The sequence below is a fragment of the Columba livia genome, chromosome 5, assembly GCF_036013475.1.
Source record: "Columba livia isolate bColLiv1 breed racing homer chromosome 5, bColLiv1.pat.W.v2, whole genome shotgun sequence".
Taxonomy (NCBI): domain Eukaryota; kingdom Metazoa; phylum Chordata; class Aves; order Columbiformes; family Columbidae; genus Columba; species Columba livia.
In genome coordinates, this window is record NC_088606.1 from 9,422,686 (window position 1) to 9,545,842 (window position 123,157).

A 123,157-nucleotide genomic window follows, 5' to 3' on the forward strand; every position below is an offset into this window, starting at 1 on the left:
AAAATAAGAACAACAAAATTTGCCTGTGATTTGTCTCTGCCCGAAGTTAAGTCAAGACCATCTCAGCTGGAGTCAATGGTTTTGCAAGGATGTGAAAACAGGTGAAATATAATGATCGGTTACAAGTCTAATTAGGGTTAAGGTATCCCTGGCTGTGCTTACACCTCGCTGTGTATATAATACCTGACACACTACATCACAGTCTCGGCTGGAGTCATTAGATGGTCGTAATTAATTAACATGGCTGTGTTTACTGTTTTCCATATATAACATTAAACTCTCCTAATAGCAGAATATTTTTGATTTCATAGTCTTAAAACACTCTCAGAACAATACTCTGATTTCTACTTTAAAAATCTGTGCTTTTCACTGATCTTGTGGAAAGAAAACAGCCCTCTCCCTTGTCTCTCAATCTAGAGAATGAAGGGAAAAAAACACATTTATATGTCTTTGCATTCCTGCCAAAGTGATTATCAGAGTCCTTAACATTTACAGCATTTTGAAGTGAATCACCAGCGTGCATCTCATCTGAGCATCTATTTTTTTCCCATAATCTGCTTTTAGAGGGGCTTTTAACTGCATCAGACTTTTCTTTCCCATTAAAATGCTGTCTGGATGATTGGAAAATAGAATAGCCAGTCCTCACTGCTTGGTTTCCATAGAGAATGTCTGGAGCAAAGGTCTGTGGGATTATTCAATTACTGCAATAATGGCCTTTGACCCGGTAAAAACAATCCAAAAGATAGAATTCATCTATTGGATTATTGTTAACATTAATCATATTCTATTTAGAAATCACAGTAGAACAGTTATGTTTCAAGACAGACTGCAAACTATTTGTATGTACTTTATTGAAGTGGCTTAAATTTTTATGTACGTAGTTACATAAATTATGTCTTTAGGGATTCCCTTCCCCTGCCCCCTTTGCTAAATGTGCTTTAGACTGCAAAGCCTCCTCTCTCAGCAGCACATTACCAGCACTAAATACAATGACCAGTGTGATCTGAGCCCTCTGTGTAGATATTAAATTGCAGATAAACAAATGTTCTTGATCTTGAAACTGCAGAGGTGAGGGAAAGCAACAACACCTTTTGCTTGAGGCTGAATGGTTTGTTTCCATGGATTAAATGAAGAGCGAACAGACTCAGTTCTTCCCCCCTTAACTTTGTCCCCTGTCCACATGTCATAACCTTCCCCATGACTTCACTTCTTGCAGGACATGACTTTGGAAAAAAGTGAAACCCTGCTCAGGAAGGACTTGTCCTTGGACAAACTCCAGGGAAAGATTCCTGGGTTCACCAACACACGCGTCATCTAGATGTGCTCCCCTAATATCCCCCAAGCCGCTGACCACAGCCAGGGACAGTCAGTGCCACAACCGAGCCGTCCCACCACCCCAACGCATGGAGCTTGCTGACCTACAGCTCAGGTCCTCCTGGAGAAGGAGGAAAGATACAGGGCGAGCAAAGGAGGTTGTGAATCACATGAGGCTGTAAATCATGGTAAGGGTTCAAGCTCAAGTACCAGTTGAAAAACACTCACTGCTCTTGCAAACTAATATAGGATCAGACACCCTCACTGAAATTTCTGGAGCTTTTTGTTGGCGCTACGCTACACTTATAACAAGGACACATTCAAGACACTGGCAAAACAAGTAAACATTGGAAAAAGGAGTTCACACAGCAGTAATGCTGGCAATGCACATCTTCCCACCGAGCCATTTCAGCAACTACAAACCACATTTGCTTGGAAAACATGGTGGCTGTGAGGAAGGTACACCCCTGAGCAGGAGCACAGTGGCCAGCTTCAAATGCCTTCACCCCGCCACGGGAAGAAGCAGGTTTATAGTTTGGCATGGGAGGCAGTGGTACCACAGGCACCAGGTTCTTCTTGGGTGCCCCTGTGGAGGATCAACCACCCAGCTGATCACAGCAGGTTTGCTGGATGCCTGATGGACTTGCTCAGTACATCTTCCTGGTGGTATAACCACATGGCTTGTTGAATACTGAAAAAAGAGTGGTACTGCTGGGCTGATTGAGACAAAGAGATGGGAGTGCCCTTCCCTCTGGTGGGACATCCCTCGTGCCACTTCTGCTCATCCAGCCACCTCCGTTGGCCAAATGTTGGCTGCATCTGCTGCTCCCACATCCCTGTGACCTCCATAACCCTGCATTTGCTTTAAGTGGATGTTTCTTTTGTGTTGTCTCATGCCAACATGCTGATTTCCAGGGAAAACCTCCCCATCAGGAGGATATTTAAGGGAGATGTTTACTTTCAGAAACAATAAAACAAAATTTTCAGTGCTACAAAGGGACAGAGGTCTGCCCTGGATCTCCTGAAGTACTAGGATTCTACAAATCCTGCAAATTGCCTGCTACAGAGCAATTGTCACACTGGAGCAAAGTAAAGACCAAAGGGGTTTTAGATGCTCTGTCTCTCCTGGCTCTGCCCCAAGGCTGTCTTTCAGAAGTCGATTTCAGCCTTTATTTTCAATTATTCTCTGATAAAATTTGAAAGAATGAGGAAAAAGTTTAACTTTTTTTCCCCTGAATGAAAATGAGTAATTTCTTCACAGGGGCATACCCAATAAATCATCGGTGCTCACTCTGACATCAGGATATATGGCACCCTGTGATGGGTCAGTTATAAATGGCCCATCAGAAGAATCTATTTTACATGGGGTGAAATCAGAAATAATTCAGAGTGGGTGACATGGCTTTGCTGAGAGGAAAATGAGATGTTAGAAATGTGCTAGCTGACAGAGAGCTGTTATCTGGAGGAAGGGGCTGAATCCAAAACAGTTCCTAAAAGCCCAGTTCTTCCCTGAGAGCCCTCCAGGTGCCTCCCAGCTCGCTGACAGCTTCACTGCTGCCCTTCACTGCTGCCCTGCTTGTCAGGAACATGTGTGTGTGTATGTTTCTGTGTGTGTGGCAAAGATGCATGTAACACAGCATCTGATGGCATCGCCCCCTTTACCAGCCTCACCACTGCTAAGCCTTGGTGCTGAGAGCAGGGAGGGGATGCTGGTGCTGCTCAGTGCCATTCCTCCAGCCAGTAGCGTCCTGGGGAGGACATCCCTGCACTGAAGTTTTGGACCATCAGTGATTACAGCAGGCAGGGAGTGTATAGAGAACCAGCACACAGATGGGCATCACTCTAGGGGTACCACGGGCATCGCTGCTTCCTCAAGAGCTCACAGTGTGCAGGAGGTGGGGGAGCAAGGTGCAGCCCAGTGTGTGGCAGTCTCAAGGAGGCGGCAGGGGAAGATTTGCACAATCTGAGAGAATACATGCACAGAGCATGGCTTTGCAAAAAGGTGTTCATGCTTTACCCCCCCTCAAAACATAACAGGATGGAAAAAGCAAAGCAAACAAACGAAGCACACCACAGAGCGCTGCAGGCACAAACTCCAGGGCAGAAAGGGAGAAAACAAGCCTGCAGTACCATGTCCCTGCCTGAGGAAACTCCCCCCGGCATATGTGGTGTAGGGAGTGAGAAAAGCAGGCGATGCACAACACCAGTGATGGCTGACACAAATCGGGAGCTGTCAGAGCTGAGGTCGAGCAACCCCGGGATGAGTCCCTTGCTCAGTTGGGGATGGTCTTCAAAACCCTGCCCCTGCACAAGGGTTGTGTTGGTTGCTGCAAACTGGAGCTCTGCCCCAACCCACAGGGTGCAGGCAACACCCACAAATGGGGTCTGCCAGCCCCCCAAAAAACTTAGGGCCCCAGAGCAGCAGCCACATGACCTCCCTCTACCCATAGGCTGTTTTCAGCAGCAGCCACATGACCTCCCTCTACCCATAGGCTGTTTTCTACACCCAGTGCTGCAAATGACACTTCTGTCCCCAGAATTACACAGGTAAAACTCTTTATCTTGGGACTGGGAGTTTCCAGTGCAGTGTCTTGGAGCAATGACTTTGCAGCACTTCTGCCCAGTTACCCAGCACCACAACCAGCACTTCTGGCCATCCAGCTCCTCAAAGCGATATGCAGGTAGCTGGAAAGAAATCAACAATTTCAAGACAGGAGATGTACAAACAGATTATAAGAAAGCCACGCAAGCACACACTGGCACTGGCTTCTGTAAAAGTGGTGAGACCTTATACATCTTGTTGTGTGAGCACTGCTTTTGATAGGGTTCTAATTAGGAATTTTTATTCAGTGTTGACTCTCTTCTATCAAGTCCTTGTCTGCATGAGGTTCTTCTAGGCACAGTAAAATGAGATTCATACTACCACAGTTTTGCTCCTCCAGGCATTTTCACTTCGCTTCTCCCCTCTGCAGATGAAAAGCAACACAGTAATGAGCAGCATTTTTGTAGAATATACTGCCCCCAGACACAAACTGCATTCACAATTACTTCTCCCTATGGGGAAAATAAGACAACTGAGGACATAATGATAACAGCACCTTAACTTTGCAAGGCTGCTGCGATCTGGGAGGATCTCACACAGTTCCAGAAAATCTGATCCTGAAGCAATAAATCATTGGACTCAGCATTTCCAGGAATTTTATTTTATCTTTTTTTTTAATACAAACAATGGTCATACATGGACAAAGCCCAAGAGGTTCTGGCTGTCATCCGTCTCTCAATACAGCTGTGCATAAAAAGGGTGAGAGAGTATGAAAAATGCCCGTGGATTACCATATATCCAAACAGTCTGGATTTTCCTTAAAAACTGGGTCCCTTTCTTGCATTTCCTAAATCATGGCAATCTGCTGTTGACTAGCAAGAGGTGTGCAGGTAGAGAGTGTGGCCATTACGTGGGTGAAGTTGTGATTCAAGCAGAGTAAGTGGGGCTGATCATAGCCCATAGAACTGGAATAAAACTGTTTTGTTTCCTCTGTGGCTGCGAGAAACTGGAGTTATACCCGTCTAGCTGTGGGGAGACCTGGGTGCCCGTCTCTGCTCCTGGAAAACCCTTATCCCAAGTATCCTATAGCTTGCAGTCAAGGAATTACCCTGCTGCAGAGATGTTTGCCTTGTACCATGTGGTGAAGGGCTTTGTCTATGTGCCTTCTGTATTGAGAACTACAAGCTCTTTGAGAGCAGCTGGTGCCCATCCTTCTAACTTCTTGTTTTCAGGGCATAGACAGACCTGCACAAACCCAGAAAGAAACAGATGTGATGGTGGGGAATGGGGTAAGCAAGAGCTGAATGTCAGTGGCATTGCACTTTTGAACGTGCCTCAATTTCCGTTATGAACCTAGCTTAAAGACAAGTGATAACAAACAGGTGCTTTGCAGTCAGATGAGACAAGCTCAGTGCCCAGGCTATGCCCATGGTAGTAGTTTTAGCTGTAGTCATGCAGGAAACATCTTAGCCTGAACTACATACAGCCCTTAGCAGGACACTGACTGTGTCTTGCATTTTTAAGAGTGAGCTGTAAAGAGTGGTAGAGTGATTAAAAATATATATATATATATAAAAAAAAATAGGAAGTCTGGCTCTCCTTATGTAATAAATATATCGAGCCTGTGTGTCAACAATATACTTCACACCAATAGGAGCTTCTGACCAGCGATTGACTCATGACAGGACACGCTGGCAGAGATGCAGAGATGCTGTATACAAATTCTGCCATCAGCAAAGCTCTGGGGGCTTTCTTTGCTCTCACACCATGTTGGTGGAAAATTTTCCTGGCTCAGGGATGGAAATCGAAGTGAGAAGGAAAAAATCAATCAATCAAACAAACAAACAGTAAGGCAGAGCAATTTTGCTCATAAGCAGCAAGAAGGTGGTTTCAGAGGCCTGACTGTAAAAGTCTTCCCAAAATCTTCTTTCATGAGCTCTCCGATCTCCCCTCCGCTGTCTGGCTCACAGACACTTTGCTGGCTCGGTAATGAGCTGTTATAAGTGAGACTCCTGTAAATCAGATGACTCTGTAGTCATTCGATGCTTATATTTGGCGTGCTGAGTCATAAGGACGGGGGTTACATCATGTCAAGTTAACCATGAAAACTGAATTACAGATGGAACAGCCAACGCTGGGGTGTGGAGGAGCTGGGCAGCCGTGGTCCTGCCCTTGCCCAGCCGTGCTCACCATTCCTGGGGTTCTGTCCCCAATCCTTGTTCCTGGCATGAGTCTTCTTCCTCTGGCAGGAATATCTCCAGCAAACACTACGTAGGACAGACCGCTACAAGACCCCAGATTACTGCTGGTCACACACCCAGGTTCAGAGCAGGGTCGGACAGGGTGTCCCAGCATGGTCTTACACAGAGGACACTGTATTTTATTTTAAAACAAAAAAAAAGCCAAATTATGTTGTTTTCCAGTGCAACATTCCCTCTTAACATCCTGTCCCTGACCCCGCCTGTTGGCTGTACACTTGCTTTCTTGAGCTACAGCTTAATCTCTGTGATCCCTCCTTTTCTGCACCTTCGTGCTCCCTGAGTTGTCCCCAGCCCTTTGTCCAGGGTCTTCTTGTCTTCATGCCCATGTGTTGCCTCTTATTTGGTGATAAATGCAAGGCAACTTTTAGACTTCCTAAAGATAGCACTAGAGAAGCCACAGTACCCTCTCTCAGCAACCCCTTTGGATAATTATAGTCACTGTTAATTACTGCCCTGTGCTGCAGCTGGATGTACCCCCTTCTCACATGGAGCTGTGGGATGTCTTTGTACCTTTGGCTGCTCAGAGTTCACAACAAACCCACATACGCAAGCAGAGTGTAAACCAGCCATATTATCACCTTCATTTTCCAGAGCGGTGGGGCAGCTTAGAAAAAAGAGCATTTCACTCTATTGTCTTAGAGTAGTCTTGCACCATACAATAACTCAAAACTCTGCAACCTGAAACCAGAACAAAAATCCCATAACCTCACAAAAAGCAGTGTTATGATAAAGTTATTGTGACATTCCCAGTGAAATATTTTCCAAGTTGTCTCTGACAGAACACTCTCAACTTTCAGTTTTTCCTTCCAATTGCAGAAGGCAAAGAAATCTCAGTGCATCTGCAGCAGGGGAAAAATGATGACTTTGGTGGTTTAGGAGTCAAGCTGCTCACCTAGAGAAGGGGCACTCTGCTCCAGAAAACCATTTCCTTATTTTATGTGTTAAATGTTTAATGCAAAATGCACAACAAGGTTTGGCAGCCACCTCCATACCCTGATCACTAAATCACAGCTGTATTTGCAGCAGCACTCTCTCTATCTGATCAGCGTCTAAGTTCCTTGCTGCACAGCAGGCGCGTTTTGAGCAAGAGTGATGGGAAGACCCACCAGCCCCCCCTGGACTGACTGGTTAACAAGCATGGATTTTAATCCCTTCACTCACCAAACCTGCCTCCCACACTTCTTGGACCAAAGCTCCAGTCTCCACATAATCACTGAAAAGGAGGATTCATTTGGAAAGAACAGAAGCAATGCTGGTGAGGTCTGTGAAAGGTGTTTGTTATGTCTACATCTGCCTTCAGGAAAGGGTCCTGGTTGGTGGATCCCAGCTGGGTGTAGGTGTCTCCTTGCAATCCCGAAAAGGATGCTGATCCCATAGGGGGACAAGTTTTCAGCTGTACTGGATGGTAATATCCCTGCGGCAATGTCAGCCACTGACAAGCAGTGTGAGGAAACCACTGCAGGTGGAAACCAGGAGATGGGCAGAGGCCAGGTGGACAGCAGACCCAGTCTGGCTGTTGGAAGGGTCTATATTCATAGGAGGGTGTTATTCTTTAGAGAGTCCCATTACCTCTGAGGGTACAGGAGTTGCCTTCCCTCTCGCCAGCAGCTTATTCCTCCTCCAGCCATACACATATTTCAGTTATGTGACCATTTTAGTGTTTGTAATCACATTTTGCTTACAAGCACAGTGTTTTCCTCTGAACATCAGTACAGGAGCATCATGCATTTGATTTTTGTTCCTATTCTCTGGAAAACAACACGGCCCACCATGCAGTGTCTGCCCAGCCAAGGAGGAGAAAAGCCACCTCTGCAAGCCCTCCTGTCTGGCTTGTGGCTTGTGCACCACGGCTCCTGTTACCAGCAGTGTGGGAACTGGTCCCAAACTTTCAGGGCAGGCGATGAGCAGCAGCTGCAGCTGACCGTGTGTCCATGTGTGCTGGCAGTGTGGCTGTCCCTCCCCGTGTCTCTGGCTGGAGCCGTAAATCTCTGCAGCAGCAGCTGAGTCAGTCTCACACTTTGCTTTCACAGAGGTACTGCATGTATGAAATAAACAGCAGCAGCCCTGCTGAAAGGCTTCTGCCTTACTGGGGACCAGGTTGAAAGCCCAGCAGGCAGCAAGATCTCTTTTCCTGTGCCTCTCCCTCCTCTGGGCTTGCTGTCCCTGCTCTCCTCTGTGAGTGAATAGGGGCGAAATTCCCACAGCCATGGCCAGTGCCCACCCCGCTCGGAGAGGGGATGCCTGAGCTGGGAGGAGCACAGCTCTCGCTGCCAGGGTAAGGGCTGTGTCTAACCTCCTTCAGGGCTGCAGGCTTTGGCATCTGTGCTTTTAAGCACAAAGAATAATCCTCTCCCCTCATCCCTGGGAAAGCCCCTGGGGAGAGAAGTGTTTTGCAAGCACATGAGATGCGGCAGCTCCACCCAGAGAGATCAGTGGACACGGCCCCAGAGCCAACCTGAGACTGGTCTACAGCACGAGTGAGCAGAAAGGTGAAATCTCTTGCACACGGGGAGCAGCTGCTGTGCTCACTGCAGACCAGACCTTGGTTCCTGGGAAGCTGAGAGGATCTTGTGCCCTGAATATCCCATCCTGTGTGAGTCACAGCTCTCCCCGCTGCCCTGCAAGCTCAACAGCAACAGCTCAGTCAGATGCTACAGGGGTTGCAACACCAAAACATTCCTGCAGCACCTCTCTGCTATCTGGGTCTAATAATAGCCTTGGGCACTGTCCCTCCTCTCTTCGCAAGCAAAGCTACCGTGCAGTATGAAAGTGCTCAGGTTTTTGGAGAAGAATACCATGCGCAACTCGATCTCCCGAGGATAAGTAATTATAATGTTGTCTGCTGGTGCCTGTGGGGACCAGCAATGCATTTCTTGGCAGCACTCACGTGCTGTTCGAGGCAGATTTCCTGCACAGATCCATGTGCTGGCTGTCAGCCACAAGTAGGATGGAGATGAATGTGCCCACTCAGGAAATGATAAAGGAACAGAGTGATTGTTTTTGTTTATGAAGCAGCATAATTTGGACAACTCTGAGACCCCTCCTCCAGAGGCAAAGGCAAAGCATGGAAATCCTGAGCAGCTCGTAACGCCATGCCACGTGTTGGGTCTCACCGAATGAGCAGCGTGCCTGATCTGGCTGCTGCCACAGTGGTAGCGGCATTCCAGAGCTGGCTGTGGGACAGAGCAGCCCCCTGCCCCTCTGCCACTCTCATCCCTGCCCAGGGTCCCATCTAGACCTGGCCACCAGTGAGGATTTGGTATCAGCACTATTAGCCACCCTTATGGAATCATGGAAGGACACCATCGTGGTGATGTTGTGTGTTCGGTGATCCCCAGTGGGAAGGACAGACCCCAGGTCTGTATTGGTTGAAGTTCCAATGCTGAGGACTCTCGTCACCTCAGAAGAGGAGTCCTGAGCACAAACGAGTTTTTGACCTGATACCTTAATCACCAGACAGTTTTATCTCACAGTAGCACTTGCTCTGGAAGCTATAACGAAGATTTACCTGAGGTGTTACAGATATTTCTATAATCCTCGATCACAGAGGATGTCTTCTAATTAACTCGGATGTTAACTTTCACCAGTTTTTTGTTCACTAGTCTATTAGTATTCTGACTTACTGGGTGCTTCTTGCCAGCTGATAGTCACAGGCTGAGAGTAAAGTGCACACACAGCATAACAAACCCATCATCCTTCCCTGCCTGGTCACTGAGGAATCACTGTGGCTGCACAAACTGTGCACTCAGGGAGCCAGCAGAAGAAGATGTCAGTCAGCTAACACTCAAAGAGCCTTAATTTGTTGTCATCTCCAGAGTGGTCTCTTTGGGAATCTGACTGACAGGGAAGGGAGATGCCCACAGGGATGGTGATCCACTTGTTATGAACTCATCTCTGTAGGAGTGAAAGTTTTTCCTTTACAAAGCCAGCCTTGGGGAACCAGGGGAATGATCTTGACATGGATAAAGCTGAGAGAAAGAGAGAGCAGATGCAACAAAGGCTCATGGTGTGATGAGCATTACACAAGTGTCATGTAAGCCTGCACTGGATAGAGAAGACCCATTAGCAAAGATGGACTGGATGGATCTCAGCACTGGGGAAAAACTGGGGCTAAAAGGCCTTTCTCATGTGGGAGATTCCTTTGCAGAAACGAGTAATGGATGAGCTTTACAAATCAGACATCTTCCAAGCCTGCAAGCTCTGGAGCGGGTCATCTGGCAACACAATATGAAGAAGAGATGCCCACTTGCCGAATCAAGTGGCTGAGACAGAAGGAGAGAAATGAGTTATCCTTATAATTGGACAAGCCAGAGTACTCAGTATTTCTTACAATAATGAAATTATTATATAGTTGACATTGATATATTTCACTCGGAAATATTCAGATACATTTTCATGAACCTTTTGAATTTTTTTTTAATAGACGACTAAGAGTGTTTCTGGGTAAAACATTGAGATATTACACCTGATTGTCTCAAACAAGAGGCCTGAAATTGATTATATTTTACTAGGAATATCTGTACTGCACTTTTGCATTAGTATAGTTTGATGACAGTGAAGGAGACTAAACCTGACTTAAGCCGTTTCCATGGTTTAGAGCAGTGAAATCTCTTCTATCCAAGCCTTGATCTCTGCCTAAAGGCTTATCAGGAGGACAATAAAACAGAAAGCAGAGCGGGGAGTATTATAAAGGGCACAAAGAGTAGTAGTAGAAAATTCTCCGAATGAGTAGAAATTCTCCAAAAAATAAAATAAAAAAAAGCTGAAGCACAGATGGCCCAGTTACCTCAGCAAAGCTGATATCCTTACAAATAATAACCATGAAAAGGATCAGTCTCTACAGGTCTTGCCCAGTCCTCTGTTAGCCTGAGTCAGATGCTGAACTGCATTGAAAAGTCCGGTATCCAAATTTCTCTGAACAGCTAGAGAAAAATCAGCAGTGTAAACATCTGGGCCAAATTTTCTTAGACCAGCTCCATTTTCATGCATCTGGACTGTGCCAGCTAAAGGCCAGTCCGCCTGGGCTCCTCCTGTTGCAGAAGGGCTGCAGCAGAAACCATGTGCTGTCTCGTGTGTTCACTTTGGATACTGCACGTACACAGCTCCAGCAGCTGAACAAATCATGGACATATATAAAAAGGAGGAATGGAGCAGGAAGGGGGAAACTGAGAAGGTCTTTTATTTTATTTCAGGCAAAATATTTTCATGGTTTGTATCTATTTTTTTCTGTACACATTTATTAGCTTTGTCTGCCTGTAGGAATAGTTTCAGGCAACCTCTAAGCTTTATTATTGGCTCTCTGTTCTTGTAGTATTGCTTAAAGCAGAAAGACTATAGGATGGCAGAAATTAATGAGACCCATTTGGCTCTAGTGAACTTTGTTGCCTTGCTTTCCATATTGCATTCATGCCAGAAAAGGTTTGTGCACCTGAGACAACTGCAGCTCCCTAAGCAGATTTTTACCTTGGGGATGTGTCTGGTTGGATGTTACTGGCAGAGGAGATTGTACAACTCAGCAGATCCCAAATAACAAAAGTCAGGTGGGAGAAGTCACTGAAACTTGTCCATGCCACATAGACTAAAACATCTGATTGTCTAGAAAGTTAAGTAGAACATCCTAGAAAAAAAAGCGCAGAGACAGATACAACTAGTAAGACAATAGGTAATTCAGTTGCAGGATGCTGCACGTTCTCAAACAGCTGAACTGGCCAGAGCATAAATCTAAGCAGAAGACATGTGGCAAATAAGAATGGGCACCCTTCAGGAGGCCATTGAAGTGGAGGGGGGAGGCTGGGGATGGTCTAGGTGGACCCTCTGTTGGACACGGCAGTGTGAACATGTTTCTCAGGACAATTCAGCTCCCCTCTGGCCCCAATAGACCTCAGTGGAAAAAACATTTTCCCTGTTTACCCATAGAGTGGCAGCACCATCTGACCAGTAAACAGTGACTGAAGATCAGTGCTAAAGAACAGAGGAACCCCAAAAAGGAAGGACGAAGGGAAGGAGTAGAGGAGGATCAGAGCCTTCACAAGAGCAAGGATATTAATTTGGCAGCCAGAGTGCAAATGCAGAGAGGAATGTAGGATTCAATGTTGGGAGATAGTTGTGCAACCTGGGCAGTTACAACATAGTGACAGTGGCATCCTGTCCCGTGAAAATGAAGGAGTTTCTCCCACTTCAGAAATGTACTGTTGCAGAGCAGCTGGAGGGCTGGAGAAGACAGTGCAAGTTTCACACAGCCGGGGCAACTGAGAACAGATGCTGGTGGCTGATCAGCCTTCCTACAGCTCCACGTTTCAAAGGTAATAGCTATGTTCCCCATGTTTTGCCCATGTATTTGAGGATCAGGGAGGCATTTGGCCCCATTAACCTTTCAGTGGTATGAAAGCTGCCAAGCAACAGGACAGCTGGAATTCTTCCTCTTGTACATACTGTTACTGACCTATGGCAAAGTCATCTGAACATGCTGCTGTGTGGAGAGGTGGTGAGGGCTGACCCAGCCAACACTTGGAGAAATTGCTCAGGATACCTCCAGGACGTAGATTTCTAGACCGAACTCTCCGGTAGTATTTATATTTTTTTCTGACGAGACTATGGTGTTACTGTGCAGCTGCAAATTGACCATCTGGGTGAGGAGATCAGGTGCACCACAGCTAACACCAGCCAGCAGCCAGTCTATGCCCTGCTCGTGCCCTGCCATTGTGCTCCTGCCCTACTCCTACAATGCCGAGGGAATGAGGTGTGCTGGGCCAGAGCAATAAATCTCGCTGGAAGAGCCTTACCCAAGAAACAAATTATATCACATGTTCAGAGAAGGAAATTTTTAACAAGAAGCCCGGTAACCAAATATAGAAAGAAGAGACACACAAGTGTCACAGAGACACCCTAAAGTCAGTTTTAGGTGGACAAGTTCCAAAACAGACTTTATTCTGGCCATAAAAGTGCAGCCAATAAACCAACTAAAAACAGGGTTTATACAATTAGTTAGCACTCTGACAACATAAAATACAGGTTTGAATACCAGTTGAGGAGATTATTGGGGTACAGCAAAATAAGAATAATGAGGATCCACATCATGAACACGTACACTCACAAGAAACAAAACAGAGTCCTCTGACTCCAGGGTACCCACAAGAAATAATCACTTGCCTGGGTTAGGTAAGGACTCATTCAAGGATATAGCCAGTAAATAACCACTCACCCAGACGAGGAGGTGAGGTGCTCTCAATCCTAGGAAGTCTCCTTAGATGGTGTCCCAGTCTAAGGAGAGGGGTCGAGTTCACAGACCCGCTGCTCTGAGAAGGCCACTCCAAATGGGGCCTTTGGTGGGAACCCTGTTTTATAGTCTGGTCAGATTTGGCTGTGGGCATTACAACATGGTCCAGAAGCTTTGCAGCTTCTCTGGGCACCTCCTCTGCTAACAACCCTGTCAATTGACTCAGGGTCCTGTTAAGGACACGCTCAATTGACTGAGGGTCCCACCCCTCCTGTCCCACCAGCTGGTGGAGGTGAAGTCACCCTGCCTCATAGTAGGGGAGGATGTGACGATCAACACCTTGGTACCACCCTAGGTGTGTACGTGGGGACAGGCACAGTGGGGCACAAAAAGTGCTAAAAGAGCCATCAGCTCTTGAAGGCTCCAGATCTCAGGGGGATCTGCAACTGCCACAACAAGCTCCTTTGAGGAGCTGACTTCACAGATACTTCAGTGTTTTGAAAAGTCAAAGTGAAATGGAAAGGGGAAATCAAAAGAAGTCGGAATGGATGTAGAAAAAATAAACATACAGCTCAGAAAAATTCCAATCTACCCGTTATTCAAATTGTCAAGATCTAGAACAGGTGTATTGACCCAACTTTAACAATGTAAAAGTGAAACCTCCCTGGTGAGGTTCAGTTGTCCAAATGTAGGCAAGTGATGCTGTCTGAGATTACCAGGGTATCCTGCCTTGCCTCATTTGGCCTCTCTGGAAGGGGACAGGTTTATCCTGGGTCCTTTGTTGGATCTGCCAGCCCCATGCAGATGTCTAGGGGCCCTAAGGTGGCTGGGTGGGCACCATGCACCCTTGCATATGCACGGAAACAAAGAAGATGGGCTGAACCCATCCTCGGGGCTCCTTGTGCAGGCATGGAGAGCTGTGTCTGTTCAACACCTGGCACTGGAGATAGGGGAGGAATCTCCCCTCAGAGGTGCATTTCTCTTTCCAGGCACTGTAAAAAGATCCTTGAAAATTAACTGACACTCTACATGCCACTCTTAGAAAACTAAAGACACTTAAGTTATTCCCTTCCTTAGTCACGCAAACATACTCCCCTCCAATAACTCACTTTTGGGTCTTTGTGGAGTCAGTGGGAAACAAAGGGTCCAGAAATAGCACACCACCACCCTCCTTCTGATAGGTAGTGACTTCGCCTCACTCTGGGACATTGCTCAGTTGGTGGCCAGCTCAGTCTGGTCTAGGGTACTAAAATCATGAAAAGCAGCAAAAGGATGCAGAGCAGCATGGCTGCACAGCAGATGGAAGCAGACTCCCCAGACAGGCATTTTCCCAATCCAACCCACTTGGCAGAGGGGCTGCTCTTCCCCCACCACAAGCCTTCTAGGGCATAAAATGACAGGAGAAAGGTCTGGCATTGTCTTTTTCATCTTATTCTTACTTGCAGCCTGCAAGGGAGAGTTAGCACATTGCAATTGCTTTTCCCTGTTCTTCTATTATCTGTCAATGTTTCCATGTCAGGTTTGCCCTGAGGCCATCAGTCCTAGCTGCCAGTCCTGAGGGCACCTCCAGCTGGCTAAACAGAATGAGCAATGGAGAGAGGATATTTTCAGAGAATGAGACATTTGGATTATGCAAAAGAAGGGCATGCTCAGAATACTTCAGCATTAGTTTTGTTCACAGGCTGAAAATGCTTGCAAAGAGCTGCAGAAAGGCTGGGAAGAGCCCAGGGAGGACAAGCCAAGCTCTGGCTCTGTGCAGATTCACTGATAGGTCTCTCTGTGTAGTTGTGCAGCTACAACAAACCAGCAGCAAAGCTCCAGGTAGCTGGCACGTGCAAACTAAACACGCTAGAGTCCACTAATTGCAGGTGTCTATGTGCTGTGCCATTTCCAAGTCTTGGTCCCTTCCACCAGCGCCTCAGACAACCCCATGTATCAGCAGCAACAGCCACTGTGGTGACATCTGGTCCAAAGGCAAAGAGCTGCTGATTTCTCGCCACTTCCTTCATGAAAGGGCTGTCACTTTTTCTTCATCTGCATTCAGGATGACTCTGCCTGATGGGGTGTATTCACAGAGCTTTCATAATGTCCTCAAGAAAAAATGCTTTCCAGCCCCTATGCTGCTCTTTATTCATATCTCCGGTTCTTCTGAGATAAGGAAGACATTGAACCAAACCCTCACCCTCTCAAAACAGACTTAGAACAGAACCCAGACCATCAGCATGCCAGGAGAGTGCTCCATGGACTGAGTGGCTGTGGTAAAAGCGGGTACCACCTTAAACCACTGCAGGTGGAAAAACCCAAACCTGCTAGTGTGGATGAAGCATGCTCCAAGGACACCTAAGAAAACATCTCTGGAGATCCAGTGGCTCAGCAGGCTCAGGAGTCTGGGTGGACTTAACTTCTGCCACAGGACAGCACAGGGCACATGAAGAACAGGTCCAATCTCTTGGGCAACAGAAATGAGGTACCTGCAGAGTGCATTTGTGTTCAGCATTAGACAGCAGCCTAAACAGGGAGCTGCAGTTCAGCACATTGCTGAACTAATTTCTGCACAAATCATGCTTCAGTCTCTGAAACCTCATTTGAATCTAGTGCTCAGTTATGGGTCACTTCTTGGTCTTGCCTTGCTTCTTCCTGTGCCACATGGTGACATATTGGTGCTTTCCTTATCCTGCAAACTTTCTATGCTCTGCAGGAATTCACTACCGATATCAGAAAGCTAACTAAGAAAAGATCTGCTGCAAGAAGAATTTGTCTTTGTAGGTACAAACACATGGCCGAAATGAGTAAATAAGGGGTATCTTCCAGCTGAGCTGTTCTTCTGTGAGTGTGTGTTTGTATGCATGTATGCTTGCATCTGCATTTTTACTCAAACTGTTATAATCTTTGCTAGATATTTTACTGTGTTCAACAGCATAATTTTAAAGGTCTGTCAACAGTGGAAAACAACGCATGTTTTTTATTCCTCTGCTGCACTAAGAATAATTCATTTGTCAGATGCCACACCTCTCTCCTGATCAGCTGGTTCTGCAAATAGAGAGAAACTACATCCTATGCAAACAGAGAATCCCTGAGTCACCTCTCAGTCTTCTGATTCATCTTCTCCATATTCAAGCAGTGACAAGCTGGGGGGCTTTGGACTGGCTCTGCTATTCAAGGATTTATGCCATCACACATAAGCAGCAGAATAAAAAGCTCAGGAATATAGTACTCTAGCAAAGTGTTTATCAACTGCCACTACTGCTCCTACCCAAGTGGTGCCCAAATAGGCTGTGCTGAGATGATGAATATCCCCTTTTCAAGTCCTGTTGAGGTCCAGATGGGTGTAAGTGACTCACACAAGCAGAGCAGTTGTGACCTTACACTGCCATCCTATAAAGAAGGCTGTGTCTGCCACAAACACTGGTCCAGCACACTGGCAGTTGTTTAATAGGGGATGGTGTATCTAACACAAACTTTGGCCTCATCTCCTGATCCTCTGCAGTAGCTCAACTCATCACGTACATCTACAGTCCCGCAGACACCTATGGTGGCCTTCCTCTCACCTAACTGTAGGTAACTGAAGTGTAGGTGTCCACATTTAAGCTTGTTATCTGGGCTCCCAGGGCAGTTCAAGGAGCCAAGGATCTACAGTCATGGAACCAAGACTGTAGGTTGCATGGTCCATACAGACAGTGAAGTGCACAGTCCCTTAACAGCCACATATGGTTGGATGACTATAGCCCTTTGACTACAATGGGATACAGAGTTTGAGCTTTTATTCTGTAGACATCTGAAACAATGAAAGTTGAGCCCTAGCCTCAGAAGTCCACAGGCCCTGCTTCTGGTAGGAGTTAAATCTCCCATGATCTTTGAGGCACCAAATCCCCGCAATCCTGGCTGGGCCCTGCTAACTGGTGTCACAGGGGTTATGCTTAGTAAAATGAGGTAAGGGATAGGTGTGACCTAAGCTGGAGGCCAGAAGCAGTACAGCCACATGTGTTGCCCTCCATGCCATAAATTCCAAGGAAGGCAACCCTTGCATGAAGCCTCAAAGTTCTTTCCTTTCCTGTGTTCCTTACCAATACCACTCCAATACTCAAAATCAGAAGACAGGGGTGATGGTATGGGCTAATTCCCTGCCTTTATAGCAGCACTTGCCTCCTGGCTCACACTGGTTTATCTCGTTTTCTGCTCAGCTCCCACTAGTGTCAGGGAAACCTGTCCCATTGATCTCCATGGGCAGTGGATTGGACCTAATGCACATTCTTGCACAGCAACTGTTTTTGGCCCCAAGGCTGGCTGCATGTGGAACGGGCAGCATGATTTCCACATTCTGCAAAAATTACTAATGCAAGGCATAGAGGAGCTTTTGGATTTCTTTGTCTGATATGCATTGCATAAATGTCTGGGCATTATCGTAAGTACAACACAGAAAAGCTACATATAATTTACATCTTGCTCTTTTTCATCCTTGATGGTGGTAAGTAGCTGCCCACAAACTGAAGTTCAGTTCCAGGATGTGTCCCAAGCCCCTTCCTTTGCTGGGTGTCCGGGATTTAAGACTGTGATTTTAAGCATTGACAGAACAGTGGGACCCCTTTTGCTGGCTTCAGGGGAGTTTGGATCTGGCCCTTCCTTGCAGGGAAGCAAAAATCCCAGGGTCTGTTCCCCCTTCTTGCACGCCTCTCTGCATTCTCCCAGGGAAGCATGCAGAAACCTGCCTTGCCATTTTTCAGTCCTGTTCTCCCCAGGGCTCTCCTGGCTCTCTCCATCACTGGGAGGATGCTCTGCTCTCTGTGTCAGCTTGCCCTCTTGACTGGAGCTTGGGGAGTGCAGCAGCCAATCGGGCAGCCAGGCAGCCCGGGCATCCTTCATCAGTCTCCTTAAGTATATTTGGGCTCTGCTAGGAGCATCCACATCACTCTCTTTCTCTGCAATGACCTGAAGCTCCAGCTCTGCAAGCAGTGATCAGCCAGGCATAATGCAATGCAGGGCAGCCCAGAATAATCTGGTTGGCATCCAAGGATGTATATTCACCGAGAGGCTAAGGGAGTGTGTCAGCATTTAGTTTCAGTCTAGCTGCACTTTTCCTGCAGCACAGAATCACAAAGTCTCCATCTTCTCCTCTGGACTGGGACTGGTTCTGCACTGGGATCCTCTGAAAAGACAAAGTTTTCCTCTCTTGTTATTGCTGTACCACCATAAACTACCAAGATGTGTGACTGCTTTCATCTAGTTCTTCCTAACTGGCCAGGATCTCCAGCCAGTGGTGGGCTTACATTTTCTATACTTTTCTGTATTCTGCTTCTGCTTTTCTGTGCTCTGCTCGCTGCGATCCAACCTCCGAGGCAAACCCTGCAGCTTCTAGGGTGTGGCTTTCTCTGATGCTGCATGAATCAGATAAGGAAAAATAGAGTTAAGAAAAGCTTGTCGTTACCTCCTCTAAACTTTCCTAGGTGCCTGCATTGTGTTGAAGCTAAGCTTAAGGAAGCCTTTGACTTTGTATACAAATTAAATTCAATTGTGTCTCAATTAACTGTTTCAGGTTGCATGCCTTAATTCACACGCTTGCCCTTCATTTCTCACAGTGATTGGGAAGTGACTAGCAGGATGCAGTGCATGAAACAATCTACCCGGCATTTACAATAGCTAAAATCTGTGCTGTGTAGTGAACGTTCACCGTGTCCTGTGCTCTGTATTTGATCTGTTGACTGAACAATACAGCACTCTGGAAGAAGGTTTTTTTTCCCCGTGTTTCCCTACTGCAGAGCAGAAGGAAATCAGCAATTTAACCTCTTTTTTTAAAAAAGGGGAAAATATACATATTTTAATATAAAATAGTGCTGAAGCAGAACAGTGATGATTGGAGGAATGAGTCAAAAGAGTAATGAAAACCAGCTCTTAGTTGGCAGAAGCATATCAATAAATTACAAATCTGCTATTTAGTTTATGCACAGATTAGTCGGTTTTAAAATAAGCAACTAGTAGTCATAAGGTTGTGTCTATAAAAATGCCAAGATTCTGAAATTTCTACAGTATTTTTTTTCCCTAAAATACACAAATTCTATGTTTATCTACATTCTACAATAAATTTACTCACTATTTATTCTGGTAGAAGAAATTATAATCTACAAAACACAGTCTGTAAACATTTTGATATCCTAAAACTTGAGAGATTTTTAAAAAATATGCCTGATTATTTCTGCTTTTCTTTTGTAAATAGTTACGGATTATATTTTCCACAACAATGGGAAGTCAGACACTACTTTTCAGACTCCCAGTCATACAAAGTAGCATCTTATTGCTTAAGTTGCCTTGCTGAAATCAGAGACAACTCCAGGAATAAGTCACTTCTCTCTATCCAATGAAAAGTTACAGTCCAACCCTCTGCTCATTACCTGGTGTTTAGATTAAGTAATTGAATTGATATAAGGTTATGGTAAATATTTTAGGACTACACCCAGATAGTAATTTAAAATGATTTACTCAAAATATATTCAATATAAGTTTGGGGGGACAGAATGTATTTAATAAATATGAGTTTTCAGTAGTATGATTCTCCTAACATTTGCCTGCCTGCACGGGTTTACTTGTTTAGCAAACAAACTAATTTTATGTCTCTGAGATTTTCAACATCGGTGACATAGTTGGGACTTCTAGGTGCTACCTAACAGAAACAAATAAAAACACAGCACTAACAGAACACTTCACACAGCCACCCTCCACACTTTCCCAGCTCTTTAGCATCTTTGATTTTCTTTTTTTCCCTAAGGAAACAAAATTCTACCATGCCAGGAGCACGGGTGGTTATCTCTCTGGTACCTGTTTTATGGTGGTGTGAGAGGATGCTGCGCTGGATCATGGGTGGGGGCAGCATCTCCTGCACCAGGTCATGTCACAGCACCAACCAGACCTGGTTCTTGACCCGGGAGGTGCAGAGCAGGAGCGGGGCTGTGACAACGACAAGAAGATCGGTGCTGGGAAAGTACATGGCAGGGAAAGCCAGTTGCATGTCAAACTTGACTGGCATCTGTTTTCCAAACAGTTATTGCTGATGTTTCTTGACAACGCGTTATCATCCGCAGAGGTCAGGGCGCGGCAGGGAAAAGCAGGTCTGTTTTTCTCAGACAGGTAGGCTGGCTGGCTGCCCGGGGTGTGTGATGTGTGTTTGAGACAGCCTGCCAAGCACAGGAGCAAGAGAGGAGGAATATCAGCACGGTGATGAGGCAGGCTCATCCGAAAAAGGGTGGGGAAACCACACGATGAATCCCACATCAAGAAGTGCAAATTAAATACCCTGTTTCCTCCACAGCATGGAAGGAAAACTTGTTAAAAATAGGTTTGTTTCGTAAGATGCTGTCTCTGCTGCTTATATTTATCTGCCCTTGCTTTAGCTGACTGTCATGATGACACAGCTGAGAAACAGATAAACAAAGATTTGCCAGTTTTCTTCGTTAGACAGGCAAGCACAAGCATGCACTCTGATCTGGCATCTGGAGGATGCTGGGAGCATTTTGCAGTTGTTGATGAACACCAATACAATGTTTTTTATGGATTATTTTTGAGTCAGAACAACAAATAAGTAGAAGGGAATGTCTGCATCAGCAAACTGCGGCAATTGGCCAAATCCTAAAATAAAAAAGGTCTTTCTAGCATAGAATTTTTATAAACCTGTTCTTTACCTTGTTTGGGGTGTGATCTGAATCCACAGAAATTGATGGCAGTCTTTAAAAGACCCTCTTCAGTAAGACGCTTGAGCAAGTTTGTATGGCCTCCTGATTGCCACAGAATTGGAGTACAGGGTCAAAGCAAAATGTCTATTTTAGGACTTTGCAGAATGGGCACTTGAACTTCAAGGTTGTTGCTTCTCAGGTGCTGTGTTCATCTTTGCACTGTGTGAGTATAGAATCATAGAGCCATAGAATGTCCTGAGCTGGAGGGGACCCACAAGGATAGTGAAATAACACACAAGTGGGTTCCTGAGATCAGCCAGAGCTGTGAAAATCTGTAGGCAGGACTCCATTGCAAGTTGTGATGACCAAAAGCCACTAAAAACACAGTGACATCCCTTCTCCTCCATTCTTATCTGTGATGCCAAAGGCACGGCGAAGGTTGGGTGTCCATTCTGTCTTGCGAGCTGCTGAGCATGGCCCACAAATTTTGTGGATCTAAAACAAAATGCCAGCTGAGCTACATTTTTTCTTTGAAATATTTTCTTGATCTGTTTGTCTACGAGCTGCAACAGCATCTATTCCAGCCCCATTATGAGACAGAGATAAACAAAAGCCAGACTCCAAGCTCGGGTGAGGAACACCCTCCTCGACTCCCAGGAGAGGCTCTGACCTGACATGCCAGCATATTTCATTTTCCCTCCTTTTACTTCTCTCAGGGAATATGATGCTAAAATGACACAAGCCAGTTTGGTTTTGGCAGACACGTCAGAGTGTCACACTCACTGTCCAGTAATGTTTCCCAAATAGATGCTACTTCTACCCATGGTAACACCAAAATAACTGTGGTGCCAGCACACACTGAAAGGGAATCTGATTCATCTGGCTCTGGCAGAGAGCTCCCTGCCAGCACCCTGAGTCAGGCTCAGTAAATTGCATCCCTCTGGCTTCTCTCCCTTCTCCTTCCGGAGTTTTTATTTTTGGTTGATACTTTCACACTTCTATTTCCAATGGGTACGCACTGGCCCTTTGGTGACATACGAGTGCCAAGCAGAAAAGAAACATCAGTATGACAGAGTCCCACAGGCCACAAGGGTTTCTTTGTCCATCCACTGTGCAATAAAGTGTATTGCTGTTCTCCATCTAACTTCAAGAACTGAGGATGATATGTACCCATTAGAGGCATAGCACATTATGTTTGCCACAGTTTCTTATTCATAAGAGGAATGGACATGCCCTAGGAGCAAACCAAAACCAGCTGAGAAATGTGATTTTTTTCTTTACTGCTGCATTTCAAAACTTCAAGGAGGAGGAAGAATTAACAGAGATCTCAAGTCAGCTTTGGTAGAGCGTTCCTCCCTGAGCAATTTGGACTCATGATGCGTTTGCTCAGTGATTCACGTGCTGTCTGTTTCTGTCCAAGCCACTCTGACTGCAACAGCCTCTCTTTTCAGGGCCATTGTGGCTGTGCGAGAGGTGGAGGAATGCAAAGCAAAGGCCGGGGAGAACCCCCGCCAGTGAGGACCCTGGGGCTGCTGTTGTTGCTGCTCGCTCTGGTGAGGTCTGCTGCTGCTGGAGATTAATGACACCCTCGGTTCGATGAGGAGACTCACTGCCAAGACAAACAATCAACCAAACACCCAGGCTGGGCTTGGCTGTATAGAGGAGTGGCTGCAAAATAAAACAGGATCTGTGCTTGCAGCACATGTGGTCACCCAGCACTGGTGTCCTGTGCAGATGGACCTCACAGGTCCTGGGGGCACAGCACTGTGCACCCTCATCCAGGTCACAACCCAGTCCCCAGAGCGTCCTTCCTATAGCATCTGCCAGCACAGCCACCATGGGTAACCCAAACCTGTGGGATGCTCAGGGCTGCATTATTTAGCAGTGGGATATCCGCATGGGTTTTTGGTTGGCAGCGAGGTTGCAGGAGGGTTGTTTTCACCCTGATCTGACTTAGGGTGCACCTTTGGGGATGATGTGGCAGTGAGGAGGTGCAGGAGAGGGGATAATGAAGAGCTAAGGCCCGTGATGCTGTCAAAAAAAAGGCGCACAGAGCTGGTCTTCTCTATCAGGGAGCTTCCTCCACTCTGGCTGGCCCATGCTAGAACCCGTTCATCTGGGGAAATTTAGGCCACCAATCTATCAGACACCAAGGATAGCCATCTCTCAAAGACACATCCCTGCCTTTATGTCAACACAGACATATAGATAATTGTATTAGGTTATGAGACACAGATGAGTTTTAAAATGCCTACAAGATCTTTAACCCTATGTATTTATTAGTAGTAGATACTACTGCTAAATAATAGTACCTATGTACCAAAACCTACCAGCCTAACACCATCGTTTTGTGTTGAAGTATCTTTGGGGCCATAAGGGTTGCACAAGCATAACTTTTCATTCTGGTTTCTCCATTTGTTTGTTCCGCTACTAACTCTGCCAGCCTATGTGCCTGCACAGAGCTCTGCCATGCAGATACCAGCCATGTCTGAGGTTGGAGTAATTAGTCCTGGCTGGGTTTGTGAGGTTTTCTTTAGCACAATTGCACCATTAGATTTCTATCAGTGTGAGTTCCTCTGTCAGAATAGGCTGGAAAAAAAGATGTTCAGTTAATAAAACCACTGTGGGAGAAATATCAGTAATCTTATGCTGGTAAATTAATTGTAAATTATAGCATGGACTCTTATCTGCATTTAATGCTGTGTTCATAAAATACACAAGAGAGAAGAAACAGAACTGCTTCATCTGTCTTTCACCACTACATGGCTTTCTATCTCATCTCAACACAAACTTTTTTTAACAAAACACACAGCTGGGATGAACTGGCAGATTAGCCCAGTGTGACAGATGACGAACACCTATGCACCAAGAAAATAAGGGGAAACAGCCCTATGACCTTCACCCTTTTCTTAGGGGACAGAAGGCAGATGCACTGCATAATCTGGGAAGTTTTCCAAATTCGCTCTCTATTTTGTTTTAAAGTTCATGACACACAGCATGAGGCAGAATACTTTGAGCAACTGTGGCATCACACATTCAGGAGAGGTGCTGTGAATGTGGATGAATACTGAACAGATCATGCTCCCTACAGTTTTGTTTTCCAAGTTTGACAGTACTAAAGCAGTTCTCAGTTTGGACTGATGATCAAGACCAGTAAATCCCTCTGGGGCTCAGCAGTAACGTGAAAGGACTAAATGAACCTCAGCTTCCCAAGGGATCAGGAAGCTGCTGCCATGGGTTGGAAGCGGAATTGTGGTAGCCCCCAGTGAAGCCAATGCTGCATGGAATGGTTTGTCCCAGACATTCACATTCGAGTTTCCTCTGCCCCTATTTAACAAAACAACATGAAATAATTCTTTCACTAACCCCAAATTCAATACAACTGTTCTGCGGAAAAGACCCAGAGATTCTGTGCCACCTATTTTCCCTGTGGGATCAATGTTCTAGCAGGACTGGGACAAGAGATGGCGACTCTTGTCTTGACTCCTGTCACTGACTGTGAGCTAATAAAATAAACTGTGGATTTTACCACAAAGCCAGGTTGGACCCTTGATAAGTGCCTTTGAGACCATCGCTCCCTGAAAAATTAACACCCTCACCTCACCCTGAAAATTAACACCCCTCTCTTTATTTGGCTCCTATATTTAATTAATAGCTGTAAAGCATCTGGAGAAGGTTGAAGCAGGCAAATTATGCAACTTAACTCTAAGTCTGATGATTAGTATCACCATTCCCAGACAACAGTCTCTCTTTGATATTGGGAGCAACAGAGAGAAAGATGCTGATGACAGTGACATTGGTTTTGGCTCTAGTTGTTGTAACATACAGTCATCTCATATCTTATAATCCAAATGACACCAGTAGATTTGTTCTAGATTCACACTAGTGTAACTGGAAAAGGTAGTTGCTAGTTTTAGTAAATGGGAGTTAGAGCAATGACTAGGAAAACAAAAAGCATTGAAACAGGAGGTATGGAAAAAGGTGAGTCTCAGCAGCAAGGTGTGAAGAAGCTGGATCTCAGACTGTTGTGAAGGACAGAGCAAATGGTTCTCTGGCTCAACAGTCAGATTTTCTGATCCTTTACCAGTTACTCTCTGTATTACAGAGAAGGGCCAACGACCTGATGAGAAGAGATAAGCAGGGCTGGACTCCAGTCCCAACACAGATGAGGAGGAGCAGGCGAAAAATACGAGACTTGGAGAGCCACGCAAACCCCGCATCACCAGAAAGGCAGCAGTAGCGTTAAAGGGGAGAAAGAAGAAAACAGCCTAGAAAAGCTTTGCCATGAATGATCATGAAATGATGTGTCAAGCAACCTATAAACAATGTCAGAGAGAAGCTAAATAACAAAACTTTTCTTGTCTCCCTCCCTTTCTGTCCTGTCTTAATCCAGAGTGACCTTAGCAAAACGGCACAAGAATAGTTAGGCTCCACCTAATTCGGTCTAAAGATAACTTACCTCCTTCCTACCCTGTTTCCATTTCTTTGCTTGACTCTTGCCATGTTTGTCTGTTACACTCCAATCTCTGTCCTGTGTCACAGGAGGACTGAGTAGGGGAAGGAGAAATGTTAACCTTTTCCTTGATAAGCAGAAAACAACTGATATGAGGGGAAGCAGGGTGCCTTTGCTTGGCCACTGAATTAGGCAAGCAGAGGAAAAGCTGCCATTTGCATGCCACTATCCTAATTTCACAAGGGAAGAAATTCATTACAGAGAATATGCTCCTTGCCACCATCAATCCTGCAATTTAGCTGAACTTTAGCAAAATATTTGCTGGGTTATGTAATAGAGATGGATTACAACAGCCTGCCACGTGGCTGAAAACTGCAGTTTTAACTCCTGGACAGACTGCCTTGTGATAGGTAAAGATCAGCAACACCATGGGGATGTGAAAATAGTCCACCTTGGAAAAACCTCTAAAACACAATTTGAGGGTTCATCTGGTAGGACTACTGCAAACACATTAGGCCACTTTTCTTCCTGATCTTCTTCAGTGTATGAAATCCTTCTGTCTATCTCCTCACCTCTCCTCCCAAGCAGTCTTAGAGCAGTTCCTCCCATTCCCCAGGTGCCTCTTGCTCAGGCTTCCCACCCTTCCTGGCTGCTGAGGACCCCTTGGAGATGTTCCCTGACAGCCAATGGATGCTCAGTGTCATCCTGTCTTTATGTTACAGCCATCCTTCTGCAACTGCGGGTGTTAATTACCTCACTATTTCCTTAATTCAGTGATCTGTGCCAGGCCTAGGAGCAGAGATGTGGTAGTGCGGGGCACTGCAGAAACCAAGGCATGAACCCTACCATGGTCATTAATCCCAAGCCACCACATCTTCTCTGATGTTGTTATATGCATCAGATGGATGAATCTGCCACATGCAGAGCAGCACCTTCATTTTTCAGCATAGCTACAGCTTAGGCATTAAAATTTCTCTACATCTGATCAGCTATTACTTGGGTGGCACTTAAAAACTGGAGAAGCTGAGTATTGTAGCTAATTAACTGGGCCAGAAAGACACAAAGAACTTTTGAAACGGAAGAGAAAACAAACAAAGCCTTGGCGAGCATTCAAAGGCAAGGCAGACTGGCTGCAATTCACTGCTCAACATGCGGAGAAGTTCTCGAAGGCTTACAGAAACATGGGTGAAGGGAGTTGGCTTTGGGAAGACCTAGACTCACATGATGCAAGGCGGGGTTTGGAGCCAAAGCCGCCCCATCTGCCCCGCCCTGGGACCTGAGCCCATGAATGACCCGAAACGCCTCATTCATCACAGTGGGGACCGCTGTCAGCTGCGAGACCAAGACCAAGACCTGCCCACAGCTTCCAGGTAGGAGTTTGCTTCTCACACCTCGGCTGCTCTGTCTTGTCTCATGCTGCCTTGCAATTGCTCCTGCAGCTGTACAGGAGGAGAGGTGCCTGGTGCCCTCAAGAAGATACAGTTTCTAGCTTCTCTGAGCACATATCATATCAAGAGCTTCCACCTGTGTGTTAGGTCTCTTCTCTCTCTTTTGCCCAGCTGCTGGGGTTTGAAGATCTTGCTGGATGTGTGCTAAGGTGATAAACTGGTTTTATTTCCCTTCTCCTGATGTTGCTGTCGTGACAAAGGAAAGTAGGATCCCCCCATCCTGACAGAGCAACCTACATGTTGCCGTGCCATGTACATTTGCTTTCTTTACAAATGCCTGCAAAATAGAGAGTGGCAAGGAACTTCTTGAAATGGTTATGAATCATTGAACTTAACTGGCACCCACCCAGACCCCCAGATGGGAGAAGAGGAGCTTTTCTAAGCCCTTCCCACATTCTTGTGCAAATAGAAGGGATGAATGATCGCCATCCCCAATGCCAGACACTTTTCTGGGCCAAATTCACAAGTTTAAGAAAGCCAAGGGGAACTGAAATTGGTGCAGCTCTCCTTTCCTTCCGCTTCTTGCAATGACTATATTTCATATGTTCACATCCTTCTGGGATTGCCTAGACTGACTTTGTGTAATTATTTTCATCCTTGGATTAAAAAGGCCAAATATGTAAGCTGGATTTCAGCTTGCCGAGATCTTATTTTACACCATATTTTGTACCTCTGGCATGTACATTACACAGCAGCAGATTGGATTTAGGTAGTTTTTTTCAGAATAAAAGTCCGTCTTTGCTTGAAGATGTCAACTTTCTAGTAATTCTTGCTGCTCTTGCAACTCTTTAGTAATTCTTGTATGGATGCATCAAAGGATCGTGGAAAAGTCTTAGACCAGGCATCTACTCACTCTAGCTTTCTAGTAAACACTGTCTGATGCCCCTTCAGACTTGGAGCACACACACATTGCTCTGCCTAGGGATCAGGGGGAAGGTGTAACTTGGTGCAAAAGCCTAACTAACTATTCTTGTCCTTCATTGCTTCTGATCACTGATGAGATGTGCAGATTCATGGATGTGCCTGAACCTGGAGGATATCCTTATTCTCAAATTAAATGAGGAACAACACTGATTGAGATTAAATACAAAATGATACAAAGGCTGTGGAACCCCCAAGAAGGAGCAGTGGCTTTGAAATCAGATTTTAGTAGCCTTGTTAGATGTTAGCAGATACAGAAGAAAGGCTGGACTTTCAGTGTATCATACTATGGGAAGTCCTGAGTCCATCTTTGTGGAGTGGTGCAGTATTTATGTGTTATGAAATGTTTAACAAGTTCCATCTGTCACCAGGTCAGGGTCAACAGGTGCAGTCAAAATTAACAACAATATTTTTGATGTGCACCGCCTTTCTTTCTGCTGGCAAAGTACCACTTAAAAGCTTAAATCTTTCATGATGGAAAACTATTAGCTGAGCAGCCAGAGGTTTCCAGGCTTTCCAGGGAAATAACAATAGTTTTGAACTCTCAAACTGTGGCTCTGCCCTGCATCGGTCTTTCTTAACTTTTGCTGTGAACACTCGCAGTCTAAAATCGGAATTGTGTTGTTTAACCATCACTGGAGACATCTTGGCTAGAGAAATATTGCCACTCAGTTTCTACTATTAATACATGTTCAAAGTCTCCCTCTAGGCTCTTCCCCATGAACTTGTGTGCTAGAGGATTTCTGAAATGCAGTTGTGATGCATGAGGGGCAAATCTTAGCTACATTCCTGGAGAGCACTGTTTCTCACCAGACCCATCCCTCCAAGACTCCCTTCCTCCTTGCTCCACAAAGCAAATTCCAGCTTCTTCTGCACTGCTGGCATCTGTGTCCAAGAGCTCAGGAGGTTTCCACCATGCTCCTTGGTCAGTCCATGTGAACATGTGATCTCCTTGGCCAAACTTTGACTAGGGCCAGCCTGTACCTGAGCCTAATCCCTGCAGCAGGTATTGCAGTAATGCCCTTCATAGTTTTTGTCCCATGTCTCTTCTTTCCAGCTCTCCAATCTGCAGGATTGTTACCAGGCAGGAGCTGACCTGCTGCCAACCCCTCCTGCTCCATGAGATGGGTCTTTCCTGTAGGGACATACTCTGTCCAGAAACAGAGAAGTTTTAAGGGGAAAAACCATAGCCACTGAACTAAGGTAGCTAAGAAAATCTTGTGGTGGTTGGAAAGGAATGGCTGCTTCAGGCTTCTGTCTCTCTTATGTTGGCTTTATCAGAAGTACATACCTGATTGTCTCACCATCCTGTCTCTGGCACTGCTCTCCTGCTCTGCCTGTTGTTTGGTCAGTCTGATCTTCATAAAGTGACTCTTTCTTAAATTCATGGTCTGTCTTGCTGGTAAGGCAACATTTGGCACGATGACTTTTTCCCTTTTGCGGATCACTGGGTGATGACTGTGGGCCCTGTGCTGCTGGTTCTCAAACCTGCTCTGGTTTGTAGGCACCCCGTGGGCTCTTCTGCACTGCTGCTCTGTTATAACTTGTTCCTTTCTTAAAAGACAAAAGCTTCCACGGATTAAAAAAGTGTAAACTAAGAAAATGAAAGATAAACGCTGTACCTGAAACTAATATATTTTTCAAGCTGTCTTTTCTCACTAAAGCTTCTTTCCATGCACTTACCCAGGACTAGTTCCTTCATGCCCTTGCTCGTCTATCTCACAGCCCTTGGTCCTCCTCTCTCCAAGTTTGCTGGAAAGTTAGGTGAGCGCTACAGAGTGAAAATAAATCTTCAAATCTGTTGCTGGCATCTACATTCTCTCTCCTTCCTCCAAATCAGTGCAGGGAGTTAGATTTGCAGCTTGGTTGAGATTTAGGCATTCGAGAGGCTGTAAATAAAACATTGTTCAAACTTGGCCACAATACCCATGGTTATCTGGATTTGCTGACTTTGCACTAGGCCCATGCTGCTGTTTAAAAGTGAGTTGACTTCCCTGTCTCATCTCTTCCTGGATAGCATGGCTCACATTATAAACCTCCTCACGGATTTCTAATAACTTTATTATGGAGTGTGCGCATGCAACACCTTTTTGACCATTTCAGTGGTTGTGAGATATGGATAGATTTTTCACAGAGACCACGCATAATATGGTGATAAAACTAATTGCGCAGCTGGGATGTTTCACTCCTTCATTCCTATGCCAGTTGTAACATTTCAGGTTGTTGCTCTCCAAGGACTTCTGTTTTTCAGTGGTACATGATCAGTTTGGAAATGGAGATGGTTAACTGGTCCTTCGTTTCTCTCTGAAGGATCTTCAAAGTAGGAATAAAGATCAAAATCCAGGAGAGAAAATTCATTATTTCCCCCCAGAGAAAAAAAATTAATCCATTTCACTTTGTGTGATAATTTTATATCTGAATAGAAATTGTGTTTCATTTGCTTTTCCCTGTTGAAATTTCACTGTTTCAGCAGAGGGATGAGAGAGGCTTTTACAGCAAGAAGTGAGTAGGTACTCGGGCAAGACAACCCGCAGCCTTTCTGCTGTGATTTCTTGGCAAAATGGACTATAGAAATAGTCTAAAGCAGGGAAAGAATAGCCCTAGGCCACCACACTGTGGATGTGGATGTGTTTCCAGAATTAGTCTTGGAACTGGAAATGCTGAATGCAAGGCAAGCAGAAAGCTGTCTCCGAGGGGGTCATGCTGGAAATTCTGAGCACCTGATATGAGGCGTCCAGTCCCTCTAGCTCCCCCCTGCTCAGCAATGAGAGTGAATGAGGAACCCTCCAAACCCAGTGTAACCAGAGAGGAGGCAACACAACACAGTCAGATCAAATCTGGTTAATTGCTGTTGTTATGTTGTTGTTTTTACATGCTAGGCCAAATCTGCTCTGCCATCTTATCCCCATGCTCAAGGGAACAGAACATAATTGCACCTCCCTCTGCCATTAGAGAGGGCTGAAAGGCACCTGGGGAAACAGATCTGGTGGACCAAGCCTCGCCTAGGGTGTGGGCGCCGTTTTTACCCATGTATTTTTCAGGACTGAGAGACAGACAAATATAGTTATTAGTGAGCTAAACTATTAGCCCCTGTAGTTGTACTTAATTCTACAGAACTACAGACCTACACCCAGTGAGGCCCATTTTCCACACAGCATGAATCACTTGCTCATTTTTTGTGCTCACTAGTTTCACATTTTAGTTTTCCATTCCTCTGGCTTTCCCCATGCGGATGAATAATGGACCATTTATAATACAACAACAATATCAGAGCGTGTGATTATGGCTTCAGCCCATGTAATCCCTTCAGACAGTTCGCAGAGCACGAACGCATTTTCTTTGCGCTGCAGATAAAACCCCTGTCGTGCGAAGCCACATCCTATTTCCACAAAGAAAACAGAAGGGGATGCCAGCCTGGCAGCTTCCCTCCTCTGCCCCTCGAAATAGCTCTCAGGAGCTGAGTCATGAAGTGGAGCCCGGAATAACGGGTGATTCCTTTAACTCAGGGACAATAAGCAGCTGTATTAACAATTACAGATGGAATTGGGCTTCAGGCAGCAGTTTATGATAAGACACGCTGAGCCCTTCTATCACTGTAAATAAATGCCTGGGTGAACTTTATTTGAATGCAGCTAAATAAGGCTGTGTAATGGAGCTTTATTGTGTTGCATGGTGGGCTGAGCCTGCTGAAGGGAGCTGTGACAACTCCAGCAGGTTGTTGTGCATACACAGCCCTGAGGACCGAGCCCACCATGTTCTCACATGGAGCTGCTGGACCTGTGCTCGATATTGGCACATTCAGCATCCTTGTCTCTCATGGATGCTGCTTTAAGGGTAACTTCTTTCTCTTCGTACATCCACAGACCTTCATTAAGGACTAACAGATCAGACTTAGGCATGTGAGAGTTGCTAATTGCAGTTCTGCTCTTCTGTTTCCTTATCATGCATTTTCCTCTGTCATGTATTTATTGAATATTTGGAAAAGGAATAGTTTCCTGAAAGCAGGGTTTTGAACTTGGAAATCTGTAGGGTTAGTGCTGCTTAACTGAGTGACTCTATACAGAGGGTACAGTCAGCATAAGGTGATGAATCACATGTGTATTCGAAGTGAAATGGGAAACCTTCAGAGAGCTGCTTGTGAGCTGTCACAAACGTTTGTTGCCTGAGTCACTTCCATTACTCAGAAACAAAGGCTGGGATGCAGGACGTGGGTCTGCCCAGGCAGGACCCTGGTCCAGACAGGATCCTGCAGCTGCCAGCGGGGCTCAGAGGGAGCTCGGGACTGTGTTAGTGGGAAGGATGGCATAAGTGATGCCATAGGGAGCACTACATACGACTATTTTAGTTCCTTCAGCAAGAGCTTAGTAATAGCTAAAAAATACATTGGGACAACTCCTCAATAACTTCTGTCTGACCTATTTATCTGTAGGAATACTCATTTTAAATGAGAAACTCTTAAGGAGACTTCTTCGCATTTTTTAAAAATAAAGGCGTTTAAACCAAGCTAACATAATTAAGCTAACAAAGCATGAGGTAAAAAACAGCAAAGCTGCATCCCCTCTACCTTCTTTTTTTGCTGTTGTTTGCTGTAGGTACGTCTTGGGATACTTCAATTAATAACTTAATTTTACATAATTACTTATTAAAAAAAAAAAAAGCTAAACTACTAGTACTTCTTGATTTAGCTTTCTTAAGGAACATTGTGGGAAAAGTATTTAAAATTAAGTTTTCCTCCTATTCTCTGAATACTTCTGAAAAACTTTTGAGGAAAAGGAAAACTAGAATATTTTTCTTTACAAGCAAAGAAAGACTGAAAACACAAGCAGTCATGTGAGATAACAGATTATGGATGAATGGGAATCACTACTGACAGTGTTTGGTTTGTTGTGCTCCCAGAAAAAGTGCTCTTCCCTGGTCCTGACCCCCTGCCCATATTGGGCTCTGCAGTCTTTTTTCTCAGTTCGTGTTCATGGGGTTGGCATCAAAAACAGAGAACACTTCTACTGTCAAAACTACACAATATATACTACCTCTCCTCCTAAAACAATGTGAGTTACTTGCTCTCATTTCATTGATTCCTATCTATGGGCAAACGCAGCCAGAACCAACACAGCACTTGGGCTGTGCAAGACTGAACAGCAACTTTGTTTACCATTAGCATCATTATCAAATTAGGAGGAATTAGTTATTACACATTGGGACTGTTTGTTCAACCGAGTGGTTGGCAGCTGAACTCAAAGGCATTAGCACAGTGGTGGGAAAGAAAGGTTTTTTCAGTATGTCACTGGTACCAGAGCTCCTTCCTTCCCTCCGCTTCATACAAATGCCACCTTGCTGCTGAGTACTTCATCCGAAACTGAATAAGTCATACTGATCCGGTTTTCTCTGCTGAGAGCATCAAACACTGTCTAGATTCAATTTCTGGATGCATATCAAGGAGTCAGGCAGCTTCAGTGCTAACCATCACTAATATTTTACTCTTCTCTGACACCAGCCTGCTGGAAGGCAGCATGAAGTATTTCTCACCCCTGCCTGACATTGGTTCCTATTGTTCCCCTTCCTGTTCAGAGAGAGCAAGTTGGGAACGAAGCATTAGACGGCTCAACCTTGCTCCTATTAAAGTCAAGGGTAAAGCTCCAGCTGATTTCAGTGACAGTAAATAAGATTAAAAGGCCCAAATATACAAAGCACCAAGATGCTAAGGTGCACATTCCAAGAGGAAATGAGTGTCATTAATGCCCAAAAATTTAATTGCAATTTTGAGAATGCTGAGAACTACACAGGATTAAGTCAACATTGCACCACAAATGCATGGTGAAAGGAACAGTCTTTTTCTTATTCCATCTTGGCTGCCCTTTCCCACAGGTTTCCTTTCTGGGGCACCAGCAAGCCAGTTCAGCTGAGTAAGCTGCAGTACAGAAATCAGATAACTGTGCAGATTATCTGATTTTATTTAGCCTGTACTACTGGCTTTTCCCTTTCTAAGGGAAGACTGATGTGTAATGGGATGTAGAGCTTTGAGGTGAATTTCATGTTGCTGGGAAATCAATCTCATCTCTGTAAGGAAGCTGGAGACTTTGCAGCCGCAGATGGAATTAACCCAATATATTTCCATCTCTCATGAGTGTTGTTTACACAGCACAAGCCAGTCCAGAGCAGTGAATGGTGTATTTAAAACAAGGTCCTCTAACATTTGGATCCACCCCATCACTTGACTTAACAGATACTTGATACCGATCAAGTGACTCACTTCATGAAGAAATAAACCCAGCTGTGTTGCCGACTTCTGATGGCAAACAGTGAGCCCCATTGTCATCTGCTGAGTCCTTTCCCTGTCCCAGCCCACATGCTCTGAAGATGCTCATGGAATTGGTGGCACAGCAGCAGCACAGACCGTGTTTCTCCATGGTGGTGTGTGCCAGCCACAGGCACGCAGCAAACCCCTCTGCACCTGAAATACCCCAGTTTAATCCCCAGACTCCATGTATGCCTGCAATGAAGGGGCAAAACTGGGTGATCATTCATGATCTGGAGGTAAACAGTTTATTTTTTAGCAAGACTGGAGGTGGTGCTTGTTTGTTTCCAGTTTGAGGGAGCTACACCCATTTTTCCCATTCAACTGGGTTTCTTTCCTTGTGCCTGATGGCAGCGTCTGCCAGACGGTGCCCACAGAGCAGGAAACAATATTGGCTGTGACTAATCCAGTAACAGACAGCATTTGAGATGTGTGCAAGAGGCTAGGTTAAAACAGCCTCAGAAAGAAGGGATTGGAAGAAACGTACCCGTGTGCCCAAAGCCACCACCAGCAAATAGCCCTTTCCTCAGTGAGACTGCATGGGTACAGCCAAGTCCTCATGTGAATTTTTGCAGCCCTTCCGTATTTACAGCCCTTCCATGACTGAGAGCAGGTCTTGCTGGGACCCCTAAGACAGAGGAAAGGGGTTTTATTTCAGCACAGTTCCCAGTTACTCCTTCATCTGCTCCACTTCAGCAAATGTACTAATCAGTGCTTGTTCACTAAATGCCATGGAAACCCCAGGGCACATGGTGAGATCATCTGCCAGTACTTTTTTATTTTGAAGATTTTTGTTGAAGAACTGTTTTTGAAGTTTTGGGGAAAGAAAAGAAAAGGGGGGGGGGGGGAAGGGAGGAGTGTCTCACTGAGAATCATTTCCACAGCTGGAAATAGGCTTTGTCACAAGCCCTGATCATACAAGCCGCTACAAAAAGCAGGAGTTTATACCTCTCCATACAGTGACTGCTAAAAAAGGAAAAAAGTCCCAAAAAATCATAATGAAGCAACCGAAATGTGTTTTGTTGTAACAACTGAAAACTTACGCTTTTTCCAATGGTATGTGAACTACTACATGAAAAGTTTATGCTTGCCTTTTATCAATGTCTGCTTTTTATATGAGATCTAGAAACATCAGTGGCAACACCCTTTAACTTCAATTTGATAGAAAGAAAGTGTCTCGAACAAACCCAACGAATGTCACACAAAGATTCTTAAAAGTACTGTTCTCTTCAGAAATATCCAACTCAGTAGACAGTCACTTGAAAACAAATAGCTTGTGAATCTTATATTCACAGCTTGACAGGCTTTAGGGTTTCATTTCCTGGTTTTCCGAACTGAAGAAAAATTACCAACTTGGTGATAACTGGAAGTATCAAAACTGTGGCAACAAAAGGGCTTAGGGCAGCATAATGACATTGCAGAAAGAGAAAAAATTTGGTTCCAATCATTAATTTTTCAGATACTTGAGTGTTATCACTTAGTATAATACAATCAGGTTATTTGTGAGTAATTAATACCCATCCTTCCAGCTTGAAAAAATGCTCTTATTCTCATGGTATCAGCTATTTGTCCCTAATATTCACTTTCCAGGGAGGAGCCTTGTTCTCCTTTCTATCCAAAATCATAGGTTTTGAAATAGTAAAATAATAAATGTCCAGGGTCAGCCAGCTCTGAACTCCAGTTGAGCAGAGAATTTAAAACAGCAGAGAGAAGGGGATGAGATTGTTGTGGGCAACACAGAGTAAATATTAACTTTTAATTAAAGTCTTTCAGAGCACACAGCCTGCAGACAGGCAGAGGAGGGGGACGTTGATGGTTGGGTGACCCATGGGGCCAGGGTGTGCGAGGAGCTCTGCAGCGGGAGGAAAGCAGCAAGCCCACAAGAAACACGTTTTTCTGCAGTTCCTGTACAGCCCTTGCTAATTACAGAAGTTTCCCCCCAGGTCTGTGGCCATGGGTGCATTGGTGCTTGGTCTGGCTGGGTACTTTTTTTCTTGTTCATTCTGCCCCGGCTATTTTGGCTGCGGAAGGTCAATGCCAGCACTGTCAGGACCAGTGGAAACACATTTGGGGGACAAAGAGATGGAGCATATGCCCCAGGACAAAATAAAAGAAGCTGTCCAGTGTGAATTAGTTTCCTTTTTCTTCTCCTCCTGTTAGTGAAAGGACTGGTCTTGGAAATATCTCATTTTGTTTCATGTCTAAATAATGCTTTCTCTGTTGTTGGTGAGGTTTTTTATTTATGCTTGTTGTGGATCAGCATTTTTAGCTTCCTTATATTTTTTTCAGCAGCTAGAATATTAACCACTAAAGTGAAAAAATATGTGTTTAGGAGTCTCAGAAGAGAATATTTGATTTCCTGAAAATACGTGGCTCTTCCCTGGGTTGGTTTGGATTATCTTCCCTTGAGTTTGGCTTTTACAACTCCATCTCTAGATACTGTGGAATTGACATTTTTCTTCACAAAGGAGAAACCTTTGCAGCTTACTGTTCATGCAACATGCAGGTAGTGTTGGTAGAATCTACTGAGAGCAGGTAGACATTGGAACCTCTCAAGTAAATTCTCAGATTATAAGGTTATAAGGAACACAAGACTAATCTATTTGAAAGGTAGATTGCAGTTAGGTTGCAAGATACGTGAATGATACCCATTCACTTTTTTTGAGGGGGGAATTCATCTGAATTCACTAACTTCAGAATGAAGTCTTTGAGTCCAACACTGAGGCTTCTTAAAAGAGGCAGTGATGAAACCTCATTTCCATACCTGGCTCTCTCTCTGCTTATGAGGTTATATGCCTACCTGCAGCTGGAAGAGCTTTATGCAAAACTTCTTGAAGCAAATCAATCAAATTAATGGCTTATATATTGCGAAAGAGATTAAATTCAGAGGAAGTCTGTGTGGCTGGCTAGGGTACCTTTTTAGTTCAAACTAAAGGATTGTAAAATATCTAAATACATACTTTTCCATTTCTTAACAAAATGTGGAGTCATGGGAGACAAAGCATAGGAGATGTCTGTAGATTGGTGATTAATGTTATATTTATCTGCCTCTGGGTTTGATCTGAGAGTTGGTGGCCAGATCCCTCCACAGCTGTCTCATTGCTAGTCTAACATTCAGTTCCATCTATTCCTCTGCTGCTTCTGTTCGCACTGATCTTGGCTTTCTCTTCCTTTTTCTTTCTTCTGTGGCTCTTTCTCTTGACATCCCATTTCTCTTTAAGCTGGAGATCCTAAATTTTTTAGTTCCTTTCTGAATTGTGCTGAAAAAGTTTGCGTTCTGTAACTGTTCTTCTCTGCTACCCAGGCTTGTCTACATGTGGAACTCTGTGACCACGTATTTTTCCCCAAAATATCCAAAGATTACTAATTGTTAAAAGTTAAAAATAATAGAAATTATCACCCTTGCATCCTCCAAAATAAACTACAGGAATTTGTGTTTCATAGCATGTTTCACTATAATCTCAGTGAACATTTTGCCTCCTTCTCTTTGAACCAAAGAAAACACAAGAAAATTCCCATTGTTTTTCATCTCATTTCTCAATTACTAGTAAAGCAGCACATCCTTATGTGCAGCCTACTATCAGTCCATTCACAGGTCAGGATGTGAATAACCCTAATAAAAGAAAGCTTGTGTCATTCGATTGTGTGTTCTCAGCCTTACCTGTGAACCAAGGAACGAAAACAAAGTTGTAATATAAGGAGCTGAGAAACAGGGTTAGAGGTTGGATAGAAAATGTGAGATACAAAGGTCCTCCCTGGCAAGGTAATAGAGCACAGAGGAACTTCAAATATTGCCTCAGCATAGTTCAAAGAGTTTCTCTTCTAAAATTTAGACTTCTATCAAGAAGAGTAAACACAAGGACTATTTGGAGTACGCCCACTGAATAAGTCATCTCTATTGTGCTGGAATCATTGGGAGAAGTGGAAATTATCAGTTTGGTAGCATTATTTTAATGGCCTAATAGGTAGGTAGTTGATTCAATAACTACTTGGAAATAAACCTAGTGAGCATTATGCATTCATGTCAGTCAAATAATGTTCAAATAGTTTCGTAATCACAGAACTCCACCATACTGGCTGACAAGAGGGAAGATTTTAGACTTGAAGTTATGTGGGGATAGATCTCCAACACAGAAGTTGCATTCACTGGAGTTACAGCAGCAGGACACTGCTCAAATGTTAGGGCTTACATGTTCAGTTCTGACATGAAACTGAAAAAATGCCAGCAACAATAAACCTAGATTTCCCAATACCTTCAAAAAGAATATAGTAATTTCTTCCAGGTTTGTGGAAAAGCGATGTGGGCTTTAAAAATTCTTAAAAGATCTAAACGACGCCCATCAATATATTCGTCAAAGACAGCTGCAATAAAGCACTGGATGGGGATTGACCCACCACGGTCTGTGCTCTGCTGAAGTGCTGCTGCGTGCACTGCGGGCTCAGAGGCAGGAGCCAGATTTCTACATCCCAGCGAGCTGTCGCTGCATCATAACACCGTGTCAGGTGGGGCTTCTTGTTTTGCATGTCTGTTTCTAAAAGTATATGTTGCTTATGTTGAAAAATGGTTCAGAATGGCTGGACCTCACTATAGTCCCGAGAACTGAGCAGGCAGCAGAGCAAGCAAAAAACTAGCTAACTGTTAGAGATCTTGCTCCTCTCCCAGCCATCGCACTTTACCGACGACCTCTTCTCGAGAGGTATTTATTGCTTCTGGTCACCTCCATCCTTGAGGCAGCTGTGGCAAGTCTTGCTTGAAATGTGTCACCTTGAGGAGTCTCACATCCCCTGTGCCAGCACAGTCCCAACACATGGTCTCCATCCTTTGCTGCCACACCTCCCTGCATTGCCTACAGCCAATCTATTTTTTCTTGCTTGATGTGGATGCCAAACTCACAGGAAGATAGAGGTTGTGTCTGAACTGCATAGTGCCTCACAAAGCATTTGTATTAATTGTATATAATTATACTGTGTATATATAGCATATATACAGTATATAATCATATAATAAAAATGCACATTTAGGAGCCACTAGCCAGTTCATATGCAAACTGTATATTAATGAGATAAAATTACACATATTATTTCTAAATTATGCTCTATAGGTGATCTTATATAATTAATACATAATATACAATTAGATATAATGGTATGCATTAATTACACTAAAAATCATTACAGAATTTGCTTTAATATAAATACTGAGTTCTGTTAAGAGTGACTGTTCACAAATGCCTGTGTTAAGTGTCCACAGAAGATGGGAGCAGAGCTGTACGCTCAGTTTTCATTGTCAAATTTCCACAGACCCTTTGTAGAAATGGTGGGTGCTCATTCCAAAGCTGGGTCCAGAAAGCAAACATCTGCAGAGTTTCAGGTACTGAAACATATTTAGAGGCAGCACATTGCCAGCAGAACATTTTCTCTGACACAAAATGAGGCTGTTCCGTAAACGCAGGGGTTTTCCTTTGGCCGGTGTTTTTTTTTACCTGTTTGACTTCTGCTTTGGTGCATTGGCAAAGCAGCTGGAGTGATTGCAGGACACTCCCAGGGCTGCTTATGTGTTGTTTGCATTTTGCACCCTCTCTCACCTCGTACCTACCTGACAGCATGCAAACGAGCAGCCGAATGCCTCTGTGAAACAAGGAAGCGTGGACTGAAATCTGTTGCTGTGATTTCTTCGAAGCTTCAGTGAGGGGGGTTCAGAGGAATTCCTCAGAGAGGGAAGAATCAGCTAAATCACAGAGTTTTTTTCTTTGCAGGGGGTGGAGAAATGGAAATAGGTGAGAAGAAGGGCTGGGAATTTTAATAAATCAATTTCTGCTGGCACTAAGCAGCTTTCTTCATGTGTTAGTATCATGACACGCTGCAAGGGAGCTCAGAACACACCGGCACTCCCACGCTGCAAGTCTTGATAACTCTTCCTTTGGTGTAAGGTCTGTCAGCTCAGCATTCAGGCTTTTTGGGGAAAGAATTAAGCAGCTGACCGAAAATGACAAGGAGAAATTGACTTAAAGAGGACACTAGAACAGCCTTGAAACCCGTTTGAACCATGCTGTTGTGACAGCCTGCATCCTGTGTGTGTGCATGCTTGCACGAGAATTTACTGATACGTATAAAGCTAATTGCTCACTTGTGTCCCGAAGCAAGGCTGGGAATGAATTTCAGGAAAAGACATGTTTGTTTTGCGCGGGCGCCCACATCCCATATACTTTCAGTCCTGAGGAAATTACCCCGTATCTCCACCCTGTGTACGCTCGTGCCTGTAGCTGAAGGCAGCAAGCGGGGAGAAGACAGGGAGCACCCAGAAACACATGTACCCCCATTCCTCCATGTTCCGTGGTGTGGAAAGCCTGACCAGCAACACACCCCAGCTCTGACCGCTGCTCCTGCCTCAGCTGAAGCAGTACAGCTGTTGCCTGGGTAGAGAAAGGGATTGGATTTCACGGGCTGTGAGATCTGCGACAGCCCTCCTTGGCTTGGGGATAGCAACAAGCCTCACCCAGGCTTAGCCATCCCCTTTCTGCCCGGAGAGGAACGCCCCGGTTGACATAGAAGGAAAATTGTTTGCTGAATTTCTGCACAGCCCTCCTTCCAATTGCCAGAGAGAGAGGGGGAGTGAGAAAGAGTGAGAGTTTAAGGCAGGCTCTGCACTGGTGTTCTGGGCTATTTCAACTTCAGGGCAACTTTAGAGAACTTCAGTTAGTTTTGGTAAGTTTGTTTGTTTGTTTGTTTGTTTAAAAAAACTCCCTCTCCTTCCCCCTCTTTTTTTTTTTTTTCTTTTTAGTCTCTGATGCAGATTGTACAAGTTTGCAGTAGATGATGGGCTTTTGAAATTGCAGAGATGTGAGCATGTGTATTTCCCATCCTTTGATACAGAAACCTGACTTTCTGATTATAAAGACATCGTGTTCCCAGCTTCTGTACTTGATAAGCGAAACCTGGAGACGCTGCAGGCTAAGCGATACTGCTGGGGAAAAGTATGGCCAGGACTTCAGCCAAGGTGCATTCCACCTGGTGTAAAGCTTTGTCTCTTTCTTTTGTAAGGGAAGAGGAGAAATCAGGGATGAACAAATGTGTTCAGCCTGCTAAAAGTTTCTGATCTATATTTTCAATGCAGGGGTTTCAAGCTTGTGCTCTAAACCTCCTAAAGCTTTCAGAGGGATTTTGATTATCAGTCCTATACACACCCCTCCATTTAGTAATCTTTGTTCCAGATCATGCATGTTATTTTCCTTACTTCCTCTGTCTGTATACTTAAGTCATCATATGATCTCAATGATAGCGAAACTCTTTCATAGTACAAAGAGCCATAGTCGCAGTTGTTGCAATGAATTGCAAGGTGCAAACTGCAATTTAATTATATTTAAGTTTGAAGTTGGTTTCTGATTAATTTGGGTCTTCTTTTATGTGTTTTCCCTGTAGATATGTTTGGATTTTTATAGTATCTGTGCTTCTACAAGAGGAATTCTGTTTGTGTGGATATTATATCTCAATAAATACCACTTGCCATATATATATCATAATGTACTGACTTGGCACTAGGATCTCTGTATGTTAGTGGTATTTGAGACTAAGATTAACCTTGATGCATTTAAACAACAGATCCATAGCCCTGTCAGTAGAAGTGGGATCCTGTATGTGGTCACTGCAAGGCGGCTGAGGTCAGTTCACAAAAATGTCAGGAAATTTTTCTGTCCACCTGTCAAGGTTCTTTGCCCCATCCACATACCTGTTTCTGAACACATCAGTACAGATGTTCGGAAGGAGGGTTTGTATCTGTAGCCACCTGTAGAAAGGATGAAAACTACATGTTCTCAAAGCTTTGATAGAAAAGAGAAAAAACATTACTCACATGAGAAAACACCAAAAGTTTACCCCTCTACAGCAAAAATAACCATTCTTCTTTATAATTTATGAAAGAAGAAACAAAGAAAGTTGAACGGTGACTGTTAAGAGATACAGTACTTAGCTTATGATCACCTGTTGCATGCACAAGAGAAAACTTTTAAGTATTTCCTTGCTGTATCTCTTGCTATAACAAAGAAAAACTATAAGGAATTTTGCAGATCCAAGCAAATTAGAGGAAAAGCAGCTTACGACAGTCCAAAATGTATCCTAACATAGGTCAAAAGTCCAGCACAAAAAAGTTTCGGATGTTTGACAGCACAGGAAAACATACCACCTCTCAGAATTTATTGGGGTTTATTAGCTATGTTTAAAAACGATAAGTGTGACTGGAACTTTTAATTGCAGTAACTCTATAACAATGGAGTTAACAATAACTCCTCAGCAATAAACTCAAAACTATAAATCTGTGTGAGGCACTCTGCAGTGCTGACACGTTCCATGGTGGCTGTAGCTTTTCTGTGAAGCATGTAGATTTGTTAGTGAAAATTGCATTTTACTATCTTTGGTGTGGCACTCTCATAAAGTAAACTCTACTATTAGATTACAAGCCTTGTGTAAATTTCAGACTGAAGCCGGTTTGACTCTAGTCAGTGCTCGTAAGCAATCCATCGAGGATGGCTGCCTTCCAAACTCTGCTACAGCGAGTGTTAACATCTTTTCAGCCAAACAGGGCAGCGGTAACTTCTAGCACAGATCAGCCAGGGGTTTGGACATGGCGCGCATTTTCTGCTTTTAATTGTCTTGGACGCTGTATTCACAAATATGAGGTCAACGTGCCTCTATTCGCTTTTGGCTGTACTTGAAGCTCATCACTGAAACAAAATCCAACAGCCTGTAATACTTGGTCAGGAGAATAGCTGTAAGCTGAGTTAACCTCCTGTTGACTTTAGGGGGTTCAGCGCCCCGTGCTTGGAGACAACCTTCTCTGGGCAGCCACGCCAGGAGCTTCACGGGCACTTTAGTTCATGTTGTCAGTGTGAGTGGAGGGAGCAGGACATACAGCATTGGGATCTTACCGAGGTATCACGTCTTCTGTGAAGCCACAGGAATGTATATTCCTTTGGTTTAAACCTCTAAGCATGCACAGAGCTTTGGGTTTTTTTTCCTTGAGTTTTCTACTAGGGCAAAGAAGTCACTTCTTCCTGTGCAAGTGTAAAACACTGAGGGTTTTAAGAAATATTTTTTTCTAGGATTCCTCACAGCAGGAGACCTAAATGATCAGAATATAAGGCAGTATGTTTGAAAGGTGTAAACGTTACTGGCTTATATTCTGAGTAAATATTTGAGTAAATAGATTTAATCTGTTTTTTACATCTAGCTATTTTTGCATCCCATAACATCTCTCACATCAGGAAGCAACAAAATATGCACCGGAAAAATCAGGGTTTCCACCTCTAGAAAAACATTTCACTGTGTCTCTGGGGTCCATGTTGCAGGTTCAATCCAAACCAGTAAGACTGCAAAAGGCCTTGGCATTAGCCCTGCTCTGAGCGAGGAGAGGACCTGGCCCTTTGCACCAGCAGAGAGGGGGTGAACAAGGGTGAGCTTTTGCTTTCAGGCTGTTTATCACACCCCTGAGCCCTAGTGAGCTAAAAACCTGTTTTCCTGATGCCATCATCTAACAAGTACTGCCTTTCCCACTTCCAATCTGCCTAGCAGGCTTTTACCTCCAAAGGCAAGTGGTGGAGCAGCACTGAGCGACTTAGGGGATTCATCTCCTGATGGAGATAAGATTAAACCCTACCAAGACTAGCAGTCAGCTCTTCACATGTGACAGAAATCAAGACAACACTTTTGTGACAAGTAAGATCCTTTGGCTGTGCTTAAACCCCATGCAGGAGAATTATGGCTACACCTAGGGAAACATGTTTGCTCATCTCACTCCAGATTCTAATGTCAAGGCTGGAATTCATTATTTTATGTTGGAAAGCAAAACTTCAGGCTAGGAGAGGACCTTTCATGTACTAATGACTTTTTACCAATGTTTTTACTTCCTGAAAGGAGGCCATAGGTAGCTATGTATCTAGAAGCAACCGCTGACTTACTGCAGAGGTCTACAGGTCTGCAGTCTTCTGCCAGAGAAGGGCAAACCATGGATTCACCATCCAAACCTGACCAAACATGTAGTCCAGAATGGCTGGAGTAAGTCAAAATATGTTAAGGTTATTATGACATGTAAGTAATAAATAAGCCAAGGTAACTGATAGGGGACCTGTCTGCTCCCATGGCACAGGACGACAACTCTGCAGGGAGCGAGTCCCAGGTCATGGTAACAGCCCAAATCCCAGCAAAATTCCACAAAGCAGGAATGCAAGCTCCTGAGGAAGAGCAGGCACCAAGCCCACTTCATCTGCCCAATAAAGATAACAGTGTCTTCAGAGGGAAAAGTTATCTGTTTTTCAAAAACACAAACAAGGAGATAAAGTTTATATGATTTCCAAGCCTGCTGATAAACGCTTGAGACTCCAAAGACGTAGTAACTGTTCTTCACTCTTGGGCAAATGTTATTTGTTCTCTGTAGTTAAAAGAACAAACACCACTTGATTTTGATAGCAGTGGGCTGTGCCTGACGTTTGCAGAGTCAAGGGAGCAACTGTTATCCGTGCAACTATCTGATTTTAAATACCTTTCTACCTGCCCCCTGGCCCCCCAGCTCTCCCCCTTGAAGAGTGATATGTTTGTGGACTCAGCCAAACAGCACTGAAAAGCCAAGGTTCCAAGCTGCACATATTTCTTCACATTTCTACAAGTCCTAACTAAATGGTCTAATAAACTGCCATAGATATAAGGTCTTCCACTTTGCAGTGAGCCCTGAACACTCACACACTTTATTAGTCCAAACAGCTCTATTTTTCCTAAATATCCCATGCTCTGTACCAGCCCCAGAAAGCTAATGTCATTCAGCTTTCCACAGGTCACCTTTTCATTTACCTGTTGTGTGGTTTGCCCCAGCATCTAGCCCTTTGACTGTCAGCCAGGCACAATGCTCCACTTTTCCCTGAAAATAAGTACATGCAGAAACTTTTCCTTGTCTCATGCCATTCACATTTTAATCCAAAGAACCATCTTTAGCAGAGTTACTTGAAAGAGTGAATTCCAAAATGGGAATTTTAGAATGAGTAAGAAACTCAAAGGACATCCATGCAGGAGCAAAAATTAGCGTTTGGTAGTGAATGGGATAATAGATTTTCTACAAAGCAAGAGCTGCTTTAACTGATACTTGCATCATATTCTGAAGGGGAAAAATGTCTAAGTAGGATTACTCATTGTTATTTTGAAAAATAGTTAGAAATCAGCTTTTGGTGAACCTCAACTTGGTCAGCAGCTCTCCCTCAGATCAGAGAACTATACAAAAGGTTGGCTTGTTTTTTTGTTTGAAGTATATGCGGGTTTATTATTAGCCAAAGATCTGTGAAACTATCACGAGAAAATTAGTGGTTTTGACTGCTGATATTTCCTGCTGTGAGCTGTGCTTTCTCTATTTCTACTTCTAAAATCAGCTGAAAGCAAATAATTTACAAGAACACAAAAATGTCATTAATCATTCCCCAAATATTTTCATATATATCAGATCTGATCTGTGTTTTAGTAAAAAGTTACACTGATTTTTATATGAACTATGTCCTTACACTCCTTAACATTGACTTTTTCACATAATGGGATGGATTATGAGAAAAAAAAAATGTTTGTGCAACAAATAGCTCAGACAGCTCAGTGCCTAATTAAAGTAACCAGTTAGTCAGAGCCCATTTTGGAGGCAGAGTGGGCATTTTCACATGAGAATGACTACATGTAGCATTTGTACTCATGGTGGTGGATGGATACAAAGGCAAATGATGTATTCAGTTGTAATGCTAACTTATTAATCAGGCTTCCTATGAACAGACAGTGCTGGAGTGGTTGTGTAGGGTAATAGAGTGAGTCTCTGCTATAACTATCTTCTTTGGGGGCACGTGTTGGACGAGAAAATTATTGACTATGTAAGTGGTATAAACCAGACTTTTGAAAGGTATTTCACACACAAGTATTTATAAGGGGACATTTCTGTGATTTATAGAGATGGATGGAGGCAGGACCCCCACAGAAGTGTTATGAAAGGAATACATTTAGTAATGACACTGGGATCGTACATCTATATTTGGATTATACATCCATAGTGGTTTTAACAACTGCTTCAGTCAGTCTAACAGGAATCTGTAAACGAAATGGTTTGGATAAGATAGCAGGAGAAATCCTCGTTTTCTTTTTAAAATTATCCTTTCTCATAGATTAAAAATAAGCTTTTTGATAACTGTACTGGGTTATGCCAGGAAAGATCATCACAAAAATTAGGGGGTTAATTCTGTAATTGTAATGTATACATTGCATGCTTCACCAACCAAATATATAAACTGTATTTATTCTAAATAAACCTTAAAGCCCAGAGAATAAGCCTAACACTTGCATATAATTTCAAGAATGAATGTAATCTCTCCTAAATAATGCCAGCTTGTTTCTTAGTAAGAAAACCATGTACTCGGTGCATGTGACAACAAATCATCCCTGGGTCTCATGGTGAGGAGATCGCAGCAGCTGTCAGGAGTCTCTGAGGAGCCCAAGCAAACTGTCCACAGCACATTTTCCTAGGAGCTCTGCCCTCCTTCTCTCCCTTTCTCCCTCTTTTTGCTTTGCTACTGTGGATGAACAGTCCCAGTCCTGTAGAACTGCCCACATCCCAATCATGTGGCCAGTCGTGGTCCATGGGACTCCTCCTGAAGACCTGGACCGTTGTTCCTCTTCTGCTGCTGATGAGCACAGCAGGACCAGGAGCATGCCTGGGTGTGTGGACGTGGGGTATGTCTGTTCAGAGACCCAGCTGCTCAGAGGGCACTGGGAAATACAACATTCCGGAGTGGCAGGACCTCACTGGCTGTAGGTAGGGAGAATCTGGTAGTACACATGTTGTTTGGAGGGCAGCAGTTTTGTCACTTCAGTGCCAGCACCCATAGGTAAACATGTCATCAGAATTTACTGTACATCCAGTCAGTACCTGGCAAGATGACATCCCAGTCAACCTGTGGGCTGTGGAGCATGTACAAATGCAGAAACACCTCTCTTGATTTAAAAAATGATGCAATCCCTCTCTTTCAATGCAGGACCATGACTTGCCCAGGAGGCAACTACACATAGCAGCAACAAGGAAGGCTGTGGCAGGCAGATGGCAGAGCAGATGGTTGATGCAGGTCGATGGTTGAGCAGGTGGGGTGTTTGCATGCTGCAAATGGTGCTCAGTCTGGCAGCATGATGCTGGCAGGGGTGTTCAGGGCACCCACCACTGCAGAGGCACGAGGTGCTCTGAAACAGGGAGGCTGAAGTAGCTGAGTCAGATTATCTTGTTGGATGTGGACAATAGCTGATTGCAAGGCTTGGGTATGAAAACTTGCGGAAAAAAATCTGTTTTTTTTCTTTCAGTTTCCAGAGTTGTTTTTTTTTTTTGTTTGTTTGTTTGTTTGTTTGTTTGTTTTCCTGAATAGAAGTTTTAATTAATCCAGCAACCATGAGGGAAGCTTGTGATGAGTCCACCTTGAAGTCCTTTGCAGGCTGGTATCTCTGGGTCAGTCTGCCCCTGAAAAGCAGCATTGAGAGAAGATACCCTGGCAGAAAGACAGGTTTGGGATCGGAGGAGCCCACAGCATGTCCCTCTGCCATAGCCCATTACTAGCACCTCGGCAAGACTGCCTAAAGGTGTCTCCAAACCCTCATGATGGAGCCAAAGACAGCCCCAGAACAGAGACAGGAGCAAATGGCAGGGAAAGAAAACCAATTATTTTGTTTCTTTCTCAAGGACACTGAGAGAACAGCCAGAAGGGCCACACATACACGTCCAGCCACACAACAGCAAAACCAACCCAGTGTGGGTGAGAAAACCCCATGCAGCACAACCCTTTCTTTGCCCCGGTGGGCAACCACAGCCTTTCCAGCCCAGGGGAAACAGCTTGTAGACATACTTGCATCAGTCCCAGGCACCGTGGAGCTGTATTGGCACATAAACAGTGAGAAACACAGCAGTCCTTGCACGGGGCAGTGTGTTTGGGGTGTTTCTGCTGACTGCTGCCCATGCCATTCTCAGCTGTGTTTTATTAATTTATTTGCACTCTTTTGTGTTTGGGGCTTGTTACTGGTTCACAATCAGTCTCTGCCTAGCTTTGAAAAATGGGGGTTGGAGCCAGCAGATCTCCACCCTGCCCTGTGATAGGGACACAATGCCTTTGCAATACTCTCCCAAGTTGTGACATGTACCACAAACTGGTCCTCTGCCAGCAGTCCTCTGTGTGTGGAACTGCAGGTAAATCCAGGTGCTACATGGACACCTCTGCACTGTCACACTCTTATTTCAGGGCCTGGGCTGACTGAAGTCAGGCCCCTGGGCAGCACACACGGATACAGACCCTGAGCCTGGTCCTGGGACTTCCATTTGCATCAGAGAAAAGAGGGCAAGAAAGCCATGAAAAGAAGAATTTTCCTCTTCCTACAAATCCTCCTCTTTTAAAGGCCCAGTAAGGGACAGAGAGGGCAGGAAAACCATCATCCTCTAATCCAAAACAGGAGCTGACTGTCACACCAGTACAAACAGACTATGCAAACTCCTCCACTAACTCTGTTCTTGCGAGGAGACAGAGATGGACTGCGATAAGGTTTTGGCTCTCGTAGACACTTGGAACCACATGCAAGGCCAGCCAGAGCCTGTGTGCTGAGGGGAAGGGAGCTGGACCTTGCCAAGTTGGCACTGACAAATCGCAGCAAGGAGCAATGTCCTTAACCTGGCTGCAATAGCTCTCAGGAGATGGAGCGAGAGTTTCCTGCTTAGCAGGGACTTTGCAGAAGGCAATGTCTCTGGGACGAAGGCAGACTCCAGTCTGTCAAACTTGCTGTTGTTGCACAAAAATCGCACAACCCAGACATGTTTGTCAAGACTTATTTTTGTCATTGACTGTTGCTGCAGCGTGGTGGCAGATTAAGGTCCCCAATGTGTTAAGTGATATAACAATATACCTGGATACGCCTCAGAGGACTCACAAGCTTTGTGTCAAGCTAGTCGAGCAAAACAGAGGTGGCAGCAATGAGGAAATAGTGGAAACATAGATTTATAAAGAAAGAAGGAAAGCTTTTTTAGGCTGCATTTTGGTTTGTTTCATTGTCTAGAACATCTCAGAAATTCTCAGTCGTAAAAACATCGCTGTTGGCTGGAGCAGAGCTGTGGATGCAGTTACCCAGCATGTGGGTTTGTGCAGAGTGCTCGTGGTGGAGGCACATAGCACAACCAGGCATGAGCCCTGTGATCTTGCTATGTGAGGGATCTCCTTCTGCTGTCCTGCGGAGGGGCTGAGACCTCTGCTTGGAGACCTGAATGCAAAATCTTGCTCTGAAAACATATGTTTGTTTTCTAGTCAAGAAAAATGAGGGAGGTCTGCAAAGAAGAGTTAAGTATTTCAGGCAATCCGCAGCTGCTGAAGTTTTTGTTCCCACTGTCATGCCCCTCGGGTGTCTGGATGAGGGAAGGATACACTGTGCAATGCTGCATTTCTTTTTAACTTCTGTCCAGCTCCTCTGAAGCGCCCGTCAGGAGCCAGAGCAACACATGGCAGTGGAGATGTAGCAACAGCAGCACAGCACCTACGACTCTCAAATGGATTCTTATGATGACAGGCAGGAAAAACGGAGTGGCATTTGTCTTGAGGTTGAAAAGAAAAGGCAAGTAAGACGGTGTGCAACCACTCAGAGACCTGGACTCACCTTGGGCTGACAGCAGTAAAAATATTTTGCTGACAGGACATGACGTATTCCCATGGAAATGAGATTTACATTGCTTTTGGAAAATACATTGAAGTGACCCTCCACACAGATACCATAGATAGCTTAATGAGCAAATCTTAAATATTGGGACATTTGATTCATAAAATAAAATAATGGAAAATTAATGTTAGTTAAACTTCAGTCTTCAAACAAATCTGAACAGATTCAATGCAAGAACCACCCTGACAGAGCTTCCTGTCTTTCAACACAGTAAGAAAAAATATAGAGACTTGTTTTAAATCAATACTTACAAAAATCATGATGCAGTATTTTAATTTTTTAAATAGTGGTAGATCATTCTGTTCACTGGCTGAGTTGCAACAGTAGTATTTTTGTAATTAGTGGTTCTTTGCAAAGTCATGAAATATATATATATATATACAGTGCATATCTATATAGAAGTAATATGAGCTTAGATGAGTTTTGCACTGATAGGCTATTTGGCAAAGAAAACACTTTTAGTTGTCCATTAGGGCTGGATTCAATAGAAATTTTGGCTGATTTCACTGCAAGTCTTGGAAACCCTCAGAGTATTCAAGGCTTAGGCAGTCAGATGCCTGCTTTAATTTCTATTGACAAAGGAAAAGGAGGGATGAGTAAATGTAAAACATTTCCTTCCAGCATTGAGCTAAGAGAGGCAGCGTGGTGCAGGGAGGAGGTGGAATCCAGGACATCTGGGTTGTATTTATTACTGGCTCTGCTGCCAAACTTGCTTTGTGACTTTGAGCAGGTCTTATTTTATTTTATTTTTTTTCCTTTTCTACTTTTCTGTGCCGCAGGGAGAGCTCACCTGCACTCACATGGTGCTCTGGGCATGTGCAGGGACTGTCTCAGGGACCATGACCAAATGCCACAGCTGCCCACCTGGCGTATTCATATGCGCCAGGCAATGTTGGGGTGATCTTGTACCCCAGAGGGTACAAGAGGGGTAGTTATGCCCTTTGAGAGCACAAATAGAAAAATGCACTGTACATCATAAATACATGCCTGTAAATACTAGTAACCAATGCCTTCTGCTACTACAGATCAGAAAGTCCTTCAGAACAGGAGTTGGGTTGGCAACCTCTTTCACCTATATTTATGATCTCTTATCTCATTTACTACACCATTCACAGGGAACAACATTTGATTTTGGGATAAGTCACAGGAAGTGAGGTAGTTATTTTGCAATGGACTCCATATGGTGCTTCCAGTGCCCAAAGAAGTTTTCAGGTTCTCAATGTGGAGGAAAGAAGCCTGGCAACCTTTTTTTTTATTTTGTGTTAGATGCATTTTCTGCCAAATGTGAAGAACTGAAAAAGCACGTGAAAGCAAAGAGACAGTCATATATGGCCTTCTGCGTGTCACTAGCAATTGCACCATAGTCCACGAGAGATATTTAGGTTATAACCAGAACATTTCTGGCTATATCTTATTTGCCTTAGTTTTTCACTTTGTACAACACTGATGTCTTAATGCTAGTTGCTGTATACACTAATTTAATTCAAAGCTAATCTGCAAAACGCTTACATTTTTTTCTAGACGTATTTACTCTCACAAGGAGGCAGGCATGATTACTGTGTGCAATGCTGTGTGCTCTGCTGGGTTTTATAAGATGGAACCCAAACTGATTTCAGTACATATCACAGTCTGGATTACAAGATGAATGCAATGTATCATGTCGTAGGTCTGTTTCATTGAGGCCAATGGATGTCTTGCTTGATTAGGTACAGAATGAAATCTCAATACTTCAAGATCTGATCCTGTGGCACTAAATGACCAGCAGGTATCATCTGAATTCTACAGATTTTTGTGAGCTTCCATTTGTAACACAGACTTGGGTCAAGATATCTTCCATGAACAGCCCCTCAGAAATACCTGGAACACTAAACCTTGATCACATCTCCCTCTCCACAAAGCTGTATATAATCTCAAAACTTTCTGCTGAGTGTTGGGATAGGTGATTGAAGAACTTGCCATGAATTGGGATAATCATATGCATTTATGCACAGTACAAATCTATGAATAAAGATGCAATATGCAGCCTAGAGCCAGAGTAATTAATATCAATAGAAAACATTGATAGAAACGATCTGTATCTACATGCTATACAGCAATACTTCCCTTTGGTTTATTCACCCATAAAGAAAAGAGGATATTAAGAATAATGGGGCAACACTAGTATAAATTTGGCTTGGCATAGTAGAGCTTTGTTGTAAGCTATCTTATTTTAGGCATCACTTTAGTTGTTTTGATTTTCCTTCCTCTGCAGGGTACACAATGTGTTCTTCTTCTCACTATAACATACTGGGCAACCTGAGTCAGTCAAGTGACTGGGCTGCAAGACACCTGGGTTCAACCTCTGTTTTGGTGGGTGGTGCAGTCACATCGCCTCTGTCTCTGCATCCCACTGTCTCTCTGTCCATCCTCCTCTCCCTTTGGCTCTCCCATTAGTTTGACAGAAAGGTCTTTGGGGCCAGCATTGTTCTTCACTGTGTATTTGTACAGCATAATGAGGTGTCAGTCTTAGGGCAGGCTTCTGGAAACTACCAAAGCATAAAGTGCAATAGAAATTAATTAAGTGAATACCAGTGTCCGAGATGTCAAGGCAGAGTGTAAAAATTATCTTGAGTAAAGTGGTCTGAATGTTTTAAAGTGTGATCCAAAGCTTCTCCAGACTTCAAAAGCTTAAATCCATCCCTTAACATGCAGCCAGGGCTTCCTGCAATGTTCTCTAGTTCTGCACAGCCAACTTTGCAATGTGAAATAAAAGCTGTAGTTGAATCATCATGGGTTAAAGCCAGTTATTCCCACAGTTCCCATTTCCTAATGTTTTCTACTCATGATGTTCTTCACTTTTAATGATCATAGTAACTCATGCCAAAAACGGTGTTTCCTATCATGTTCTCCTCACATTGTGTATTGTGGTTGATTTTTTTTTTTTTCTAGTCCATATTTTCAATCCCCAGAGAGCTAAGGTTAGTCATAAACATGCTTTTGGCTATCAGATTCATGTGTGGTTTGCTATAGCAACAAACAAAAGCATTAGTCAGAAACTGGCATGAAGCTATAAACACATATTTTTTTGTGATATTACCCAGAGTTAGCTTAATTTATGTGGTACACTGTTGCCACAGAACTGCATCGTAGTCAGGCTATTGTGCTTGTTGAATAGGAACTTCATAGAAAACCCAGAGAAATAAGCAAGTCTGTTTACTGATGTTGTCATCTGAAGATCACAAGCCAAGTTCGGCTATTGCACTGGTATAAATCCAGCTGAACTCCTTCAGAATGTGCATTTAGATCAGATTACAAAATCTGAACTTATATCTATTGAATAAGAGGAAAATTATCATAAATCAAATAAACACTCACTTTGCCTTTGCTGTTTTCACCTCCATAACTTTACTGCAGCAAAATGATTAGAGGTTGGCGTTATCAGATTGCGGGAGATGGTTTAAGGTCGCTGCCAACACACTTGGAGAACATTATCTGCAGCATGGCAGGGAGACCAAGGCCTGGTTAAAGATTTTCATCCTCCAGATGTGCCGATGCAGCCCTGGGAAGGTGCAGTTCATGGAGCCGGTGTCTGTCCAGCCGATCTGGAGATGGGGAGGAGCAGCTTGTGCAGCAAGTGCTGGCTTTTCCTGGGGAGCTGGCTGGGTTTGTTCGGCATTCACTGGAATCCCACAGCGAAACAGATGCTGGTCCCTGAGCCAGCTAGTTTAAAGGTTGCCCTGCAGGCTCTACAGAAGTGGTGGTTTTTGTCTAGGCGGAGGAGGCACCTTCCTGTTAATGCTTTATTCCAACCATTTGCCTTCTCTTCATTGCACCTTTTCAGGAATATGAACCCTTGTATTTTTTGACAGCTGCATTTAATAAAAAACGCATGCATGAAAAATGTATTTACCAGTGTTCCTGAGCTGGCACCACTCAGCAAGAACTTAAACTTCCGTAGAAATTGTTCAGATACATTTTCAGACCCTTCATTTCAGACATATAGCTGTGAAGTGTTTGTGACCTTCCTTGCTGCAGAAGTGTGCAGAGTAACATATAAGTAGTATATGTTTGTGTCAAATGATAAGAGTAACAAAACCCTCAGAGCCTTCTTGTACCTACCAGTCCCGTTGTTTTCAACTGGATCAATGGTTCCAGCTGCAGAGGATAATCCCACAGCAACATGTAGTTTGCACAAGCACACAGACGCCCTCTGAGAATGGGCCTTTGAAATCCAAGAATCAAGAACAAGATCCAGCACCAAGCATTGATCAAGCTGTATTTCAAAAACAAAGACCTGTTTTCCCTAAATGAACCCATGAGCAGAAGAACATGCCCCAGGTGATCCTACATTTTAGCCTCGGCCCTGTTCTCTGTGCTTTGCTTAGCATTGTTGGTTCTGGGTCCTGTGCACTTAAGACCCTGACCCTAGTGTCTTTTCAAAAACTTTCAAGATAGTCTTACTGTAGTAGATTTAACTGGTGTAGAAGTGTAAAAGGACCTGTTTTTCAGACAGCGGTTCCTGATGGAGGACTTTCTCCAGACTATGCCTGGATTGTCTTCACGCTTTTTCCTTCTGTGCCCAGTTGCATCAAGCCCTGCACTGAAAGATGTCAAACATTTAAATTCTCTGAAAACAGGAGAGGTCTGCATGCTTGTCTTCTTCAAAATGCAGCCCAGTGTTTTTCTGTCTCTCTTACGCCCTTTTGGTCAAATGTGGACAGACATTCCCCATAAGAATGTTCAAAGCATAATTATTATATAGTGTTCAAAGTGTTTGTAATTAAGAAAAAAGAAATTCTGCTCTCAGTGTACTTGCGGAATGCTGTCAAACTCACATCAACAGCACTACTTAGAGCAAATATTTCAGCCACTGCTATTGACTTCCTAGTTCATGGAGTACTTTGGGGCTGCGGTATTTAAAAATGTCTCAAGAAGATGGTAGTGGAGCATTTTGCCTGTTGACACCTCAAAAACAGTAGACAGGATAATTTCATGGTAGCAATTGTTGTCTTTCGCTGGCTTTATTGACTGTAAGCTGTGTGTGGTGGTGGGGAAAGGAACACAAATGCACCTTCCTTAGGAGGGAGCAACAGTCTCTCTGCTGCAGATGGTGAACTGCAGCCCACAGACAAAGCAGGGTCCTCACCGCGGCTGTTGGATGAGACAGGGTGCAAGAGAGCATGAGTAGTAAAACACCATTGGTTTTAAAATAATCTTTGCAAGCATTTGCAGAAAAAATTACAGATGGATTGAGGGGCATCTCCAGGTGCCTCCTGCTCTACCCTCTTGCACTCAAACACTGCACTGCTTCATAAAGCGAGGTGGTCATTGCCATTCTGCAAGGTGGGGACAAGACATGGGATTGTCCTCATGCTGCACAGATGTAAATGACTCTGAAGAAGCCACCTGAGAGAATAATCAGATCTGCTTGCAGTAGATCTCAAAGGCTGTAACTGAAGCCCTGGGGTTTTCCTTTTCCTTGTATGAGTTTTGTATTAGTACAAGACTGTTGATTTCAGTAGAGCCTTTGATCTAGCTAAAGGGCAAAATGTAATTTAATCTCACTTATACATTGATCTGATTCTAGCACAGCTGTTCATTGAGAAAAATGTCACCATGTGCCTTCAAAAAAAATGTATCCTGTTTTAACTGAGTTTAAAAAATTGTAACCTGTGTGTGAACAGATCATTATGATAAGGAAACAGTTACTCATTTCCAGAAGATATCCTTATTTTTTTATTACAGAGAGGCTCTGAATGTTTGGAACTGTTATGAATCATCCTTAGGGTTGATAATCAAATCCAAGAAATAGTCCTCTTGGTGCTTTCAAACAACTCCACCCATCTCAATTCATTCACCAGTTCCTAGATGGATGAACTGCAGTGTAGTTACTTCCTTGCTATTTGAGGCTTTAATCAAAAAGAAATCCATAACTGCAGTAATGTGCCTTTAAAGAAATCATTTTTCCCTATCGTTTATACTAGTCTCTGTGAAACATAAAACTGAAATCTATTTCCTTAACTAAACTGTGTTTTCCTCTAATCTATTAGGCAAGCATGCTGGTTTGTTATTTTTGGGTGCCTCAGAACAGACTAGATGGTGCAGAGGGGAAAAATGAGCACTGAATCATTTAAAAAACACATGCAAAGATTCAATTAATTGTTTCACGAAAATACGATACAAAGAAAGTTAATTACTTTCAGTTTTCTATTTCTATAACTTAACGTGCACTTAAAATCCCAATGTTTTTCAGTCTCACATCTCTGATTATTTCTAATTTCAAATAAAGATGGAGTCCACAAATTTAGTTTGTAATAGAAGACAGTTAGCAAACATCAAGTTTAGAAAATGCTAAGGCAAAGTATACATGTGCTAGGGAAAGACTTTCAAAAAAGAGGTGAAAACCAATGAAATTAAGTAAGGAGACAACATTTTTGAAAATAATTTGGTAGACCACCTGTTGAATTATTTTGAAATCTGACCTTTATTTTGGCTTGAAACCACAGTTTATAGTCCATGTGTTCAGATTTCAATTGCATTGATATGAACAGAAATAAGCTACTTAATTTATTAATTTGATTCAATAGATTAATTTGTCTGTTAATGAGGTTTTATGTTTTTCTAAACCCGCAGCCTGCATGTAGGAATTGTCTCAAATTTTTAAAGGGATTCTCCCCCCACATCAAAAAAAAAAACAAGAGAGAAAGTGAGCAGTGCCAAATGCTGTTTTGCTACCATCATTGTTTATTGACAGAAAAGATTTTTATCTTAATAAAGTGAGGGAACTGCTAACTTTATCTTTGATGTAAAGTATTTTCCCATAATAATTTTCTGTCACCTTTATCCCATATCTCTTGTATTACATAGGCATTAAGGAATTTAAAAGCTTAAGAGATATTTTCTTCTGTGACAATCTACATCCAAACAAGTTGCCCAGGGAACTTTCTCTCACACTGAAAACCTGCTTCCAGTGGCAGATATTTACATAAAAGCCCCCATAAAAGGCTGTGGAAAAGCTACAAGGTTTTTGCTGCATTCCTGTTTTGAGAGGGGCTGTGCCCAGCATACCAGAGAGACGTGCAAAGTAACATCACTCCATTAATATTGGTACATCTGGGCACTTAATTCAGCATTGGATATTACTGGTGGAGTAAGAGATATGAAAAATCTTCCTAGACCATAGTGATCTTTAATGTGAAACATATATATAGAGGTTTGTGTATGCATATATATATTTGTTTATAGTTATATAAACATACAATTTTTTTATGGTGCATTGATTTTGATAAGGACGATTTTAAGCAGTGGTTTTGAAGAGCAATTTGGACTGAAAAATCTGTTTCTAATTTGAAGTGGTAAATGCCGTTTATATAGAGCCCACATTGAGCTTTTTGCATAATGTTAGTAGATCCTCTGTTCTTAAGACCTATTCTTAGGGGACAAATGTGCTCTCTACCAAAAGCACCAAGAATTAACATCCTCCTTTAATGTGTCAGCGAGAGGACAAGGAGCAGTCAGCTTATCCCGCTACCTCTCCAGGTCAATACTGGGCTACCTTAAGAGGGAGCTTGGGCTCTCCAATGCTGCCAACGAAGCCTACAGGGACAGAATGATAACTTTTAATAAATGTCTTCATTTGATTCATTTCTGAATCTGAGCAGGGGTGTGCTTTGGCAGTAGAACAAGCAATGTGCTCTGGGAGAAGCCTGGATTCTTGGGGGGGTGAATCAGCGAGGAGAAGGAATGCGGGAAAGTTAATTTTAATGAGCTTTATGGACCTTATCTGCAATAGGCACCCACCTGCCTCCGCTTCTAGGCAAGTCACGATAAGAGCTGAGTTGACAGCTCTGTAACAGGAGGGCAGCAGGAATCAACTGCCTCTGGCTCTGAGAGGAAGACAGCTTTGTGCTGATTTCCTAGTCTAGTTTTATAGGTGAATGGGTTTCTTTCAGATGGAAAAAAACCTGCAATGTGCCTAATCAATAGATCGGTAACCAGATAACCTCAGGGTAGTTCCTACTGGGGTTTCTGAAACTGGCAAACTGGTAAGCAAGTGAGAGCACTCCACTTGCAACATGCCCCTGAAGACCTTCTTAAAATCATCCAGACGGACAGTGACACCCTGGGAGACTTTAGCTGGGTATCCATGCAACTATTAACAGCACTGGTAGAGACTCAATCACAAGTAAAGGCAGTATATCCCAAAAGATAAAATTGTTGAGAGTCCCAGGAGATAAAACTGTTGAGGATCACCGTGGATCAGACCAGTCTTTATTGCTTTATTTGCCTATGAATCTCTAACTTGGTTTTGCCCTGTTCAAAAGGGTGGTAAGCAATTTTAGTTCATTTGGACAACTGCTAAAATGTGATTCTCTTCCCTTACTGACTTTGTGAGAACAGAGGCCCTGCAGTCCTTGAAAAATATCATAATTGATAATTATCAGAGAGGGTCCTATTTTTGCACCATCATCACAATAATTGTATACCAGAACACCATGGGAATTCATGCAGGAAGTAAAACACACATTGGAAACCCATTCTGTCATGTAAAACCTGACAGAGAGGAAAATTCCTGCCTAGCACAATCAAACATAGACACAGGACAGGACATTACACCCGCCCACTAGGCAATCGTTAAACCCAAACTACAGAGATGATGCAGAACTTGTACTTCTGAGACAGAACCATTGGATAGGGGATAACAGCACTGACCCTCTGGCAGTCTAGCTGGTGCCATGAGCATTTCTCCACCTGCCTTTTTCACCCTGCCACCTGCAGCTGTATTTTAGCTAGCAAAAGGAGGGATGGACCAGGAGAGGCAAATTCAGAGATCAGCCACTGCTACCTGTTTTTGCTGTCTCTTTTGGACATCACTCTAGTCATGTTCTCACAACACACTTTGGCTAAGAGCTTGTTCTCAAGCATTGTGTTACTCCTGTGAAACACTATTCCTTCACAGTAACAGGTGAAATACCAGACTTTTTTTTATTCTTGTACCAGAAGATTTGTGTGGATCTGGCCAAATTACCTTCCCTATATAACCAAGTAACCAAAAAAGCCGTGATAGCTGGATGAAACTCATTAACCCAGCATCTGGGAAATTTCAATTTGACAACTGAAAAAAAAAAGGTCCCCTGTGCTTTTCATGTTTAAATATGACTCAAGCTGAGAAAGTCTGTGCAGAGCCTCACCAGAGTGATTTATTGTCGTGCTCTGAAATGTCCTATGGATTCTATTAAGTTTATCTTTACAATCAGAGGAAAGATGGACCACTGTAAAAATAAAGAGCTCCTTTCTGATCTGTCTCATTAAAGTTTTTGCTCCTATTGTTGAGTGTGAGCAGGCATGCTTTTAATAGTTTTAAATCTGTGGACAGAGCTTATCAATAAACACACACTCACAGGAAAGCCATTCACTCTCTTTTTCATCTGGGGCTGTTAGTTTCTCTTTTTATGGTAGTGTTTATATCTGTTCTTAGTTGCCAGTGCTCTTCCCTGATATTCGTCAACCTGTGGAAAATGCTCTATAAAATCCTACAGGGCACAGTATGGTCTGTAAGAAACCTTAATTCCCTACACATTTCTCTACTTGGATGTACTTTGCAGTGCAGAGTACTATTCCTTCTTACAAAAGTAGGAGCAAATTTTATGAACAGGTCTCTGGCTGGGAGAGGAGAATGATGATTGTAATGTATGTGTATTTTCTGTTTGCAGAAGGTTTTGAGATTTGAAGGCTTTTAATGAAGTATTCACAACTGCCGACAAGGGCAGCTTAACATACCAAGGCATTGAATCAAAACATCTTGTTCATGCCTTGAATGGAAGGAAACTATTCACACGTTGGTTGTTTGGGAGTAGCTGCTCTTCTAGCTCTGCTGTGCTACGAGTCCCTGCTTTTGGCTCCGAAGTCTGAGCTACATTCATCACGGCACAAGTATGCAGCTCCGTGACAGAGTGCAGCCAGGGGGCATTACCAAACCGAACGCAAAACAAAGGCGGGAGTATAGCTTAAACACAGGCCTAGCTGGTTCTGACAGCACCCTGCAGATAATTAGGCCTGTTAAACTCCTTTAGCAGCAAAATCTTTATCTTCGTCCCACAGACCAGTCCTTTGTCTTCATCCCACAGAAATAGTCATGGAGACCAGAATTTCAGGGTTTGGTAGGGAGGGTCCTACTCCCAGCACAGGGCAGAGGGGAAATACAAAAGGGAACGTGCTATTCCTCACTTTATCACTTTTTCTGAAGCAAAACGGCTGCTTTTTCTGCTGTGGCAAGAGCTGACAAGCTGGTTTGTCTGGGTGGAGCTCCTGGGTGCCCTCGCTGTCTCGCTGGCAGGGGTTCAAGTGAAGTAACATCGCATTCCTGCAACGGAGGGCTGGGAGAGGAGGCTGCCTCCTCCGTGACATTGCTCCGGCATCTTCCTGTTGTCACGTATCCTGCCCGGATCGAGTGACAGCCGCGGCATTCCCACTGCAGTCCTGCCATGCCACACAGCCCTGCCCAGCAGTTGTTGTAACTCAGTCTGTGCAATCTTGCAGGACAATGGAATGAATCCAGGTCTGTGGAATGTGCTAGGAAATCTCCATAGAAGATGAACCTGTTGATTTTTCACTGATGGCTTTCCCTGGCATAGCTGGAGCCCTTACTGGGAATGCCATGGGCCTGCTGGAGCTCATGATCCAGCCTACATGGACTGTGCAAGAGTCTGTGCTGTGGGCTGTGCTTCAAACCTCCTGAGAGTTTCCTCAAGGAACACAGTGCATGGATAAAATAATTTGTTTGCAGATGATTTCAGATGCTTATCTTTTCCAACTGACTCTCGAGGATCGTTTTCCTCAGAGCCAGCTTGCTTGCAAGGACATGACTCCTTCACCAAAGTGCCCAGGAGGATTTGGGTGGTGGGGATGATTGCTCTGAGCTGCCACAGCCAAGCTCTTCACACTGAGCCCTGGTCCTAGTTAGTTTTATTCACGTTCTTTACACTTAACCTTGGCATTTACACTTAAAGACATTCACAGCTGAACTCAAGGTATGGTTTTATATCAGATGCTCTTTGCTGTGTAGCCTCCAGACAGCAGCTTTGGACAACAAATCTGCCATGGTGTGTTCCTTTTTAACGATAGACCTTGAAGCATTACCAAGTCTCTGGGTTCTTAAGTCCTCTTTAATGTAGCATTAAGTCACTGCTTCAATTTTTAATTTGAGCTGAATTAAAAAACTCTGGGGGAAACAAAGAGAAAAGGTGAAACATTTCAGGCCACTGATGATATTGAGTATCTATGTTTATGCTTGTACATATCCTTTGCACAACTTTTTTAGCACATGGATCAGCAAATCAGGACTCTCCAAGCCAATTGGTGCAGTTAGCAGAACACAAAGATTTGCTTGTGGATTCAGAGATATTTAGCACAGCTGATTTTGGAAAGTGGTAAGAATAGTTATTTAAGTGACAAAAATTCAAGTTTGTATTCAGAAAATGGTAGCTGAGATGGAGAAGGTGGTCCTTTTGCTGTCATCATAACTTTGTGAGGCCTTTTCAAAAAATCTGATTTAGGCTATTTTTCAGTCACGGCAGCTTTAAGGAAAATAAAGAATGGAATAGCTTAAATGCTGATGACACTGCCTAGCTGAAGTGACATTTTAATTAGCTGACTGTTCTACATTTATTCATCAGTCTCTAGTCTTCTGGGATATCCTGGGAAACCCAAAGAGCCCACTGCAGGGTGCATTCATTTAATAACTCATCAAAATAACAGACAGTGGATTCAGATGGGTATAAAAAAACAGCACACGAGGAAACTGAAACAAGCAAAAAGCTTGAATTGCTAACATTTTGCCCATAACCTTGATATGAAAAATTTCTCTTAGTAAACTAAAGTCAGATGAACTTACCTATCTGAAAAATTGCTCTTGAGAGGCCAAGACGAATGCCAAGCATGTGCATAGCATTCCTGTTATCAAGTGCTTTCCTGAACTGGGACCTACCATTTTAAATATTCTAAGTATTCTAAATAGTCTGTATTTCAAATATAAGAAGTGAATCAGAAGGAGCTGAGGGGCTGCACACCAGCATTGCTCAGGTGGCTGTGAGAGCTCTGAGGGAAGAAAAGGAATCCCAGTAATGGTGATACCTGCAAGAGAGGGAGAACAAGCTGTGGGAAGAAAAATCAGGCACACTATCCATTTTGAGAAAGTGATTTCATTTAAAGATTAGGTCTTAAATCTATTAAGAAAAAAAAAAAAAAAGGGTGGGGAATTTAATTTAAAAATTAGAGATTTAATGATTTAATTTTAAAAATAGGAGGCATTCTGGAGCAGTGCATTATCAGTGATTGGGCACACATGCGTGAGAAGGAACAGGCCCATGACAGGATGCCTGGGGGTGCGGGGACAGACAGATCCACAGGTACAGATGGCTGCAGGAGGAGGGGTCTGATACAGGAGCCAGCTGAAGCTGTCCATGACAGCAGTGACACACAACCTTATTCACAATGACACAGAAGCACATGAGGGAGCACCATGAAAACTGCTGACCTACATGTGTTAATTCTTTTCTGGGTCAAACACAGTGCCAAAAATGACATTGATATTAAATTTTTATTGTTGCTGTTTGTCTTGCAATTATTCACTCCTCCTTCTCCTTATTAATGACACAAACCAGGTTGTGTGCTTCACACTGTCAGAAAAAACCTGAGCAAAAGATGTCCCAGCCGTGCCCACGTTAAGTCACGAGTCTTCTAATGGGCAGTGGACTTAGAGCTGCTCATTTCCACAACACTGCACAAACAGGACTGTGTGCTTCCTGTCATAGCTGAGAAACAGTAAACAGCAAATGCCAAAATCCTAGTAAAGAAAAGGCATGTTATGACCTTCATACATTAACAAATATATAAGTGAGTAAAGCATGCAAATTTTCACCTGTGGACAGATGTTTAACACAGATCAGGTTTCTGTCTGTTCAGAAAAGCTGGTTGTTGGAGTGAAGTTAGATAATTCACGCCAATCAGTACATGGCAAGAAGGAACCTCTTCTCTTGGTGTGGATATTACCTGAGAATGAGGAATATTTAACTTGCATCTTTGTAAAAAAAATGTGCATTGCAACTATTGCTACTCTTGTCACTTTTAACTGATGTGCATTAAAATCCCAGGAAAAGCAACACGACAGCACAAAAAATGAAATGAAATGAAATGAAATGAAATGAAATGAAATGAAATAAAATAAAATAAAATAAAATAAAATAAAATAAAATAAAATAAAATAAAATAAAATAAAATAAAGCCACTTCTAGGAAGAAACATAATACCTAAGAAGTTGATGCAAGGAAAAGTTATATGCTTAAAAGTAAGAGCAGAATACTTAAATTCACTACATTCATATGCAAACATAACTTTAGTATAAAATCTTAATAGACAGAAAGCCCAAATCTAAGAATTATAGAAAAGGAATATAATTTGTAAGCAAGGAAGGTAGGATGCTCAGCAAATGATGTTATAATTTTTTTTTATGTAATCTCCAGTACTGTTGTTTGCTGTTTTATTTGATATTAAAGTTTACAGTTTATGGTAATTTGATATTCTAGTGTCTCAATTAAAGCTACGTTTGTCTTTAGTTTACACAGTACACTCAAGCACAACTGACTTGAATTCAATGACATCGTCATTCTTTAAATTTATCATAATTTCTCAAATATGGCTTTTGGAGATTGTTACCCACCAAATGTGAATACAAAAAAAAATAGCCTGGTTTTATATTTTTGTGGTTTTACCCGAAACAGTCCAGCTGGGTTGGTAGATTATTGATGTTTTTTTAGTTGCATTTAAAAAAAAAAATACAATTTTCAGTCATGATATGAAAATGTTAGAGCCTATATAACTCCTACTTGCAAAAAATTCCTTTGTTCTGAAGTCAGCTCAGTGGCTATTAAAATAGTCACTGATGTAAATTCCATCTTGTTTATGAAAACATTTTGAACAAAGCATTGGTTGTCCAGAGTTTATAAAAAAGTTAAAACCTATAAAATGTTGGCATCACTACTATTTGGGGCATGAGAATGACATGCATATAAATCATAGTTTATTGGCACACTCCTTTACACACAGAAAGAAGACTTTGCTGAAAATGGAATTCATTGATGTACTGAAGTACCCTTCTTTTATAGATTTGTTTTTAATGTATTCTGAACTGGAAAAAAATCCAAAGCAAATCTTAGTCTGCAGTAGGAATCAGAGGCACACAAAGTTTTCATGACATGGGTTGGCTACGGTAGAGGGGCAGAGTTTGGGGAAATCGGGGTGGATGCAAAGGCCTCAGTGTGAAGCTTTGGGAGGGAAGGACATTTGTGTAGCTGATGTCCCTCCATGTAATCTCACCCAAATCTCTATTAGCCCTGGCGACAGTAGCCTGTCACTCCATTTTGTAGGAAAAACTATCACCATTTAGGAAAGGTAACAGCTTCCTAAAGGCTTTCACAGGAGGACTCTGTCCCTTCCTGCCCATCATGAGGTAGGTGAAAGAGGCCTTTCATGCTGACAGATTTTCCTCTTAACAGCAGGAGATTTTTTCTGGTGACATTTTGGCAAACCTTGATCTGCAACCCCTCTGACAAGGACAAGGAAGCAATCGCCTGCCAGTACTTGACCAAGCATGTGAAGTCACCCTTGTGCCTCATAACACCTCTGCTTTGCTTGATCAACAGCTGGTGAAAAATAAGAAACTTCTCTCCTGGTCCAGGCGTAGATGAGATGTCATCCAGGCCAGGTCTACCTCTCTACATCCACACTGAACAAGACTACAGTGTCATTTGTTGTTTTAAAATGCCATCAGTATGAGAAATAAGTGTTCGGGTCTCGCTGTGGGAAGTGATCTAATTCTCTTGGATTTTCTGAGTAGCCCAGTCTTAGCAACAGGAAGATTTTGAAGGTGTTGGTCGCCTGATCATTCTAAGCATCCTCTGTTTAAAATGTCTGGTTTTAAAAGTTTTATGTCTGTTAGACCCTGTAGGATAGCAGCAGTATCTTAAGACTCAAAGGATATGTCTCACTGGATGGTGAAAAATCAGCGGCACAAACTATACAGGACCAGTCACGTTCTGAGAACAAAGCACCCATACTTGTGTTGCTTCAGGTCTAGACAACTAAAATGTCACTGAGGTTACACCGGAGTAAAACAAGAGAAACAGCAGTGAACCAGCCCAAGAATTCTCCTAGATAATTCTTTCCTTTTTCTTTTCCAGTAGCAAAATTATTGGCAGTCGCCAAGGATCAATGCTGTAATTAGCCTTTAAGTGCTGCACTGAAGAGCAAATGCTCTAGCAATCCAAGCAATATTCTGTTAAGTCATTCTGCTGGACGGCAGGGCTTGTGGGTGGGATTCTCCCAAGTGAAAAATACGGCAATTCCACAAGACTAAGTCCTTACTATTTCTTGGAATTTTAGTAACAGCCATAAAATTCGCTGTTGGCACCTGAATCTTTAGAAGCACAAAGTGAATTAAACAATCAAGCCTCAGTCCTGCAGCTCTTCTCCTCATCTGATGCTTATTAAAATACATGTGGTGAGGAGCTTCATGAATGGATTCCAGCTCATAAATCCACATCTGAATTTTTTAACATGGTTATACTTATTTTCCAAATTTCTTGAGCTTCTGAAAATTGCAAATGCTAAGGCTTTGGAAAAAAAAATCAAGCCAATTTATGCAGGTCTTTAATCTGAATTAGGATCTGCACTAAGACCATTTTCTGGAATTGTGTTTTGTAGGCATCAGGACTATGAAGGCTAAAGGAGGCAGGGTCTGGCAGTCCTGATGTGTTCTGAGTTGATCCTAGTTCTCTGGAGACAAAATACCGCAGGAGACTTGACTAAGATGATTTACATATGGCTAATGATGATACCTTCTATTCTATAAAGTTTGGAAACTTTTCCCAGAGACTGACCTGGGATATTCCCACTGGAAGCACCCTATTGCCATTCACCTTAATAAAGTGGTCAATCACTGATTCCACGGTGTAACTCTTTCAAGACTGTACTAAATAATTTTATCTTCAAAAAAGTCAAGGAAAATAATAAATGTAGCAGATCAGAAAGCTATGAATAAAGGCTAACAAAATCACAGCCATTTTAAAAAGAGCTTGGCAACTTGTGTCAGAGTGATTGCACACATGCGTAAGTCGTGCCAGCTTGTCTGCACACACAGCATGTAATATCCACATCCAGAAATGTTGTGTTCCAGACTGAGGATTCTTCATTTAAAGTAGAAGATGAATGAGTTGCACAGTTCTGTTTGTGGTTGTCTTCTCTAGTGTTCGAGCATATTTTTAAGCCAAAGAATCTGTTTAGGAGAGACAAAAATATGTATACTAATGGCAGTTGCAGAACTGGGTGTGAGAAAGCTAGACAGTCCAATGGCTTGAAAGAAATGGAGCATGGAGACAGGAAAGAGACATAAGTTATAATACCAGAATAAGGACTTGTGCATGTATGAGAATAGCCTGATCATCACGGAACGTGTAATTCAGCCACACTGTCCTCTACTGGCTAAGCCTGGATCTCTGAAAACAATGATGTATTCATGCTGTTTTCATTCTTTGGTGCCCAGTTTAAGACATTTCAACAGAATCACTTTCAAACAGTCCATCTCCTTCAACCTATCTCTCTCCACCCTGAATACTTTTAAAAAACAAGAAAGCAGAGTCTTTATGACTATCAAACCTTCACGATTTTTACTCTCTGACTCTGTCTTAAGACCTCTGTCAAAGGCATGGAAGAGTTTTGAGATGGGGAATTTTAACCTACTTATTGCAAATTAATGGACTTTATTTACTGATTCTGACAGTAAAAATTTTAAAAAACAAAACCCCTTAGGGAAAAACATCTCAGCTCCCTCTGTACACCTCTCCTTCCCTCTTTCTGGTCTCCAGTCTCCTCACTGTGGGCTACACTCAGACCCTTTGGGGAGGCAAGAGCTGGTGTGGGACATGGAGAGTCAGCAGATGGTGGATGCTTTTCCTTTTCCACCACTCACTTTGTACCCAGTTACCACAGGGTGGGTTCCTACACCAGCCACCAACTCATCAGAGTCAAGCCACCTCCTCTCCACCCTTGCTGAGGCAGCTTTTCTTCCTCTGTCCCCTCCTCAAGATCCTATTCTGCTCCAGCATTTCTCCTGCTCTACCATCTCTTTCCTTCTGCTCTGGTGTGGTCTTCTCTGTCTTTTTTCTCCTACCCTAGTGATGTTGCCTCTTTTTCTCTGCATTTATCACTTTTCTTAAACACAGTTTCTCAGAGGTACCAGAAACTCCTCCGATCTGAGCAGCCATACCTGATACAGGGTGGTCCATGATCTCCTCCCACAGAGACCACCACGCAGCCACACCACTGCCAAAACCCTGCCAATTCTGCCCAATACACACTTCAAGCCCCACTTGGTAATTAAAAAAAAAAAAAAAAATTAAAATCTGTCCAACTTCTAGTTCTACGTTTTCTCCAGTCTGGGGATTTTTTCCCTTCACAAAAGCCTTTATATTTTGGGACATGAATATTTCTGGTATATTTGAAAAGAGACACCTGATGAGATCTGAGATAAGGAACGTGAATGAAAGCAGGCCTTTCTATGGCCAACCCTGCACATGTTCCCTGGGTGTGCTGCTCCGGAGGGCTTCAGCTTGCCGTCTGGCTGCTCTGTGCCCTGTATAGCTCCCATGGACACCAACAACCTGTTTGCTGCTTGCAGGTTCTGGACGACAGCTGAGACCGGCCGAGCCTCCAGGAGATGGTGATGCTGATGCAGATGCAGAAGACGAAGATTCTGTGAGGCTTTTTTAGAGCTGTTTTTTTGAGGGTGGGGGTTTGACAGTTACCTTGTTAAAATGGGATCTTAAGTATTTTGTTTATAGCTGGGTCTTGCTGGTAATTTTTTTTCCCCATCAAAAATGTGGTATTTCTGCTTGGGATTGTCCTGCCAGCTCAAAAGCTAGAATGACGCTTCAATACAAAGTGACCTGCTCTTTGTCATGATTCGCCAGCATGAGTTTAATACCAAGACTTAGCAAATTATTACATGGCTATTGACTGCAGTAACTTTTCTTTAAAGCTTTGGCTGGTTTAGGTTCCCCATTGCCAAGAAGGAAGCAAGCCAAGTGCTTGTCAGCAAAAATACCTGTTGGGACTCTTCCATGATTTGCTTGATTATAGATGGCAATAAAGTTTGAAGCCACAGGATGCAAAGGTTAGGTGTGCAAATAAAGCAGAGGAGGGAAATTTTATTGCCTTTTAAAATTATTACAAATAGAGCTGTCAGAAATTTTAGTCTATTCAGTCCATAGATGCATACAATTCATAAAGAAAACAAAAATCAGTATATCACTGTTTTAATTTCCCAGGAGTCTGCTCCTTGTGTTCTTGAGTAACATCCTTAAATGAGAATTGTATTTGTTCTTAACCTAAGGAAAGAGTTATTGGTTATTCTACATCTGCCATTACTAATGAAAGATTTGTACACAAAAAGAAACTATACCTAAGTAGAAAAACTTTCCTAAAAAAAAGGGTCACTGTTTAATGCTGAATGTTTCTTTCACACCACTCGTTTCTTTGCCACAGGTTAATGAAGTGGCAGTAGAAGACATCCGTCCAAGGCCACAAGGATCCTCTCCGGTTTATGAATATTCCATAGAAGAAGGGTATTCAAAGGCAAGACACTGAGTTTTCATGCAGGCATGGCTTTACCAAGTTGATTCAAGAGACTTTAGCTCCTGCAACTAGCTGAGACTGTTATGTCATGTAACAGGATGTTGTTGCAGCTGTATCGTCTTCTTGTCCCCACCAAAATGAGGGCCGTGTTCATTGTTGGTTTTATATTGTGCTGGACTTGTTGGTCATGTTCTTGTTTCCTGGGAAAAAATGCATTTCACTTCACTCCTTAAAGGACCTGAAGCAGAGTGTCAACAAATAACATTTCATTTCCTATTAGAATAGTTAATTGGCTTGAATCTAACTAATATGTATTTCAAAATCACTTATATCTCTTGATAATTCCAAGTTAAAGATTCAGTCAGTACAGTCATGTTAACATAAGCAGGTAACAGTTTTAAATTCATTCTGAATTCAAATAAAAGATAAAAATATAGGTTGACAAAGGTGAAAGAATGAGAAATGTGCTACTTGAGTAACAGACAGAAAAGCTCCCCATGTCTCAATACACTTGGTCTCTGGTGTTCATTTCATGCAAATTTTGGTACAATACAGAGAGGCCTCGGCATCTAATTTGCTATTGGGAATAACATGTTTAAATCATTCATGTTGCAGATTTCACTTGTAGATCCTAATTTTGCTTTGTTGCCATTAAAGTAAGCCTCAGTTCTTAGTCTAAACTGGGGACTTTAACTGATGTAGGGCTTCTGTTGTACTTTACAATAACCTGACTTCTGAACACTAAGTTATTGCAAATTATTTTTCAGCTTCAAGAAGAAAACAAAAAATATTCTACAGACAAATCAAAACAGAGTCATCCACAGGTCAGTCTAAAAGCTCATCATAGTTTTAGGCATGTGGGTTGCAAAACATATACGTTTCTTACAACAAGCAAATGTGGATGGGTGGACAGAGGGAAGGACAAATGGGCAAAGAATTGCTTTATACTTGTTTTGACCAAGAATTTCACAAATTGCCTAGTTGTGGCAAGGCATGAGCAATTACTTGTTCTATTTGGGGTCCTTCCATAATTCTTTTTAGCATTCATTAGCCTTCTCTGGTTTGAGTACAATACAGCATTAGCTCTTAGTCTGACTTTTCTGGCCCATTGACTCTAATTCGAGTGCTTAATATCTTCATAGAAAATAGAATCCTTCAGCTCTAAAAGTTCTGATATGTTTCACATATTAAAATTATAACCTATTTTCCCTATGGCCTCAATTCAGCATAGTACTAACACATTTCTAATTTAGAACAGAATCAAACCAAATCTGAAGAAGTATATTCTCTATTTTAGATATTCTTTCTTGAGCTACTGAAAATATACTTGAGAAGACTAATTTTTTTTTATTGTAGAACAAAGTAGGACACTTTGATATAAATTAATAAAAATTATAAATGCACACTGTTTTCTACATCTAGGAGACAATGGAAGTGACCCTGAAAACAGAAGTGGAAGCTGGTGCCAGTGGTTTTAGTGTGATGGGTGGAGGAAATGAAGGACTGTATATTAAAAAAGTGCTTAAGGAATCTCCTGCTTCAAAAATATTTAGTCTGAGAGAAGGTACAGTCTGTATTTCTGTTTTGTTTGTTGTTTTTTTTTTTAATATACCTTAAAATAATCAGGTATGTAGCTGTGTGTGCATATAGATACCTACATGATCTGTCATCTCTTTAGGTAATATAAATAGTGGGTCCCAAACCAATTAATATTATGTGTGACCTTGACCTGTCCACATTAATAACTTCAAAGATCAGTTTCTTAAACAATAATTAAATGTGATTTTTTTCTACTATTTAATAAAAATATATATTTTTCACTGATACAATGAAAAGATACATAGAAAGTAGTGTATAGACAACTAAAATGAAAAAAAAAACAACTCATAACATTTATGAAGAACCTGCCTTTGATTCTTTCAAAAAATAGTATGACACAAAACTACAATAAATAATGATTTAAACAAAACTCAGAAGTTCAAAGTCTAAATACTGAAAAATATTATAAAAAACTTAGTTACTGTCAGGGTGGTCAGACTGGAGCAGGTTTTCCAGAGAGTTTGTGAAGTCACCATCCTTGGAAATATTCAGAACCTGACTGCACACAGATGTGAGCAACTGGCTGTAGCTGACCTTTCCCTGAGCAGGATAGCTGGACTAGATGATCTTCAAAGGTGCTTTCCAGTCTTAGCTAGTCTGCAATTCTATTATGTGAACATCATTTTATATTTTTAATAAATGAAATACTATTTTTTAAATTATTAAACTTTAATACAAAAGAATTTGAAAAACTGCAAGATATCACAAACTAATTAAAATGATGTCTGATTCCACTTGCAGGTGATCAACTTCTAAGTGCTACGATATTTTTCGATAATATCAAATATGAAGATGCACTCAAGATTCTCCAATATTCTGAGCCATACAGAGTCCAATTCAGCCTCAAAAGAAAAATTACTGCGAAAGAAGAGCTAGAACACATTCAGTCTACAGCCCAGTATAAAAAGGAAAGAATAAGCCAGGTAGATATTTGACTAATTTACAAAATTTGGATAACGCTGTAGTTGAGATAACACCGTTGCCAAGGGAAGATGCTCCAAGCCGACCCTATCAGCAGTCGAGTCGCAGATCTTGGTGCAGGGACAGATTTTCTGAGGCAGGGGAATGCCAGGGCAGCATCGAGACCCACCTGAAGCCAGCAGCTCTCATGAGAGATGCCGACAAGACATGGGCTTTGCCCAGGCAATGGTGACCATGCCTATAAAAAGCTGCCTAGAGAGCACCAGACACGAGGAGCACTGCCAACAGAATAGACAAATAGAATGGGACATGTCAGTTCACGCAGAAGGGTGCAGTCACCCTACCAGCTCAAGAGATCAGCTCAATTGGTGTTCATCACCGCTTCAGAAATAGCCTTACTATGGTATATTATGCCCTTTCAGTACTTAAAAGGGGCCTGTAAGAAAGATAGGGACAGATGTTTTAGAAGGGCCTGTTATGATAGGACAAGGGGTAATGGTTTTAAACTAAAAGAAGGGAGATTCAGGCTGCACATGAGGAAGAAATTTTTTACAATGAAAGTTGATAAAACACTGGCCCAGGTTGGCCAGGGAGGTGGTGGATGCCTAATGCCTGGAAACACTCAAGGCCAGGCTAGACGGGGCTCTGAGCAACCTGGTCTGGGTGAAGGTGTTCCTGCTCATGGCAGGAGGCTGGACTAGATGACCTTTGAAGGTCCCTTCCAACCAAAACTATTCTGTGATTCTATGATCCTATGATAATGTGCTGTGTGGAAATAGACAAGAAAATACACACTTGTGTCTTCTGAAGACTTAGGTATTTCTCTTCATGAAGAGACAGAAATCCCAAACATTATTTGCAGCTTTACAAACATCCTGGGCAAGACTGCAGATTTTGTATAAAGCCACGACATTGCTTTAGGATAGAAAATAGTTATTCCCTAGTGAGTCAGCAGTTTTTTGGTTAAGTGTCCACTGATACAATAGAACAGGCTTGGATAAGCTCTGCAATGTTTATATTAAATATTTTCCAAAATGTAAAATATTAGTAAATATTTTTCTCAAAATCTCATCAATTAAATTTGCTCTTAAAAATATGTGTTTAATCACTGATACCTGCATAGACGTAATCTGCTTATAGTTCTCCATCACATTCACATTGTTTTTCTCTTCATATACATATATAATATATATATTTGTACAGACATATATAGATACATACAGAAACCTGTATTTGCTGCAGTGTTTTGCAAAGAATATAAACCTGCAGAAATCCACATATTACAGTTACATAATCCATTTATTTTATGTAATTTCTGCCCACATTATATATAACTTTCCAGGAATTTTTTATATAAAAAGTAGATATTGTGAATAAAAGGAACATTTGTCTAAATATTTTATATTATGTATTTTATTTTGTGTTGCATCTATATTTAGTTTAATTTTAATCTTCTGACTGTTATTTGTTCTTTCAGGAAAAGGAACTCAGTGAGACCATTCCTGAAGAAACACTGCATGTGTCAGGAAAAGCTATTTCAGAAGAAGACAGGGAAACACTAATTGTAAGCCAAAGGGTAGGAAGAAGCAAGCGACCTAAAAAAGATCGGTTATCATGGCCAAAATTCCAGTCAATTAAAAATAAAAAGATACTTGGGCACAGAAGATCTCATAGTACATCAGATGCATATGAGCCTGCTATACAGGACATTTCTCCTACCAGCACAGACACCGAGTCTCAATTCCAACAAGAAGTCCATACCAAAGAAAAAAAAGGAAGCCAAAAGAAACTGAAGTTCCCTAGCATTGGATTCAAAATGCACAGATCCAAACCAGAAACACAAGACAAGCAAAGAAAAGAAATAAAAACTACACTGTTATCTGAAAGAGAAAAAACAGGTGAAGAAGACAGCAGCCTTGAAAATCCCGAAATACTAACTGTTGAATATACCACATCTCCTGCTTATGAAATTAAAACAGGGGAAGTCCATGACATTTTAACAAAAGACTTAAAAGATATGAAAAATGGTATCCCATCACATACTAAAAAATGCCCTGAAGTTGAAATAAGCATTAAAAAAGAAAAGGACAAGGAATCAACCGCAAAATTTACTGTACCTGAAGAACCACCTATATCAACACAGATTTCAAAGCCCAGCTTAGAAACACCTGATCTGAATGAAAGCCCAACTAAAAAATCACCGCAATCCTCAACAAAATCCCGAAAAAAGAAACAGAAAAGAATAGGAGATAAAACAGAAGGAGAAAGTGAAATTAACATAGGCATGATGGGTCACACAGCAAAAGGATCTGTACAGGTAAAAGGTCTAGAAATAGGCACTGCTAAAGCAGAATTACACACAATACCTGACGCACTGGAAATAGGAGAAAAACAAGCAGAAGAAGACACAAAAATACTAATGACTCAGAAAATAAAAATGGAGGTTTTAATGCCCAAAATAAAAGAGCTAGAGACTGAAAACACCAAACCAGGAAGTGATGTTCCACATTCAGTACCAGAAACAGCAACTGATAAAAGTTCAGAGGATGGCAGGAATTTGGATGTGAAAACTCAAATGTTTGATGCAGAATCAGAATCAACTACTTGGAAAATACAAATGCCGTCATTCAAAATGGACAAAACACTTAAAGCTGACATGGGAATACAAAAAGAAGAAACCACTCTTGAATCAGAAGATAACTTCAAACAGACACAGGCAGAAGATGAAGATATGTCCACAAATGATAAGACATTGAAGGTGGACATGATGATGAAGAGAGCAGAAAAAGACACTGAAGGAAAAGAGAGCAAATTCAGACTGCCAAAGTTTAAAATGCCTACATTTACCTGGGCAACAACAAAGGATGAGAGAGGACAAAATGAAAGTCAGGGAGGTGAAAAGGAAGGAAGAGCAACATTAATAGAAAAAGGTGAAAAACCTTCCTCAAGGGAAAATCATTTGGATGAGAAAGAAGGAAACATAATAAGACAAAATGATTATGAAATAAAAAAAGAAGAATTCAGCACACCATCAGAAAAAAAAGAAGAAATATCTAAAATGGTGACAGTCACAAAAGAGGGCCTTGTGGTGGACCTGAAGTCTGATGTCCCGAACACCAAAGCTGAAGGGGCCGGCTGGAAAGTGGAGAAGCCCTCCCTCAAAATGCCCAAAGCTGACATCAAAGCTCCCAAGGTGGACATCAGCCTCCCGTCTGTGGACGTCACCCTTCCCAAGGCCAGCGTCGACCTGCAGGCGCCCGAGGCATCCCTCACCCTGGAAGGGGAAGCCAAAGCCCCAGAGAAGGAGGCCACAAAGACCAAGGACGGCAAGTTCAAGATGCCCAAGTTCGGCATGCCTTCCTTTGGCTGGTCCAGCAGCAGAGAGGCCAAGGCCACCGTGGCCGCTGATGCGGACGTCAGCCTCAAGGAGCCCCACGTGACGGTGCCCTCGGGAACCGCCGAAGTCGACGTGACCCTGCCGGCGGCCGACATCCAAGCGCCCGCCGTGGAGGTGACCGTCGAGACGGCCGCCGCAGGAGAGGGCGAGAAAGGTCGATTCAAGATGCCCGACGTCAAGATGCCCAGCGTCAAGCTGCCCAAAGTCAAAGCTCCGCACGTGCAGGTCAGCCTGCCCAAGGCCGAGGTCTCCCTGCCCAAAGGCCAGGCCGAAGTCCAGGAGGGCGAAGTCGCCCTGCAGGGCCCCGATGCCGAAGGCGGCCTGGAGGTGGCTGCCGGCAAAGTGGAGGGGGGTGGCATGAAAATACACATGCCCAAAGTCAAGGTGCCCAGCGTGGCCTTCTCCAAGCCGACCGTCAAGGCTCCCAAAGTGGAGGCGGACGTCAGCCTGCCCAAAGTCGACGCCAGCCTCCCAGAGGCCGAGCTCAAGGCCGGCGACGCCGACATCAGCATCGCGGCCCCCGACGGCAAGCTGCCCTCCGTCGAAGGCTCCCTGGAGCTCCAGGCGCCCGACGTAGACCTCAAAGTGCCCTCTGGCGAAGGCTCCCTTGAGGGAGCCGAGCTGGAAGCCACGGGCCTGAAAGGGAAGCTGAAGCTGCCCAAGTTTGACAAGCCCAAATTCGGAGTGTCGCCTCCCAAGGTGGAAGGGCTGGAAGGCGAGGTCAGCCTGCCCAGCGCAGACGTCGACCTGCCCTCCGCCACCGTGACGGCCGCAGCCGACGTCCCCGGCGCCAAAGCCGAAGGGGCCGGCTGGAAGGTGGAGAAGCCCTCCCTCAAAATGCCCAAAGCTGACATCAAAGCTCCCAAGGTGGACATCAGCCTCCCGTCTGTGGACGTCACCCTTCCCAAGGCCAGCGTCGACCTGCAGGCGCCCGAGGCATCCCTCACCCTGGAAGGGGAAGCCAAAGCCCCAGAGAAGGAGGCCACAAAGACCAAGGACGGCAAGTTCAAGATGCCCAAGTTCGGCATGCCTTCCTTTGGCTGGTCCAGCAGCAGAGAGGCCAAGGCCACCGTGGCCGCTGATGCGGACGTCAGCCTCAAGGAGCCCCACGTGACGGTGCCCTCGGGAACCGCCGAAGTCGACGTGACCCTGCCGGCGGCCGACATCCAAGCGCCCGCCGTGGAGGTGACCGTCGAGACGGCCGCCGCAGGAGAGGGCGAGAAAGGTCGATTCAAGATGCCCGACGTCAAGATGCCCAGCGTCAAGCTGCCCAAAGTCAAAGCTCCGCACGTGCAGGTCAGCCTGCCCAAGGCCGAGGTCTCCCTGCCCAAAGGCCAGGCCGAAGTCCAGGAGGGCGAAGTCGCCCTGCAGGGCCCCGATGCCGAAGGCGGCCTGGAGGTGGCTGCCGGCAAAGTGGAGGGGGGTGGCATGAAAATACACATGCCCAAAGTCAAGGTGCCCAGCGTGGCCTTCTCCAAGCCGACCGTCAAGGCTCCCAAAGTGGAGGCGGACGTCAGCCTGCCCAAAGTCGACGCCAGCCTCCCAGAGGCCGAGCTCAAGGCCGGCGACGCCGACATCAGCATCGCGGCCCCCGACGGCAAGCTGCCCTCCGTCGAAGGCTCCCTGGAGCTCCAGGCGCCCGACGTAGACCTCAAAGTGCCCTCTGGCGAAGGCTCCCTTGAGGGAGCCGAGCTGGAAGCCACGGGCCTGAAAGGGAAGCTGAAGCTGCCCAAGTTTGACAAGCCCAAATTCGGAGTGTCGCCTCCCAAGGTGGAAGGGCTGGAAGGCGAGGTCAGCCTGCCCAGCGCAGACGTCGACCTGCCCTCCGCCACCGTGACGGCCGCAGCCGACGTCCCCGGCGCCAAAGCCGAAGGGGCCGGCTGGAAGGTGGAGAAGCCCTCCCTCAAAATGCCCAAAGCTGACATCAAAGCTCCCAAGGTGGACATCAGCCTCCCGTCTGTGGACGTCACCCTTCCCAAGGCCAGCGTCGACCTGCAGGCGCCCGAGGCATCCCTCACCCTGGAAGGGGAAGCCAAAGCCCCAGAGAAGGAGGCCACAAAGACCAAGGACGGCAAGTTCAAGATGCCCAAGTTCGGCATGCCTTCCTTTGGCTGGTCCAGCAGCAGAGAGGCCAAGGCCACCGTGGCCGCTGATGCGGACGTCAGCCTCAAGGAGCCCCACGTGACGGTGCCCTCGGGAACCGCCGAAGTCGACGTGACCCTGCCGGCGGCCGACATCCAAGCGCCCGCCGTGGAGGTGACCGTCGAGACGGCCGCCGCAGGAGAGGGCGAGAAAGGTCGATTCAAGATGCCCGACGTCAAGATGCCCAGCGTCAAGCTGCCCAAAGTCAAAGCTCCGCACGTGCAGGTCAGCCTGCCCAAGGCCGAGGTCTCCCTGCCCAAAGGCCAGGCCGAAGTCCAGGAGGGCGAAGTCGCCCTGCAGGGCCCCGATGCCGAAGGCGGCCTGGAGGTGGCTGCCGGCAAAGTGGAGGGGGGTGGCATGAAAATACACATGCCCAAAGTCAAGGTGCCCAGCGTGGCCTTCTCCAAGCCGACCGTCAAGGCTCCCAAAGTGGAGGCGGACGTCAGCCTGCCCAAAGTCGACGCCAGCCTCCCAGAGGCCGAGCTCAAGGCCGGCGACGCCGACATCAGCATCGCGGCCCCCGACGGCAAGCTGCCCTCCGTCGAAGGCTCCCTGGAGCTCCAGGCGCCCGACGTAGACCTCAAAGTGCCCTCTGGCGAAGGCTCCCTTGAGGGAGCCGAGCTGGAAGCCACGGGCCTGAAAGGGAAGCTGAAGCTGCCCAAGTTTGACAAGCCCAAATTCGGAGTGTCGCCTCCCAAGGTGGAAGGGCTGGAAGGCGAGGTCAGCCTGCCCAGCGCAGACGTCGACCTGCCCTCCGCCACCGTGACGGCCGCAGCCGACGTCCCCGGCGCCAAAGCCGAAGGGGCCGGCTGGAAGGTGGAGAAGCCCTCCCTCAAAATGCCCAAAGCTGACATCAAAGCTCCCAAGGTGGACATCAGCCTCCCGTCTGTGGACGTCACCCTTCCCAAGGCCAGCGTCGACCTGCAGGCGCCCGAGGCATCCCTCACCCTGGAAGGGGAAGCCAAAGCCCCAGAGAAGGAGGCCACAAAGACCAAGGACGGCAAGTTCAAGATGCCCAAGTTCGGCATGCCTTCCTTTGGCTGGTCCAGCAGCAGAGAGGCCAAGGCCACCGTGGCCGCTGATGCGGACGTCAGCCTCAAGGAGCCCCACGTGACGGTGCCCTCGGGAACCGCCGAAGTCGACGTGACCCTGCCGGCGGCCGACATCCAAGCGCCCGCCGTGGAGGTGACCGTCGAGACGGCCGCCGCAGGAGAGGGCGAGAAAGGTCGATTCAAGATGCCCGACGTCAAGATGCCCAGCGTCAAGCTGCCCAAAGTCAAAGCTCCGCACGTGCAGGTCAGCCTGCCCAAGGCCGAGGTCTCCCTGCCCAAAGGCCAGGCCGAAGTCCAGGAGGGCGAAGTCGCCCTGCAGGGCCCCGATGCCGAAGGCGGCCTGGAGGTGGCTGCCGGCAAAGTGGAGGGGGGTGGCATGAAAATACACATGCCCAAAGTCAAGGTGCCCAGCGTGGCCTTCTCCAAGCCGACCGTCAAGGCTCCCAAAGTGGAGGCGGACGTCAGCCTGCCCAAAGTCGACGCCAGCCTCCCAGAGGCCGAGCTCAAGGCCGGCGACGCCGACATCAGCATCGCGGCCCCCGACGGCAAGCTGCCCTCCGTCGAAGGCTCCCTGGAGCTCCAGGCGCCCGACGTAGACCTCAAAGTGCCCTCTGGCGAAGGCTCCCTTGAGGGAGCCGAGCTGGAAGCCACGGGCCTGAAAGGGAAGCTGAAGCTGCCCAAGTTTGACAAGCCCAAATTCGGAGTGTCGCCTCCCAAGGTGGAAGGGCTGGAAGGCGAGGTCAGCCTGCCCAGCGCAGACGTCGACCTGCCCTCCGCCACCGTGACGGCCGCAGCCGACGTCCCCGGCGCCAAAGCCGAAGGGGCCGGCTGGAAGGTGGAGAAGCCCTCCCTCAAAATGCCCAAAGCTGACATCAAAGCTCCCAAGGTGGACATCAGCCTCCCGTCTGTGGACGTCACCCTTCCCAAGGCCAGCGTCGACCTGCAGGCGCCCGAGGCATCCCTCACCCTGGAAGGGGAAGCCAAAGCCCCAGAGAAGGAGGCCACAAAGACCAAGGACGGCAAGTTCAAGATGCCCAAGTTCGGCATGCCTTCCTTTGGCTGGTCCAGCAGCAGAGAGGCCAAGGCCACCGTGGCCGCTGATGCGGACGTCAGCCTCAAGGAGCCCCACGTGACGGTGCCCTCGGGAACCGCCGAAGTCGACGTGACCCTGCCGGCGGCCGACATCCAAGCGCCCGCCGTGGAGGTGACCGTCGAGACGGCCGCCGCAGGAGAGGGCGAGAAAGGTCGATTCAAGATGCCCGACGTCAAGATGCCCAGCGTCAAGCTGCCCAAAGTCAAAGCTCCGCACGTGCAGGTCAGCCTGCCCAAGGCCGAGGTCTCCCTGCCCAAAGGCCAGGCCGAAGTCCAGGAGGGCGAAGTCGCCCTGCAGGGCCCCGATGCCGAAGGCGGCCTGGAGGTGGCTGCCGGCAAAGTGGAGGGGGGTGGCATGAAAATACACATGCCCAAAGTCAAGGTGCCCAGCGTGGCCTTCTCCAAGCCGACCGTCAAGGCTCCCAAAGTGGAGGCGGACGTCAGCCTGCCCAAAGTCGACGCCAGCCTCCCAGAGGCCGAGCTCAAGGCCGGCGACGCCGACATCAGCATCGCGGCCCCCGACGGCAAGCTGCCCTCCGTCGAAGGCTCCCTGGAGCTCCAGGCGCCCGACGTAGACCTCAAAGTGCCCTCTGGCGAAGGCTCCCTTGAGGGAGCCGAGCTGGAAGCCACGGGCCTGAAAGGGAAGCTGAAGCTGCCCAAGTTTGACAAGCCCAAATTCGGAGTGTCGCCTCCCAAGGTGGAAGCGCTGGAAGGCGAGGTCAGCCTGCCCAGCGCAGACGTCGACCTGCCCTCCGCCACCGTGACGGCCGCAGCCGACGTCCCCGGCGCCAAAGCCGAAGGGGCCGGCTGGAAGGTGGAGAAGCCCTCCCTCAAAATGCCCAAAGCTGACATCAAAGCTCCCAAGGTGGACATCAGCCTCCCGTCTGTGGACGTCACCCTTCCCAAGGCCAGCGTCGACCTGCAGGCGCCCGAGGCATCCCTCACCCTGGAAGGGGAAGCCAAAGCCCCAGAGAAGGAGGCCACAAAGACCAAGGACGGCAAGTTCAAGATGCCCAAGTTCGGCATGCCTTCCTTTGGCTGGTCCAGCAGCAGAGAGGCCAAGGCCACCGTGGCCGCTGATGCGGACGTCAGCCTCAAGGAGCCCCACGTGACGGTGCCCTCGGGAACCGCCGAAGTCGACGTGACCCTGCCGGCGGCCGACATCCAAGCGCCCGCCGTGGAGGTGACCGTCGAGACGGCCGCCGCAGGAGAGGGCGAGAAAGGTCGATTCAAGATGCCCGACGTCAAGATGCCCAGCGTCAAGCTGCCCAAAGTCAAAGCTCCGCACGTGCAGGTCAGCCTGCCCAAGGCCGAGGTCTCCCTGCCCAAAGGCCAGGCCGAAGTCCAGGAGGGCGAAGTCGCCCTGCAGGGCCCCGATGCCGAAGGCGGCCTGGAGGTGGCTGCCGGCAAAGTGGAGGGGGGTGGCATGAAAATACACATGCCCAAAGTCAAGGTGCCCAGCGTGGCCTTCTCCAAGCCGACCGTCAAGGCTCCCAAAGTGGAGGCGGACGTCAGCCTGCCCAAAGTCGACGCCAGCCTCCCAGAGGCCGAGCTCAAGGCCGGCGACGCCGACATCAGCATCGCGGCCCCCGACGGCAAGCTGCCCTCCGTCGAAGGCTCCCTGGAGCTCCAGGCGCCCGACGTAGACCTCAAAGTGCCCTCTGGCGAAGGCTCCCTTGAGGGAGCCGAGCTGGAAGCCACGGGCCTGAAAGGGAAGCTGAAGCTGCCCAAGTTTGACAAGCCCAAATTCGGAGTGTCGCCTCCCAAGGTGGAAGGGCTGGAAGGCGAGGTCAGCCTGCCCAGCGCAGACGTCGACCTGCCCTCCGCCACCGTGACGGCCGCAGCCGACGTCCCCGGCGCCAAAGCCGAAGGGGCCGGCTGGAAGGTGGAGAAGCCCTCCCTCAAAATGCCCAAAGCTGACATCAAAGCTCCCAAGGTGGACATCAGCCTCCCGTCTGTGGACGTCACCCTTCCCAAGGCCAGCGTCGACCTGCAGGCGCCCGAGGCATCCCTCACCCTGGAAGGGGAAGCCAAAGCCCCAGAGAAGGAGGCCACAAAGACCAAGGACGGCAAGTTCAAGATGCCCAAGTTCGGCATGCCTTCCTTTGGCTGGTCCAGCAGCAGAGAGGCCAAGGCCACCGTGGCCGCTGATGCGGACGTCAGCCTCAAGGAGCCCCACGTGACGGTGCCCTCGGGAACCGCCGAAGTCGACGTGACCCTGCCGGCGGCCGACATCCAAGCGCCCGCCGTGGAGGTGACCGTCGAGACGGCCGCCGCAGGAGAGGGCGAGAAAGGTCGATTCAAGATGCCCGACGTCAAGATGCCCAGCGTCAAGCTGCCCAAAGTCAAAGCTCCGCACGTGCAGGTCAGCCTGCCCAAGGCCGAGGTCTCCCTGCCCAAAGGCCAGGCCGAAGTCCAGGAGGGCGAAGTCGCCCTGCAGGGCCCCGATGCCGAAGGCGGCCTGGAGGTGGCTGCCGGCAAAGTGGAGGGGGGTGGCATGAAAATACACATGCCCAAAGTCAAGGTGCCCAGCGTGGCCTTCTCCAAGCCGACCGTCAAGGCTCCCAAAGTGGAGGCGGACGTCAGCCTGCCCAAAGTCGACGCCAGCCTCCCAGAGGCCGAGCTCAAGGCCGGCGACGCCGACATCAGCATCGCGGCCCCTGACGGCAAGCTGCCCTCCGTCGAAGGCTCCCTGGAGCTCCAGGCGCCCGACGTAGACCTCAAAGTGCCCTCTGGCGAAGGCTCCCTTGAGGGAGCCGAGCTGGAAGCCACGGGCCTGAAAGGGAAGCTGAAGCTGCCCAAGTTTGACAAGCCCAAATTCGGAGTGTCGCCTCCCAAGGTGGAAGCGCTGGAAGGCGAGGTCAGCCTGCCCAGCGCAGACGTCGACCTGCCCTCCGCCACCGTGACGGCCGCAGCCGACGTCCCCGGCGCCAAAGCCGAAGGGGCCGGCTGGAAGGTGGAGAAGCCCTCCCTCAAAATGCCCAAAGCTGACATCAAAGCTCCCAAGGTGGACATCAGCCTCCCGTCTGTGGACGTCACCCTTCCCAAGGCCAGCGTCGACCTGCAGGCGCCCGAGGCATCCCTCACCCTGGAAGGGGAAGCCAAAGCCCCAGAGAAGGAGGCCACAAAGACCAAGGACGGCAAGTTCAAGATGCCCAAGTTCGGCATGCCTTCCTTTGGCTGGTCCAGCAGCAGAGAGGCCAAGGCCACCGTGGCCGCTGATGCGGACGTCAGCCTCAAGGAGCCCCACGTGACGGTGCCCTCGGGAACCGCCGAAGTCGACGTGACCCTGCCGGCGGCCGACATCCAAGCGCCCGCCGTGGAGGTGACCGTCGAGACGGCCGCCGCAGGAGAGGGCGAGAAAGGTCGATTCAAGATGCCCGACGTCAAGATGCCCAGCGTCAAGCTGCCCAAAGTCAAAGCTCCGCACGTGCAGGTCAGCCTGCCCAAGGCCGAGGTCTCCCTGCCCAAAGGCCAGGCCGAAGTCCAGGAGGGCGAAGTCGCCCTGCAGGGCCCCGATGCCGAAGGCGGCCTGGAGGTGGCTGCCGGCAAAGTGGAGGGGGGTGGCATGAAAATACACATGCCCAAAGTCAAGGTGCCCAGCGTGGCCTTCTCCAAGCCGACCGTCAAGGCTCCCAAAGTGGAGGCGGACGTCAGCCTGCCCAAAGTCGACGCCAGCCTCCCAGAGGCCGAGCTCAAGGCCGGCGACGCCGACATCAGCATCGCGGCCCCCGACGGCAAGCTGCCCTCCGTCGAAGGCTCCCTGGAGCTCCAGGCGCCCGACGTAGACCTCAAAGTGCCCTCTGGCGAAGGCTCCCTTGAGGGAGCCGAGCTGGAAGCCACGGGCCTGAAAGGGAAGCTGAAGCTGCCCAAGTTTGACAAGCCCAAATTCGGAGTGTCGCCTCCCAAGGTGGAAGGGCTGGAAGGCGAGGTCAGCCTGCCCAGCGCAGACGTCGACCTGCCCTCCGCCACCGTGACGGCCGCAGCCGACGTCCCCGGCGCCAAAGCCGAAGGGGCCGGCTGGAAGGTGGAGAAGCCCTCCCTCAAAATGCCCAAAGCTGACATCAAAGCTCCCAAGGTGGACATCAGCCTCCCGTCTGTGGACGTCACCCTTCCCAAGGCCAGCGTCGACCTGCAGGCGCCCGAGGCATCCCTCACCCTGGAAGGGGAAGCCAAAGCCCCAGAGAAGGAGGCCACAAAGACCAAGGACGGCAAGTTCAAGATGCCCAAGTTCGGCATGCCTTCCTTTGGCTGGTCCAGCAGCAGAGAGGCCAAGGCCACCGTGGCCGCTGATGCGGACGTCAGCCTCAAGGAGCCCCACGTGACGGTGCCCTCGGGAACCGCCGAAGTCGACGTGACCCTGCCGGCGGCCGACATCCAAGCGCCCGCCGTGGAGGTGACCGTCGAGACGGCCGCCGCAGGAGAGGGCGAGAAAGGTCGATTCAAGATGCCCGACGTCAAGATGCCCAGCGTCAAGCTGCCCAAAGTCAAAGCTCCGCACGTGCAGGTCAGCCTGCCCAAGGCCGAGGTCTCCCTGCCCAAAGGCCAGGCCGAAGTCCAGGAGGGCGAAGTCGCCCTGCAGGGCCCCGATGCCGAAGGCGGCCTGGAGGTGGCTGCCGGCAAAGTGGAGGGGGGTGGCATGAAAATACACATGCCCAAAGTCAAGGTGCCCAGCGTGGCCTTCTCCAAGCCGACCGTCAAGGCTCCCAAAGTGGAGGCGGACGTCAGCCTGCCCAAAGTCGACGCCAGCCTCCCAGAGGCCGAGCTCAAGGCCGGCGACGCCGACATCAGCATCGCGGCCCCCGACGGCAAGCTGCCCTCCGTCGAAGGCTCCCTGGAGCTCCAGGCGCCCGACGTAGACCTCAAAGTGCCCTCTGGCGAAGGCTCCCTTGAGGGAGCCGAGCTGGAAGCCACGGGCCTGAAAGGGAAGCTGAAGCTGCCCAAGTTTGACAAGCCCAAATTCGGAGTGTCGCCTCCCAAGGTGGAAGCGCTGGAAGGCGAGGTCAGCCTGCCCAGCGCAGACGTCGACCTGCCCTCCGCCACCGTGACGGCCGCAGCCGACGTCCCCGGCGCCAAAGCCGAAGGGGCCGGCTGGAAGGTGGAGAAGCCCTCCCTCAAAATGCCCAAAGCTGACATCAAAGCTCCCAAGGTGGACATCAGCCTCCCGTCTGTGGACGTCACCCTTCCCAAGGCCAGCGTCGACCTGCAGGCGCCCGAGGCATCCCTCACCCTGGAAGGGGAAGCCAAAGCCCCAGAGAAGGAGGCCACAAAGACCAAGGACGGCAAGTTCAAGATGCCCAAGTTCGGCATGCCTTCCTTTGGCTGGTCCAGCAGCAGAGAGGCCAAGGCCACCGTGGCCGCTGATGCGGACGTCAGCCTCAAGGAGCCCCACGTGACGGTGCCCTCGGGAACCGCCGAAGTCGACGTGACCCTGCCGGCGGCCGACATCCAAGCGCCCGCCGTGGAGGTGACCGTCGAGACGGCCGCCGCAGGAGAGGGCGAGAAAGGTCGATTCAAGATGCCCGACGTCAAGATGCCCAGCGTCAAGCTGCCCAAAGTCAAAGCTCCGCACGTGCAGGTCAGCCTGCCCAAGGCCGAGGTCTCCCTGCCCAAAGGCCAGGCCGAAGTCCAGGAGGGCGAAGTCGCCCTGCAGGGCCCCGATGCCGAAGGCGGCCTGGAGGTGGCTGCCGGCAAAGTGGAGGGGGGTGGCATGAAAATACACATGCCCAAAGTCAAGGTGCCCAGCGTGGCCTTCTCCAAGCCGACCGTCAAGGCTCCCAAAGTGGAGGCGGACGTCAGCCTGCCCAAAGTCGACGCCAGCCTCCCAGAGGCCGAGCTCAAGGCCGGCGACGCCGACATCAGCATCGCGGCCCCCGACGGCAAGCTGCCCTCCGTCGAAGGCTCCCTGGAGCTCCAGGCGCCCGACGTAGACCTCAAAGTGCCCTCTGGCGAAGGCTCCCTTGAGGGAGCCGAGCTGGAAGCCACAGGCCTGAAAGGGAAGCTGAAGCTGCCCAAGTTTGACAAGCCCAAATTCGGAGTGTCGCCTCCCAAGGTGGAAGGGCTGGAAGGCGAGGTCAGCCTGCCCAGCGCAGACGTCGACCTGCCCTCCGCCACCGTGACGGCCGCAGCCGACGTCCCCGGCGCCAAAGCCGAAGGGGCCGGCTGGAAGGTGGAGAAGCCCTCCCTCAAAATGCCCAAAGCTGACATCAAAGCTCCCAAGGTGGACATCAGCCTCCCGTCTGTGGACGTCACCCTTCCCAAGGCCAGCGTCGACCTGCAGGCGCCCGAGGCATCCCTCACCCTGGAAGGGGAAGCCAAAGCCCCAGAGAAGGAGGCCACAAAGACCAAGGACGGCAAGTTCAAGATGCCCAAGTTCGGCATGCCTTCCTTTGGCTGGTCCAGCAGCAGAGAGGCCAAGGCCACCGTGGCCGCTGATGCGGACGTCAGCCTCAAGGAGCCCCACGTGACGGTGCCCTCGGGAACCGCCGAAGTCGACGTGACCCTGCCGGCGGCCGACATCCAAGCGCCCGCCGTGGAGGTGACCGTCGAGACGGCCGCCGCAGGAGAGGGCGAGAAAGGTCGATTCAAGATGCCCGACGTCAAGATGCCCAGCGTCAAGCTGCCCAAAGTCAAAGCTCCGCACGTGCAGGTCAGCCTGCCCAAGGCCGAGGTCTCCCTGCCCAAAGGCCAGGCCGAAGTCCAGGAGGGCGAAGTCGCCCTGCAGGGCCCCGATGCTGAAGGCGGCCTGGAGGTGGCTGCCGGCAAAGTGGAGGGGGGTGGCATGAAAATACACATGCCCAAAGTCAAGGTGCCCAGCGTGGCCTTCTCCAAGCCGACCGTCAAGGCTCCCAAAGTGGAGGCGGACGTCAGCCTGCCCAAAGTCGACGCCAGCCTCCCAGAGGCCGAGCTCAAGGCCGGCGACGCCGACATCAGCATCGCGGCCCCCGACGGCAAGCTGCCCTCCGTCGAAGGCTCCCTGGAGCTCCAGGCGCCCGACGTAGACCTCAAAGTGCCCTCTGGCGAAGGCTCCCTTGAGGGAGCCGAGCTGGAAGCCACGGGCCTGAAAGGGAAGCTGAAGCTGCCCAAGTTTGACAAGCCCAAATTCGGAGTGTCGCCTCCCAAGGTGGAAGCGCTGGAAGGCGAGGTCAGCCTGCCCAGCGCAGACGTCGACCTGCCCTCCGCCACCGTGACGGCCGCAGCCGACGTCCCCGGCGCCAAAGCCGAAGGGGCCGGCTGGAAGGTGGAGAAGCCCTCCCTCAAAATGCCCAAAGCTGACATCAAAGCTCCCAAGGTGGACATCAGCCTCCCGTCTGTGGACGTCACCCTTCCCAAGGCCAGCGTCGACCTGCAGGCGCCCGAGGCATCCCTCACCCTGGAAGGGGAAGCCAAAGCCCCAGAGAAGGAGGCCACAAAGACCAAGGACGGCAAGTTCAAGATGCCCAAGTTCGGCATGCCTTCCTTTGGCTGGTCCAGCAGCAGAGAGGCCAAGGCCACCGTGGCCGCTGATGCGGACGTCAGCCTCAAGGAGCCCCACGTGACGGTGCCCTCGGGAACCGCCGAAGTCGACGTGACCCTGCCGGCGGCCGACATCCAAGCGCCCGCCGTGGAGGTGACCGTCGAGACGGCCGCCGCAGGAGAGGGCGAGAAAGGTCGATTCAAGATGCCCGACGTCAAGATGCCCAGCGTCAAGCTGCCCAAAGTCAAAGCTCCGCACGTGCAGGTCAGCCTGCCCAAGGCCGAGGTCTCCCTGCCCAAAGGCCAGGCCGAAGTCCAGGAGGGCGAAGTCGCCCTGCAGGGCCCCGATGCCGAAGGCGGCCTGGAGGTGGCTGCCGGCAAAGTGGAGGGGGGTGGCATGAAAATACACATGCCCAAAGTCAAGGTGCCCAGCGTGGCCTTCTCCAAGCCGACCGTCAAGGCTCCCAAAGTGGAGGCGGACGTCAGCCTGCCCAAAGTCGACGCCAGCCTCCCAGAGGCCGAGCTCAAGGCCGGCGACGCCGACATCAGCATCGCGGCCCCCGACGGCAAGCTGCCCTCCGTCGAAGGCTCCCTGGAGCTCCAGGCGCCCGACGTAGACCTCAAAGTGCCCTCTGGCGAAGGCTCCCTTGAGGGAGCCGAGCTGGAAGCCACAGGCCTGAAAGGGAAGCTGAAGCTGCCCAAGTTTGACAAGCCCAAATTCGGAGTGTCGCCTCCCAAGGTGGAAGGGCTGGAAGGCGAGGTCAGCCTGCCCAGCGCAGACGTCGACCTGCCCTCCGCCACCGTGACGGCCGCAGCCGACGTCCCCGGCGCCAAAGCCGAAGGGGCCGGCTGGAAGGTGGAGAAGCCCTCCCTCAAAATGCCCAAAGCTGACATCAAAGCTCCCAAGGTGGACATCAGCCTCCCGTCTGTGGACGTCACCCTTCCCAAGGCCAGCGTCGACCTGCAGGCGCCCGAGGCATCCCTCACCCTGGAAGGGGAAGCCAAAGCCCCAGAGAAGGAGGCCACAAAGACCAAGGACGGCAAGTTCAAGATGCCCAAGTTCGGCATGCCTTCCTTTGGCTGGTCCAGCAGCAGAGAGGCCAAGGCCACCGTGGCCGCTGATGCGGACGTCAGCCTCAAGGAGCCCCACGTGACGGTGCCCTCGGGAACCGCCGAAGTCGACGTGACCCTGCCGGCGGCCGACATCCAAGCGCCCGCCGTGGAGGTGACCGTCGAGACGGCCGCCGCAGGAGAGGGCGAGAAAGGTCGATTCAAGATGCCCGACGTCAAGATGCCCAGCGTCAAGCTGCCCAAAGTCAAAGCTCCGCACGTGCAGGTCAGCCTGCCCAAGGCCGAGGTCTCCCTGCCCAAAGGCCAGGCCGAAGTCCAGGAGGGCGAAGTCGCCCTGCAGGGCCCCGATGCCGAAGGCGGCCTGGAGGTGGCTGCCGGCAAAGTGGAGGGGGGTGGCATGAAAATACACATGCCCAAAGTCAAGGTGCCCAGCGTGGCCTTCTCCAAGCCGACCGTCAAGGCTCCCAAAGTGGAGGCGGACGTCAGCCTGCCCAAAGTCGACGCCAGCCTCCCAGAGGCCGAGCTCAAGGCCGGCGACGCCGACATCAGCATCGCGGCCCCCGACGGCAAGCTGCCCTCCGTCGAAGGCTCCCTGGAGCTCCAGGCGCCCGACGTAGACCTCAAAGTGCCCTCTGGCGAAGGCTCCCTTGAGGGAGCCGAGCTGGAAGCCACAGGCCTGAAAGGGAAGCTGAAGCTGCCCAAGTTTGACAAGCCCAAATTCGGAGTGTCGCCTCCCAAGGTGGAAGGGCTGGAAGGCGAGGTCAGCCTGCCCAGCGCAGACGTCGACCTGCCCTCCGCCACCGTGACGGCCGCAGCCGACGTCCCCGGCGCCAAAGCCGAAGGGGCCGGCTGGAAGGTGGAGAAGCCCTCCCTCAAAATGCCCAAAGCTGACATCAAAGCTCCCAAGGTGGACATCAGCCTCCCGTCTGTGGACGTCACCCTTCCCAAGGCCAGCGTCGACCTGCAGGCGCCCGAGGCATCCCTCACCCTGGAAGGGGAAGCCAAAGCCCCAGAGAAGGAGGCCACAAAGACCAAGGACGGCAAGTTCAAGATGCCCAAGTTCGGCATGCCTTCCTTTGGCTGGTCCAGCAGCAGAGAGGCCAAGGCCACCGTGGCCGCTGATGCGGACGTCAGCCTCAAGGAGCCCCACGTGACGGTGCCCTCGGGAACCGCCGAAGTCGACGTGACCCTGCCGGCGGCCGACATCCAAGCGCCCGCCGTGGAGGTGACCGTCGAGACGGCCGCCGCAGGAGAGGGCGAGAAAGGTCGATTCAAGATGCCCGACGTCAAGATGCCCAGCGTCAAGCTGCCCAAAGTCAAAGCTCCGCACGTGCAGGTCAGCCTGCCCAAGGCCGAGGTCTCCCTGCCCAAAGGCCAGGCCGAAGTCCAGGAGGGCGAAGTCGCCCTGCAGGGCCCCGATGCCGAAGGCGGCCTGGAGGTGGCTGCCGGCAAAGTGGAGGGGGGTGGCATGAAAATACACATGCCCAAAGTCAAGGTGCCCAGCGTGGCCTTCTCCAAGCCGACCGTCAAGGCTCCCAAAGTGGAGGCGGACGTCAGCCTGCCCAAAGTCGACGCCAGCCTCCCAGAGGCCGAGCTCAAGGCCGGCGACGCCGACATCAGCATCGCGGCCCCCGACGGCAAGCTGCCCTCCGTCGAAGGCTCCCTGGAGCTCCAGGCGCCCGACGTAGACCTCAAAGTGCCCTCTGGCGAAGGCTCCCTTGAGGGAGCCGAGCTGGAAGCCACAGGCCTGAAAGGGAAGCTGAAGCTGCCCAAGTTTGACAAGCCCAAATTCGGAGTGTCGCCTCCCAAGGTGGAAGGGCTGGAAGGCGAGGTCAGCCTGCCCAGCGCAGACGTCGACCTGCCCTCCGCCACCGTGACGGCCGCAGCCGACGTCCCCGGCGCCAAAGCCGAAGGGGCCGGCTGGAAGGTGGAGAAGCCCTCCCTCAAAATGCCCAAAGCTGACATCAAAGCTCCCAAGGTGGACATCAGCCTCCCGTCTGTGGACGTCACCCTTCCCAAGGCCAGCGTCGACCTGCAGGCGCCCGAGGCATCCCTCACCCTGGAAGGGGAAGCCAAAGCCCCAGAGAAGGAGGCCACAAAGACCAAGGACGGCAAGTTCAAGATGCCCAAGTTCGGCATGCCTTCCTTTGGCTGGTCCAGCAGCAGAGAGGCCAAGGCCACCGTGGCCGCTGATGCGGACGTCAGCCTCAAGGAGCCCCACGTGACGGTGCCCTCGGGAACCGCCGAAGTCGACGTGACCCTGCCGGCGGCCGACATTCAACCACCTTCTTTTGAAGTTGTCATAGATTCTTCTTCTGGAAAGGGCGATGACTTGGTTAAAACTAAATCTTCTATATTTAGAATCCCTAAGGTTTCACTTTCTAAAAATTCCAAAGGTGAGATGCTGAGTCCGTCTGCTGTTGACGTTTCTGTTTCAGAAAACGTTTGTGGTTCAGTAGCAGAGGAATCTCCTGCTGTTGTTTCAGGCAGCATTGAATCTACATATCTTCTTGACAATAAGGGAGATAGTGCCTCTAAAAATACTAAATTCAGAATTCCTAGCTTGGGTTTTTCCAAAGTTGATATCAGTTCTTCTAAAATTGAACAGGAATCCCCATTACCAAAAGGGGACATTACTCTTACTAAATATAAAATTAATGTAGCCGAATGTGAATCAACAGTATCGTCTCTTGCTGATGAGAATCTTTCAGTATCAGATTTTGAATTTGTAAATGAAGAGGTTTCTTTGGAGCAAGGAACTCTCAAGCCAGGAATTAAAATACCAGCTTCTGAAATATCTTTACATGACACAGAGATTACAGTTAAAATTCCTAAATTTCGAAAACCAAAATTTGGAATTTCTTGGTCTAAGGGAAAACCATCAGGAACTGATGTTGGTTCCAAAGTGGAATCTGAAATTTCCAAGGGTAGCATAACCTCTGATATGACTGATGCCAATATTGAAAAAACAACTTCAAGCCTTCATGCTGAATTAGGTGTAAATATTCACAAGCCTGAATCTGTTCTGGATGCACCAAAGCTGGATGTCAGTCTCCCATCAACAGAAGTTACCATGCCAAAATTAGAAGTGGATTTCCATGGCCCAGCTATAGAGTGCAAGGCAGAACAGGAAGTAGTTTCAGGAGAGAAAGACAATGAGGAGAAAGGAAACAAATTTAAAACATCAAAATTCAAACTACCTTCATTTAGTTGGTCACCAAAGAAAGAAGCTGTTGCTCCTTCTGAAGATGAGGGACATCGGGAAGAACTCACCTCAGATATTCAAATAATTGAAGGCTCCCTTGAGGTGAAGAGTCCTGACACAAGTGTTGAAAGAACACCAAGTGAAATTGCTGTGGGTGATGTTGAAACAAAAATTGAAGGTTCTGAAGGGAAAATAAAAATGCCTAAATTCCATATCCCAAAGTTGGGAATTACACATTCAAAAGGGAAAGTTTCAGAAAAGGATGTAAGCAAATCCAAATCAGAAGTCAAGGTTCCCCAACTAAAAGCAACAGTAGAAATAGCTGACATTGCTGTTGAAGCACTAAATTTGGAGGTGGCATGTGGTGCAGGAACAGAAACTTACAGTCCTAAAATAAAAATGACCAAAGATGACAATAAGGCATCAGAGGCTGATCTTCACCTCCCATCAACTGACATTTCTGTTCCAAAACCAGACAGTGATATTCAGGATTTAGATGCAGCACTAAAAATCAAAGGGGAAATAAAGCAAGATGGAGAGGGAGAAGAGAAAGAAGGACATTTCAAAATGCCAAAATTTAAACTTCCATCCTTCAGTCGGTCACCAAAGAAGGAAGCAAGTGTTAAACCAGATTCTGGAGCAAATTTGGAAGATCCTAAACTTGCTACAGTGTCAGGCAGTATAGACACAGAAGTGAGAGGAACTGCAACTGATGATCAAGGTACTGGACCAGCCCTTGATCTGGAAATATCTGCAGGAAAAGGTGAACAAAAAAGTCCAATTAAAAAGCCTCAATTTGTCATGCCTAAAATTTCACTCTCCAAGATCAAGGTTCCTAAATCTCAGACACATCCACCAAAAGTTGAAGCTGATGCTTCTGTTCCTAAAACAGAAAGAGAGGGTGATGATTCAATACAGATACCTGATATAGAAATAAGTTATTCCAAAAGGACAGAAGAAGGGGCACAAATAAGCATTAAACCAGCTGATGTTAAGATCCCTACTGTGGACTTTTCCAAAAAAGAAACGGGAGCTTTCCAAACTGAAATGGGAATCAGCTCAGCAAAGATTGAAGCTGCTCTGCCTTCCTCAGAAGGGAGTTTTCAACAGGTTGTTCTAAAATCGAGTTCTACCAATGAAGATACCATCCAAAAAACAGGTATTAAGTTACACAAAGGAGAAGCTTCAATTGAACTGGGGAGCCCTGAAATAGCAACAGAAATATCATCAGTTGTGGATGAAAGAAAGATGAAATTGGAAGGTCCTGAAGGGAAGATTAAAATGCCCAAATTTCAGAAGCCAAAGTTTGGAATCTCCCTAACAAAAGAGAAGGGCCCAGAGACAGAGATCAGGTCTCCAAAAACAGAAGCTGAACCACCCCAGCTAAAAATGACAAACGAAATTGCTGATATTGCTGTGGGAGTTCCAGCATCAGAACTTACATCTTATATGTCAGATCTTGGATTAGGTGTTTGTAAGACAAAAACACCCCAAGTTCCGACAGCTGTCATCGAAGATCCAAAGGGAGAAATAAGCCCTAAGTCACTGTCTAAATCAATGACAGAGGGAGCTATTGAGAGCCTTGAGGACAAAAAAATCAAATTAAAAGAACATGAAATAAAAGCTGAAGAAGTTCAGACAGAAGAACATCAGGGATGGTTCAAAATGCCAAAATTCAGAATACCTACATTTGGAAGGACATCCTTAAAGGAAAAAAAGGGTGATGCTGATATTGAAAAAAGTATGGAAAAAGCTCAGGCAGGCATTCCCTCTGCTGAAGTACAAACTGAAACAAGTATTCCTGAAAATACCTTCTCATTACCACATGCACTTGCTGAAATTACTATTGGAAAACAAGGGATTCCAAAATCAGGGGACACTGTGAAGAGTTCTGATGTTAGCTTGCCAAAGGTGGAAGGAGATATTCCATTATCTGCAGAAGGAACAGATAGTAAAGTGAATATTCCAAAAACTGAAACTTACGCAGACATAGTTAAGCACGGTGCTGAAGGACAAGCAACACACACTTCAGAATTCACAGTGTCTTCAGCAGAATCATCTAAATCACATGTAAGTGCTCCAGAAATTACCGATGACAACAGCTTAACAAATAGGTTTTCCACGTGTACTCTGACTCTTCAAGAGGAAAAAGTCAAATCACAGGATATGAAAGTCCCGAAGGTAGAAAGTTCCACTAAGCTAGAGACTTCAGGAGTAGGATGTAAACCATCAGCAGCTGAAATTACTCTGAAAGCAACACAGGAGAAAATAGATGTTAGTCTTCCAAAGGAAGTGCTAGATATTCAAAATCAAGAGGCAGTTATTAAAACAGGAAAGATACAGGGTGAGATGAAAACTGTAGGAAAGGACAGCGAAGGAAACGAATTAAAAAGACCTACGTATGAATGGTCTACAACAAAGGGATCAGAAGAGGGTGCTTATGTTACAGCTAAACTGGAAGATCTGAAGGTAGAAGTTCCAACACTGAAGATGGATGTTAAAATTGCCAGAGTAGATCCTGAAATGAAATTTCAAGTGAAAAGTGTTGAAAAGGACATGTCTGCAGGGGTGGAAGTGCAAGTAGAAGATGGAGCAGAAACAAGTAAAATTAAAATACACAAGTTTAAGATTCCAAAGTTCGGAGTGTTGCATCCAGAAGTGAAGGATTTTGAAAATTATATCAATTTGCCAAAGTCAGGAGCTGATTCAGTATCTAAAACTGAACCAGGCACAGCAGAAATGCGGTTTCAAAAATCAGAAGGATCTGTTGGCCTGAAAAGTCCAGCTCTAGATAATGTGGAATTGTCTGACAGAATAACAGTGGAAACAGTGGACAAATCACAAGGTGGCCCAGAAGTAAATATAAAATTTCCCAAACTAAAAATACCAAGATTCACTTTCAAAGCTCTCCCAACTGAAGCTGATGTTTCGGTGTCAACAGTGGTAACAGATCCAAAGGGATCTAGTGCTGACATTGAAGTAGTGCAACTGCAAGCAAGCTCTGCTGTACCTGAAGGAGCACCAGAGGCTCTAGAGGGTGGCATTCAAAAAGCAAAAAGCAAAATTCTCACACTGACAGAACCTGACATTAAAACAGCACAGATGACTACTACCATAGAGTCCTCCCTTTCAAATGCAAGACAAGATGTTCATTGGTCATATATAGACGGCCAAGAAGTAAGTGAGAAAGTAGAACCTGAACATGTTGCTATTGAAAGGTGTGAGATTTACACTACTGAAATACTGAAAGAATCAGAGATTCTCTCATCAGAAGTCAAAACTGCTACTTTGGGATTCTCATTGCTCAAGGTAAAGTTGCCTGAATCACATAGCAACTTAGAAGTGCTAGTCCAGAAGCCATTGTCGACAGAAGATGATTCAGTGAGCAAACCTAAAGGTGCCGATGAAAGCTTTGGAGTAGCAGCACAGAGGATTGGCAGTGCTGAACTTAAACTGTCTGACAAACTACATGGTGGACCTGAAGAATCTAGTGGAGAAATAAATTTGCCAAAGTTAAAACCACTTGCAGTTGAAGTAAAGCCTTCCAGTAAACTTGAAGAGAGTTGTCCTGATAAGTCACCAGAGGGAATAACTGCAGGTCCTCTCTCTAAAGATGTGGATGTAGCTGAAGGACTAGAAGATGAAGAAAAAGACATAGCAAATGAAAAAGAGAAGACTGATAGTAAAAGATCTCCTGGAAGATTCAAATTTTGGGTTCCAAGTATTGGCTTTTCATCTTCCGGTGATGAAACAAGCACAGATGCAAAAATAGAAATAAAAAAGACAGTTCCAGAAGATGTGAAATCTGCTGACACATCAGATAATGATTCTTCTAAGCAAACTGAAAAAACTGGATGGTTTAGATTTCCCAAGCTTGGTTTCACATCTCCTTCCAAAAAGGCGAAGACTGTTGCCAAAGAAGAGGTGGGTCATAAAGAGGGAAGAATCTCGGATGAAGATAGCCCATCAGATAAACCTGATGTATTTTTTGATGCCCAAGAAAGCTTATCACCTAAAGAAACAACAGAGGGTGAAAATGTTGCAACTGATGGGGCCTCACCCAGTGTTCCAGTTTCTCGAACTATCGTGACATCTTCAGCAAGAACGGAACTAATCTTGTTGGAAGAAGGAAAAGATAGTCAATCCAATACTCCTGGAGATAAAACCAAATGAAGATTGTCTTTTCTGATACCTCAATGAAAATCTACATGTACAGAAAATAATGTTTTCTTAATTCTCTCATAACTGAATATTAAACAAAACCCCAAGCTGTTATTAATTTAAACAGCTGAAAAGAATTTACCACATTCAAATTTTCAGTACATGGATGTGCTGTACCCTGTGCTAGTAAAAATACTGATTTCTTCAAATCTACCCCAAAGACAACAATTACTGTAGGTACTGAGGAGCCCATATTTTTTAGAAAAGTTTGAAAAGATACCTGAACCATGAAAGTAAGCCATGGAAAACCTCCATGATAGCAAAAAGACTTGTTAAATAGGCTTCTCAAAACCACACCGATTATGTTTAGACTATGGATTGTTTCCAGAATTGGGTATAAACTAGTACTACGAGAAATATACTTACCTGTTTAGATTTTGGACATTTCTGACTTACTTTTGCTTTCTTATTAAAATATTTTTTTTTCTTTTTTTTTTTTTTTCCAGCTAAGGTAATATGTGTATTCCACAAGCATTTTGAAATACAAAATAAAACCAAAATACTAGTGTAGAGAGACTAATGCTTTACCTCTTCCTCTCTTCTAATTTTTTATTATTGTGGTGGGTCTATTTAGCCTTAAAAGAATTAAACAAACAAACAAAAAACACAAGAGAATAACTTCAAGACCAAAACCTATATAACTAATTCACATTTTTAAGATACTAAAATAAAACGTGATGATGAAGAATAATTATGAAAATGTGGATAAATAAATTTTAATGTATATATTTACTGGATAGTTAAATGCACAAAATGATCTGCCACACTGGTGGAATTGCTTCAAAGATTTTCTGGAAAAGGAGATGTACATAATTATTTGCTTCTTTGTTTATATTAGTGCTTCTCTCAAGTGCACAACGAAAACCAGAGTGCATATGTGACAGCCTTCACATGTATCGTTAGAACACTGTCTGTATTCTTAATTCACAATAAACTCACCATAGGAATAATAACTGGAGTAGCGTGAGTTACTGATAGTGCTGTTAGTATTTTCTGATTCTGAAAATCCCAGCTTACATTTGCAAAAGGCTTGAGTATACCCCACTAACTACTGAAGCGGCTGCTTAATGACAGCACAGTTTCTAAATACGGTGGTAATGGAGAATTTCCACTCATTACAATCCTGAGTTTTATAGATTTGTATATGCAGACATGCTTCGTTACAGTAGTTTTCTCATCCTCTGTTTTCTTTCTCCATATTCTACTTAGCACAAGGAAAGCAGACACAGTGAAACCTTCAGAAACTGGGTAGTAAAGGAAGTGTACTGTAGCCTGTACTGTACTGTACTGTACTGTGTACTGTACTGTCTGTAGCCTGAGACGTTCTTCATTTCTATATCTTCATGATAGGCTTAAACATTCTAAAGACAACTGCTGGCAGTTATTCTAAAGAGAGCTCTAATTATCCCCGAAGAGACTGTTCACACAAGTGTTAGGCACGTATCATTTATTTGGATCATGTAACATTTCCCTGCAGTTTCCCTAAGTGTAAAAGTCATTGTTTGATAGACCCCAAATTACCACATCAGACAGCAACAGCACGTACCAGGACTGAGGAAAACGTTGTGATCAAGACAAAAAAAATTGAGTCTAGAAAGCGATAATGCATGTAATAAAGGACATCCCATTCAAACAGCAGATCACACCTGCCTGCAAAGCAGCTTTCACATAAAATGTTTCTTGGGTAATGTCCATTTGCTTAAACCCACAAAAAGGAATCTGCCTGGACAGCAGTGAATTTAGGAGTCTGTTGCAAATATGACAGAATCAAGTAAATTAATACTGATGTCTGAGACAGTAATGACCACAAAGAAATAATCACTACAAAGTTTTTAAAAGATGAATGAAACAGTTAAAGGAAGATCAGTAGAGGAAAGAAGCAGCAATACAATCTTCTTCCAAATAGGCTACTGTCAGCTTCAGAAAAAAATGAAGATTAGCAGAAAAGCAACCAGGTTGACAAGGTAATACTCAAGGGTCTGACCACAACAACAGCTGAGAACAGAGCTCAAAAGGGTGCAAGGAGCACAGACACAAACCTGCAGAACATAGACATTTTGTCAACAGGGTGATTCTGACCCCATCGGTTGTTCCTTTAACTGCGGTAGCTTCTCTTGATTGCTGCTACTTATATTTTAACTTCTGAAAAAGTGGGATGTTCAGTTAAACATCTATGTGCAGTTTCCAGTCAAACAAACCTACAACTGTGATTTGGCATGCAAAAGAAGGTATAAATGCACTAAAAAGAGCGTCTGTTACAGGCCACCAGATCAGGGTGAGTTGATGAGGCCTTCTACAGACAGCTGAGAGCAGTCTCACAGTTACAGGCCCTGTTTGTGATGGGGGATTTTAACTTCCCTGATGTTCGCTGGAAGGGCTACTCAGCCAGCCAGTCACAGTCTAGGAGGTTCCTTCAGTGCCTTGACGATAACCTTCTTATGCAAATGGTGGAGGAGCTGACTAGAAGAGGTGCATTGCTGGACCTCATCCTCACTAACAAGGAAGGTCTGGTTGAAGTGGTAAAGGTCAAGGGCTGCCTTGGCTGCAGCGACCATGAGATGGTGGAATTCAGGATCTCATGTGGCAGGAGCAGGATAGCAAGCAGAATTGCAACCCTGGATTTCAGCAAGGCAAACTTTGGCCTTTTCAGGCAATTGCTAAGGGAAATCCCATGGGCAAGGCTGCTTGGAGGTAAAGGGGCCCAAGACAGATGGTTAATGTTCAGGGACTGTTTCTGCCAGGCACAAGATCAGAGCATCCCGACACGTAGGAAGTCAAGGAAGGGAGCCAGGAGACCTGTGTGGTTCAACAGGGAGCTGCTGGGTATGCTCAAGTGGAAGAGTTTACAGATCATGGAAGGAGAGACTGGCCACTTGAGAACAATATAAGGCTGTTGTCAGAGGCTGTAGGGAAGCAACTAGGAAAGCTAAGGCCTCCTTAGAATTAAACCTGGCGAGAAGGGTCAAGGACAACAGGAAGAGCTTTTTCAAATACGTGGCAGATAAAACTAACACCAGAGGCAATGTAGGCCTACTGATGAATGAGGTGGGTGCCCTGGTGACAGAAGATACAGAGAAGGCAGAGTTACGGAATGCCTTCTTTGTCTCTGTCTGCTCTGCTGGAGGCTGTCTTGAGGAGCCCCGTACTGCTGAGGCCACAGAGGAAGTCGGGACAATGGAGGAGTTTGCCTCGGTTGATGAGGACTGGGTTAGGGAGCAGTTAGGCAATCTGGACATCCATAAATCCATGGGTCCGGATGAGATGCACCCGTGGGTGCTGAGGGAGCTGAGGTCATTGCTGGACTACTCTCCATCATCTTTGCCAAGTCTTGGGAAACAGGAGAGGTGCCTGAGGACTGGAGGAAAGCAAATGTCACTCCAGTCTTCAAAAAGGGCAAGAAGGAAGACCCAGGTAACTACCGACCAGTCAGACCCACCTCCACCCCTGGGAAACTGATGGAACGACTTATCCTTGGTGCCATCTCAAGTCATATGAAGGATAAGAGGGTCATTAGGGGCAGTCAACATGGCTTCACCAAAGGGAAGTCGTGCTTGACCAACATCATTGACTTTCATGAGGACATGACAAGATGGATGGATGATGGCAGAGCGGTGGACGTGGTCTACCTTGACTTGAGTAAGGCATTTGACACAGTCTCCCACAGCATCCTCACAGCTAAACTGAGGGAGTGTGATCTGGATGATCGGATAATGAGGTGGACTGCGAACTGGCTGAAGGGAAGAAGCCAGAGAGTCATGGTCAATGGGGCAGAGTCCAGTTGGAGGCCTGTGTCTAGTGGAGTGCCTCAAGGGTCAGTACTGGGGCCTATATTATTCAATATATTCATCAATTATTTGGATGAGGGAATAGAGTGTACTATCAGCAAGTTTGCTGATGACACCAAGCTGGGAGAAGTGGCTGATACACCAGAAGGCTGTGCCGCCATCCAGTGAGACCTGGACAGGCTGGAGAGCTGGGCAGGGAAAAATTTAATGAAATATAACAAGGGAAAGTATAGAGTCTTACATCTGGGTAGGAACAAACCCAGGTTCCAGTATAAGTTGGGGAATGGCCTATTAGAGAGCAGCATAGGGGAAAGGGACCTGGGGGTCCTGGTGGACATCAGGATGACCGTGAGCCAGCACTGGGCCCTTGTGACCAGGAAGGCCAATGGCATCCTGGGGTGTATTAGAAGGTGGGTGGTTAGTAGGTCGAGAGAGGTTCTCCTTCCCCTCTACTCTGCCCTGGTGAGACCACATCTGGAATGTTGTGTCCAGTTCTGGGCCCCTCAGTTCCAGAAGGACAGGGAACTGCTGGAGAGAGTCCAGCGCAGGGCAACAAAGATGATTAAGGGAGTGGAGCATCTCCCGTGTGACGAAAGGCTGAGGGAGCTGGGTCTCTTTAGCTTGGAAAAGAGGAGACTGAGGGGTGACCTTGTTAATGTTTACAGATATATAAAGGGTGAGTGTCATGAGGATGGAGCCAGGCTCTTCTTGGTGACAACCAATGATAGGACAAGGGGTAATGGGTACAAACTTGAACACAAAAGGTTCCACTTAAATTTGAAAAGAAACTTCTTCTCAGTGAGGGTGACAGAACACTGAACAGGCTGCCCAGGGAGGTTGTGGAGTCTCCTACTCTGGAGGCATTCAAGACCTGCCTGGACGCCTTCCTGTGTAACCTGATCTAGGTGTTCCTGCTCTGGCAGGGGGATTGGACTAGATGATCTTTCGAGGTCCCTTCCAATCCCTAACATTCTGTGATTCTGTGATCCTGATATAGAGACATTCCCATTGCAGTAATTTCTTGCATTAAGACATGAATACATATTTCTTGGTTGGTAATTTTGTGAAGCATGTTATTAAGGGTGTTGTCCAAATGTCTTTTAAACACTGACAGGCTTAGGGCATTGACACTGCCTCTCAAAGGAACCTGTTGTAGTGTTTGACCATTTAATAAATGCTTTCTAATGTTAAGCCTGAACCTCCCCCAATGCAGCTTTGAACTTTCCCATGTGTCCTATCACTGGGTCCCAGGGAGAAGAGCTCAGCACCTCCCTCCCAACTTCCCAGCCTCAAGAAGCTGCAGAGAGAGCTGAGGTCTGTGAGTCAGTGCCCATGAAAGAAGAGCTGTCTTCCAGGGATTATAGAGTTATTTATGACTGTCAAAAAATTAATGGCATAAATGGTAGATGAAAAGTTTTTTGAGTACCTGGATGACAAAAAGACATGATTTAACTGGAACAACTGGGAAAGGAAAATCCTAGGTAATGGGAGAAAACAATCAAAAATAGATAACACTGAAGTTTTTGGAACAAACTGGTGTGCAGCCAGGTGACCTTGTAGTCCTTTCTGAATTCATAAACCTATGAAGCCAGCGAGGTTCTGTCTGGCTGTCGTCAGCATTGCTGTCAGCAGCGCGGTGGCTGCCAGGCACTGCACCAAACCCAGGCTGCTGCAGCTCTGCATGGAAAACACCCAGGTAAAGCAGGACTTCAGTTGTACTCCATCCTAACAAAGGTACATGAGATGAGCTGATCAGAGGACAGCATCCACGCTCAAGATCCAAACCAGCAACATTTTCTAGAACGTGAATAAACCAATAGTGAGAAAAATCTGAGCTTCCTACAACCAAACAAGAAAATTAATCCAAAAATAATAAATATATACTAACAAATACTACTGGAGGCCCCATCTTATATTTGTTACAGTCCTTAACTTGAAGAAATCACAAGCTAAATATAAAGGTGAGCAACAGATGGTTGGATAAGGATTATTATTAACACTGTTTCATAAATGCAAAAGTTCTAAGAGACTGGAAGTCTGGCTATAATTTACACAGTGTTCTACCTTCTTAATAGAGAACAAGTAAATTAGAATCAAGCTATGAATCACAGAATTGACTGGGTTGGAAAAGACCTCAGAGATCATCAAGTCCAACCCTTGGTCCAACTCCAGTCCATTTACTAGATCTCAGTTTAAAAACTGAGTCCAACCTCAGTTTAAAAACCTCCAGGGACGGTGAGTCCACCACCTCCCTGGGCAGCCATTCCAATGCCTGACCACTCTCTGGAAATAATTTCTTTCTAATATCCAGCATAAATTTCCCCTGGCAGAGTTGAAGCCCATGGCCCCTTGTCCTATTGCTGACTGCCTGGGAGAAGAGACCGATCCCCACCTGGCTAGAACTTCCCTTCAGGTAGTTCCAGAGAGTGATGAGCTCACCTCTAAGCCTCCTCTTCTCCAGACTAAACAACCCCAGCTCCCTCAGCCTCTCCCCATAAGTCTTGTGTTCAAGTCCCTTCACCAGTCTTGTTGCTCTTCTCTGGACCCGCTCCAGCACCTCAATATCTTTCTTGAACTGAGGGGCCCAAAACTGAACACAATACTCCAGGTGTGGCCTCACCAATGCAGAGTACAGGGGAAGGATCACTGCCCTTGTCCTGCTGACCATGCTATTTTTGATACAGGACAGGATACCATTGGCCTTCTTGGCCACCTGGGCACACTGTTGGCTCATGTTGAGCTTCCTGTCAGTTAGTATCCCCAGGTCCCTGAAGTGGCTTGAAACCAGGGAAATAAACTCAAGTTGCTCTTAGATCCAGTTCACTGTCATAATAGTGAACCTCTCCTTCATAGGTGGAGGAAGAACAACAGGTGATGCCAGTAAAGGAAATAGGAGTCTCAAAAGTATCGATTTTTCCTTCATAAGCTGAACCTTACCACACACGAGTTTTATTTTACCAGAACACAGGTCTCCCAGTTTGCCAGTATCTCTATCCCACTGAGCAACTTAACCAGCACTGTCAGATTTGAGCTCACAAGAAGTAGTTTTCTTATTCCTGCAATAGCCAATCCCTCCCAGTGAAAACATAGCTTCGAGTGCCATCTAGAGGAACACACTCTTCTACAGAAAATAGTTTTGTCGGTAAAAGATGTAACTTCTCAAAAGGGTATTAAAACTGATCCACCATTCACATGTGCTCATTGAGCAGGGAAAGATCTGTCTGATGTCATCCTGGCATGCAAGTATTAGTACAGAGTGTGGTCAGATGTATTTGTTGGTACAAGAAAATAAAGCTGTGAAATGGAGCTAGTGAAAACCAGCTGGGGAAGGTCTACTTTGCCAGAAATTTTAATTAGTGAATGCAAATCTCAAAATATTAAGCAGCCTCTAGAAAGAAAGTAGGAGAGCACTAAAAGCACCTGTATCTTCCTCAATATGTTTGCACACATGTGAATGTTATCTGTAAATGTAACTATGTCTTAAAAATCTGCATTAGTAACAACAAGCATTGATTTGTAGTAATGGATAAAACAATCCAATGAATCTTGGAAGTGTCTGGAAGAGAAAGCTAAGGAGCAGCCTGGAAACCAAAAAATGCAAACTTGATTGGGATCATCTCCAGAAGACCTCATGGGGAAGGGGCAATATCTCTATGGGGATTTGTGTGTATTTGTGTGTATTCACAAAGATGTAAAACAGTCCACACACAGAAGGTCCCTTTGTCAGGGCAGAGATTCAAAAGCAGCAAAATACTTCCTCTGGAGGATGGGGAGGTTGCACCATGATGGGGAAGCCTGTACTCCTGCTACTCAGGGCTGTGTCTGAGGCGATAGAGATAGCCACAGAGCCAAATTGCGACTGAATGAGGCCCTGCCAGGACAGGAGTGAAGCCACGAGCTGCCACAAGCCTTTTGGGGCTGGAGAGATCCTTTGTGCTTTCACAGCTCTGATGTGGAGTGCCAGGACAAGGGGTGTGCTGACCCTTCTGTGGAGCTGTGCTCTGGGCTTCCACCTTGGGCTTTCTCACCCCCGCTGTACATCAGTCCCAAAACAAAAAGTCCTCTTTGTGATTCCATTTCCAGTGTCAGGCAAAGTTGCCTGTCACCTGCAAGGGCCACAGAGCCCCAGCCTGCTGTCATTTGCACTGTTTCATGGCTGGAGCACGTCCTGCTTTCCTTTCCTGACAACTCTGAGCACCACCCAGGGCAGTGCCATGATGCAGTGGCAGATAAGGACATCAGGGACCATGTGGCTCAGGTGCCCTCAGACACATGGTATGAATTTTGGGGTTGTCATATGCAGGGACAGGAGCTGGACTTGACGGTCCTTGTGGGTGCCTTTTGCCTCAGGACACTCTATATTTCTCTGAGGTTTACAGTCCCGATGTGATTACAGAAGAAAAGGTGACCCAGAGACACAGTGCTGGCCAGGGTCAGCACTCGGACAGACCAAAAGGAGCAAAGAGGCTCCCCAGGGACTGTCCACAGGGTAGGTGGGACACCTTTGCCACACCAGCACCCAGGAGCAGCTTCACCCTGCTCCCCCCAGCCTGGTCGCTGCATAAGGCCAATGCACAGGCACCCAAATATCCCTGGACATGCAGGGGCATGAGCTGGAAGCTGGCCCCAAGATTTAAATCCCAGGCATTTAACTGTAGCAACTAGACTCAACACTTAAATACAGGTATTTCCCTGTTCTACTAATTTCTAAACAATTTTTAAAATCTGCCCTCTCTGCTGTAGGTGATTACTTACATGGCTCAAATCTTAAAGTGGCCAGGAATGTATTCAAAAATGCTTAAACACATGTAAGCAAACACTGTTAATGGAACATTAAGGATGAAATATATATATCTTATATAGCTTCTTATCTTTGTCTTCTTTTGTATATATATATATAGCTTCTTAAGATAAAATAGCACAGCAATAATGATCTGCATCTCTAAGGCATTAAGATCCGGTTGTATCTTCCATGTTTGCTTTAATATCAGATAGGTTGTCATATGATGCTGTATTCATTTCATTTACTCTGGGATGAGGTGATCACACAACAAAGGAAATGCCACACACTGACTAATGGTTTTGTGGTAGACTCAACTATGAGAAGCTCTCATGTCATCAAACAATGTGGATGCCACAAGGAAACAATTTCTCTAACAAAGACATAAAGAAGAAAGCTCAATGTTTTCCACAGGGAACAAGATTCAAAATTTTTTTTGTTTCTGTTAAAAACGTACATTTCAAATCACCTTAGAATCTGCCCTTCCAGTTACAGTCTTTCTGTCCCTGCACATCTTCCAGATTTACTGCGTATTCAGAATTCCAGTCTCGCTCAAAAAGGTTTTTTAATTGTTCCTGGATAGGCAGTTGTCTTCTTTGCAGGTTGGTCAAATTTTGTTTGATAATTAATCCCACGCCAGCTGTATTAATGAAGTAATCTTCTGACCAATTAGAAGTCCCTGTGCAATGAAAAAGTAGCAAATTAGAAAACATTCATTTCCCAGTGTTCTGTTTGATCTCCACACTTGCTAAGTTCGCATTGCCTGGCTTTGCTGATTTGCTGTACAACTGCAAATCTCATTAGGACCAACGGAGCAGCAAAAATCAGGTCACCCCCTTCTTATTCCAGACCTCAGGTTTCAGAAAGTCAGTATTAACTGCAGCCCTGAAGCTTCATAACCTGATTCCTTACAGCCTGTGACAGAGATGAACAAATCTACTCATTATAAATATGAGAACAGAGTGCAACATTTGCATATTAGGAGGGGTAAAAAACAGTGTTTGATGTGGCTTTTTGTGTTTCAAGAAAACAAATCCTTAATGGACTTGATTATCTTTATTTGTTAAAGGAAAATAAGAAGAGAAACTGAACCCTTGATCAATAAATCCTCAGGAGCTGTTCCGAACTCAGCATGCAATGCTGGCTTTTAAACCGGGCAAAGCTGGGAATCCAGCTGTAAACATTGTCCAGGGCTCTCTCCAAAGCTACCACAATTCAGAAAAATCAAACACTGTGAAAAAAATTACACATTTTAGCACTTAGCACTTCTCCTGGTGTTCACCTTAGCCAGAAAAATCTACAATCAATTCCAGAAGGTGCTTAGGCATGAAAACAAATTACTTGCATATCTGCCATCAAACACAACTCAGTCAGAAACAAGTTCTATTAAAGGCAATTGGAGCTGCAAGTCCTCAGCCTTTTGTAAGATCGGGCTGTTTGCTGGTTTGCATTGCTTGGAGCATGAGCTGACTGAAATGACAGAGCCCTTTTACATTCCCTTTTTCAAGGGATCCTAATAAAAGAGTGAAAAATAAACACCATCCTGACTTTTAGGAATTGAGCAGCAATTGAAATGACTGTTTCCTTATTTCCATTCCTAGAGTTCTGTTCGACAAACAGTGCATGGAATTAATTCCTCCCCGCAATTTCTTTTTATTAAAGCACGATAATGTTATATACTAGAGCATCAGCTATCACTGCATCATTCTGAGCACACGGTCTGTGAAATTCCCACTGTGCTTGTCACAGGCTGTGCACTCAGACTTGTCATGCTCCGTTCTTAATGGTTCACAGTCATATAAAATAATCTCTCACTGAACTTGACCTACATTATTTTCTCCCCTTCACGTCTTACTTCTTTACCCAGGGCAGACATTCTGATAAAGCCATATACTTTGATATGTTTATCTGCTTTACAGCAGCCCATCCTATCTCAGTCTTAGTCCTGTAGATGTGAAGACACTGTAATTGTTTGGAATCATGGAATACGTACCAATATAGGCTACTTTGTCAGTGACCATATATTTATTGTGATTCACTCTCGCATGAGGAATATTTGTGTGATTCAGAACTGGAACAATGAAGAGTTTCTGGATGGAGAGAAATTGCAAACATAAATAGAAATAACAGAGTGAGGAACAGACTGAATAATTGGGCAAGGCAGTGTTTCTACATTTTCAAAAAATAGAAGAGTACAGAAGGAAGAGAATATTCCACACACTGTTATTAAATGTACCATAAAAGAGATTTTTACTCTTATCCAAGAAAACTAACAAATAGTACTTCCAGTATACATAAAATCGGATAAGCAATTGAGATCAGATAAGGATAATGTTTGCTTCACAATGTTCCATTAGTAGCACAGCTATTATCATTACAGGGCAGACAATTAAATGCCATTTTAGGCAGCTGTTTAATAGATCTGCATTTACCACTGATTGCTGCTCTTATTTTGTGCTAAAATGGGCTGATCACAGACATGAGAGGTACTGCGGGCAACAATAATGCTTAACTTTTTGTGTCAAAATCTACATTTCTCTTTTTTTTTAAAAAAAAAAAAACATTCCCCCTTCTGTGACTTCTCTCTGTGGTAGTAACTGCATCGTATTGGGAGCTTCCACATCATCCCCACTCCACTTTATGCGTTCCAGCCTAGTGCCTATGGCCTGTGTGTAATATTTAGTGCTCAAAAATGAGTCGAATTGAGTAGGCAGTCAGCAGAGCTCCCAGTTGTAAAAAACGGATGGTAATTAGAGCCATTTAAGATACTTCATACAGGGAAAGGTCTATGAGAAGAGCACTAAGTTGTCATATAAAATGTTACTGTCACGGTGCTCAGCAAAAACAACTGCCTGGATAATGTCACAAATGCTGCAGAAAGGCACATTCCTCAGTATCACTAGTAGCTTACAATAGGTGTTTCATCAAAGATTATCTCTTGGGCCCTATTTTCTCAAGGATTCAAAACAGCCACCGCAACAATGGAAACAATCTTGCTATTCTAAAGCCCTATATTTGCACATGCATCTGGCAGCTTAGACTCAAAAATCAGCTGTCTTCCCAAAATCAGGTTACTTATCCTACCACGTCAACACTGATGTGGGCATGTGGGTTGTTGAGAGCACGTAGGGACCTCAAATAGTAGAGCATGGCTGGGTCAGAATGGGTCCAGCAGCTGACCAGGAGCCGGATTTGTATCCTGTAGTTGAAAGCTGCACGTCTCAGAGCATCGTCGATGGCTGGCCAGTATCTAGAGAAAAACAGGTCAGTGGAAAAAGGGATATTTTTGAAACAGTTCACTAGAAAGCTGTGTCAATGAACTGAGAGTACACAAGTGACGCCATCTACAGATGGGATATATCTCTGAAGTCTAGTAAGAGGAGTACTTGTGCCTTCACTGGAGATATAAATAAAATTTCTGCCTTCTACCCAACCAGTTCTTTCCACAGTGTGTTTTGAGACCTCCAGCCTCTGCGAAATTGGATTGAAACTGATTGAAAAGTTTAAAGCTTAGTAAAGTGCATGTACACAGATACATACCCAGCATGGTGCCATCATGCTCCTTTCCTTAGGAAACTAAAAATAACAGTAGCAACTCTAATGTAAGGCTAGATCATACAGCACAAAGTAAAAAGGACAGTGCAGAGCTCAGGGGAAAGCCTAAAAGCCATTTTACAGAATATGGCCATTTCAGCATCCTGGAGACCTTTTCTAGCATCCGCAGTGGTCCTGTGCCATCAGCCAGTGTGGACAGGCTCTGTCCCTCCCCATCGCTTCCAGTGCCCAAGGTGACAAACACAGCTGGGATCTCATGAACATAGGGTTGTACAATTTCCTCACACGCTGGCAGTAGCTTAGGGAATTTTTTTACCGTCCTTCACCCAACTACACAACACTAAGAGCTGAACAACGTCCATCCCAGGACTAGTAACTCCAAAGGCCCATGTAGCATGTTCATTCTATAGATCCTGACAAATGCTGCACGGAGAAAGACAAGCATCTCCAGCACAGATTGGAGGACTGGTACAGAGAGAGGTCTGTCTTTTGCTCACAGTCCCATGAGCAAGGATGAATTAATTTGCCTAACTTATTCCTCTTGGTCTTACGTACAAAGGCCTGAATTCTCAAGTCCTCCCTCACACATCATCCTATCATGGTCAACAGACCAGGATGTGCTTTCAGGTTCAGGCTGACTTGTAGGTCCTGAAAAACTCAGAAAAAAAACCTGCTATTCAGAAATGCTATTTTTTAACAGTTCACATTTTTCAAATATATCAGTTTCTAGTTGATTAACACTCAGGCGTTAAGACAGCGACTTTGTTCCCTCTGCCTCAGCTGCTGGAGAAACCTAACCTGAACTAATCAGCCTCAATTCATTACACTACAGCTGGTTGCTGTGGAGATCGCAGAGGCTCTGCGACGCCTTCCCTGGGCCTTTCAAACTCCCGTTTGCATCTGATCAGGCCCTAGATGTCACAAACGGTGGATTAAGGCTTCAGATGAAGAATGAGGAGTATTAACACACTCATTCCTAAGGGGAAAAAGAGACTTTCTGTGAACCTATTCTTAGCTAAAATGAGGAGATGAAAAACCCAGAAATTCAACCGTACAACAGAGAAACTAAAAATCCCCTAAGCTGTTTGATTTGTTAAAAATATCCTCCAAGTGGAAGCTACTCTTTGAGATTTTGTTTCAAGGACAGTGATTTTATCTGTGTCTATCCTCCTACACTCTTGTTGCTAACACAACAGAGGTTTTACACAGTCATGCCACAGGACATGATACATGATATAATTCTGGCTAAATGGCAACCTAGAGCTTATCCTATTCTTTACAATCCGTGTTGTACATAATTATTTTCCTTGAACCTTTTTCTCAGTCAGATTGTTCAGATGACTGGAAAACTCAGAAAAGTTATAAGCAGATAATACCCAGAGCACTCGGTTGCATGTAAATATCCTAATTCAAGCATATCTAAGAGGATTTGGAGTCTTAGTGGTCACTAACTCACTAACTTTTTCTGTTACTTGAATTTGGGTTGATGTGCAGAGTTTTCATTATTCTGCTCTGACCTTGGGCAGCCCACTGGGACCATGGCAGTGACCCAACACAGAATTTCATCACTCCAGATCACCACTGCCACCTTCTCTTTGAGAGCTGCTGCTACCTGCACCCAGCACACTTCAGGAACTCGAATGTGCTTAGATGGAATTATTAACAAAAAAAAGAAAATAAAAGCCCAGAAGTTTATTTTAGAGACTGTTTCAGCTACCATTGCAGAGGCTGGCAAGGACAGTTAAGAATCAGCTTCTAAACTGTGGATTAAGTATGTCAAACAGGCAGTAGAGACAGAAGTCAAGAGCCTTCAGAAGTAAAGAACAGAAAGAAACAGGAGAAGAAGAGGGCAGTAAAGCAATATTTCCTCTGAAAATTCTGATGTCAGATAAATTTCTGCTGTTCCCATTCTTCTCTCTGTTGACAGAACTGGTCTGTTCTATTTTGAACAGAGCTGTACCTGACTGTCCCTAGTCTGGCACTTCACAGTTTTCTGGCTATGTGATGAACACAGGAGACCGCTAGCGAAGCACATGGGCTGTATTGGAAACCATCCTTCCTGTAGCATCGGTATCTGCACAGTCTATGAGGCAGTCATGAATGCAGAGAAAAGCCTCAGTTCTCTTCACTCTGAATGTTTTCATTGCAGAAGGGAAGGAATAATACCTTTCTCCTTTAAATAGTGCAGTAAACTGATCTGCTTAAAATTAAAATTGTACCTTTCCGGATGAATGAAACGGCTGGTAGGGAAATATTCCATAACAGAAACATAGACAAATTCCTGTGCCTCACCAATAATACCGATTATAGCTAAGAGGTCGTGGGTGCGACCTTTTGGACAGAATGCTGGAGGAGAAGCCTGTAAAAAGGAAAATACACAGGTCAGTGATCTCATCCTTTTTCTATCAGACTGTGATTCATCTCCATTCAGATCTGTTCAGTTTTTACTACAATAGCATGAAGTATTCAAGGTGGACTGATATCATTCCTCATGCCTTTCATGTCCTACTGGGTCAGGTACTTATTGATATATTGAGCCCAGAAGTGATTAATGGAGACCTGCACCCCATCCTTGCCATACTACCTGATAGCTCAAGCTAGGTCAACTCTTTTTGATTAAGTGGTTCCAGAAAAACCTGTTAAATTACCCAACCGGAGCACAAGCAACTGAGGACTGCTGAAGAAACTTTTCTCATCAATGCTTAAACACAGCTTACAGTGTATCTTGTTATTTTTAAACATACTTACAGAAAAATAGGCTTTTGTCAGGATTCCATTAAATTCTACTTCCAGAGGATGGTGCTTGTTAATGTGGGTAGAATAATTAAGGGGCCAAGGGGATGGGATGGTAGCATTAGCATGTCCAAGATCCCAGTAAGTACTAAATGTTTTCCAGAGGTCTTTGGCTAAGCAGCTGCAGTTGTATATCACAGCACCAAACTCTTTCACCTGCAAAGAAGAGCAAGCTATGTCACGGCCTCAGAGAGAGCCACCTCCAGGGCTTTTTTGCTGTTTATCCCACTCTGACAATATTTTACATCGTTATCATTTTTCTCTGTTATGTCCTAGGACATTAATTTTCCCCCAGATTTATGAATATGCAGCGCAGAGCTTACCTGAGATAAAGATCTCCAGTCCATATTTGCACTACCAATATATATGTGTTTCATGTCTACAATCCAGAATTTGCTATGCAACACTCCTCCTGTCAAATGTTCAAAATCAATCTTTTTTACATGAGCCCCTGACAAAAGATGAGAAGGGGAAAACATAGTTTAATTACAGCATGGAGAGGGTAATCTATGCAGCTCCCCTGAGACCCAAAACATGTCTGGATGTCTAACACTTGCAGCCAGTAACAACTACCAAAATTCATGAATACCCATTCCTGGGAATACAGTAACTTGCAAAAATATACAAAATGTGAACTTTCAGGAAAATCCTTAAGGGTATGACAACATACAGAGAAATCATGAACCACTTAACAAGTAGTGCTTGTCCTGTGAACCCATGTAAGCACCATGTCAGAATAGTCCTTGTGGATCAGTTTCTCTCAAATGCTTTTTGACAACACTGAAGTTCTGAGTGCATCACCGAAGTGAGATAATTACCTTTTTCCTCTAAAAGCTCAAGGTCAGTTGAATTTGTAGCCAAAGTTGGTATACTTGCTGCAACAAACACAGAGACGTTCTCTGCAAGTAATCTCTCAAACCTCTTCAGAATATCTTCACCCTGAGTGGTACATTGTTTGTTATTTTTTATATTTTGTTACAGGACATTTAGTAAGATATATGCAAGCACAGTGTTACTAATGGACACTTCCTTTGAAGAACCCCAACACAAGGAAGGTCATAATTTTCACCTGTGTCAGGAGTGTTTCAAGTAGAGAAAAAAGGGAACAAAGATTCTGATACAATGTGTGAATCAAAGTTATTTTCTATCACTTCATGCTATTAGATACAAGATTTTAAAGCATGACCATAAACACCCCAGACTTCAAAGGTGAATGCCCTAATGAAGATCAGCTCTTGGATGCTGGTGCTCAACAGGTACACTGCGTCATTTCTCCCTGAGGACAAAAGTAATAAAGCTCTGTCCCACACTGAGCTGTTCCTTTAGCAGAGATAGGGCTCAGCCTTACATCTGTCACTTTTACATCTTCTCATGTGGCAGAAATGATTCAGCTTACAACACCAGACCCATCTGGGGAGGAAGACAAGGAGAGGACAGCGAGGAAGGTGTGCCAGCAGGGAGGCAGAGCCTCGGCCCACAGTACCAAATAGGCCATCATCTGGTCTGTCAGCAAACGGCACAATTCCTGACACAACTAAACTCTGTAACTGCCTGAAACAGGGTGGCCTTGTCCCTTCTGCTTTTCATTGCAGTCCCCAGCCCATAGTGTCCCCTAGACCCTGCTCAGGATTTCCAAGGATGCTGGCAGCTGACACATGCCAAAAGAGTGCCAAGGGGCGATTAGACATGATGGACAGTCGCAAGGAGAATGTGTGTCATGCCCACTATCATTTTCTTTTGGTGGTGAAGTCAGAGGGGTCCAGAGAAAGCCTGGCTGCACAGGCTGCCCACGAGGACAGCCCTTCAAAGGACAGAGAGTGTCCTAATCTGCTGTCAAACAGCATGGTTCAGGGACACCTGCAAAATCAGTGAATGCAGATGATGTGTCTGTACATGGAGGAGAAGCAGCCTCTGAAGCAGTCAGAAGCCCAGCAGACTCTGCTTCCTGACTGTTCCAACTAGTCAGTGGGATCTGGCATCTTCACTTGTGTATCTGGGATCCTGTAAGCTCTCCAGCCATGCAACGGGCTGCCCCGACCACAGGCTGACCATCTGCTGGGTAACCATGTGCACTTTTGAGACTGACCTCTGGGATGCTCTTAAAACACAGCATGGAAATATTCAGAGACCCAGACGGAATCTAACTTCACTGGAGGAGGAAAGCTGGTGTGCTGCTTCAGACCAGCACGGAAAACCTTTCTGGGTTTGCAGGAAGAATCAAGCAATGCCTCTGGGAGACAGATCACACAGTCAATCAGCCATCTGCCACAAGTACATGAGACACACAACCATAGATCTGCTTGTAACTGATTTCCTCCTACCTGCTTGGAAGATGAATCATTGACGCTGATATCCTTCCCAGTAAGAGACCAATAGTAGGAAGCCACATGAATTTTTTCCTGGGCTATATCAAGGAGTCTCATCCAGGCTTGGTACAATGGTTTGGCTGCAGTGCTATTTATCTCAAAAGCTAAGTCATAAGGAACGTTTTCCACAAGTTCAAAGCTGCAATGGCAATTGTATATCATGAAGCAAACAACTATGACCCAAGCAGAAAACGAAGCACATGTCATGATGTACAGTTGGCCATTTTGTACATCAGCCAAGTTGGAAAAACTACCTTGGAGTACTCTGTATCCCCGGTTTTTATAGCCAAGCACATATATATATACACTGTCCTCCCAAATCCAGCAAAATAGCTTCTCACTAGCCATTCTGAGCTTTGAATTTTACCACCCTAAAGATGAGGAGAAAAGTAACCCCTCTTGGGGCTGGGTGTTGGTTTGATACCCTCTGCCAGGACAAGCAATCACTGCCTTCTCCAGCCTCGGAGAGCAGGTTTGCTCAGGGGGCGCTGGGGCAGAGGCTCTGCAGAGACTGCCCGCTCGTCCCCACCGCTGCCACCAAGGGAGGATGCTGGAGGTGGTGGAGCAGCCCTCCTAATGGGCCAATACCTAACGGGCAACCACTACTGACCCAATGCCTAAACAACAACCCCACTTTTCCCAAATTAGTGGTACTTTATCACTTATTATACAATGGGAAGAGAACAAAAGCCATGCTGATGTTGTCAGCATTGTAACTATGTCTCCATTGGGCATGGTTTACCTGCAGGAATCATTGGACCTGCTGGTGTCCTCCTCAACTATTGTGGCTGTGGTTCCTGGGAGATCTCTGTAGAGTCCTTCTTCCTCCTCCATTGCTTCATAAACGCTGCCAAATGCTGCTCCTCCTTTAGGATCAACTATGCTGTCCACTCTCATGAAGTAAACAGCCATCAGGGCAACAAGACCAAATATCAAAATTGCCCATAAGATTTGAAACTGGAACAGAATCCAAATATAAGATTTAAGTGATCACCAAGTCACCGACACACCAGTTAACGGATGACTACCTGTTGCAGGTAAGTAAATCACAATCATTGAATAATAATTCTGCTTTCAGCTACTGGCAGACAGTATTCTTAGATACATCACTGAAAGTGCAGACCATGAGCTATGCAGGGGTTGATTTATATGAGGACCTTTATTTTAGTTTTATTTTAATTTTTTATATGCCAACATATCAAAAACCTGAATTTGGTTTTTTTTTTGGTTGTTTTTTTGTTTTTCCAAACCTTATGATTAGTTTGACATTTATTAGCTTTACTTTAGCAAAAGAAAAATGGGTGTTCAACAACATTTCCACCAAAATCAAACCAAGGAAACCTGTAACACAAGATCAGCTGTGGGATCAAGACCAGCACTACCATAAAGAGGAAGTTCATGAAGTCAGGGCAGAAGAAACAGGTCTGGAAGTGTTAGAAGGACATTTTGTGGTTTCAGAACATGTTCTGGTTTTGTCTTTTAACCTAAACCTGACTTCAGTGAAACTACACAAATTTCATTTGGCTGCGTGGTGAGTGAATAGCATTTCCTTATCTTTCTAGTGTGGTGAGTTAGCTTCATTGCCCTTTTTCTGTACTTGTTTTTGTTTGTCTGTTTGTTTTCCTGAATGTAGATGAAAAAAATAAAATAGCCTGGCCACCTGATATATCCAGATCTGGAGTTTGGTCATCCACATGCTGAAACATATAGCACCAGGCTCTATATGTTGATGTATATTGAGGAGGAAAAGAGAGCCACCAGTGCAGATCCATTTCCCCCCAGCAGTTGCTGTGTCTGGCTCCTGATGGCAATTTTTGGGAGCTGGGACCATCCACCACCCTGTGATAGGCAACATGCACTTCAGAGCTGAGCTTTGGAACCTCCAGGCAGGAGAACTGAGTCTGGGAGTGCTCGTGAGGCTGTAGCTATAAATGTGAGCTCCCAAAAGGGTGCATGTGAAACTTGCACAGAAACCAGTTGTCTCTGAAAGTATCTGTTTCAGTTTCTACGTGGATAAAGTCTCTTCCTTTTCATTTTCTCTGTGTTTCTCCAGATCTGCAGTGCTGCCATCCATTTCAGGCAGTGATTTAAATGAGAAAAATATTTTTAAACTGACTAGCTACTTGAATTTTTGCCCTCTGGCTTGTTCTCCCTCTCATTGATAGCAAAACAAAATCCCACCAATTTTTAACATTTCTGCACTTCATTCTGTGATCATGTTTTAGAAGACTTAAAACACCACACATGTTTTAGAAGACATTTATAAGGTAAAAGAGATCTATTTTTAAGCCACATCTTGCTTTCTACAGCTATCTGAAAGGAGGCTGTAGCATGGAGGGTGTTGGTGTTCTCCCAAGTAGGAAGTGATAGGATGAGAGGAAATGGCCACAAGTTGCTCCAGGGGAGATTCAGATTGGATATTAGGAAAAAAATCTTCACAGAAAGGGCTGTCAGGCATTGGAACAGGCTGTCCAGGGCAGTGGTGGAGTCACCATCCCTGGAGGTGTTTAAAAGGCGTTTAGACAAGGTTCTTAGGGACATGGTTTAGTGCTAGAGTGAGGTTATGGTTGAACTCGATGATCCTGAGGGTGTCTTTCAAATGAAATTATTATATAATTCTATGATTTTGGCTGTCATCATGCTGTACATTCTGATGGCCAGGTGATCTAGGCATGCTGAATAAATAAATAAATGCTGTGTTAATGGTGGAAGTGAGGTTATTTGTATGAGCAAGTTTTGCTGTCCTGAGCCTGGGCTGCAGGATTAGGCCCTACATTGCTCCGTCTTGGCAGGGTTTGATCTGTCTATCCAATAAAACAATGAGGGTTTTGTCACTCACTTGTTTACAAACAGGATTGAAACCTACATGGGTTTCTAAAACAGGCAATAAAATCATTCCTAATCTGTTATTTATTTTCAGAAATGTCAGTGTATTCTTAATCTTTGTAAGGAAATGTAGTGTATCCCAATAATTACCGTTTTGACGTCTTTTTGATTGTTCATGCTTAATTTCATGTTGGAAGACTCATTAAACATCGGGGGGGTTTTAAGGCTTTTTTCACAATCTGAAAAACAGAAATGTATGCAAGGGGAAAAATAAAGCTTTATGGCAACATTTGTGTAATGCCAGTTACAGACTAAAAATACAAGTTACTGCCATTGCTTTATATAGTGCTCTCAGATTTAAATAGAGATCTTTGCAACACCCTCACAGTATCATAGGTCTTGAGTGACATTAACAAACTCCAAATGAGAGGAAGACACAGGTCCCTGCAGTTTTTCCCTGGTCCTGTCTACACACAAAAATCACTGCAGTAATTAATGTGTAAACAACTGCATCGCTGCCTCTTCAAGTTATCCTCCAACACCCGCTTTTGTCCTGTTGCAAGCTAACACATTTGCCAACAAGCAGTAATTAAGCAGAGAAGCCATGGGTGACAGTTTACAGCATCAATGTCAACCTGTGTGCGACTATTGGGCTCCTGCTCTCTTGTTCTTGATGTGAGTTGTCTTCAACATCGGTGTCTCTTCCAGAAAGGACTCTGTTAAGGGGACACGGACAAGGCAGAAACCTAAACATCTCTTCTCCCCTATTGCAACCATGACCCTGGGTAGTAAATTAACTTATTTTCCTCCTCTGATGGTATTGCTCCAATCTTGTGTTATCACCAGCAGAGGCAACCACAAGAAGCAACACCAAAATGTGCCCAAACTCACAGCAGATGGTAGGGCAGGGGTAGCTGGCTGCTTGCCCTATTCTGCCTTCTCAAAAGGTCAAACCAAGAACTTCACACATGGGTCATGAATAATCCCTGCGCCAGTAGAGGTGAATTTACCCCGTTGGTGTCAGCTGTTATTTTTCATGCTCAGAAGCAAGAAGCATATCCTGGGATATGGTAGATTTCAAAAAATAGTACCAGATGATACCACCACCTGTCCAGCCCCTAAACTACCACTTCCTACCCCTGAGCCACTGGGTGTTTGTGGCCTGGAGGATGAGCACACTGTAATAATGTCAGACACGCAGCTGCTCTGTGGGTGGCCACATTTGAACAAGTTTTAGGCAGGAAGGATCCTGCCAGGCTTGTCCCATCCATCTTGCCATACGTTCAGTTATTGTCACCTGAACAGGATGGGCTCATGGTGCCTGTCCTCCCACACCAGTAAGGCAGCATGACCACACGTGTCCATGCTGTGTCCAGCTCCTGCCCACTCCACCTTTCCGTGTGGATGCTGTGACCCCATGGAACAGGCAGGATTCGGACAGAGCATGGACACAGCCCCCCAGGATTCTTGTGGGACCCAACTCACAACAGCTAGTGGGACTGAACCAAAGAGGTGGAGGATGCATTGGGAGATAAGGGAGGTAGGTCTAAAACAGTGGCTTGGGAAGTGTGAAAAAAGAGGACCCAAGGTAAAAGAGTAGGCAAAGGAGAATAAGGAAGGTGGGAAATAATAAAAGATATGAACAGTAATGCTTAAAAGCATACTAGAGCTGCAGAGATTAAAACTAATTTTCCATTTCAAGGTCTGCTTGTTAATATTGTCAGCTGTACTCAGCAGACCAGTCCCTGCTTTCCAAGGCAGTTTTACTCATACTTTTAACTTTTGCTGCTCCCAGATCTAGATGCAAGGTTTTACACGAGAACCAGTTATAAATACAGCAGGTAAACATCCATTCTCCCAGGCCTGAGGAAACTGAGCCGCTGACAGCAGTGAGAGACAGTTGGCCATTCCCTGGTGAACATCAGGGAAATCACTGAAATCCCAGTTTGTGCTTTAAGCACAATACAAAGACACAGTGCCTTACCCCAAAATGCTCACAGCCCAAGCAGAGAAGGGAGATATAACACACCATGCAGAGAAAGCTGTGTGAGAGCAATACATCATTGTCACATCTTGAGAGAAAGTGGTCAAATATCAACCCAGAAAATTTAGAGTGAAGAAAAGGAGAGAATAAGAGAATTATAAAATGGTTTGGGTTGGAAGGGGCCTTCAAAGCTCATCTAGTCCAACCCCTGCCATGAGCAGGGACATCTTAACTCAGATCAGGTTGCTCAGAGCCTCATCCAGCTTGGCTTGGGATGTCTCCAGGGATGGGGCATCCACTACCTCTCTGGGCAACCTGGAACAGGGTCTCACCACCCTCTAGCATAAACCATTTACTCATGTCTAGCCTAAATTTACCCTCCTTCAGTTTAAAACCATTATCCTGCTGTAACAGGCCCTGCTAAAAAGTCTGTCCCCATCTTTCTTAGAGGCCCCTTTTAAGTACTGAAAGGCTGAAATGAGGTCTTCCCTGAGCCTTCTCTTCTCCAGGCTGAACAACACCAACTCTCTCAGCCTGCCCTCCCAGCAGAGCTGTTCCAGCCTCTGATCATTTGTGCGGCTCCTCTCCAACAGGTCCCTGTCTTTTCTGTGCTGAGGGCTCCAGAGCTGGACACAGAACTATAGGTGGGGTCTCACCAGAGCAGAGTAGAGGGGCAGAATCACCTCCCTTGACCTGCTGGCCACACTTCTAAGGCTAAGGAGTTTGGTAGGAAACTGAGGCAAAGGGGTTTTAAAGGAGGAGGAGAAAAGCAGATGAAAAACAACTGCAGCTGCCCTTCAGCCCAGGCCAGGAGAGCGCAGTGAGGGAGCAAGTCTCACTCCAGCTTGCTGCTTTGGCCATAGCTGTCCCAACCTACCCATAACAAACAGCCCCCCAGCTGTTCTCATCACAGAATCAGAGCCTGAGACATGTCATGTCCCTCTGGCCGCAAAGCTAAAGTGCTCCCCACAATACATTCAGCTACCCAAGCAGTGTCTTGGTGAGGAACTGCAGCTGTAGTGCGCTTACAGCCACGTGATGGCTTTAGAAGGACAGAACTCGTGAGAAACTACTTGTTTCAGTTCTCTTTTTCAGCAACAGTTATAAAATGGCTTCAAAAAGCAGCGTTTCTCTTGAAACATGAAAGCAAAAAGATCTCATCTGCACCACAGTAGTCTCATCTACCTATTGGTCCAAAGTCCTTCTTAATATTTTCGGCCAGTGATGGGTTACATTCCCAGCTGCTTGGCAGAAGTGATGAGAACTGCACTAAAATATGCTGTTTAATTTTCAAGACAAAAAACCTCACAGACTCAGTGAGAATTCTTAAAAATAACATTGTAGCTAGGCAGTAATTAACTATGGCTTCCTCTAAGCTTCCAGGCCTTTACTAACTGCCAATTTCAATGACTAAACTTCATCCAAGAGCAATAAATACAAGTGCTACTTAGCATTGCTTCACAGACTGGAACACAAGCTAACACCACAATCTGCTGAGTACACACTGGAGACTGTTGTTTATAACATTAGGCTGCTTTCTCCCTGCCCCCAAAATCATTTTTAGTAGCCCTTTTCTCCATCAGCATCATGCTGTTTCAGATTTTTTATTTCAAACACAAGGATGAGACTTTTCACTGTACAAAATCCTCCCAAGGAGCTATTTGAAACTCCCCAGATGAGCAAAATGCATTGATCTCCCCATGACCACCCCCAACACTCTCAAGATGATGGCAAATGAACTTACCACCCTGGAAGACCTCCTCCTGCGTGGCTGTCCTGCCGTAGCCTGACGTTACTCCCAACTCTGCTCACCAAGAGGTAGCATACATGCTTTTGGGCAGCAGATTTATTTCAGAGTCTTCTGTTCTTTTCCTCTTCCTGCTGCAGATTACTTCCTCCTAAACACTGCGTTTCACAACACGCACTGACAGAGAGAGACCCAAGTCATCATCTAGTTGTTACTACCCAGTTCTTAGACCCCAGGTCCTGATCTCCACCTGTTTGGTATAACTTTCTGCAGAGCTGGACCTGCCTCAAACTCTGTTGAAGGGCCAAGTTCCCACCATCTTCAGTGGTATAAGATCAGAGCCTTTTCAGTTCTAGAAGACACCGGTTGAAAGGACTGCTCAGCTTTCAGTGAAGTTTGTGTCCCAGACACAACAGCAATGCCACTGCTTCATTCTTAATCCACCAGAAGCTTCATTTTATACCAAGGAACAAACCCTTTAAAACTGCCTCTCTACCCAGTTCCTCTTGCAAGCACCTTCCTGCCCAGACATCCTTAGACAGACGTAGAAGAGCAAACTAGTTCATTTGAAATAATACAGCTTTCCTCTTAAACAAATGGTATGTGGAATTTGCAGTGACATTGTTGAGGGAGAAGGTTATATGCAATGTCAAGTTTGAGACAGCTTCTAAGAAATTATGTAGAAATTCTGTACAAATCTAAAGGCTGAACCTCAGTTGACGCAGCTCAATATGCTGCTGTTATTCTCCAGGCAGTCCCTCGATCCTGTTGAGCCGAAGGATGCAGTTCGCTAGCTCAGTACCTGAGGAGGGCTGCTGTAGGGGGAAAAACAGTGGAGACACAACTGAGAGGCAACAAGGATCGCAAGGCTTTATCAGACTTTGTGTTAAGCTGCTAAAGATGGGAAAGTAAGAGGAGCCAGAGGATAGGTGAGGTACGGAAGAAAGAGGCCTTTCTCTTGGAATGTGAAGGTGTCATGAATTCCCTGCTTCCTCTAGGAGTAAAACATAAGCACTAACTCAGCGAAGGCCAAAAGTGAGAGAAAATAAGGTAGGTGAGCAGATAGGATCCCTGTTTGACCAGCCAGCTCTCTCCTGAATTTAGTGCTGTACACACATCTCCTGTCACTGGGGCTACCCCAAATCTCCATTAAAACAAGTCCTAAAAAACAAGGCAAGGGCTAATGCCACCCCTTCAGGCTCCAGTTACCAGAAAGCTGAAGGCAGGATCCTGCTAGACCGAGGCTTCATCTGCAGTCGGGGAAAAGAGGCAACTCCAGTGAGCCTCTATGCTAACGGTCCAAATATCCTCTGGGAAGTGTCCCTGTTCCCCGTCTGACTCCAGAGGCTGAGCATCCAAACTCAGTGTTTCAGCTGAGAGCCCTACGAGCTGGAGCCTGTGTGTGTGCTGTACGTGCCAGCGAGCTCAGCGAGGAGCTGCCGTCCTCTGTTTATCTGCAGGACTGAAATCCCAGCATGAACCGCACTGATATAAATCGCAAAAGCTCTCACCAGCTTCAGTGAGTTCAGGATCAGACCACACAAGCAGCAGCACATTTGTTTGAAGTTCAGGACTTATCATTTGTTGCTCCAGTATCACTAGTTCTGTTCAAACTGGCAGAAGCTGGGTCCTGCCAGGGGGGATAGCAGCTTCCAGAAAACAGAATTACATTTCTCCTCCCTCCTCCTTGGCAGCTCTTTAACCACTTGCGGCTTTGATTAATCTCATCATCCTCCTGCTCTCCAGCTTGCAAAGGCCTGGCTTATCTGATCTCACATACCAGCCCAACATCAACTACGCATTTCTGATCCCACGAGCAGTGATGTAGCTCTGAGGGTTTAAGGATGGAAGTGGGTTTGTGGGAGAATTGGGAAGAACATGGTTTATTTGACCAATTAATGCAATCAGAGAGAGGAAAGCAAAAAAGACTGCCAAGTTTCAGGGCAAACAAGTCATCTTTTTTATTCCTCCTCTTCCCTGTCTCTCAGACAAGGCTCCTTCTACCAGTTGCTCTGGTTGACTTGCCACCTTCCCACACACACAGCAAATACATGTCTCACCGTAAAGCTGGATGCCACGCTGTGGTTAACATCCTCCCTCTAGAAAGTATGATTGGGCTCCAGTTTGTTAGAACGGTACGTTAAAAGATACCGTGAAAGATCTTTTAATGCCTATGTGGGAGGTTTGCTAAGAAGAAACTGCAAATTAACACGTTCTCATTTCCAAGAGCTAATAATAGACAAGAATGTCGCTATGACTGCAGAGACTACTACAAAACTACACTTTCCATTTCACGAGGACTGGGCGGCTGGGCTCCCAACACCAGCAGAAGGGTGGGAGGCAGGAACAGGCAGGGTCCTGATGCCTGAAAAGAAAAATGCTCTATTTATACTTTGTGCCAAAAGTCTGTATATTCAAATGGGCTGCGGAAAAAAAAATAGAGAAAAGTCATTTCAGGACAAGAATTGAGAAGTGATTCAGCCAACAAGCCTAGAGAAAATGTCAAAGTCTAAACAAAATGGTGATTCTTTTGTTTGGAAATTTTGTTAAAGATTTACTCAATTTCCACTTTTTAAAAAAATCAATAAATTCACTATAATATTTAAGCACGGACTTGAAACATTTAAATTGAACTATTTTAACACTTCTTTGGAATAATTTTGTTCAACCTAAAATTAAATGCTTGTCAGCTGTATTTTGTTTTGAAAATATCTCAACTGGAAAAAAAAATAAAAACAAACAAAAGCCCCACCCACACAAAACCAACAACAAACACAAAACAAGAAAACTGCAGTGATTTGCATAGCTCAAGTGATTGCAGAGAGCCTGTTACCATCTCAGTTTTGTCACTCCTCGTGTGGCACTCGCACCTGGGAGAGATGACCTACAGTTATCAGGAAAAGCTTTGGTATGTGCTGCCTGGCTTGAATGTGACTTTGTATTACAAAAATCACACTTTATCTCTGATTATACAAAGCACCTGGCAAGCCCGATGCAACCACTACCTTCACATCCTCCTGAAGATAAAGAACATCTCTCTTGCTTGCACAGAGGTTGCTTTGCCTGTGGTGAAGGTGTGTTGTGGGCTGTGTCACGACCCATCCGCTTCCATCCTGCCCAGCTACCAGTGTCTAGGGGGAGACCCACTCCCTGAGAGAAACGTTCCACTCAGAGAGAGACCTGCTATCTGTGGTTATGGATGTGCTAAAGCCACAGGTCCTCTTGCTGAAACCCAATTTCACCCGTAACTCTGCATCTTTCCAGGTCTACAGTGTTCCCAGGTGCCAGGTGGATTTTGGGTTTGTATTTTTTTCCCCCTTCCCATGTCTCCTGTGAGTTGGGTGTTGCCAGAGGCAGAAGCGTTACTGTTGAGCAAACCTTTTCTGGCACTCATTCTTTTGGCAAGTACAGAATTTTCAGTAATTTCCGTTCAGAGGAAGAACAAAAAGGTTAAGGAGGGTAGAGTTCTAGAGAGAACTATTTTCCTATGTTCATTTTTCTTGGCTTCCCTTGCTCAGCCCATGCCATTCAGAGACCTAAGAAATCAATGCATTAAAATGAATAACTTTTTCTAGATGAAGCGTGCTCCGCTGCACAGGTGCTCCAAGTCTCTGCAAAGCTGCATCCAAATGGGTACAGCGCCACAGCCAAACCACCCACTGCCACCCCATGACAACCCCATCCCACCAGCAAGAGCTGAGACCAGCAGGACTTTGCTCTTCCAACACTCCACAAAGGCCCTTGTTGAAAAAGGCTCCACACCACCGCACGGGCAGGACCCATCGCACAAAGATCTACCAGTACATCTTCACATGACATCAAAAATGAGGACATGTCTCTCCAATGACTTTAAAGCTCCAAGGAAGAATCCTGCGAACCTTGCTCAAGGCAACACCTTCTGGTGTTCCCTTCTGCATACACGGAACATCAGGTGCTGTATCTCCCACTGCAGATGAAGACGTGGAAGAGCTGGGCAGGATGTCAGCTGAACACTCAGTAGGAAGACACACAGAGATTATTACTTTCGCCATCTATCCTTCATTTTTAAATTCTGCCAGAGAGCATTTTCATTATGTTTCAAACAGTTTTGGCCACAGTTCCACTACCTCTCATGCTTATTCAGTCAGACTGTTAAAAATTAACGAAGTGGATGCACTACTGCTTTCTGAAGGGCACTTTGCAGAGCATCCCAACTCCAGGGCCACTCCACACTGCTGGAGAACTCATGGAGAGGCAATACAGTCAGTGTGTAACCCAGTCCCAGATTTTAGAGAACACAGAAAACCTTCCCTGCAGCCACAACACACACAAACTCAGCTTAAGAAAGCTTTTTTAGGAGACACAGAAGATTATTTTTTTTAAAAAAAAGCACAAAATCCCTCCCTAAAACCTTAAGCATAAAAGGGCTCATGTTCAAGTATCTAATGCAAAGGTCACCAGGGGATGGGAAGTCTCCCACTGATCCCAGTTAGATACTAATATTATTCTTTTTCCCTCCCTTGTGTTTTAGTTATTGCTGGCAAACAAGGCGATGTTTTTATCAGCACAGCTGTGCTAATGCAGAGGAGGCGGTGGCAGAGTCCCACACGGCACCGAGCAGGGGGAGGCTGCAGAACCTGAAGGCTGCGCAGAGGGGAAAGAGGAATTAGTGTTA

General features: G+C 45.6%; 2 protein-coding genes and 2 long non-coding RNA genes across 8 annotated transcripts in view; 2 read left to right on the forward strand and 2 right to left on the reverse strand.

The window, feature by feature from the left end:
* LOC135579688 (uncharacterized) overlaps positions 1 to 294 on the forward strand; it is a 1,468-nt gene extending 1,174 nt beyond the window's left edge. Inside the window, exon 2 of the long non-coding RNA XR_010473290.1 lies at positions 1 to 294. This exon is cut by the window's left edge and continues 315 nt beyond it. This is a non-coding gene — a long non-coding RNA (uncharacterized LOC135579688).
* Positions 295 to 2,020: 1,726 nt separating this feature from the next.
* Positions 2,021 to 25,622, reverse strand: LOC135579524 (uncharacterized). The gene is made up of 3 exons (XR_010472726.1): positions 25,451 to 25,622; positions 18,598 to 18,705; positions 2,021 to 18,476 (listed from the first exon to the last, which is right to left on the reverse strand). It is a non-coding gene; the product is annotated as an uncharacterized LOC135579524 (long non-coding RNA).
* AHNAK2 (AHNAK nucleoprotein 2) lies at positions 18,518 to 95,620 on the forward strand. 4 transcript variants are annotated; one of them, XM_065063305.1, is made up of 8 exons: positions 40,662 to 40,813; positions 49,596 to 49,744; positions 67,557 to 67,633; positions 68,423 to 68,512; positions 69,280 to 69,336; positions 69,935 to 70,076; positions 70,853 to 71,034; positions 72,510 to 95,620. In XM_065063305.1, the coding sequence occupies exons 2-8, from the start codon at positions 49,690 to 49,692 to the stop codon at positions 94,617 to 94,619; spliced, it is 22,713 nt and encodes a 7,570-aa protein (XP_064919377.1). In that variant the 5' UTR covers positions 40,662 to 40,813; positions 49,596 to 49,689; the 3' UTR covers positions 94,620 to 95,620. The 4 variants fall into 4 exon arrangements, with proteins under 4 accessions (XP_064919378.1, XP_064919376.1, XP_064919379.1 ...); XM_065063306.1 differs by lacking the exons at positions 40,662 to 40,813; positions 49,596 to 49,744 and adding an exon at positions 18,518 to 18,587; XM_065063304.1 differs by lacking the exons at positions 40,662 to 40,813; positions 49,596 to 49,744 and adding an exon at positions 26,718 to 26,814.
* On the reverse strand, positions 95,043 to 119,870 carry PLD4 (phospholipase D family member 4). Of its 2 annotated transcripts, XM_065063317.1 has the most exons (13): positions 119,713 to 119,868; positions 118,501 to 118,680; positions 114,923 to 115,011; positions 112,689 to 112,903; positions 111,902 to 112,085; positions 110,399 to 110,519; positions 109,904 to 110,031; positions 109,536 to 109,736; positions 109,007 to 109,146; positions 106,317 to 106,482; positions 105,226 to 105,322; positions 103,702 to 103,911; positions 95,043 to 100,249 (listed from the first exon to the last, which is right to left on the reverse strand). In XM_065063317.1, exons 3-12 carry the CDS (start codon positions 114,980 to 114,982, stop codon positions 103,703 to 103,705), a joined length of 1,521 nt encoding a protein of 506 aa, XP_064919389.1. In that variant the 5' UTR covers positions 114,983 to 115,011; positions 118,501 to 118,680; positions 119,713 to 119,868; the 3' UTR covers positions 95,043 to 100,249; position 103,702. The 2 variants fall into 2 exon arrangements, with proteins under 2 accessions (XP_064919389.1, XP_005506104.2); XM_005506047.3 differs by lacking the exon at positions 95,043 to 100,249 and having other exon boundaries at positions 103,406 to 103,911; positions 119,713 to 119,870.
* Positions 119,871 to 123,157: the final 3,287 nt, after the last annotated feature.

Excerpts from the sequence above, each read along its gene's own strand:
- AHNAK2 (XM_065063304.1), top strand. The coding sequence starts at position 26,733 with ATGACCCGAAACGCCTCATTCATCACAGTGGGGACCGCTGTCAGCTGC. Across the intron at positions 67,634-68,422 it reads ATGCAGAAGACGAAGATTCT|GTTAATGAAGTGGCAGTAGA; the intron begins GTGAGGCTTTTT and ends TCTTTGCCACAG. Across the intron at positions 68,513-69,279 it reads TAGAAGAAGGGTATTCAAAG|CTTCAAGAAGAAAACAAAAA; the intron begins GCAAGACACTGA and ends ATTATTTTTCAG.
- PLD4 (XM_065063317.1), bottom strand. The coding sequence starts at position 114,982 with ATGTTTAATGAGTCTTCCAACATGAAATTAAGCATGAACAATCAAAAA. Across the intron at positions 110,032-110,398 it reads TGAGCTTTTAGAGGAAAAAG|GGGCTCATGTAAAAAAGATT; the intron begins GTAATTATCTCA and ends ATCTTTTGTCAG. Across the intron at positions 106,483-109,006 it reads CGTTTCATTCATCCGGAAAG|ATACTGGCCAGCCATCGACG; the intron begins GTACAATTTTAA and ends GTTTTTCTCTAG.